Raw genomic sequence first — 144179 nt, 5'->3', positions numbered from 1 at the left:
GATTGAATGAGCTAATGGCGTCGTCATCAGTTACTCTACAACTTTTTTATCGGAGAACATTGATTCTAATGACATGCAAATGTGATGTCATGCTTATAAGTAACTTCTTTCTTTCTTATGTTATTGTTCCTAATTATATTTTTGTATTATTTTTTGAGAGTAGTCGTACATAAGCATGTGAACGCTATAGGTTGTGGGTTTAATTCCCACTCGAGGAAATGAAATATTTACTATTTTCATTTCTTTTCTCTGGTAAAGAATCAAAACGTAAAGCTCCGCCACTCAACCCGCCGAAACCCGCCGAACCCGCCGAACCCGCCGAAACCCGCCAACTTCACTTCCAACAGGAAACTTCTTAACATTAGGCTCCCTCTGCTTAATGCTTACCCTGCTAGATGCACGATACCAATGATTGTATGCTAATTATTTTGCTTAGAATATATTTTTTTTCCGACGTTTTAATATAGTTAGAATATTCTTGATTGATTGGGATTTTTATTCCCATTTAGAAGTATGTATTTTATGATTTTAGTAAAAAACAAAAAAAAAGATCCCTAGGATGAAGAAATTAACACATTCATTTTCACCCGGATCTCTTACACATCTATATAATTTTAAAAGTAAAGAGCGAGACGGACTCGCCCACTGAGGATTCCGTACCAACGAGAAGTGGCAGTATATATAAAGAAATAAATCTAGTCTCTAGTCTTGACACACGGACAACAAAGTATTCCTATTAGGGTTCCGTTTATTCCTTTTGAGGTACGAAATTAAACGAAAACCTTTTTTTTACAGTTAAACGGTTTCTAAGAGGCGTGGTCTAGATTCCTAGATATCACAAAAAAAGTTATAGAATAACATTTTTAAAAACATTAAAAATAAAGAAAGATACTTGTTATGCAATTGAACTTACACTACGAGTATACTTATAGCAATTTCGACATCTTTTAAATAAAATAAGAAAAAAACAACAAAAGCTCGGGAGGCTAATTAAAATATAGTGTATATTTGAGCGTTGATCTCGTCGAGCGGGGTCGGTGCGGTAATCAGGTCGGACTAATTATTACATTGCGGTAGAACAAAGGAACGTATTGCTTCATATATTATATCTTTGAAACCCTCGTGGTAAAGAGGTACCAGCTTTTGACTAAATGCGACAGTTGTGGATTCGATTCCCAGTCACGGGAGTTAATTATTTTCATCGTTTTCGCTCTGGTAATTTGGATTTTCTGATAATTATAACAAGGCAATTTGAAAAATTGTCATTACATGAAGTGGAAAGCGAGCAATACTGGGAATAGCCATCCCCGTGTACATAAGTGCCTATAGGTAAAAACAATCAATCATTAGTACTTAGCAAAATTAAACATTTTTACTACATAATATATGTACGTAAGAAATGACCGACGGTAATTTCATTTGTATGAACAAAATAACGTTTTCCTTTCCAGTATGTTTTAATCCCCTTTTTTCCCCCTTCTACTATGAATTTCAAGAAATCATCGTTATTGCTCCCGTACACTGGCAAAGGAAAAAAAAGGAAAGATAAGCAAATTTTTTAATTGAACGAAATTTACATACCTAATGAATTTAAGAGAATAATAACATTATCCACCGACCGACATATTTAATAATCCTCGTTTCCTTATAATTTCATAACGTAATTATGACCTCGAAGGAACAAAGAAGTGCAGCTGACATTTTCCGGGAAATTTATAACCGTTATTTTATATTTGGCCGTTTTGTATGAGAAAAAAGCTGTGGCTAGTGTTAAGACACTCCGTCCCCGTCCCCTCCGTCCCCTCCGTCCTTTGTCTATCAGATCTATTCCAGAAAATATTTTTAATATATCTCTTTCCTCGAGCAGTAATCGAACCCGCAACCGTCACGTTTACAGTCTAACTCTCTACCATTGCGACACATAGCCCTCAAATTTTATAAGAATTTCCTTAAAAAACGGCCTTTAATATTACTTTAGAGGAAAATGGCTGTAAATAATAATAAAATGCGCGAGTTCACTCATAATAGGGTTCCAGTAAAGTTTTTGAGGCGCGATTACAGCGAGCTCGCGTCTAAACAAAATGGAGAAACTTTACATTTTAATATATATTCAAAAAACGTATTCAGTACGTATAGTACGTTTTTTATGTATTTTAGTGAATTCAATTTTTATTTTTCTAACCAATTCTTAAAACAAAACTGTACTAACAGAGCTGACGCCAACTTTGCGACTCTCGTATTACAGTAACAGTAATAAAACTACTCTGCAAATTGAAAATTTAAATATTTTTCAAGCGACTATGAATATAAATTTAAAAAAGCCTTTAATATTACAAGACAATTATCGATTTTCATTTAATATAAGTAGCACTAAACAGCTGTTTTATTAGTTGCAAATGTTTCATTAGTTGGCCACACGCGCTAAGGCCCATATACAACAATAACTAGTTATTAAATAAATACAATAACTGCTAAATCCAAGAATTTCCAAAGTTAATATAAGCGAGGAGCGCTCTAGTTTAAAACAGGCGGGGGGCCATTGTGTAGGGAGAGATGAAGCTTATGAATATTAATAGATGAGCCTGCGTATACAGCCATTAGGTCAACTCCGCATCCGCTATGTATTCATATTATGTTCGTATGTATTTATGAACATAACAGATATAATATGGTTTCTAGTAGACAGCTCGAGTGTAGCGCAGCGGCACAGCCCTAGAATGTCATCTCGACGGTTGGGGGTTCGAATCTCACTCGCAGGAATGAATTATGTACATTTATTTCTTCTGGTTACAAGATGCAATATCTCGTAATTCAAGAGGAAAATGCAGAAGGGAGAGTCTACACTAGGTTCTTTAAGCCTTGCTTGGTCTTCCTGGTTCCTTGGATATTTGATTTCTCAGGAAAGTATTTATTAAATTAAATTTTATATGTACCTAAAGTTATTACATACAAACAAAATTCTTTTGCTCTAAATAAACTTTACATTTCCAGAGTAATCCAATTTTATTGTAACTGAAAAAAAACTGAAATTTCATCTATCCCTGTACGAAAAAAATCGTCGCTACATCGTGTAAAGTCTCATTAGCTTTCCGGTGCGCTGGAGCGATCAGCTGGACTCGTCGAGTTCGTCGAATTCGTCGAGTCTCGTCAGGTTTGTCGAGTTTGTCGACTGTATTGGCCCTCTGAAATGTGTTTCATACTTTATGAAAGTTTTACTTTTCAACGACATTTCTGTATCGCTAGAAAATAATTTACAAGAAATAAATGAAAATGCTACTCAAAATCCCAACGGGAACGAGAGAAAACGGGATGTTCTAATTAAATTCTTAAGGTCCATGCAAACAAATTTAAACCCGATTAGTTTCCAGGATAAATTAACAATATATCTAAAATACTAAATAATTTCTTACCATGGCCAATATATTTCCAAGTAAATACATAGATGACTGCCCATATAAAAATATTAAAACAATTCCCGAAGAGGTCAAACGTAGCCGTACATCGCGAGTGAAACAAGCGCGACGCTGCCAAGTAAATCTTGATCGAGACAGGCGCGCAATTAAGAGGATTTTTTGGCGAGGACGGAGAAAGTTCACGCCAAAGGATTGGTCGCAACTTGGCTCAGTCTTAACAAGTATAAATCATGTCGTCGCGCTGCTTGTATTATATATATTCATGTATATTTTTACTTCCCAACAGGAGTAGAAAATGGAAATATTAGATAATAGGTCTTTCTTCTTCTCTTTTCCATCTTGGCTGCACAGGATTGCTGTAGATTATATTTATAAACGATTTTTTTCACATTTTGCGAATGTATAGGTACAGCAAACTAAGAAATATGTCATTCCATTTTAAATTTGATGCCATTGTAAATTTGTTTTGAGCCTCACCCATTACCACATATAATAGAGAATGGTTAAGTTGTTTAATAGAAATATTGTGCGAAAAGTTTTTTTTCTGTAACTAAATTGAGAATCATTTTCTAGATTAGGTTCAAGTATATTAGATATCTACTATTTTTGTTCTTTCTTATTAACTTCACTATGTATTCCGCAAATAGCATGATAGACAGAGAAAACCAAGCGAGAAACTCCGTCTCTCACAGCCCGCCCAATTTACCGCCACCACTATTTTCTTACGATAGCTAGAAAATGATAATAATTCATTCCATCGAGTGGGACTCGAACTCACAGTCGTCGTGTTTACCGTCACATGCTGTGCCCATATGTCACGACGGCCATTAATATGCAATGATATTAATATCTATGGCAATTACAGGCAATTTAATGATGAGTCATGCAAGTTTTCGTGCAAAAGGTAATCATTTTGTTCATTTTATTAATTCAATATACATAGGTATACCTACCTACCTGCAATATTTTTTTTTGTTAGACTGAAATCGTAAATATCGTTCAATAATAATAACATTCTAATTATTACAGTTGTTGAGGCCATCGTGGCGCAGCGGTTTAGCTACTGAATATACCTATACTAATAACGCGACGATTGTGGGTTCAATCCCCACTCGGCAGAATAATTATATCTATATATAATTATATATTGTATCGTGGATGATTAATTTTTTTTATGATAATATTGTAGATAAAAACCTGCTATGAGATAAAATAAAGTAAAAATACACCCATAAAAGCGCATGCACGCACTTACACACACAAATACGCATACTAAACTCATAAAAACAAAGAAATAAAAAAATTACATCGAAATCTAAGGACATGAAGACACCACAAAATAAATAAGTTAAAACGTACAAGTAAATTACGATGTAGATGCCGATACGATAAGTGGTGTCAGATAGAGGATGCTATGAGGATATGGGCAATTACTGCCTGAAGCCGGCACCGCCCGCGCCCGCCCTCCAGCACCGACGCACCCCTAGTGCTTTCACTTATTACTTATAAACGGTCATTTTGTAGAAAGCAAGTAATTACTAGGTAAGTAAATATACATGTATATAACGTTTTATAGGATTAAAGTAATTTTATGTTGTTTAAACATATTAATATGTTTATATAGATATGTTCTTATGAGACGGAGGAATTTAGGAATTAATGGCTGTTTAATGAGGCATATTAGATTAGATAAAGAGAACTTAATGTCACCCGTCCAGACATTGTCTCCGCTTAGTACGAGCGTCCTTCCGGGACGTGTACTTTTAATTAATTTCCAACAAATATAATATAATAAATGAATAAAGTAAATTGTACGTTAAATACCCGGTCAGGAGATGTAAGAAAAATAAGAATTTGGTTACACATACGCGGCGTAGGGAGTGTAACGCGCGACCCTCGCTCTGAACTTCGGTAGTAAAATACCACCTTTATACCACGAACTTGTGTTGTATTGTTTTATTACAATTTATTACTAAATAAATAATAAATATATATAACTTGATTATTGACTTTGCACGAAGAATCAGCACGCTGAAGTGGAACTGGGCCAGCCATATCTCCAGACAGATGTGCTAGAGTGGAGACCGCGTCTAAGCAAGCGTAGTTTAGGACGCCCTGCAGCACGATGGACAGACGATTTAAAGGAGGTGGCTGGCACCGGATGGATGCGAGAAGCTCAAGACCGGGATGGTTGGCGCTTGATGAGGGAGGCCTACGTTCAACAGTGGACGGCGATAGGCTGATGAAAACAAAATATATAAATATTACATCGCAATAAATATCGATCGAGAGGCCCTCGTGTTTTTAACGTGAACTTCCTCCAGTATCATGGACTTTTAAGAAATCGAGAATACATCTCGACATCAACACAGGCCCCCCTGCCTCATTGTAGCTAAAAAAACTAAATGCAATTAAACGGAAATATTCCTTTTTGGTAAAACGAGAGCACCACTCGTGTTCATTCATTCAAGTAATAAATAAAATAAAATGAAGCAATGGAAAAAAAAAGTATATTGTCGACGCTTTTGTAAAATTGCTCGGCCGATTTCTTTGCGATATTTCGAGAGACTGATTTAGTATTCATTCAATTTACATTCTTCAAAGTAATTTTGTTTCACTGAATGCTGAATCCTTTGAATATGATATTGCTAAATTCTGAAGCGTTGTTTTATTTTATTTTTGTTTAGGGTTCCTTAGTTGAATTGTAAGAAACGGAACCCTTATAGGTTACTAATCTATAAGAGTTTTTTTTTATCATTCGACCTGTCTGTTTGTCCAAATGTCACAGTCATTTTACTTCGAAACTATTCTGACTACACACTAGAGACCTGAGTTGAAACTTAGTAGTTAGATGTATTCTGTAAATAGTTAAATAACTTATAGAAAAAAATTAAAAAAATATATAAAATTGACTAGGGCCCCATACATCGAACTAAAAAAAAACTTATAGTATATCTACTGCCTATAGAAAGGTCTAAGAAAGTTAAAATTACATTCTACTCGAACTTAGCCACTCTTTTATTTATAAAACTGTTCCTTTCTTTTTATATTATGAAACAATTGAAATTCCTGAAGCTAAAGCTGAATTGAGACTGTAGGGTATTATAAATATTTCTTTGAAACAAAAGTTAGTTAAATTTATTTGAGTTAGTTACATTTATTTTCAGCAAACAAAAACAAATCTTATTTGAGTGACTTCATCTACGGACATTACGCAAACTTTTTAAAATAAATGAATATATATAGGGTAGTAATATATATCCATCCATCCATCCATCAGCCTTTTAACGTCCACTGCTGGACATAGGCCTCCCCTAATTCTCGCCACTCCGTCCGGTCCTGCGCCCTCTGAATCCAGCGGATTCCCGCTGTCTTTGTAAGGTCGTCGGTCCACCTGGTTGGAGTAATATATATAGGGTAGAGTAAGGTTTTCAGTTAAAATGTATGTATACGCATTCTTAGCATCTCAGCTCGTCAATTGTGAAATGAAAGAAAATCTATTTAATTTATTCCGTGAAAAACGAAGCGACTTAACCCTATGTTCCCTCTGCTTATAGCAGAATATATGCAAGATATACCATGAAGATATAGACGTAAAGAAGGTTCTAAAAACCAGTTAGCCAAAGTTGAAAAAGAGATAGAGTCAATTGTCAAAGTTGACTACAGACTACGGGCGCAGGAAGCCTGGTATAGGAGTAGGGGTGACTCGACGGCGACGACGCCGAATTTAATACTATTCCGACTAACGGATATTTGGAAGCCGTTTTGGCACAATGTAAGATCAAATGAAAGGCGTAAAAGTTTTAAAGTTACATGTAGAGTTGTGGGGATTGGGCTTAAAATGTTTTCTATATATTTCAAAGTTCGTTGTTAGTTCGAAATAGAAAATATTTAAGAAAAATAATGTTTTAGTAACGTAAAACTTTGGTAGAGTTGAGTTTATTGTTAGCTTTTCTCAGCGGAACTGCTGTCCAAGCTATGGGACAGACGACACTGACATATCTTCATAATTTGATGATTCAGGAGTGCAGAATTTATTTTTTTACCTTTAAATCTTTGTTTTTCATTTTTCAAATAATCATGGATGGGAAACGCAGTGTCTTAACACTCGATTTTCTCTGAATTCTGGAGCGTTGTTTTATTTTGGTCTTAGCATACCATAACCGCATGACAAAAAATGAAACTTTTATAGATTCGTTTTGTTTATCTGTTTGTCTACCCACACAACCCTGCTACGTAGGAAATAATGTAAAACTATAGAAAAGAAAAAAATAAAAATTAGGAAATAGATCATATAAAATTCATGAAGCTCTATTATAGTAAACAGTGCTTCCGATTTCACAATATATTGAACATGTCAATCAATTTCAAGCTGAACCGCTACCACTCATAACTTGTCGACGCGAAACGGAAGCGTCATCGACTACAGTGAGAGTCCTTCAGCTAAATTTAACCTCAGCTTCAACTTTCGGTAATACTATGGAAATTAGCTCCAATGAATATAGAACTAGTGGAAAAATGTATAACTTTTCTTCATTGTATTGGTGAATTATTTTTCTTTTGTATACTTTGTCAATTGTAAGTAGGATATATAAAGGGAAATTAGTGTTAAGAGATTCTGTTCCCTATGTTCCCGTACAATTTTCGGCATATTACGTATTGAGTGGAGGAACTTATTATAGTGTTTTATCTTGCTACCAGAGCGTAGAAATGAAAATATTAAATATTTCATTCTCCTAATTGGGAATCGAACCCACACCCACGGCATGCTGGAGTCCCTATGCTTTTTCTCAAACGGTTTTGTTCTCAACGGTGGCTTAAAAAAGTTTTCAGTGGATAAAGATTTTTTTATTTCTCTTTGAAGCGTACCTCTGCACGCTTCTATTCATTAAAAGTACTAAAAAAATCAAATAAAAAGTATTACAGTGACAGCTTTGGAAAACAAATAATATTTAACATGAAAAAGCTCGAGTACTTTATGTTTATCCATTGTACTGGCAGTGAGATCAGTTGGCCGAATAACAAAAACTTTGAACATTGCGTAAAGCCCGTCGTTACATTCTGTATAAAAGTAAATTGTTTTTTATTATAAAATGTAAAACGCAACGAAACGAGAAAAGTTTTGTATAATTAATTGAACAATGTTTTTTAGAATGCTTGTTAGAATATTGGTGTAATGAATGTATGTATATATAAATTACTGGACACAGAAAATTGAAATTTTACATATACGTTTGGTTAGGGAGTGTAAACATAAAAGGAAACTTCGGAGGTTTCCCAATTTTCGTTCTAAGAATCGACGCAAGGAAAGTTGTATGCGACGAGTAGTCAATCACATAATATTAAACTTTTAGTTATCTTTCATTCCAAACCAATTAAATTAACTTAAAATATTTTCTTATTAACGTGTTAAAAGCAAATTAAAATATTAAGCTTAATAAATCATGATAGAGATTATAATAGTTGAAACGTAATAATATTCCTTCGCTCTAGCTATACAAAACGGGTCATTGGACTTGTTCACCCAGCATTACAATATTTAAAACGAAAAAAGTGGAAAACGTAATCTTTATGCCGAAAAAAAGGCAAAAAATGTGTGAAGTTAAGGCCGTCGTAGCGCAGTGGCATCTGACTGTAGTGTGTAAACGGGACAGTAGTGGGTTCGGTCGCTGTCCAAGGGAATAAAATATTTCAATCTCTGGTAAGCAGACAAAGGCCCCAGGAATAAAGTATGGAGCTTAAGAAATAACGTAGATATAATTATAAAATTTAGATAGAATGGAGTGTCTCAACACTAGGTTCAAACTAACCCTGTTGAGAGACAAAATAAAAATTTACAATAAATAATATCAATATTTGCACGCCACCGCCGCCGCCGTCCACCGGAAGTAAGCGGTAACTACCTCATTATACTACACGTAAAGGGCGTAGCGTTCATTTGAATAATTTTCCAATTATTTGACTTCGTGTCAACCGTACATTGTGTTCATGTGCAAGTACTTGAAAATCCCGTTGATGTGGAAATAAATGTATTAAATTCGTAGAAATTTGTTGTTATATTATGTATGTAAGTATATGAAAATTAATGTTGTGATTATGTTTTAGTTTTATAATAGTCAGCTCCACATATGAGTGTAGGCAGAAAAAGCTTGACTACAATGTCTCTAATATTGTATAGCGTAACTTAACGCCGAGTTTTTTCCCTTGAGAGTAAATTTAAACTACGACGGCCTCGGGAGAACTTTATTATAACCTAAATTTGTAATTATAACTCGTTGACAGGTGAAGGGCGGGAATTACAACATGATTCAAAGTTCACAGTTACGAGTTAAGTAATGATGACTCATTACACTGCCAGTTTTTTTTTTAATTTTTTTGAACACTGCTTTTTTTATTTTTTCCCTTATATGCAGAAAAAAATACCTATGCATAAACGCTCGTATCTTTTGATTTTTTCTATACTCCAGGGGGGGTCATAGACTAGAATATTTGATATTAATTTCACATCGATACATCCACGCGACCTCAAAATAAATGTTCTTGACAGACAAGAGACGGACAACAAAATGATCAAAACCTATAGAATACTCGACACTCCGTTCCCAATTTACCACCCAATTCCGAGATACTAACTTAACCAAGGAAAAATATTTAAATCGGTAGACAAGGTCTCTACGGAGATAAAGAATGTAACTTTGCTTCCAAATTCTTACGGAGTACGATGAAAATGCAAAATAACTTTTTGCTTCTTTACCAAATGAAGAGTAAATTTGAAATTCTTTTCTAGTGCTAGTATTTCTTTCATGATGTTTTAGTTCAATCAAGCTATCTAAAATTTTATAGTATAACAATAATGACAATGTTGAAATGAAAATATTGGATTTACCAATGATAATATTATAAGTTTAATATTATAAGTATTTATATTATCTTGGTTCCGTCGTGGCACAGAGCACAGAGTAACCGTAAAAACGACGGTTTTGGGTGGGATCCCACACTGGGGTTAATCTATTATTTTCAATTTCCCAGCTCTCATAAAAAAACATGGCGAAACTCAACGCCACAAAACGTGGCGTAGAGTTCCACCACTCAACACGGTCGGGATCGGTCCCCTGTTATATTCATGAAGATACTTGCTTTAAACTTAAATATTTGGTCTTATCTAGAAATATAACACAACAATAAATAATATATTCTAATATATGAAATTGTCGTTTACCAATGTCCTTGCCAAGCGAGAATTTGGCAGCCAGTATGGGTGAAGTGAATAGAACTTCGACACTACGGCATACACTTACTAGCGTCTCCACTGCGGTAGTCGTTTTGTGTAGATATTATATATATATGCCTTTTCTTAGTTTTTTAATCTTTTTATAGCCTTAATAAAATTTAATAAATCTACTACGAATACCTGTCAGTGTACTTTTACTTTCCGAGTAAATGGATAAACATACATACACTTATGAAATGTAGTAAAAATACTTGGAAGCAGTTTTAACAATAACACATACTATCATATATGTAGGTCAGACAATACCCATATTTTTTTAGTCTATTCAAAAAATATTATGCGATAATTTAACAGAATATAAACCATACCAGTCAAATGGAATCACGCACGAAAAGTTGGTAGGTACCATTATTCACAAAAACGGTAAAAAAGTTTAAAAGGAAATAATCTTTATTTTAATAGAAAATACACACATATATATATATACATACAATGTATTTATGTAACATACAAGCTATTCATTTGCCACTCGAAAAGCCTACTTAGCTATGCGAGTCGGCATTGCCGTCTCGTGGATGGCGTCGCATCGTAGCGGAACTGCCATCCGCATTAATTCATCTAATGTACTTCATCATGCTCGTGAATTGTAATACTGTCATAGTTGGGATGTTTTATATGAAACAGATATTAGATATTCATATATATTACTGGAACTAGTCTTGCTAAATTTCGTAATGGTAGGTCCACGGGGTCCCTATAGGTTCCCAATAGGTTTTGATCACATGGCGAATTTCATACAAAGTGCCGTAATAACGGTCGTATGTTTTGTATGTGTTTGCGACTTGTAAGCATGGTTACTGCGCTACCCAAAAAAACGAAGTGATTTAACACTACATGTCAAACTACGTTTTGTATGAAAGTACCGTCGTAATCAATAATTATTACACGAGTTAAAATTAAGCTCAAGGCTTTAAAAAAAATATACTTCTAATTTAGGTTAAGGAAAATTCTAATTGCTCCAAATGAATGTTAAAAGAAAGAAATTTAATTATGAATAGGTGGAATGAAAAACGTATTTTAAATTATAAAAGCGTTAACAGCCAAAAATAAGTACCTACAGTTGACATCTTGAGCCGAATTTTATACTGAAAAATTAAATAGTAAATAGTAAAAACTTTACTTACTATAAAGTTTATATAATACACTACACTGAAATATCTTCAAATAAGGTACTAAAAGATATTTTCATCGTTCATATAAATAAATAAAAAAACCGTAGAAAAGAATAATGCATCCCTACAAGTACTGCCTTGCATATTTGTGGTAGAGAAATAAAATACCACACGCCACGGTCCTGCCCTAATATAAAGCAGCTCTAAGTTTTTGCTTAATATTTGAGTGGTGATACTCAACACTGTTGTTTGAGTTCCACAGCCAGGAAAAGAAAGTAATCTTAGGGGTAAATGTTATTCAATGTACATTTCCCCCTAAAATGTTTGAACCTTTAGACACGTGTCATACAAATATGCGCCATGGCGGCGTCAGTTCCACTTCATTATGCTTATTAAGCTGATAAGATGATGCAAGATCGAGGCCGCCAAATTACTTGGCTGTTGGCACTGCATCACAGAGATCATTAAGATTTACATCCGCAAAGCTCGCTTATGCCATAACTTATATGATATATGTTACGCTAAGTGTGGTCTCACTCATTTGAATAATTTTAGTATATCCAATTCGAATCGCACTTGGGGAATGTGGCAAGACTAAGCCTGATAGACTAGTTAAGATATGAGGTTCTTAACATATCGATCCTGGTGTAACTATAATTGGTTAAAAGTACATTGTGAAACTGAATCAAAAACTTGTATACAAATAAAAAAATCCTTATGTGATCTTGTTCTACTCCAACGGTATTTACAATGATGAGTAGTAGACCTGATCCTCACTTTTCGGCTAATTTCTATTCTCTGCCTACCCCCTATTTGTATCCCAGCAGAAAGCTAAAAAGAAAATAAAACTTTATAAGATAAATTTTTCTATTATACTTTCTAAATTTACCTACATAAGTACCTACATATTATATGAAACGCCTATATCGCAGTGCGCCGCATCGGAAGCCGGCCAACTGCGAGCACTTGCCAGCCTTCGCTCTGCTACGTGATAATTACTATGATAACATCCTACTGCACGATACTTGTCGTTTGATCTATTGCTTCTTTAATGTTCTATGTTTTTTACCAGCTTTCTACATTTTGTAAGTAAATGTTAAGGCCTCCAGAATTCGACGTTAAGTGGGGAACGGAGTGTCTTAACACTAGGTTCTCTCTGCTTACCCTGCTGTGTGTGGGATACAGCGTGGATTTGGTTTAATTTTGATTTAATTTAATTTTTGCTAGGCTTAGAAAATGATATTTGTCATGTAAGTAGGTTAGAGAGGAAAGAGCGAAATAGTACTAAGATAGGATTTCTCTAAATTATTACGAGACAGGGAAAAACCGCCATTCTCCCATTTTACCACGTCGCATACTAGTTGAACATAAAATATAATATATGGTGTGGTGTTGTGGAACACCAGGTAGAAACGAAGTTCCTTCGGCTAATGTAGAATCGACACAAATTGCAAAAAAAGTCGTGTTCAATTTTATGTAGGTTTTCTTGATTTTTCTCTTAAATTTTGCTGATTAGTTTTTATTTAAGTACAAGAAAGTATTTAGGAAATTCAGTATTTTAGGAAATAATAAATTACTTAAAATAAAAAAATATCGTAATTCAAATTATCAACTAAAAAAAGAAAGAGGGAGAAAGAGAAAGGTATTATACACTACTCGTCTGTGTATGCAACTGTCGCGCCTGCGCACGTCTCACTTAACGGTTTTATTCCACGCATTTTTCTTACGGTGTTACTATCACATTTTTTTCAGTTCGGTCACGCAGCGAAATCCCTATCCCTTCCAAGCCTGCCGTAAGGAACTTCGTTCCAATATATAAATAAAGCAGCAAGGCTCTTAACTAATATAGTAAAAAGCTAAACTAATTATGTACTGAGAAGCGCTCGGTTTTACAAATTAGGCAATAAACGATACAAGGGCCTTTGTTATTCAAGAACTCTGGATAATAAATGAACACCCGCCTAATTGCTTTCTGAATGGAGTCATTGCTAGTTTAGTTTTTCTTTAAGATGAAATGCTAAAATTTTATTATGACCTAAATACCATTTCATAGGTTGCATTACATTCGTCCTGGTATGCATTTCTTGCATAGGAAACCGTGAACTTGCATCCGCCATGATCCCACGAACATCAAGTATAGACCCTATTAAAGAAAAAAAAAAGACACTGTCTCACTAAACCATAATTATCTATATAATCTATATATTCGTAGATATTGTGGCTCTATTTTCCTTATATATATTTTTGGGAGAGTTTGTTTCATTCCAATTATTTCATGTTAAAATGAAATAAAAAAATATTACTAATTATTTCCTTTTAACCAAACGGGCGACGCCGCAAGTAAAACTAGTGTATAATATACATATTTTGTACCCGTTTAGATGTATTTATTTCACCTAATATTTAATACTCCAGTAAAGACAAAACCTGAGAACGGAGCGATTTATTTTAGTCTTACTTTGAACTCCCATAAAATCTGAAAAACAAATATAAAAAAGAAAAAGTATGTAACATAGCTTTTATTTATACAGTACATTGTGTGAGTCACGTAAAAATGCATGCATAGAGTTATTTTATGCAAAGAATTTTAGTTTAAAATTTATTTCTACTGCAATATATAGAAGTACTCATAATATTATTCTACTTAGCATTAATATAATGAAAGATCGACACGCAAGCTATAGGAACTTCTTTATTACGTTTCATCGAAGATTTATAATAATAAGTTAAAAAAAACAATTATTATTTATAACAAAACCAATACATCTTATGGCTTCTTACTAATTCTAGTTCTAATAGTAAAAATTATCAATTTTGAAAGGTACATCATTTGAATATGTATATAAACAGTCCAAAAGATTTTCTTGTTGCTGTTTTCGTGAATGTAGTTATATATGATGTTTCCTTAGCTTCATCCCTGATGAAGGGATGGGTGTGAGGGCCAGTGGGATTTCCAGAGAGAACGGAGTGCCAAAAGCTACAATCTCTGCATATCTCTTGCTGATTATCTTCTTTATAATTATTTAAAATATTTATTTAATACCCCAAAATCGAACACTACTAGGATAATTTCAAATGTCCTACCTATTAAGAAAAAAAAATGGTCTTGCATCAATTATAAGTTGTTCACATCTCTACAAAGCTTAGGTTCCTAATCTTTTAACAGACATTACACATCAACATTAAGGCCGCCCTTGCAAATAGAACAATACGTTTTTTGTTCCACATTACAGTATTTTTGGCGCCCCGAAGATTGATGGAACGTACGACCTTGTGACATTCAAAGGCAAAGCCTCTATTCTTTACGACTGTGATTTCCGCGCATGTACGGTAAATACAGAAAATGAAAGCGAACGAAAAACGCGAATTCGCGATAATCTATCACCTAACGTAGAGATTCACATCGAAATCTTGCAAATATGTATGCTAAAGTTTTGCTACGATCACCATATTATTATATTTCCAGGCACTTTGTTTATATCCTCCTTAATTGTTTACCTTTGCCGTTGTAGCCTATCTTGGAGAGGCTAATCTAAAGCTTAAATAAATATTTATAAAGAAATTTAATAAACATTTCCGTTTAGATTTCCTTAATAAATATATAAAAAGTAAGCTAATAAGGTCACCGGAAATGATCGCCGGATGCAACTACGAGGTGTCTGCACGTAGCATGCTACGATGCACTACGAATTCCCTTATTGATTGATATAGTATTTTGTCTTTGAAAAATGTATTCAATTTTTACTTTCTTTAATTTCACGATTCGTTATATTTATAACAGTTTCACTCTGAAACCTGCATATGGAGAGCCCCATGTTAAAAGTTTACAAACACTCCGTTCTCTACTTTTTGTTGTATTTCCGAAACATTGAGCTTTTTCTTGTTGCCATAGTGCGAAAACGGTAATCGAAGCCACAACCGTCACGGTTACAGTCAGATGCTGTGCCGCTGCGCCACGACAGCCTTAACAGAAATTATGAATTGCATTGCATAACTTCTGTTTGGGATATTAAAACGAATTCATAACCCATCGTGGATTTTTTTTTTTATTAATGAAAGTGTTATATCCAATAAAATATTTCCTCACACACTAACAGAAGCGCCGTCGTCGCGCGTGTCTTTTTTATCCTATTTTCACATCAAACTCTTGTCTTTAATTCCTCTAAATCTATTTTCTCGCTAACTTCCTCTTTGTTTAAAAAGTGAATTTAAAAAGTGTAAAATTTAAAAAGTGTAAAATTACTAAGTACAAGAACAAAATATTATTAAATTGCAAAGTCATCAAAAATAATCTACAATCTCTAAGTACGTAGTATATGTATATAGATCTCGTGGCCCGTAGCGTGTTAAGTCAAGGAAATTGGGGGAAACAAGAAGATTGCTTTGAAAACTTCCGTCATTTTTAAAAACGCACAATTAATCGTGACTTGTAATTTTAAATTTCATTCATCATGCTGTCGGCGCCTGACTGTAGATTATAGCTATATCAGTATTTGTAGGAGAAGCACTCAAAAAACATTTGATACTCGTAAATGAAAAAATTATATCATACTTTATTTTTGATCTGGAGAGACAAATGGCAGTGTTGGGTTCCGTAATTATAGGTATCTATAAGTTATTAGAGTTTTCGCCTCCAAAAAGTTAATAATACTTTTATGGGTTTGAGCATACGTATATAATAAGATTCCGCAGTGTATTCTAGGTTTGCCACTTCCAAAATTTAAAATATCTGTAAAAAAAATCTAACAAATAAAGCTTATTACACTGTTCAAGAATATTTAGAGGATAAGCATGTATGCAATTAATGCTTATTGAATGTAATGCAGGATAGCTGCCAGCTAATGTAATAGATTGTACCATTGATTTTGAAAAGAGTAACTGTTGAGTTTCTTGCCGGCTCTTCTCAGCAGAACTGCCTTCCGAACCGGTGGTAGCTTTTTGTTTATATGTTAATTCGACGATTCAAAAGTGCTTATAATAAGTTTATTTGAATAAAGAATATTTTGAATTTGAATTTGAATTAAACATAACTAAAACTCTTCAGTTTTATAATATTAGCAAGTATATAAATGACTAGTGGACCCGAACGCGGCTACGCCTGCTTCAACTATAAGAATATTTATTAAATATATTCATTAAATTATTTTCAATTTTCAATAGAATTAGTAAGAAAATATAAGCTTAAATAATCAAAAAGAATAATAAGTAGATACACATTATTAGAAAAAATTATCTGAGTTATTGAAATTAACCAACAAAAGGATTAAAAGTAACTAAAGGATAGATATTCTTAATATTAGAAAAAGTACCTAAAGTTTTCCGTGCGTGCGTACATAGATATCGACTCTACGAAATAACTAAACATTTCTCTCTATTAAGTAGGATAATTTTAGCGGGCAATATCAAATAAAATAAGAAGAGAACCAAAGTGTAGCTTAAATTAATTATAAACAGCAAATAATTACATAAACATTTACAATAGTTCGAAAATGTATGAAAATTTATAAAACCGTCAACGTCATCTGCCCGTTCGCGTCGGTCATACTGTGCCGCCCGTAGGCTAGGTCATTTGGAATCAGTGACATCTCCTTAATTATTTATTAGAATGTTATACAGTAAACTATAATTTCAATCTAGATAAAATGTTAATAGTGACTGTTATATTTATTTTCATAAGGATGAATATCAAAATGTCGCGGTAACGGTTGCGTAGCGACGCGACGGTTGTTATTAACATGGCAGAATAAATTGCATGTCAAATTAGAAAGTACTTTAAAATATATTAGTTTATATGTGTAATGTAATGTTATATAGCCTATAGCACTTCTGAAGAATGCGGCTTTCATACAAAACAAAAACAATGAAAATCGGACCAGTATATCCAGAGATCTTAGCGTTCAAACAAACAAACAAACAAACTCTTCCGCTTTATTATATTAGTATAGATATTTCAAGGCGAGCGCGTGTCATTGATGTGCAGTGGTTACATTTACGTAAACATTTAGTTCATATAACTTTCTTAGCTCCGTACAGTCATCTGTTTGAAATTATCTGCTAAAAAGCCTGCATTTTGCCGGAAACCAACGTCATTCTTTGTCTGTGAGTAGGGAGAAATTCTTGGAGTGGAATCCGACTGAATCCTGTACAGGCTGCCCTGCCCCTATCGTGTGGTAGACAAGGGAAACTGGGAACCTAGTGTTAAGATAGTCCGTTCCCATTAAGATACTTCCGTTCCCCTTTTTCGCCGATATCTGGAGGAATAGCGTATTGAACCCAACGTCGCAATTTGCCTCGTTAACGGAACAATATTAAATGTTTAATGTCCTCGAACAGCTATCGAACTCACACGGCACGCTTGTGCCACGACTGGCGTAAACTTACTTTACAATACTTATTTTAGATATTATTAATAACTGTCTGGAATTATGATGTTGAAAATTGCCATTACTCGCCTTTTTGTCAATCATGTTGACTTAAGCAGAAACAAGTATGTCATTAACACAACATTTATCGGGTTTTTGCTTTCAGTCCCTTACATTAGCTCCACTCGTCCTGTCATCCCATGTTAACAAAGTTAATCTCTTAGACTGGCACTCCAGTACGTTTCATATATTGTAAAATAAAATTACTTGCAATTTCCTTTTTGGAGCCGTTGTGGCATAACTGGAATCTGTCTGATTGTTAAGGCGATGGTTTTGATTGCGATTCCTACTTGGAGACTTTAATATATTCATTTCCTCGTTCTAATAATAAGAGAAATTGAGAAGATAATAAGAGAAATAAGAGAGATTAAGAGAAATCGATTTGAGTTCCGACATTCAATAAAATATATCACCAATATTGGACAGGAATTGGGGACTACTTGACGGAGTGTTTTAACACTAAATTCTATCTGCCTATTCTACTATTCAGATTTAGTTTTGTTTGTTTCAAATATGTACATATATTGTTCTAAAATCAATGTATATTTTTTTCATAAAATGAAACTATTATTAAGTCATACGATTTTACTAATTTTTTTTCTATTCATCCTATACATATTTTATAACTTGTTTTACTATTACGTAGGTACGTCAGGTATCTAGGTACCAGACATACCCGTAAATGTATTACCTATTTACCAAAGGAGTGGCTACTGAACACACCTTCTTTCATGTTACTTATACCACACAACAAAAATTTTAAATTTCCAAGAAGTTAAATATTTTTCCTTATTTCAATAACATTAATCGATAAATTTTATAATAGTTTTTGAATAATAACTGATTTTTATTTTCTTAGCGTCACGCCATACCCCACACATAGCACCAGGCAGACGGAACCTGGGAACCTACTATAACCTAAGACATTCTATTCCCATTATAGACACTTCTGTTTCCAAGTTTCCACAGAATTCTGGAGGTATTGCTCGTTAAGTGGCGGTACTCAACACCGATCTCTGACCCTATACCAGACCGAGGAAATGAAAATATTAAATATTTAATTTCTTCAAATGGCAACACATATAGCATGAAGATTTTTTTAATACATTTCCAACATGACTAACATTAAATATTGATAAAAAGGGGAATTATCTAAATATTTCGGGTTTCATATTTAAAAAACCATATGGATTATAAGCCTTAATCCGATACGTAGTACCTATGCTCAGCCATTTGAAGCGGCTTACTTGGTATTGGGCTTTCAGTCGAGCCCAGCGTCTGATGTAAGAGCATCTTGGGATTAAGGTTATCTATTTTTATAACCTTCTTAAATATTAATATAACTTACAGGGTAAAATTTTGCTTTAATAAAATACAAAGATTAAGTCAGGTATATATTTTTAAATACTTACTTCTTTTATATTATTATTTATGGCTTTTAAAGAATTTAATATATTTTAAGGGTAGAAAGAAAGAATGGAGAGGCATATTTTACATTCTTCAGTATAGAACAGACATTCAATGGTCTAACCACCGAGGATGCAAAAGATCGTGCAAAGTGGAGTAGGTTAAGTAGGAAGGCAGACCCTGGTAATAGCCGGGATTAATGCCAGGAAGAAGAAGAAGTATAGAACAGATATTCTGAAACGCAATTGCCAAGTTCAACGACGCATTAGGTACTTGACATCTAAATTGGCTTTCATTACACATTTATGGTTTTGATACCATCACTTTTTGAAAATAAATTATTACTACTTATTATTAATTCTTTATAATTTTTTTATATTTTTTAAATTCCTACGTCCTTTGATATACTTATCCTATCGCTTATCACAATCACACTGCTGCTCTATTGCGCTATGATGGCCTTAAAACGGTGCTATAGAAATAGAACTAAAGAGAATCTTCTGTCAATTAAACATATAAATGATTACCCGACATAATCCGTTAATACACAATGGTCAGCTTATCTCACAATCAGATGACAATCTTATTAGTTACTATTGACCTCGCTCGCGGCTTCGCCCGCTGGAACTACACATCGCAACTCAATGTCTTAACACAAAGTTCCCAGGTTCTCTCTGCCTACCCAGCTATGTTGGGATACAACGTGATCCTAAAGAAATGTAAATAATAATTTAAAAGGTATTAAAATATTCGGTGTTACTTTGAAGTTATAAGATACTAAAACTTTTTTATAATAAAATATAATAATTCTAAAACGACGTTCCAAATTCTTTTGCGAAGTCAAAGTGATTTATCATCATTTTCAAGAGACAGCGGATTTCGATATATTTTTCAATATTATTTAATTTATTTCTCGCGTAAGGATTTCATTTTAAATCAGACCCACGTCATATGCGAATCCATGTCGGTTAGTCACTTTTTTTCTTAGAACTTCGTTATCTATGTAAATTTAAAAAACAGAAATATTTAAGAAGAGAAATTTATAAAAATGTATACTCGTTACTCCATACACTTTTTATACTAGCTTCACGCTTGATTCCCGCAGGTTAAACAGAGGGAACCTAATATTAAGACTGTGCGTGTTGGGTGGCTGACACAATGCAAAGAAACCGCCCATTATCTTTTTACGAGTGCCAGAAAATGAAAATAACTCCTTACCTAATATTGGGAATCGAACCCATAACTGTCATGTTTACAATAAGATGCTGTGTCGCATATGGCTAAAAGCTTTCCTATTGGAATTTAAGACGCTCAATAGACAATTATCGCCGAAAAGTAAGGAATTCCAATATATAAGACGACGCCGCGCGCCGTCCCCGCGTGCTTGCCGCGTATTACAATTGCCTCAAACGATACTTTTAAAGATATAATATTTGAGGAAAATTTTGATATATTAAAAATATTACAGAGCCTTGTACCTTTGGTGTGTTGTAAGTATTCTTATTTCCTATCTTTATATTTACTAATATTATAAAGCTAAATATTTAGTATGGTTGAACGTGCTAATCTCAGGCACTGTTTTAAATAGAAAAATTCTTTGGGACTATTTACTATCTACTAATTTTCGATACAGTTGCTAATAAAGCCGTTCCCTCGGTATATTTGGTTAAAGACCGACTTTCTATTAGCTACTTAAGATCCAATAGGTACATACGCGTATATGTTAATGAATGAGAATAAGTATAGTGCTGAGTGTAGTGACTTTTGTCACTACTTTTATCTTGCTTTACGTAAAAATAGAATATTAATACTTATTTAGGGTCTTGCCATAAATGTTGTTACGAAGAAAAACATTTCTTATATTGTACTTAACATTTATTACTATTACAATATGTTAGTTTAATACATTAATATAAAATCGTTAACAATATATAAAGCTTATTCCAAGTGGCCTCAATTGGCTGTAATACAGTCCTTTAAAAGTTGAGGCCAGTACAGCACGCACTCTTCAATTGATTTGATATTGGGAAAATTCTTCACTGGCAATCCTGTGGATTATTTTAGGGACTCCAAATTATCATGGCGTTCATAGCAAGCCTTACCTACTCTATAAAACTGAACCGTAAATCATAATCGAGTGAAGTAAGATCAGGACTAGATGACAGCTAGTCTTCAGCTGTGATGAAATCTGAAACGTTCTTTTCTAACCAAGATTGGGTGAATCGAGCTTTATGTCCTTTACTAAAAGGACAATTTTTGGTTATTGAACATGGTGTTGTTAAGGGGCGGTTAAGAACAAAAAGTTCCTTGACTAAAATCCAATACCGCTTCGTTCCAGGGCTTTCCACTATCAACCCCATGTTTGGTATAAACATGATAGCTCAAGAATTCAGGGCTAAAAACATACCCCTCGTTATTGCATTCCTGAACATGGAAAAAGCGTTTGATCGTGTACCACGTCCAACACATTGTACTCTGTTGACTAATTGGGAAGCTTCTTTATAGCTTCCAGCATAAATACCATCATTTTGTTTCTTAAAATATTGCCCAATTGTACAAAAAATACTCATCCATAAACAATTTTTTTCTGTGACCTCCATTTGCAGTACACTTTGTACAGCAGTGCGTTTAAGTACTTGTTTTGATTTTATAACCTTATTCTTTTTTATATTATCAGTTAAGAAATGACCAGTGCGTCTCTTATAGGCTGCAAGTCCTAAGTTATCTTTTAAAATACGCGACAATTTTTTCATTAAGTGAAGCTGAAAAGAATAATACGGTCAATTGGTAATAATCACGCTTCAGATATAATAAACATTCGTATACGAGTACATGACTGTACTACTTAAGTCGTGAAAAAACCCAGACGATACCAATTTCATAATGAAAGGTCAACGGGAAGTATAACTTAACTATATTTATATTTTTAGAAAATAAAAAAAGTTAAAATTTTCTTTATTTGTAATATGAGTTCGCACTTCTTGATAAATTTAATAATCCTAGATCCCAAAAACCACAATCGCCGCGTTACGAAATTTCCTTAACATGATTGGTTCTATAGACATGAGATAAACTTGTATTGGAGAATCCTAATTCTTGAAATCTCGGTGTTTTTATCATTATACAATCTCCATTATTTCTATCATCACACAATAATTTTACAAACAATATTAAACAACAAAACTTTTCGTTTTCGTCAATTCAATAAAACCGAAAAATCTGTTGTATGTAATAATTATTTAACAAGAAACAATTTTGTCAACGAACATATTATTTAAAATTCATATATGGACCGTTTCTTTTGAGAGAGGTGTAAGTCCATTTTCTTTTGTTTCGAGGTAATTAAAGGTTAGTATATCAATGATTATGCAATTTCATTTACCGACCGATTTTAAGTTGTTCAAAACATGGGATTTTTTTGAGAAATTAAACACGGACTAGTTATATATAACAAAAAATACATTAAATTAAGCATGAATTACGTGATAGCTCATTTTTCTCAAAAATGGACTTACACCACTTTCAAAATAAACGGTCCATATACTACTTAACTTTTTTATTTATGATCCGATTGCAATAAAAAAAACACTAAATGTTAAGCGAAGCTTGCCCTAAAACTTGCCTTTAATAATGAAAACTGCATTTAAATTGGTTGTAATTTTTACTCACTTAAGTATGCTGAACATAAAAAGTAATTGAGTTATTACATTGAAGGGTTTATATTGAACTTATAAATTAGTATATTTTTTTTAAGATTTGGGACAATAAACAGCGCCATCTATTATGCATATCATCATTATTATTGGCAGTTAACAGATAACTTAAAACGAATCGATAAATATCGATTTTTACTAAAATCGTTAAATATTTATTTATTTACATTTTATAATTACTATATTCAAAATAAATTGAATCTAATATCCATGATGAGTAGCCATTTTTCGTAATTAAATATTATGATAACGAGATAAATATGATAATGTGCTCGTTAATAAATTATTATTAAAGGGCACAAGTTCAAAAGTTGAGTTCAATTTATTAAAGTTCTTCTAGGTCAAATGCAGCACCATAAGTTTTAACTAATAAGATTTTATTAAAAATAGAGTCAGTAATCTTCCAATATAAGAATGCAAGTAAATAATACTACTACAACACAGTACGAGAGCGAAATCAATTATTATTTGTTTATGCTAAATTGTTGATCACACTAGCGTTTGTTACGTCTCAGTCAAGGTTACTATATGAATCTTTTATTATGGTATTCTAAGAACCAAACGCACGGTCTTCCCTTAACGGTAATTTGTCCCTACGGCATGTCTATACGACATATTATGATACATTAGCTGCAATCAAACGAACCATACATAATAGATATAATGCATAGACGCAATGCCATGTCAGCTTCGGAGGCCTGCGCAGTCAGGGCGCGCGGCGGCGGGCGGGCGGCGGCGGGCGCGGCAACTGGGGCAGCGGGTGTCGCCCGCCGCTGCCGACGCCGCGCGCGCCGACCGCCGCGACCCGCAGTGACGCATTGCAGGTGCGCGGTGGCCAATCGGCGCGCGCCGCCCGGAGCTCCACGCCGCCGCACCCGCCCGATATAAAACCGACTATCCTTTGCGGCTCAAATCTAATCCCGTGGCGTGCGTCCCGAGACATGGACTTGAACGTTCGAAACGTGCATTGAATCGAAACACAACCGAGTGAGAGTCGAGAACGGTCATGAGAGTGCGGCTACTCGATTGAACGATTCCGAACGATTCGCGCGGCGCACGGTCGCGAGTTTCCCGGCGCGCCCGCTCGCGCGAGAGGGCGGCAGTATCGTTGCAAACGTCGGTCTGTGCGGTCGCTTTTGCGGCGTAGTCTGTGATTTTAGTGTAGCTCCAGATAATCCAAGTTAATCTACGATGGTGAGTGTCCCTTCGCCGGAGCGAGGCCTGCGGTGGCATCGGGGGATCGCCGTGGGTCGGCCGCGGGGTATATTTTTCGTTTGTGGTGCATCGGTGTTTATAGTGATGACGGCCTCCATTATTATTGTGATGGCCGGTTTTTACCGCATTGCGGATCGGCGACGTCGCCGGAGTTAGAGCAGCCGGGGCCGGGGCTCGGCGTGAGGGGTCGCCTCGTATCGCAGGAACTTTGCATTTGCGGTGTTTTGTGACAACCGTCGTCCGGGTCCGAGAAACATCGGTCGCCAAAGGCCGTTAGACACCTAACGACACCGCCTCAGTGACGTTTCTGCCGTAGTAAAGCCACAGTCGTTGCTCTATTTACTACAAGGGCCTGTGGTGTTGGAGTACCCGGCTGTCCCGACGCGCCCTGCTCGCTCCCTGCTCGGTGGTCGGTGGTGCGATCGATCGTCCGGACCGGGCGCACCTGTCAAACGCCCGTTGACTCATCACATCGTTGTAGCTTACATTTTTTTCATACGCAATTCATTGAGCGAGTTCCGTTAGATTTCCTCGAAAAGTAGCAGACGGTGGCAACCATGGTATGTTCTATTACATACATGTATATAGTGAATATTTATTGTTACTTTGTCTTCGCTGAAAGCCGATGTCACTCTCGATGCTGTATCTTATTTGAATTCGAACGTTGCGGTAATTTCTTTTAAATTTCCCGATTTTGAGTAAAGTAGGTAGTGCAAAACAAAATGTACGAAAGAAACAAAGGTAAGACTAAAAAAGGATAGACAGTTGAACACAATAATATACTCTCGAGTATTTAACAATACAATCTTTTCGCAATATCTCCCCAAGCTTTAATAAGTGATTTTAAAAGCAGCTGCTTGTCCCTTTAAATATAATATAAAGAATATAGGAAAAAAACAGGATCTAAAAGTGTATTGTTAAACTTCCCCCAAAAACATTACTTTTTATATTCTATTCAATTTATTTTGTAACAGTTTTTAGGACTTGAATTAAAGCAATGTTAAAAATTCCTATGAGAATATTACTTTTTATGTCACAGACATACAAATTTTTAACTTTAATATTTATTTTTAAAAAAATCTTAATGAGTATGAAATACATAATTTTTATCTTATATTCAATTATAGTATTATTTAGTTTAGCTTATTTCTATTAAATGATATAAATTAAAAAGAAAAATAAATAATTATTAAATACTAAATAAATTATATATAATAACTTAATAGTTAAGTAAATTTAATTGGGTAAATAACATACAACTGGTAAATTTAGTATATAAATTTACCTTGCAAATCATTTATTGGTTCATTTAACAGCCTCTGACTGTAAATTTTGTGGTATTGGGCTTGATATCCACTTAGGAGAATAAGTTGAGTTTTGCCACTCAACATACAATGTCTCAAAAATTGAGTAGTGTTTGGGGAATAGTGTCTTAACACTAGGCTTCCTCCACCTAACATGCTATATGAATGGATATCCATAAAACAGTTTTTTTTTTACTTAATTTTTCATTTCTTTTATCTTAGTGATAGCCGCAATATAAACTTATGTGATTTCTATGTAAGTGTGACAATATGTCTGTAGAACTTGATAATTTTAGTTATAAAATTTATTATTTAATAAGAAATATGATTGATTTAATCTTGAAATGTGTCATATAATATTTTTAAAGTACATAAGTTCAACGAGGCATTTTCACTGTAAATTTTCAACTCAGACATGTTTGTTTGTATCTTATTTTAGTTATTTTATTTTGAAATTAATATATTGTAATATACATCTTATTTTTTGACATGATTTTTAAATATTTTGATTTAAAACAAAATCTTGTAACATTTTTTTTTTCCATTACTAAATTGAACATTGGGCAGGATATCATTCAAACTTTGCCCTCATTGATTTCAGATATATAAAAAAATGTGTATGAATGTGGTCAAAAGTAATTGATTTTTGCGAATTTTACACATTTGTATTGAATGTATTAGAACAGGCCTATCATGTATAATAATACACTGTATTAATCATATCTATTTAATTGACATAGTGCAGTTAGATAGCATTAAGTATGGAATTGCGATATTAGTGCGTTCGATTCTCACTTGGGGAAGTAAATTATTTTGATTCCCTTGCTTTGGGATATAGGCTATTGGTTGTGTTCTCCATTCAATATACAATGTTTCAATTCAGTATAATTGAGCCGACAGTTAGGCAGCTGAGTATCTTAACAAAAGATTCCCTTTGTTTACCCTGCCATGTGCGGGATACAGCATGTCTTGAGTGTAATAATAAAAATTACTTCATATATTTTTAAAATTACAATGAAGATTGCTATATTGATAACAGTATATCTTGTCTGAATACTCTAATCACAATTAATTATGGATTCGGTATTTGTATTATCGAATATATTATAATCCATGTCTGTAGATTACTTTTGAATCATTGTTACTATTATAGAAAATATATAATAATTTATTGAATTAGTTAAATAAAGGCCTATATTTAATAAAGGCTGTATCACGACAGTAACGTAGCATCAGTCGCGACCGTTTTTGTCACTCTGGGGGATAAATCACTTCCATTTCGTCGCTCTGGTTGGGTGATAATTGAAAACACGGCCTTGAGTTTTGCTATTCAACACGCAAAGGCTCGGAAATTCCTTTTTAGTGGCGGAATTCATTCATTCATCGAAAATATAATATTCCCTCGAATATCATTCCACCGAGTGAGGAAAGAACCCATACTAAAGCACGAAGGCCTCAATATATATATGTAATAATAAAACATTTTATCATTTGATATTATTTATTGTAATTCTGCAGTACTCGCTATCGCGCCCTTATCTCGAGTGGTCCGCAGTGTGACGTAGGCAAACTAAACAGCAATTACCACGTTATCTTAACTTGTAATCTTATCACCCAAGTTTGACTGTCTCACTAATTGTCCTGACTCCGTCTAAGACGGTTGTATAACACTCAAAATGGTGGTCACAGTGGTAGGTGGTTTTTTTTTTGGGTTTCGAAGAAAAAATGTTTTTTTTTTTTAGTGTCTCGTTCTTTTGGATGAACTTTTTAGGTTTTGTCGTTTGGTCGTATGTTTTCAATCGAAAGAGTCATTTTAGTGAATAATAAACTTTTAGGCTCAACTTTAACTGAAATGTAAAAATCAATGGGTTAGAACTTTTTATAGTGTCTTCTATCTTTTTCAAAGGTTACTGTTTTGCAAGCGTTTTGTCGTAATTTTAACTTGTATTTTATTGAAGAAAAAATTGAATAATTTTTGTGAATATTATTATTATTAAACCGTCTTAAAAAGGCTTAACGTTAACTAGTAACACGGCATTTTGCAGGCGGATCAGCTGACAGAAGAACAAATCGCGGAGTTCAAGGAGGCGTTTTCACTGTTCGACAAAGATGGCGACGGCACCATCACCACCAAAGAATTGGGCACCGTGATGCGCTCGCTAGGACAGAACCCCACAGAGGCGGAACTACAAGACATGATCAACGAGGTTGATGCGGACGGTGAGTTTAATTTGATAAATTATAGCCAAATTATATAAAATCTATACCTAAATTGTAGCCTAAGTGTTATTCTGATATATATGCTATATTGCCGTAAAGTTACACTATGTCTGTTGAGTAGTTCTTGCGTGAAAGTGAACCAAAAATCTATCTATCCCCAGAAACTTTTACATTTATAATATTATAGTATGGAACACGTGGTCTGCTAATTTGGGTATTTGTATTTTATGTTGTGAGCTAGGACTAGTCATTAAGATTTAGAATTGGTGTTACTAAGTACTTCATACAAATACTTTTTAATAATATTTTTTTTAATAAATTTTTCTCTATACGCGTGTCATCAATTTTTTTGTCGGATCCCAACGCTGTATCCTGTTTCGTTAAATATTCCCTCTTATCGTATTTAAACTGGCAACTATCGCATGCAGCCAGCACTTCTTGCTGTGTTGCGACGGCGTTATATATCTGTGATTATTATAATTTATGATTACATTTTTTTATCACAATTCGAATGTACACGTGGATGTTTGGTGGCAGCGTGGTGTAATTGATTTATCAACGTTTAAATATTTGTTAGATTTATTGATTTGCACCGTTAAGTCTTTATTAAATAAGATATATAATTCATAAGAATTGATAGTTAGACGAAGAACGGCGTCGAGTTTCGCAACATGGAATATCTCGAAAAAAAGAACAGATATTTTTTTATGATTTGTGGGAAAAAAAATATCAATCGAAGAATATTTATTACTGTAGAGATCCAAATATGCCATCTAAATTTTACTAATATAGATTTGCGACTTAGTAATTATGAACCTGACTAACAACATAAGGTAAATGGAGAGCACTATCATTAATCGAACTATTATCTATCGACTCGCGTTTACGGCGCGCGATAACCGATCGATATCGCCATATACTGTGGACTAATCCTAGCTGTAGCCAAATGTACTCGTACATAGTAATTGTTTTAAAATTTATATCGCTAGGGCAGTCCGGCTCTGTTGAATGATGTGAAATGATGGTTTTTGATTCAAATTCAATGTATTATTTTTATAATAAAAAATATTTGTATTTTGAATTAAGATTGATTAAATTGTATTAGTTTTTATTAAAACGGAAATTAGGAAATTGTATTTTTTTTTGAGATTATCTATTTCTGTTATTATATTGGTATTTTTTAAAACATGTTATATGTAGTACCCATCTATCGCACAAAAAAACAAACAAACTATGCTTACAATGCGTGTCTCACATAGCCGTACCATTCGCATTAAAATCGGTGACTTAACTTTTGTAAGAACAAAAACAAAGAAATAAGTGGTTTATCCTAAGATTTACTCCGCTTACCCAAATTCGATGGATCTAAAACAAAATCTTACTAATACTACACTTATTTTATAAATCTTGTGAAAATAGGGCGCGAAGTCCTGCAATTCACCGACCGACCCGCTCAGAGCCCCGGGGCCTGGCTGTCTCTATAAATCTCAGTTAAGCAAACCTAAACCGTAGACGATTCCTGCAAATCCACGTCAAGTGAGATAAATTGCTTCTTTACTCTTTTATTTCTGGATTACATCGAGTTTAACCTTTGTTTCAGTTAGTTTTTTTACCTTTTGTAGATACACTTATTAAGGATAATTTTATTAAAGATTTTATTACTAGCAACCCACACGCAGCTTTGTCTGCTTAAACTTACTTAAAGCAAAAGAAAAATACCAAATACAAAAAGATTTTATTAATTAGAGGTAGTAGTTCCCGAGATTAGCGCGTTCTAGCTAACAAACTCTCAAGCTTTACAACATCAATATAAAAATATACTTTTGTATAATGTATTTTTAAGATTTAATAAAACTTATAGAAAGTTACCTCTTTAAAAATTACATCATGTATTGCAAATATCGCCGTCAGAATTCTTATGCCTTTTGTTTCTGCCAAGCATTGTAAATTCCGTCGACTATCGAATAACAATGGTTTTGAAACGCTTGACGAATAACCGTAGCGAAGCACACTCGGTTTCTTGATTCTAGCTATTTTCTGTACGTTATCTATATTTACGTATATTTAATATTATAGATTTAAAGAATTTGTTTGGTTAAATGCGGCTAACGCGTCAACAATTTCAGGAAAATCTAGTTCAAATATTGAAGAAATATATTACATGTTTATATTCGTGTGTCCATACACAACTCATACTTATTTCCATTCTACCATGATTTCTTTAGGGATAAGGAGATAGCATTCTTCAGATCAAAAACACATTATTCTAATAAAATGTTAATTCAAAATATAGGTTAGCAATATTTACCACACAAAAGAATCGAACTAGTGACCTCGGCCACACCAGACAGTGCCAATTAGGCGAGGCACAGTGCGCCACAAAATTTATATCTTTGTTTGACTGAAAACATTTCTCAAACGCCAGTCGCTAAGCCACTCATAATTTAATACAAGATTTAGCTGCCAATATGTCAAAATATTTATTATTAGCCAAATGGCGCCCATTTTAAGCTACTATAAAATTGTTTTATATACAGTACAAATATAAAAATAACTAAAAACAGTGCTAAAGACCGCGAGTCACGCGCAGTTACAGAGAAAAATTCCGATCACGTACAAAGTGTTAGTTTTTTGTCACATGTATTTTCGTATTTATAGCACATGTAAGATAATATAAGCAAATAATTTGATTATAACAATAACGCTACACATCAGCCGACTGTCGGGAGCTTTACTGGGAATCCTTGATCAAACTATCTGTAAAAACAACGCTCGAGTGTCTTAAAAAATATGTTTACTTTAGTAAAATAAAATTATATTATGTTTTGTGTGAAGATAAGCATTGAGATAATATGAATGGAGCAAAGTTCATGTTGTAAAAGTATAAACATAATTTAACTACTATAGAAGTGCTATTGTATAAAGTTTGTGTTTTTGCGATTTATCTTTTATGAGACGTTTATTTATTGACAATTTGGTTAGAAAAGGCATTTATTTATGCAATTTACATCATACTTAAAGATGGCAGAAAGTAATGACACTAAGGAAAGTTCAGAGTAGGCAACTTGTGTAAATACCTTTGTAATTATAATGTTACCATCAACAAATACCCCAAAATGCAGTATAAGAGATAGGTAGTATTCGTGCTAAGATAGTGTTATTTTGGTGTTTGTTTACAAAATTAATATGTGAAGTAGAGGTGGGCGGGACGGCGGGACGACGGGACGGCCTTGACATCGCACATGATCAACCTGGCGTCAAATAAGAATTGATACTTTATTAATACGTCGCGTCGGCACGTATTTGTGACGGCACGCACAATCACTCACCTGAGGTGTTGGCGCATCTCGCCCCTTTAGTCAATGTTCAAATTGTCGCCAAATATCAGCGCAGACCTCTCCGAAATATCTTCGAAACCCTTAGTCGAGTCTTAGAATCTATACATCAGTCCGTTTTTTAACCATATTTTGTTTTACCTCTAAAGAGTAGCCAGAGATTCTACGTACCTTTTTCGCCTCGTCCACTGTCATCCGCCTCTTCACACATGCCTCCGCGTGATCCTTTTTTATGTGAGCTTCCCTCCAGTATCATCGATACGGTGTTCTCAAAGTATTATAATTTATGTCAACGAAATATTACACATATATCGTTAAAGTAAATTCATTAAAGTACTGCCCCCAAATTTTTGTTTAGATACGATTATTATATTGAAATTCCTTATTAGACATAACATCTAAGTAATTGCTATTACTTAGACAGTATAAATTAATTATTAATAACAATCATATCTAAATGTTATATATTGCTAATTATATAATTACATAATATTTTGAATTATTATTCTAACACTTTAACAAGAATCGGCAATTTACTTATTTCGAAAGCGTATACAAATTATACGTCGCGGCTGTAAATGTATTTGAACGCAAGCCTGTTATACATGGTGTCCAAAAAAGACTATATTCCTTTCCTAAGTGCAGAGTATACTTAATACTTTAAAAATGATTTAGGTTACAATTTTATTGTTTAATTACGCTGTTTGTGTGCATTGTAACCGAATCCCTATCATCGCTGAACTGCCCCGGCCCTGTCGTTGATACCTGTCCATCATCATCATTACATGTACTTGTATATAGTTAGTTGCACTTGTTGACGTCATTGCAAAGGTCACGCTTACGCTCATGTAAATATTTGCTCACAATGTCCATCTGGTGTAGTTTAGATATTATTCTTAGAATATAAATTATTTATGTATTGTACTTGTATGAAGGAGCGCCCAATATGGTGTGAAAATATATTTTTTTTGTGTATGAAATGTGTGTTGGCAAATGTATTTCATCTTGTATTATAATAAGCTTTAGCAGCAACGTAGTGTTAAGACATTCTGTTCCCTAGTAGACAAAACCGCACTTTGTCTTGTTACCAGAGCGAGGAAATTAACATAATTCATTTCCTCAAGTGGAATTTGAACCCACGACCGTTATTCTACTACGGTAATCTTATATATTTTAAGTTATTTATAAATGACTGAATTTTATTTGATGCCATTATTGCACAATTTGGGAATATCTGACTAGACGTAGTGGTTGATGGCTTCGATTAATATTTTGTGAAAAGGAGTATTAATTAATTAAATTGTAAAAGCAATAAAAAACAGATCATAGAGTGCAGCTACTCTATTGAAATCTATATCGAACTTGATTGTATTAAATGTGTAGTTGTATAAATAATTTCTAAAACACAAGTCAAAATGCACCTAAGTAATTTATTGTCGCCGAGATCACGTTCACGAGAATCGTAAACGCGGATATTAAATGTTTCCTCTTCGGAAATAGTTTCGAGGAAAATCATCAATTGCCTAAACGCAATTTGAGCTTCTTTTTCCTGTCCACACATTTTTTCCACGTTTACAAGACAATAATATACGGAGGTCTATCGCGATTATAATGCCACATACTAATTTCATTGTAACAAAAGAATGATATTTAAAAAAAAAATTGAATTTAAGCCCGTGCCTCTTGGAAATCGTCCAAGCGTTTTGACCACTAAGCCATAGGTCCTTTGATCAAGCTATTTATTGATAGCGTCTCTGTAGGGAGATTTATGAAAATATTTTATCAATATTATTCATTTCATAGCCATTTTACATTGTAGCTATCTATTGAGTAATTAAAAAAACAAAATTCCACGCGTTTTCAGGATGAATTTTAATGAGCATTGCAGTCACGAGCTAGCAGATAACGGCCATTGATTACGCTCAGCGCCCTTGTATATTACATACATTTGCAATCAGTACCGTTTAGTATATATATACTTAAATATATACATTATTTAATGTATTACTCGACGAATTGTTTACTACAGTATATAATAATTAGAAAAGAAAGCATCAAACCAAATCTTCTAAGTACAACGAAAGAAGTCTAGTTATCTTACATTTTAAAGATTTTAAAATTGCGGAACCTAAGGCCGCCAACCACATTTTTCGAATCAGACCAAGGAAACGAAAATATTTCAAATACTTTTGGACAGAATTTGAACTTACTACTATCATGTACGGTCAGTCACGTCTAAACTGCACCGCCATAGTGTCAACACTTTATTATTTATAATTTTAATGGCCATTATAACGTAGTCCACACCATTTGCGGCTAACAATGCCGATGTCACATCCGGCTGCATATTAATTTGCCCAACGTATGGCAAGCAGGAAAGAGTCCTTGATAAACAGATGAAGCTTATCCTGCTCCGATAATGAGGAACGGTGACGTGTATTTATTACACAGCAAGAAACATGCATTTGGAATAACGGAATTTTATATTTGTAGCTTTGAGGATAACCAGTGTGGACAGCTTAATTAATATAGTTTTTTTTTAACATTTGAGAATGTAGAACTAAAAGAGGTCGGTTAAGGCAGCAGCTACCTTAAAAAAGGCAAGTGTAGTCTAGTTTTTACTTGATGGACCACACTGTCTTCTACGCAGGATATTCCACAAATTAGGAAGTTACACAGTTACAAACAATTGAATCTAAACGGCACATCGAGCACAAGTGCAGGTTTTTTCCTTAGTTATCTGTAGTTTGGGCAATGTTCCATTACAACACTATTTCCATTCTAAATGCGATAATAGTTAATGTTCCATTGGTACGTAAATGATTGTTTACAACTCCCCCGCGGTCACTCTTGACAGTTTTAGACGGCCACAAAACTGTATATATGCGTTTGCCTGTAAGACATACCCACTCATGTTTACTCGACCAAGCAAAATGTACACAAATAATATGACTTTAGGATCACTTTTTAACAGAATTACTTAATAGTTGTTAAAAATGTTTTTTATTTAAAATAAAAACTGTATAGTCAGTCAGTTATAAAACGACCGACAAGATACTGCTTCGTATTCTTCGTATTCATATCAATAGAATTACAAGAACAACCACATGTTACTAGTATTCATAATCTGTTACAATTTGCATTAGTATAATATTTGGCACGCTCGTCTGTGTTTATCACGTGTCTTCCCACGACGCCACTGACAAAAAAGTGTTCCGTTCTCCCTTGACGACGCTGCCATTTTAGTTTTGTCTTGGAATATTTCAATTCTGTAAATTTTGAAATGTCTTTTTGGATTTGCCATTGAGAATCGTGGGCGGGGGCGCCTCTGGAGCTGTCTGCATCACCAAGTTTATTGACCCCTCTTCTTCAGTGAATATTTTATGAGTTTTCGATAGCAACTCCATACGACGAGAGCGCTGAACTGCACGCCTCCGATGCAGGAATGCCGTTATTGCCGAAGCCGAGTCGCAAAATAGCGAGCGTATAACTCTCGAGTGCCCAGGAAATGCAGTGGTCCGCTTAATTGCACATAAATTCCGTTGAATAACATATTTTATGACGAGTAAAATTTTATTGCAAGTCATCGGTATTGGTACTTTGAACAAATATATTTGTGTTCAATGAATTTTAATGTAACTTTTGTATTGTATATTAGACCAAGCTCGCCGTTTACACTTTAAACTAATAACAAAGTTATCTCTATACGATTATTCTTTCTAGCAGTAGTTCTGAATCGTTAAGTAATACATAAGCGGTGACTATATTTGATGGCTTTGTGGTTTCCTCCTATCGAAATGAGCCAATTGTTTACAGGTCACTCATTTTAATGGTGATGTCACACCACGATAAAGAGTCGTTCACTCGCCCGACAGAGATAGCGGCCGAGGAGTGCTCCTCTAATGTTATTTGCGGAACAATGCTACAAAATCAAAAACCAGCTCAGCTCTTGGATTTATTATCAGCTGAGTGAATATATCGACATTACTTTGACACCCTTCTACCGCATGCTATTTTCAAAGATATGTCTTACAAATATTTTTGTTAATAATTTGAGGTAGAATATGTATTCCTAAAATTAATTACTACGCTATTTGAGGAAATGAAATACAAACTTTGAGTTTCCTATATTTTGAATCAATACAATCTAATGAGGTCACGTTGTATAACAGCCCCTAGAAACATCGATTTAATCCGTAGGCTGTATAAAATAAAGTCTTCACGCTATACTCGAACAAATCAGCTGACACGGGGGAGGGGGTTGGCGGTGCGATCAATATGAGCGCGTTGGGGTGGGGATAATTGAGCGACAGGCTTTCCGAATCCAACTAGATGTCAGCTCGGAAATACCTTTCACGAGCTTAGCTTCAATCCGTATATCTAAAAGATTTTGCGGGATTTCTCTAGGGAGATTAGGTCTTACATTTCTATAGATAGCGTTTTAGTTACATGTAACGTAATGTAACTTGGTAGTTTTATGTCAATAAATGTTGCGTATTAGATATATGTGATTAGGAATAAAGCTCAGTATTTCTTTAATCAGCCGACCAATGCAGGTGACCTATTAGTGATGGAGGCGAACGACCAATTAACTATTGTGCAGGGCTCAGGGGCTTGCGATCCGCGTCTCTCGTTTTGATTGACCCCATTCAACCTATAACCCAATGGCGTGGTTTATGTTATTGATTGCATATAGAAGTTTGTGTCATTTTGTATATATCGCCAAAAAATACATATTATTTTGAGTTTTAGTTGAAAATATAGGCGCCTATTAGAAGCAGTTCTGTTCTAGTTCAAGTACAAGGAGTTCCAGTAAGCACAATCGATGTCAATGAAGTATAATTGACAGTGAAATGTGTCACACGTCCAGACCCAAGATTTATTGTAGCGGAACGTAACGTGAAGCACACGCATGCGCCTGTTTACACTTCTAAACTGGGCGCTATATAAATAGGCGGGTCAAGCAACTCTCTCATCGATCGCGGTCGACACCTTCGACTCCCCAAAAACCTAATTTTTGCCCTAAATCCTCTATTCAGATAATCATGTCTTTGTTAACTTGATCCAACAATAAAATGTACGGCTACCCTCATACATCACGTAATAGAGGCAACAGAAATTTATGACTCAATATATCAGCAGTTGACCTTTCTCGAGCCTTTATTATGTGGTTCACGCTTTTACAGAGTCATTTATAGATCTTTCTGTACAGTACCTACGCCATTTGTTTTATTGGGGTGAAGTTTTTCTTTTGTTTTTCTTGTGCTGTCTAAAGAGACTGGCTGATGAAGTGCTATTGCAAATAAAAATACCACGGGAGCACGTAAAATAAGCGTTCCTAGCCCTTACGATTTTCTGAGATCTGGCTTGTATCTCCAAATTGAGACTGTTATAAATCAATTAGAATGACGGATAACGGTTGGACTTGCCTGGCCTCGGCTAATCGTTATCTTAAATTACCATCTCCGGACAGATTGCGTAGTAATTGTTTCAACGAATTGCTATAAATACATTTCCCTATTTACGTGTAATCTGCTGATAAAATGCAGAAGGTCCATAAGCGTAAGTTTATTACGAGCATAACTTTGATTCGATTGATCTTTGACTGACAAAATACCCATCGCCCGACAATCAATCACATTCACAATAAGAATTATATGGAATTTAAAGAGTCGGAAATTGTGAAGTCTGGTAGAGTGCCAAAAAACTAAGACTATCAGCGTCTCCGGAAAACATTATTAGTACATATTGTAGAGACCCATTGTCGCTCTAATGCCCACCACCGAGGACTGAATCATCGACTGAATTAATTCAACCGACTCATTTATATCTGATATCGCCCCGTTACTGCTTATTACTCAGGATTTAAATCTGGCGCCTGTGCTGTGTGCAATGATAATTGCATTTGAAAATTACTTATGCCCTTTTAATATTACTAAGCTATCATTAAGCTTAGGAAAGGCCTACAACTTTCTTTTGGAAAAATATATCTTAAGATAACACAAACAGTTGATAGAAAAATAAGTAACATATAGTACAATACCAATAAAATACCCAACCCGTCAGCTTTGTTAGCTGATTATAGATTAAGAATGTTGAAAATGTTAAGAAATGTCGCCTTAAAAATATCCGTCGAAGCAGACGTCCTGCACGGCCAATGAACCCACGACCTCTGGCACAGATTGTAGTGCCAAAAATTTATGTGTGCTGATTGTTTTTATTTGTTTGTATTCCTTTAGAGTTATATGTTTAAGTCGAAAACATTGATTTAAATACTTAGAAAGAGAAGATAATATTAGAATTTCATTGTAGTAGTTTACTTAATATGACACATGCGACAGACGCAAATAGCTTAGCAATGTTCTGCAACAGACGAGAGCTCGTGTTGACAACGCACTTATCTAACTGCTCGCCGTCTGGGAGGGAGTCGCAGAAATGCAAATGAATTTGCATACTCCCCTGGCACCTCGCCAGGCCGCCGCGCTTGTCGCGATTACACGTCCGGAGCATCGAACCGAACACTTTTACCCTAAATTATACACGGATCTGCCTTCCACTGCTCGCGGCTGCGGGCTGGCAACCTGACAAGAAACGTTCCGATAGTGCCGCTAAATTGACTATATTCTGATGTTTTTTTTTCAAATGTTTTATATTTATTATACAAGAATGGTAGTTAATTTTAAAATTTTGAAAGGTTTCATGGCCTGTTCTGTGAAAGATTTTAGTTAGGCCATTTGGCAATTATTAGATGAAACCAGATAATATTCGTACTCGCTCGCCCCGCTCCCGCCCCCCTCCTACACCCGGTGCTATTGTTACATACAGCGTCGATAATTAAGATTCATTACGCACTATCGTCTGCCCCGGCCCCGGCCCCGGCCTGGCGCACTGCTTAAATAGTCTATTCTTAAATATTTTCTAAGCTTTTTATAGATATCCCGATGAACACTACGCTACTTTATTGATTGATACGTTTTTGTTTTATTAATAACTTTTGGTCGCTTCTCGATCTTTGTTTTTTTTTTCTAATATTATTGTCAATATATTTATTATTGTCAATATTGTTATAAATAACGTAACTTTTAGATTTCTATGGCTATTTCTAATACCATCGGCAATGGAAAACTTGTATCTGTCTCTTTACTCTTATTTTTTTGCTTTTCGGACATTTGCTTTGCCTTTTTAAATGGAATTTCAATCGACACTCACAACAGTATCCTTGAAATAATAAATGCGACAGGTTTAGCATAAAATAACGTTGGGTTCTGTTGTTGACGTCATACTACAATAGTCCAATTATGCCATCGATCGGCGGTCGAACGCCTATCCTCGCAACATGGCGTGACGACATCTTGCACGGCCTTGTGCGCTTCTAAGGCTTCTTTGCTGCGATCCATGTAAAATTATCTGATTTAACAAATATGTCGTTAGTACTATTGTTTGAAAATTAAAGTTTACTGTTATTTTTAATGAAAGAGACGATATCAGTTATTACACTGTCAATGTCAAGTTTTGAAAAAACACTCATAGAATATACGTACAATACAATAAGTCAAAAACTGGCGATTAACTTGAGACCCGCAGACTTAGTTATTTATGCTATTTTTATACTTTTATATTGAAATTATAAAATTTATTTGGTTTACGTGCTAATCTCAGGAACTACTGATTCGAAATGTAAAATTATTGTTGCATTTGATAGTTTAAATGTCGAGCTATATTGCATCACGTTAATCGTTTTGATGTTAACGCTCTTTACCGGCGGTCAGAGTTACCTCGGCCATTTATGTGTCATACACAGTATTCTCATAGTTCCATTTAACCAGCCCCACAAGTAAAAGCTAGTCTTGGATAAGATAACCCCAAAAATTATATATTTCGTTCGTTTGTTCAGTCGTGGCGCAAGTAAACGGCGGGTTGTGAATTAAGAAAATAGAATATATTTTTTTATTATTTTCATTTTCTCGTTAACGAGGTTAACAAGGCGAAACGCGGTGTTGACTTCCACCACTCTACACGCAATGTCTCCAGAATCTTACGGAAAGTGGGCAACAGAAGTGTCTTAATGGGAACGGAGAGTCTCAACGTAAGGTTCCCTCTGCCCACCCTGCTATGTGCGGCATACAGCGTATTCTAAAAAAATATTTGAGATCAAACCAACTAACTACCTTAGTATGATCTCATCCGCGCTAACCGCTCTTACAACTACCGACTATTCTATTCTAATGTATGCGTAATGATCATTACTCACTGTTGTCTATATAATTATCTCCCACTTCCCAAATATTATTCTTTATTTTATTTTTCTCAGATATCTAATAAAAAAAAAATTACATTTCATTTTAATTTAAAAGCATTTTCCTCTGTAACCTCATTTTTTAATAAAGTGTAGAAGTAAACAAGTAAAAAAAAAAAAGAAACGTAACAATTTTACATATTATATGTATAATAACTCAGTGTAGTAACTACAGACGTGTTAATTTCACACTTTCTCCAATCTCGTATTTCATGGCGCTGAAACTGGAATCGAACCGCAAACCGCAGCCCCATTGTAATACGTCTCACCGCAATGTTCTAATGTTTCCTATCGGACTAGCGGCTAATTCGACTATTACATTTATATTAAAATACATTTACGTGTATAGTTGAAGCCCTCCTGGCTCACAAAGTTTGTAGGTTCGATATCCACGATAGTTGGTAAAAGTTAGTAAATTTTAGTTGAATAAAGTTTAGCTTTTAGCTTCGTGAAGAAAATATTATTTTCATAATAAAATGGACTTTGTATAATATAAGATGCAATTTTTGTTGTATATTTTAATATTAATGTCTAATTCTAATAATGTGAGCAGTGCCATCGATCAAACTGACGGTGTCTTTATTGTGGTAATATCCACTTTTATTTAAAATAATTTTTAACTCCATTGTGTAAAATTGAAACTAATCTATTAACATAATAATATATGAAGCTATTTTTAATAAAAAAATCAGTACAAAGGCGTATTATTAAATGACTTTGTTTTTACATATAAAGTGATATAAGACGGACACTGGTTAGGTTAACTATTAGCGACGATACACCACACTACTTCTAGTGCGCTAGGTTAGGACACTACAAATAGGGCATTCCGGCTTATACCGTTTAAGTTGAGGTACACCTATTATACATACAGTATTCTATTTCTAACGCCATACGTGATGTAGTGCACCAAGTAGGCATTTAGTCTAATTAGAACGAGAAAAAAAAACAGACATTTTAGATAGTCACTATTTTATGACCCCGCGATGGCGTCTAAACTAATTAATTATTCCATACTTGGGAAAGACAATATCATAAATAATAAACATCTAATGCCTTTCAATTTTTTGTTTTTTAAAAAAGTTTTAAGTATTAAATAGGTAAAAGTTTTAAAACATCTTTTTAATACTTTTAATAAATAGAAAGTAGTTTGACGTGACATCATGTGTTGTCAGCCCCATATTATGTTTGTTTTTTTGCGTGAAAAAAAAAACTCATATTTCTACCGTTTCTATTTTTCTCGTTGAGTAATATAATTTCACTTTAAATTAAAACAAGTTTTGATAAGCTTTCCAATTTTATGTCACATTTCCTACATTTTTTTTTAACCTAACGCTGGTAACCTTTTATTTAGAATAAAAATATTTAAAATTGAAAAAAATTTTGAAAAATTCATATTTTTTGATTACGTAGATACTAAGTTGACACGACCGAGTTCAAGGTTCCATTGTATGTCTTAAACAATGAGGCCCACCCAGCCATTCGCTAATCTGCCTTATTTCATCTTTGCCATATAAGACGGGCTTGTGAATAGAATATTTCAATGTGTATGTCATTTTTTTTTGTTATAGTAAAAAACATTGTGGAAAATATTTTAATGTATCTACATACATAATGTAACTATTTTCAAAAACTAAGAACAGAATGTCCCGACTCTGCTTATCCTGCTATATGCGCGATACAGTAAGAGAAAAGTGTAAAGTAAAAAGCGATGTTATGTTATAAATACACTTGGATATAAAATATCGTATCTAATACTAATCCTAGTATTTGAGTCCAGGTGTGCCCTACAAGTAGGCGGTTAGAGAATGCGGCAAATATTCTCGCAATTTGCAAGCCACCAACACTCCTACATAAATAGCTCGCGACGCCTCAAAAGGTTACCACGGAATTAGCTGTGCCAAACTTAGACACCATTTATTTTTGCATACGAAACGTTCACCCTCGCCTTGTCTCGCTTTTTTAAATTACTTTATGTTTACTTTAGATGCTTATGATGTAACCATCATGTATAACATACATTTATTGAAAATTATATCCTGAAAATAGCAACTGTTGAGCCGTCTCTTCTCAGCAGAGAACTGTCTTCCGAGCTGGAGGTAGCTTCCTGCAGGACAGACACAACTGCTTGTAATGGCCTAATTAAACAGATAAATTAAAAAAAATTAAAGGATATTTAATATTGATTTGACATGTATATTATATGTAGGTACTTTCATCAAATAAACGACACGGTGACGCGTGAGTACCACGTTTAATTAATTTACTCAAGGCTGTAACTAAATAGAATTAAATTTAATTACTTAATCGTCCAACAAGGAAATAAAAGTTGTTATTATTATGTTATATAAAAACGGTATATTTTGTAGGGTTTTATATACTATAGGAATATTAGGTATCCTATAAAGTACTTTTTAAAAAAAATCAGAAGTAACGTTCTTAGGAATTCGATTTTATAATATTTTTTTTAAAATGCAGCTCTCATTTATTGCACGCTTTAACAGGAACTTTTTAAAGTAAAATTTAAAGTAATTTTATTAAATTTGATATATGGCATGTCCATATAGCTTTGTCTCGGAAATAACTTCAAACAACTAAAATATATTATTAACTGTAGGTACATTATATAAAATGACGAATTCTGATGCAATTTCTATATATTAGAAAAATATTAGATAGAATTTGATATTATAATAAACAGGAAAAATTTAACTACTCCTTACCTTCCTTATTTATACCTTTTGAAACCGAATTTTACTAATATAGTATTTTACTAACAGAAACTACAACCTTACATGCTATCTGTTTAATATAGTTTACCGCAACACTTCACTCACTTACACTCTTATGGCTATCTTTTGATCTTATTCGAATTAATCATCAATCAATCCGACTATTGCTTAAAATATTCTTTTGTTCCACATTTTAATACAAACATACTCGTAATTCGTAGTGTGATTTATTATAGCAAGGATATATTACTGCCTTTTTAGAGTCAATTATACAGTTTTTACTGCGTTTCGGATCGATCTAGCAGTAAATCATTGCGCCGGCCGGACCACTCTGCGCGGCCGTAAATTATACCTTTGACGTTGAATATTTTAATATATTTGAAATTTATTAGTCGTGTTTAATATAGGTGTCATTTGTTAGTGTATTGATTTGGTAGTAGTATATCTTGTAAGTCTTGTACTTGTTGTTAAGATAGCTAGCTAGGTCTTCTCACCTGCGCTGCGGCCTCGCTTGCGTGGGCAAATGGAAATAACAGAGTGGTGTATCACTCGTGAAATATTCTAAGCACTCGAGGTGACTCTGACCGCAAACATTGGTTAACTTCGATATGGCGCGGCGTTGAGTTTCGCTATCAATACGTCTTAAATATGCGTGTATTGTGCGTTAACTTTGAAAAAATTGGTGAGGCACATAGACAATCGTCCTATTATAATATTTTTAATAATGTGTTAGAATTTTTAGATGTGAAGCCCACGCTTCACGTACTAATGTTCTATGTTCAAATAATATATAGGCCTGATTTATTTGTCTTAACTATTTTACGAACAAAAATGTTAACTATGTTTTATATTTTAACATATTGGCGTGAAATTGTAACTGTTATAATATGTAACATGCTATCCTTTATAGACACGTAAAGAGGCACACAAGAGGTGATATATAAACTATCGCTTCTTTTGATCGTGCTCATGATTCTTGTGAAGCATATTATTATATACACCCTAACTACGCACTCCACATCAGGATTTTAAAAAAGCCTAAATGCTGGCGCGGCGTTAATGTCCGCCACTGAATACGTAATGTCTCCACAAAATAAAATGAAAAGTGAGAGACGGAGTATCTGAACACTAGGCTCCCTCTGCCTATCCTTTTTTTATATGCGGGATACATCGAGAACCTCCATAAAAAATAACTTGTTTTTTATGGCGTACATTCGTTTATGATGATTCAATCTTTAGAAAACATTAACTTTGATGATTTATGAGTTGTTGGTGCACGCTGCGGAATGTTCACGTGATATTAAAGATTTGTATTCATGTTTTATTTGGATTTTTAGGCTTTTGTTGTATAAAGCGTGATTGGCATTGAATATTTAAAGTCTAATGTCTACCCAGTGCGAATCGCTTCAGGGGCGATTTCTAGTTGCACTTACTTGTTGTTGACTCGTATACGCCACTAAAGCTTAAATTTTGAAAAACTTTACCTTTGAAGTTTTATTTAACTAATCCAAACATTAAATTAATCCGCAGGCAACGGAACGATAGACTTCCCAGAATTCCTTACAATGATGGCGCGCAAGATGAAGGACACAGACAGCGAGGAAGAGATTCGCGAGGCGTTCCGCGTCTTCGACAAGGACGGTAACGGGTTCATCTCCGCGGCCGAGCTGCGCCACGTGATGACCAACCTGGGCGAGAAGCTGACCGACGAGGAGGTCGACGAGATGATACGCGAGGCCGACATCGATGGTGATGGACAGGTCAATTATGAAGGTGAGTCGTGTTTTTGGTTTCGTCTGGTGTTGTCTGGTTTCTTCTTCTCTTTTTCTTTTCTTTCTTTCGATGGGGTGTTTTGTGGTTTAAGTGATTTTATTATATTTTCGACTTTCTTTTACATTTTTAGTTGAAGTTTTAATGACAGTGAAATTATTGAATAGATTTCAGCATTATAGTGCTATTATAAAGCTATTAAAATATACAAAAATATATCGTGGTATGTTTTGTCAACGTACATACAATTCAAACAAAAACATACTCTTCCAGAAAATCTATCCTAATTTATTATTCTAGTAACAGCTTAAAATGCTGTGACATTAAACCACCAAACACCGCGACGCACTTTGCTAATGCTTTCCTTCCCAATACTGCCGTATAATTTTACTGCGATCAGTTTAGGTTCGATTCTCGAACGATGCTGAAAAATGTAGGACATTTGTTTAATATAAGATAATTTAAAATTATATTATAAGCATGTTCCTTGCTGTGAACAAAATACCACCCTTAATACTTCGACTGTTATTGTTAAGTAAGATATACTATTATATGACACTGAAAAATGGATATAAAATTCTTAAAGGAGAATTTTTATCTTAAATATGTTTTTTTTTTTAATTTAAGTAATTACGTGGTAATATATAACGGAAGGCCTACTTTAGTTATCTTTGTACAAATGAATATACTTTGAACATAAATACTTAAAGATTTTGTTAGCTAATTTAGTATGTGTGTACGTGCCTTATAAAAGCACTGTTAGATAAATTTACTTTGGAGATAGCAAATTTGTGTATATTTGCTCGTACGTGATAAGATAAGATTTTCAAACTGATTCATTTGCAAATATACATAAATATATAAATTGATACTATTATTATGAAATATAAAAGAAACCTTTTTATTTAGTGCGTAAAGAATTATTTTGTATAATTGCTAGGTTTTCTCGTCTTTTAAGGTATTGACGCAATTTCCTTTATCTGTGAGTGACTCGTTACTAGTTGTCAATCTAGTGATAAGTCACTATTTCTCCTATCTTAGATAATGAAGGAAAACTTAACACAAGAATTAAAATAATAATAATATAATTTAACAATAATACAGTCTCTATACAAATTTTAAAGGTAAATATTTTGCAATAAATAAATGTAATGTTACAAATTTTAACATTTCCATATTTTTTGCTCTTTTTATCATAACAATTTACTATATCGATTACAGTAAAGTAACGGGTAAAGAATGATCTGGCTTAAGTCCAATGTCTTAGTAACTATCGAGTTACACGCTAGTACTAAAGAATATGTTATAAAAAAAATAAACAAAGTAATTTAAAAAGGCCCTTTTGAGAAATAATTGTTGGATCGAAAAGGATTAGGTGTACATACAAGAAGTTTTTAATAGAAATAGTATCTACTTATAAAGCTTCGATGTAACAAATAATTTAATAAGTCATACAAGTGTACTAGTAGTTAGAGTACTTGATTAAATTTGCATATTTGAAGGTGAAATAATGTGAAGTGTAACATTTCTGAAGATATGATGACCACTAGGTCACTAGGTCACTCAGTGGTTTGGGAATTGTGCATGTGCGTAATAATCCCACCGAGCGAGACACTTGCATCCGACACTGGAATGAAGGACAAACACACACAAGTTGTAAAGATACATGTGGAGGGCGGCGATGTAATACTAGCTTGCAAATTTATTATTATAGTCTCATTGAGATTCACTATGCGTGTATAAATGGTATTAAAGATTGATGAAATTTGACGTTTTAGTATTCCAATCGCGTATTTTCTTGAAATGGACATGTTGTTCGTGTAATAAATTTCTAATTATATAATAGTAATTGTATTTGTGCAATGTCACCGTCCTCTACATGGCGGTAAACACTGCACCGCTGAACAGAAGCTGCGAGTTGTGCAGTCTCAAGCGACGTCCGGTTTCTCTTGCAGACTTCCATTCGCTCGCGCATATGATATTCGGTCGTGGCGACGGTAGCCGCTAGCGCTACTTGCGTACACTCATAACTAACAGTTTGAAGGAGCACGATACACATCTCTTTCCCCATATAGCCGACGCGCCCGCCCGCCCGCCTAGGTACACACTTGTTTGCTGCTCGTTTAATGTACCTGTTTGACATTAGATCTCGATTCTATTGTGTCTTAACTATCTGGTCGTTCGACGTCCGCGTCCCTGGCCCTCTAGCGACCAGCGGACGTCGGACGACCGCCTGCCTCCCTCGAGCCTGGTGCATGCGTCTAATATCTGTATAGAAGTTTTCTTATTGAAATACCACCTGGCGTCCCTCCCGTCGACTTTGAGTAGCTCCTGTGATTTGTACATATACGATATACTAAAAAAACGAGCAGCAAACGTGGCTAAATATGTAATGACGTGATACAACGTGAAACAGTGACCGTGCGCAGGTGGCGCAGGTGTAGGGTGGTATTTCGTTTCCCCGTAGTGGCATGATGAGGTCCCACTTTCTTCTACTCAATTAGTGCATCTGTGCATCTCTTCTGTCGGTCACCTGTGTGTTCTATACTGTATTGTATATGATAATGCAACAATGTCTGTTTGTTTGTTTCCAGAATTCGTCACCATGATGACGTCGAAGTGAGCCGCCGGCTAGTGTGTGTGTATAAAGCAGAGAATTTTAATATACGTTTTGTTTCATGACACACAATATTACCATCGTATTGGACCTGCATTTCTCTAGTGTTTGCGATAAATTAATATGTCATCGTTTCTGTTTAATGGTATATCGGCGGCGCTGCGGCGTCGCCCCCCTATTTAGACTTTAAAGTATTCCGTTAATTTAACTAAGTAAGGAACACGCCGGCGCCCGCCGCCGCCCGACGCCAACACATCTTAATGTAAATTTATAAAGTACGTACGTGATGAAAAAATATATTTAAAAAAATCCCAAAAAAATAATAAAGTCTCCGTGGCCGTGGCCGCTGTACATTGCATCATATTAAATGTTTGACTAACTCAGTAAAGTAAAGGAATAACTTAGATGTATCGGTACTGCATTATTGTATCTGTAAATGACTCGATATATTATATTTCTATTGTTGGTGAACTAATTCTATCGAATGGGGAACTACTCCGCTCTGTTATTCTCTTACCGCATTGATTCATTCTGTTATTAAAATTTTACAAAAGACATACTGAAAATAAATGTTTCTTCATTTTTAGGTCAATAAGCATCGGTGTTTCATTTCCCCCTCCGCGTCCACTCATCCTTCTCCCGTCCCCTGGAATAGACGCACCCCCTCCGCCTTACCGCTCCCAACTCCACAGTTACATCTAACAACTGTCAGAATACATTTTAATTGTAAACATTTCACATTTGTAATAAATAGGAAGGAATGAAACAAACTGACAACCATTTTAAGACTGTTTCGCTTACATTGCTAATCGCTATATATAAAGTATTACTAAATTCGTCAGTAAGGGAACTCGAGATGGCTGTCAGTTTGTCGTCAGTAGCGTACTTAATCTGTCATATTATTATAATAGTGTAATAGTCTCATACAATACAAGTTATTTAATATAATAGAGTCATCCCGCGTCTCTTGCGCCAAGAAACTTAACTTAGCCTTGTGAAACACCAATTTAATTGTAGCCTATATCGTACTGTGTTTGAATTATAATACTTTTATTACTTAATAAATAATTTAAGTTCAAAAAAAGTAGTTTTCCTGACACTCGTAGGGTATTTCTCGAAAAATTCAATATATTGTACACTTTTACACTTGAAACATCACAGATTATTTAATATAAATATACTTAAGTTAATTATAATATTGGGTTATATTTTTTTTATAATATAATGTTTCTAAATTATTTTTTAATTATAGCATAGCATAAAGCAGACATTAAAGTAATATATGTATTTTTGTTTCTTTTATTTGTTTATATGTAGAATGATATTTGTTTTGTTTTTAAGTTAGTTATCAAAATATTTATAGATTATAAACAAAAAAATTAATATGCCTTGTGGATATTTTAATATCAATATCATGGGTTCATTTCACAATTGCCAATATTGGGACACATTTGTATTAAGTATTTATGTCAGTTTTTAAGAACTCTGAAACAAGGAAAATGAGAAAAAATACCAAAAATGTGTTTAATTTTTTTTGTTTTTGTGAAACCATTAATGGAAAAACATAACTTCATTGTTTAAAAAGTGCTTTATTTACATAGTAGTAAATAATATAATAACATTTCTTGCAACATCACAAAAAAACATGTATTGACAATGGAGATATAAGAAGTTCAGTTTAAGTGCATATTAATAATGTGTCATAATAAATGATGCTTAAGAAAACAACGATATAAAAAAATAATACAATAAATCTATAATGATAAAAATATAGATACGTTTAAACGTCACAATTATTGTATTTTTTATCATGAGTACTAAGAAGGAGTACTAAGAAAATTTATTGTAAATCTATACATATTCAATTTTCTAAAAAATTATGTTCTATAAAATACATTATATTATGACAACAAAATCATGTTACACAATTTTAGTTACTTTTTAGTTAATTTGTAAAACCTTTTACGAGATTTAAATTTTATACTAAAGTCAATGAGTAATTAACTTCCATTACTTTTTTTTATTTGGTACTTATGGTATTTTTATTGGGAAATTGAAATTGAGTTTTGCTTAAAGGATGTTTATTTATACACCCTTAGAATAAAAGTATGTCGAAAACAATTAGTTGAAACAACAGTAATTTATATTATGGTAACAACATGGTAATTTTATCTGAAACTTAAGTTTCTTTCATTTTAAGTCATTAAGAAAAAAATATTAACTACAAAATTGTTCACATGTTGTTTATTTATAAAAGTTGTTGTTGAATCGCATCTCACTTTTTTAAAATAATTTCAAGTAAAGGATTAAATGCAAGGTTTTTCTTTATCCTCTTTATTAGTGTTACTAGCGATATGCTTCAACATGGCGGCTAACGTACGTGAAGGGCGGCCGGAAGGACGGTCGTGGTGCAAGTACGGACAAGGCGCGGTGGAGACACTGACACCGGATATGTCGATGTGCAGCCAGTCACCGCAGATGAAGTTCTGTTTAATTAATTTTTATATATAATATTATATAATTATTAATAAATATAAATGGAATAGAGGCCTTTGTGGCGCAGTAAACGGGTTTGATTCCCACTCGGGGGGTATGAGATATCATCATTTTCTCACTTTGGTAACGAACCAAAGCGCGGCGTTCAGTTCCGCAATAGTCAGATTAAAATTGTAGATGAAAATTATAAATGATAACAAATACAAGAATAAAACAGAATACTGGCGATATCTACTCGATTAATAATAATTAATTATTAGATGAAAGCTTTTAAAAAATGTTATTACCCGTAGAAAAGCAGCCCCAATACAAGGTGACGCTTTGCCAGAACCTTTAGATCTTAGATCAACTGCCGGGTCGTCTATTCGAATAGAATAACGATTTATTATAATTAAATTAAATACAATATAAAACATATGCAATAATAATTGAATGTATTTTAATTTTCACGAGGAAAATTTGTAACGGCATGAGGTTTATCTCTGGTAACGAAGCAAAGCGCGGCATTGCGCCGCTGTTTACCATGCAATGCCTCCAGAATTCAACAGAAAGTGGGGAACGGAAGTGTATTAATGGGGATGGAGTGTCCTAACGTTCCAGGTTCTCTCTGCCTACCTTTCTATATGCGGGATACAGTGTAAGAAAATACTTAAAATTTATAATTTCTAGGTCAATACGTAAAATGAAAAATAATTTAAATTGAAACTAAACAAGGTATGTTGCTTCTGCCCTCTTGTTTATAACTTCCCTACCCAGAAGTAAAAGAACACTACAACTGCGGATCGATACCCCCATCCCCTTACTATTCTAAATACTAACTATCAATCTGTTTCCCATAGTAGTCCCACAGAGGCATCCGCCACGGTCGATCACCCGTCTTCACCCCCGCGCTCTTCACCGCGCCCCACGCTTGTAAGGAATTGGAGAAAACTCCGAAAGCCCCCTCGCCTACTGATGATTTTGTAACCTCTGGGATATAAACCAAATGTTAGTTAAAAGATGCCTAATAATTAGTAATAGATATACTTAATTATAGAATTTGAACGTGCGATTAGTTTGAATACGTATAGTATTAGAGGAGATCACTAGGCTTAAAGTTATCATACACAAATATGTATGTCAAAGAGCTAGAACATTTAAAGTATAATAGAGAAAGGTTAGATACCAGTATCAGCAGCCAAATCAACAACGAGTGATGGTTTATGCATCGCCTGCCCGAACACCAGCGCGTCCGCTGACACCAGGCGCGACGCCAGCGAGGTGTCTTCCACCTATGAAACATACAATGGTGTAATTACTCAGTTCTGCAGCAACCCAAATAATTTCATATGTAGGTAAAATATACTTACTCCCAAATTAATAAATGAATTAAATCTTAGGCTAAAGCTTAGCTTTAAATGAATGGCCCTTATATAATTAAATCAAATGCATATTATTAGTATATATAGTTATTAGCATATATAGTTAGTATGTATTCGATTAAACACATATTTGAATAGTTTTGCGGACCATTCGGCCCCCTTTGAAAGTAGCGTCCGGGGCATGAGACAAGAAGAAAGTGAAAATGCGTGCGTGAATATAATTCTTTTATACTTAGGTACATAAAAATTTAAAAAAACTTATTAGTTTTTTTTGTTTTAAAAATCATACTTCATCTTACCGGTCGGTTCACAGAAGCAAATAATCATCCTTTCCCTGCTCTAAGATAAATGTTTAATTCAGCAAAATGTTATTGTTAAATTAAACATTTACTTATATTAGACTATAGCAGTGATTTAAATTCCTAAATACGATTAGACTGTATTATATATGGATTGTTAAATGTGATGTCATCTCAGTCTCAGTCTAGATACAAATATAAGTGTAAGTAGGTATAGCTCCGACAAATTCTTTATGAAGTCGGTCAGTTATGTACATACTCGTAATGTTGTGTGACTTGTGAGGAATATCGAAGTAGGGGTCGTCCCATTGTAGGTATTTGGCTGCGCATATCTTCGATAATTCACAAGCTTCTTGTCGGGCCATAGCTAATACATACCAGCATGCGGGGCCCACTGAGCGCGGGCAGTACGTCGCCCACGCGCGCACATGCCGCACCCGGCAGATTCTCGCATAGCGGTATTACAGCGCAGACTTGGAGGGGAACCTGAATTGTTATACTTATTATTTATTGTGTATTGTGTAATACTATTTTCAATTTTCATTATGGAAAATGAAAAATGTCATATTTTGTACATTTTCATTGCTAATACTAAGTAGCTAACTTGTAAGTGTAACTTAAGTTGAATTTTAATAATTAATTAGGTTTTAATATTGCAGTAAATCAATTAAGATACCTGCAAATTTCAAAAATAAAATATAATCATTTCCCCGATCTTTCGGTAAGACAAAGCGAATTTTGATCCCCCATCATCGAGGTCTTCTCACTCCCCCGCAAGGAGGAGGAGGAAACGGTTTTGGAGCATTGCCCCCTGCCCGTGGTTGCAGCCGTCGCCCACAACTATGGGCGAGTCACTGGGAGGTTTCCTGAAGACCTGTGTATCCTCTGTAGGGAGCCACTCGCTACTCGTGCGATCCGCCCAGCCAGGTGAGACCCTCAGTTGCCCTGAGGGAGGCCCAGCTTAGACGCTCAGCGACCGAGTAGCGGCTCTAGCTTTATATTGGGGACGGGTTGAGGATATCCCGAGGATACTTCTTGTGGTCCGGTGAAGTGTCCGGCGGGAAGTGTCCGCCTTGGAGTAAACTCCACGTGCCAAACGAGAGACAAAGTCGTCCAGGGTCTCTATGCCAAGATCCCGGCGAATTGTCTCGTTTCGGACGTAGCGTGGGGCGTCTGTGAGCAAGCGTAGGGCTTTCGCCTGCTGTGTGCGGAGTTTCTTCTTATTTGTTTCGCTTGTTAGAGCGAACCATGCGGGTGCTGCATACGTTAGGCGGGATCTGATGTAGGTTTTATAGATCCCAACCTTCGTGTGCAGTGGCAGCCTTGATTTAAGCGTGGGACGCAGAAGTGCTATGGCTGCTCTCGTAGTGTCCACGGCTCTCTTGACGTGGGGCTCCATCGTCAGAGTCCGATCCACGGTAACCCCAAGGTACCGAGCTGTGGGCGACCAAGCTATGGTCTCCCCTTGGAACTGTAGCGGCGACGGGAGTTTCCTGTGAAGGCCAACGGAGACAGCCTGTGTCTTCCGGACGTTAACGGACAGTCTCCACTTGGCAAACCATTCCGGGAGAACATCAAGGGCGCGCTGCATCTTGACTGCAGCATGCCAGGGCTTCAGAGACGTAGTAATTAAAGCCACGTCGTCGGCGAAAAGGGCCAGATGTGCTTGGGGATGCACCGGGATATCGTCGGTGTAGATCGCATATAAAGATGGCGAAAGGCAGCTTCCTTGGGGGACTCCTGCGGTGATGGGGTATTCATCGGATAGAGCGTTCTCTACTCTTACAGAGAATGCTCTGTGTTCCAGGAACGACGCGATCACTCTCACCACCTGGCGAGGAATCTGCGTCTGGAGAATCTTGAAAAGGAGCCCGGAATGCCAGACGCGATCAAACGCCTTTTCTATGTCTAGAAAAGTCGCGACCGCACTCTCACGTTTATTGCGGGCAGCTACTAGATGATGAAGCACGCGGGACACTTGGAGTGTGGTGGAGTGTTCGCTACGAAACCCGAATTGCTCAGGGCGCGGATGGAAATGCGCCCGTACATGCAAGAGTATCAGCTTCTCCAGAACTTTCGCCAGTGCCGGTAGAAGAGTGATGGGGCGGTAACTATCTGGGAGAAGTACATTCTTCCCCTGTTTAGGCAGCATGATGATCTGGCCTTTCTTCCAGATAGTCGGAAAGTGTCCAATTCTTAGCACGGCATTAAATAGACGCACTAGTGCTACTATTAGCTGGCGGGGAAGGCGACGTAAAGCGGCGTTAGAGATTCCATCAGCTCCTGGGGCTTTCTTCGATGGGAGGACGGCTAAAATCTTCTTCACTTCTGTAGGACTGAAGAATAGACCTCCGTTTTGTACAGTCTTCGAGAGTTCGGCTTTGACCTCCGCCTCCACACAGGCAGAATGCGTGGGGTTGCTGCTGGGATGCGGAGAAAAACAGCGTACGAGATGTTCCGCAAAGATTTCAGCACGGTCCTCGGCGCGATATCTCACCGTGTTGTCACTGTGAAGAAGGGGTCGGACAGGTTGTTTGGACCCTGTGAGTTGCCGGCAGAGTCGATGGAGTGAGTTGAGATCATCGCTGGCGTGCTCCAGTCGGTTGCTCCATGAGTCTGCCGCTTCAGTCTCCAGTTCAAGTCTCACTTTTTCCGTAGCCTTATTGAGTTTTGACTTAATACGTGGGTCGCGAGTGGTCTGCCAGGAAAGTCGAAGGCGCCGCTTCTTTTTTATTAGTAGAGCGAGGCGGTGGCTGGTTGGTGGGAGGCGGTACGTCATCGGGGTAACAGTTGTCGCTACGTCCATTGCATCCCGTATGGTTGAGGTTAGAGTCTCGGCCATGTGGTCCAGCTGCTCGGGTCGCTCCAGGGGCTCAGTTCTAGGGGGCAGGGTATGGATGAGGTGGTGGCCAAACTGTTCCCAGTTGATGCGTCTTCGAGGTGGAGGCGGTGGGAGTTTGGTTGGGCGGCTTCCCAGCACTACCAATACTGGGTGGTGGTCAGATCCTAGGGCGTCAGGGAGGACTTCTTGAGAGAGTTGAAGTGTCTGGTTGGCTACTATCAAATCAATGACGTCTGGCAGATGGGTGGATGTCCATGGGTAGTGGGTGGGGACATCTGGACCAAGTATAGTAAGGCCAAGACGTTCCGCGCCAGCAAGGAGTTTCCTGCCTACTTGCGAGGTGGAGTTTGAGTTCCACGCCGGGTTCTTGGCATTCCAATCCCCTGCAGCCAATGTAGGGATTGGTGAACTCATCAATTGTTCTACCTCTTGAAGATTGAGCAGGAGGTTGGGCGGCCTATAGATGGCGAAGAGATGTAGTAGATTGCCCTTGACGCAGACTTCAATCCCCAATGCCTGGAATGACTTGAGAGTGGGGGGAGACAGCTGTTGATGTAAGATGTTCCTTCGCACCAAGACCACAAGACCCCTGCGCCTATGGATGGATTCGGTATCGTCTAGTCGGTACACGATAAAGCCCGGAAACTTAACGATATCTGGCGGGCGGTAGTGAGTCTCATTGACCAGCGCTATGTCCACCTTCTGGTCTCTTAGTAGCCACTTTAGTAGTGCGGTCTTTGGTGACAGGCCGCAGGCGTTCCAATAAATAAATCGTAGTTCAGACATTTTGAAATAAGGCGGTCATTCCTCGAAGGACGACCTCTTTGGGGTCATTACCCTCTTGTAGAGCAATGAGGACATCTTTAAGGGTCGTGATGGCAATCTCCAAGGTAGCCGTGGCAGATTTTGTAGCGACTGCGGGTGTTGCTACTAATATTGCTGCTGGCTTCGATCCTTCAGCTGCGGAGGATGGCTTCTTCTTGCGCGTACCCCTCTTCTTGGATTGTTTAGTAGTGGGGCGGGCTCCTCTTGATGTGGGATCGTTGGCCGGGGCCATTAAGGTTTGTGAACCGGCGGCAGTTTCCACCTGATGCGGGTGGATGGTGGCTTGATTGGCAACAGGCGGACGGCGCTGAATCGAGGATGATGTAACAGCCACAGTCCCGGCCCGCTTGTTGCGTGTCTCTTTTTTGAAGTGAGGGCACGCAGCATAATTGGCAGGGTGCGGGCCTCCGCAGTTTGCGCAGGTGGCGGGCTCATCTCTTGGGCGAGGGCAGTCGCGGGCGTGGTGTTCTTCACCACACTTTACACACGCCAGTCTTCGGTGGCAACAGTGGCTAGAATGGCGGAAGCCCTGGCAGCGGTGGCACTGCGCGGAACCCCTCTTGCCTCTCCAAGCCTCAATCACGACTCCTGGCATATTGAGTAGCTCGTTAACGTGGTACAAGCCTGGGAGCAGATCTGGCTTGGGCTTCATGTAGGCTAGAAAAATACATCCTGGCCTACCTTGGCGTGCCTTGATAGCTTTGACGTAATCTGTCTGATACCCTGCTTCGCAGAGGGCTTCTTCGATTTCCACTATTGGAGTGGAAGCTGGCAGTCCCCGGATGGCTACCTTGACGGTCTTCTCGGTGGGCAGTGAGTATGAGAACCAGTGAATTCTCTCATTCTTTTCAAGGTCACTGAGGTAACGCTGGAGGATTCTGTACTCATCCTCCGATGAGGGAGTGAAGCGAACACCCTTGCCAAAGGGGCGCGCATTCGGGGCACGTCCTAGTTTCATCTTTAGCGCCCGAAAGTGTTGAGCCCAGTTCGGGAGCTCTTCTACCACTAGGGGTGGGTAGCGTGGCGTTTTTGGCGGCTTCGTAGTAGTCGCTGGTGATGCGCTGGGTACCGTCGGTATGTTGGTATTAGAATTCCGAGTGGTATCAGCAAAGGTTGGGGCTGCTGTCATGGTCACGGGTGTGGCAGCTGTAGGATGAGGGTCCAAAAGAGGCATATCCCTGTCTTTCCCTTCATCTCTTTTTCTTCTTCTTCCTTCTGGTCGGTCGCTCTGGATGGTCACCGGGCAGTGGCGCTTTCCGGTGTCAGCATCTCCATAGTCTTCTGTGCGCTGACGGCGCACCGGGGTCTGGTACAAGGGCAGCGACTGCGCCTGGTCTAGCGCTCGAGCACGGTCGTTTAGGAACACGGCCATGTGTTCCATCAGCTCTCGGCTCAGCGCACCACTGAGCTTGAGTTCTGCCAAAACTACCATGTCCCTATTCAGTGACGACTGCGGGGACATGGCGTCGTCCAGCACCCTGGGGGGCGCGGAGGGGGAGCGCTTCTTCGGCTCTTGGTGTCGGTGGGCGCTGCGTGCGGCCCTGGGTGCCTGGCCTGAGGCAGGCGAGGCGGCAGGTGCGGGCGTCGATCCCGCGAGGCACGGCGCGCCAGGTTGCGCCGCGGTGAGAGGGGGCTCCCTCGACGTGGTCCCCTGGTCCATTGCCTGCACGGGTACGCCGTACAGCGCAGCAGAGCGCGGGGGCCGGGTGCCGCTGGTTGCGGCGGTGGCTGCGGCCGCAGCAGGGGACGCTTGTGTCCCCGCACGCGGCGGCTGGTGGCTGCTCATTCCTATGAGCACGGGCGGCGGCAGCGGTTGACTGTCCTCACAACCCTTCTGCCCATCTCGGTCCGGGCAGGGAGTCCGCGGGGAAGGGATTCCCCTCCGCACAGGCCAGTGCGGGCGAAGTTCCTCCTTATTTGGTCACAATATAAGGCGAGAGCTTCTTGGTGTGATCTTCGGGTTCGGGTGAGCTTGCTTCGGTCCGGTCTTTTTCTGGTAGTGATGAGTACTTGATCCTAAGCAGGTGACAGTAAGGCTGATCCATGAATTTTGATTGAACTTGGCCCAGAATATATAAATTCAAGCAAGCGAAACGATATCGCGATGTAACTTCCTATGACGCCATCTATGCTTCAATTTGTTAAAACTTTTGTTACAAAGGCTCGCTTTGTTTTGCAGGCGAAATGAATTTATTTTTTAAAAAAATATCACTACTTTTAATGTATAGATTATTATCGAATATATAATTCATTTTATTGTTAGGTATTTTTTTTCAGCTTCACGTTGTATCCATATATATATACAACAGGGTAGGCAGAGGGAACCTAGTGTTAAGACACTCCTTTTCCACATTTCCGCCGAATTTCTCGAGACGTTGAGTGGCAGAGCTCACGGCCGCGCTTTTGAATCTCAACGACTTCCTTGTTTGGAATTTGAAATTGAATTTTCCTTTTTTTTTCATTCCACTTCATGTTATTTTTCTGAATAGTAGTAGGTACTGTAAGCAGACTTAATAAATTAAGATAAGTACTATGTTTTCTACTTGCTGCCTACCTTTCTACATTTCGAAACACAATGTTAATTTGAGGAAGTCGACGCCATCCCTTCTTTGCAAGACCTTAAGATCATTCCTCCACTGCTTCAATGACCCTAACTTTTTTAATATAATGCGTTTGACCGCATCAAACCTGATGAGCGGTCTACAGTGGTGAACACTTGCGTTGTTGTTGTGACTCTGTTTTTGTAGAATCCCAGGGCCCCACAGACGATCCCAGAAAGTGACTATTATACTTGTGTTGGGAATTGGGATAAATAAATACTTAAAACAGGGCTCTGACATGTCTCAACTTGCCACTGACCATAAACAAGTATTCACAGTTCATACCTGTAGCTCGGCGAGCACGCGTATGGCGGCGAGCGCGGCGGCGGCGCCCGCCATGTTGCCGCTCTTCTTACGCATCTCTTCACACTTCTTTAGACATAGACCACCGCTGGAAGTGAGGTTATTTATGTGTTTTCGTATGTTAATAGGTAGAGAAAGAACGAAAATATCCTAATGGGAACGGCCACCCTCTCATCCACAATCAGGCACTGTCTCGGGTGTCTCACGATGTCGTCAACACTAATCCTTACTACAGTACGATCGAGTCGTGGCCGCCCTAAAGTTATGTTGTCTGAACTTTTACACATTGTGCGCTTGGAAAGAAAGTCCTAAAATCAAATATGCGCAACCATCAACAGGTAACTTCAGGGCGGCCACCACTTTTGGTCAAAAAGTCGTAATACTTTAATTTATTATAATAAAAACTAACCTATCAAAAGTAATACCGGGAGCTGCCAACAAAACAATCGGCGTTGGGCCGTGACCAGAAGAAGGAGGAGGACTCCCACTACTTTGATTTGAACCTGAACTGGGTGTATAATGACAGTGTAGAAAAAGAGGTGGCGTACAGGATCCTGCTGCTAAAGCTAAGTGGGCTTTCATATGTTGGGCTGCTATCCAGTCTCTTTCGCGCGCCCATACTTGGACGCCTAATGGGCAAAGTACGTCTAAAGCTTCCTAAAGGAAGAAATGTATTTTCAGCTTTTTAGTTTAGCTGTATTCCGCAAATAGCAAGAGGCAGGCAGAGGGAACATGGGAACCTATTGTTGAAACCCACTTTCCGCCCTATTCTGCCGGCATTGCGTGCTTAATGCGGAATTCAATGCAGCGCTTTGCCTCATTACCAGAGCAAGGAAATGGAAAGAAGAGAGGCAAAACAATTGTTTTTTTGATAAATATTCATAAATAATAAATGGACTAGGTATCGTATTCATAAGTATCGTAAGCGTAGAATTTCTTTCGCAATCTAGCGCAAAAGCCCATCCTTCTTTAGATTTACTATAAATATAAAACACTGCAAGTCGCAGTCGCAAGATTTCCTTTGTTACCAAAAACCTTCAAAATTGACCAAAGACCTGTGCGAAATCAACCGGCGTCATCTTGTTAGCGGGCATTTCGCTCAAATATCTCGCCCAGTTCTGAGCTCTAGCGAACACAAAGCCAGTCGACCATGAATCACTACTTTTCTTAGTGTCTCCACATTCCACATTTTCACCACTCTTTTTACTACCATCCCCATATAGTGACACTTGTACTGCTGGTTGTTTATCCATTTTGAATTTGTCGAATCTATAAAGTAGGTATATTATTACAAGATATTAGCAAAGTGGTAAATATTATTTGTTAAATTAGGTTTTTGTGACTTAAATATTATATATTCATCAATATATTAATATACGATACTTTACACTTTACTCTTTTATATTTATTGAAGCAGTTTTACTTATATCGTAAATTTTAAATAGTCAGTTGGTACTGTAAATACAACAAAAATATTACCACTAGGTAGATACTAATCAAAAATGTAAGAAATTTAAGGGCTCAAAACTGATAATATTAACCTCCAAGCAGCCAAATGAGCACCTTCAGCGGCTGCATCTGGTATTCCCCCACTGTCCACTGCGACTTGCGTACAACCACGTTCAGCTAACACTTTAACACCCGATCCGACCATTATTCGAACGTTTTCCTATATAATATATGCCTAATTAAATATCTAAGGATAATGACTATTCAGAAATGAAGCAAAAAGGAGATTTGACAAATCCAACTACTAAACGTTAGGTAGGTACTTAAATGTTTAAAACCGTTGAGTGGCGGAATCGAATCCGCAACCCGTCGCGTTTAAAATCTCACGCTTGTGCCCCTGCGCCACGACCGTCTCATATAATAGGTACATAATAATACTGAAAATATATAACAAGCAATATGAAAACCAGCAATACTCACACGACTCTCGTCCAGACTCTCTAGCTCATTGTACCCAGCATCTTTAGGACCTAATGCGGACAACGCTACAGGGCCTACGTCGGGCAACACATCTGTTACCACGAATGCCTTGCCTGGCTTCAGGTGGCCTGATATTCTGAATTTTTGCCAATTTTGTTTGGAATTATAAAATAATCGGACATTAAAGAGTAAAAAAATAAAACAATTTTAAATTGATTGATGATTGATATAATATATATTTTTTCCCTAAGTATGTAATATGTTATGAGTGCATGTTAAATAAAATCTTACTTACTCATTCAAATATTTACTAATTTTGCCGCCACTCTTCTGGTCAATCTCTTCAGCGGTAGAAGAAAGTTCTAATTTCTTCTCATTTTCATATACACCGAGCACTAGACCTTTCTGAATTTATTATATAACGTATAGATTTTATATATGTGTTTTTACAGGCAATCTTCGGGAAATCATGTATTTCTTATGTATATCTTAATCTTATAATGGGTATAGGAAAAGAGCACTAAGAACCGTGCTATCAATACATATTTTGAACATTTTTGATAGTGAGTTGTGTAGTTGATCTGTTTACCAGCAACTTGGGCTTAACTTTATTTAGGTAACTATATTTAAACACACGTACTTTAGGTTTATAATATATGTATATACCCGTGTACGTATAGCTTGGACATATAGCTTGATTTGCAGAGATATCCACCAGGATAAGAAAGGATGGATCAAGACACTCCGTTTGCGAAGTTGGGATTATATTATTAACGAAATCCAACATCACACTTAGTCTCCACCAGAACCACAAAATAGAAATAATAACAACACACTATTCCTCTGTGCTAAAATTACCCAATATAATATATTTGATCGTATAAAAAAATATATGCATATTATTTATATATGTTTTACATATGTATATATATTTCTTTTTAACTTTAAGCTGTATCCCAATCGTGGTAGGCAAAGAGAACAGAGCGCCAAAAGCTACGGTCTCTGCTTACCTTTTTCGCCTCATGCACTGTCATGAATCTCTTCATACATGTCCTCCGAGAGGTCCGCAATCTTTTCACATCACCTTTCTCCAGTACTGATACTGTGTTTCCAAAGGTCAACCGAGGTGTCCCCCCAACCCTTACCCCTCACCCCTCCTTCATAGATCTTTTCATCATTCATTCTTTAGACATTCCCAAATAACCTGAGCACTTTCTTCTTCCTACATCTTCACAGCATTCATCTATCTTTCATTCTCTTCTTCATATATGTATTTTACTTTAAAAAAATATCTATTTTATAACCTTAGCTCCTCCAGAACCAGCTTGTTCTTGACTTTCTTTTTTCTCATCCGAATTAACTTCACAGGCAGTTGTTTTACCCCTACTGTTAATTTTGTCAAGAACTTTGATAGAAATTGTTCTACTCCTAAATAAATTACAACTTGAAAACAATTTAGATGTCATTATAAAAATATAAATTTGTAACTTCCATAAAAAATATATATGAGCCAAAAAATATGAGCCTACTGGATGTAATAAAAAATAATGTTTAAATTACTTTATAGAATAAAAGAGAATTTATTAGTTACACATACAGTGTAACTAAAAAATATTATTATTTATTAAAATATTTTATAAACATAAATTGTTTGATAATTTGTAATATACTATTTTAAAAATAAACATATACTCTACAAATATCAAATAATACAATGCATACATATAGATGCATGGAAGACAGAAAGAACATAGAGTTGACACCCCTATCTCAATACCTTATCTTAAACTTTCAATGAAAAACACCAATTTACATGTTATGTTTTTTAATCTTTTTACACAAACTTATAAAGATTTTGTAAAGTAATCTAAAAATACCATCTCAAAATTATGCTTTACAGCACATTTTTTAGCATGTATATAACAAATCATGTTTACAAATATTATAGAAAAATATTATTTATAAAAATATTTCTAAAATATTTTTTAAAAAAATACTTAAAGTACTCATTTTAGCAACATTTTAAATGATTAAATTTACAATGATTATTTAGCTCATAAATAAAAATATAATCATCATCTTTTATTTCCTATATTAAGTTTGAACTTTGTAGTTTTTGGTACATGCCGAATTGTCAATGATATTCTAGTGTCTCGAGAAATTGTGGTGTTTTTCATATATTTATTGGAACACATATTAAAATTAACAATAGAGTTGTCTAAATAATCCTCTTTAATTTCATCTATACTATGTAAATAATAATGAAACAATTTATCTTGTAAAATTAATAAGCTTCTAGGTTCTAAAAGTATTGAAAATTTAGGCTTTAAAGAGTTGTTGTCAGAGCAAATTGGTTCAAAAAATTTTAATACAGTATGTGAGCCAATAGAAATAGTAGTAATGGTGGGATAAAATAAATTACCATCCAAATGCGGTAAGATCCCTTGTCCTGGTAAATATTCATTTACTAAAACATGGTTGGGCTCGTTACCATTCATTACACCTAAATTATGTATATTTTCTAGATATTTTTGCAACCATTCTGGTATTTTTTCTGCTATCATTCCCTTGCTATGAGGTATACCACCCCAATTTTGTAGCCGTCTATTCGAAAGTTGAGTCCATTTTGGTATTGGAGCAGCATAAATATTTGAAAGAATAGATTTCTCTTCTTCCAAGGTTATAAATTCGGTTATGTAAAATGCGGTTGGATCAATCTGTAAAATGCAAAGATATAGACTTATTTAGTATTTGAAAAAAAAAAAACATTGTATAAAGTATTGTATTTATGTTCAACTCACATTTGCGACTTTAAAATTACGTACTAAAACGTTATCTTTAGTATCGTCATTCATTTTGGCACTGCTTTCATTGAACACTAAATTTAAATGTTAATAAAATGAAAGTCGGGGAGCTCTGAATTCGGATTTACCTTAAATAAGATATTTTTTGTTAAAAGTTTTTTGTTTTGTTCGCCGTTCGCGGGTTCACAACTCAACAATCAACAAGTATAAATTCTGAATTCATTGATGTTTTCTGCCCATAAATTACGGCTCGATATTTCTTATCTGTGCTTTTGTATGTTCATTCTTTATATACGGTACCGTAGTATAAAAACACAAAATCCTATATCATTTAATTTTATATTCAACGTATAACTTAATTTAATCAAATTTTAATTAAATTTGTTTGGTCTATTTATAAAAATTACTTTAAAAAACATTAAATTTTTCTTTAAATTTTTATAGCAACGTTTTGTTTCGGCATTATGTAGAACAACAAAAAATAGATATATATTTTTTAAACCAATAAATGTCGCATTAAATGAAGTAAAATTTATAAAAAAAAGAAAATTTTAAAATTTTTTGTTTAAAATCTGTATACATAATGCAATTTCTACATACACCTTGTAACAATGTTATAAATAATTAAATAATGACGTTTGCATATAAAATCTATGCAATAACGAAACTTATACAGCTATCTTTTTGACAGGAGTGGACAGGCGATAAAATGTTATTTGTTAATATTTTTTTGTAAATATCTTATAAATGGGTAAATATAGAATGTAATTAAAATGGGCGGCTGCATAGGAATAACTAGGAGCAGAAGTGGGCCCATAGAAGAATCGTCGGGAACGGTGTCGCGGCCTAATTCGGGTAGGTGACCGACTGTAGCCGTGGAGACGTGCTTGCTTAGACACTAAAGTCGTCTTTGTTTTAGGCGGATTAAGAAAGAACCAGTCGCTGTGTCATGAGACTATAAGGTGGAAATCCGATGTGCCATTAACTGAGGGTCAGTTGAGAAGTAAGCGTGATGAATTCTGGGACACTGCTCCGGCTTTCGAAGGTAGGAAGGAGATATGGGATGCACTGCGGGCGGCGGCCGTTGCGGCAGAAGCCATGGATTTCCAATTAGCACAGGCCATTCTTGATGGCGCCAGTGTGTCTGTACCTAATGGATACCTCACAGAGTGCTATGATGAATGGGGGACCAGATATCAGGTAGTAAATAATCTACACTTTTTTTTCTATTTCTTTTGATAATTATTGACAAGGTTTAAGGAAACAAAATTTGAGTATTTACATTTGTGCATTTACTTCATATACTGATTGATGCATTTTAAAGTATTATTGCTGTGCACTGGCATAGCGAGTTTAACTTGCGCCCGGAGCAATATACCTTTGACGCCTCCCCCCCAGGCGAACACAATATAATTTCATATATATGTTTAAATAATTTTGCAACTATTTGGGGCATGGTGACCCCCGCTTGCCCCACTCACTACGCCACTGTTGCTTTGATATATGTGTAGAAATTATAAATACTGTTGCTAAGTGCTTTATATATGGTTATTGTTTTTGTAATTATGTGTTATGTTATCTTTTTATTATAAAAAATGTATTACATTGTTTCAATATATCATGTATATTAAGGAAGACAGATTTTATCATTATATAGATAAGGAAATGAACTCATTAAATAACTATTAGAGGCCAGTTGTAGTGCAGGGGCACAAAGTGTGACTGTAAACCGATTGGTTGTATGTTCGTTCCACACTTGAGGAAATGAATTACTTATTTAATTTAATTTTTATTTTTTATTTCTTTGCTCTGGTGTCGAAGCAGAGGGTGGTGTTGAGTTGCGCCACTCATGCTATGCCTCATGCAATGCTTGCTGTAGTGACACTAAATGCAATGATCATTGATTTGATCACACTGGCACTGGCATAACAAAATGTTGAGTTTTGTAATTTAACATGCAATGTCATGATTTTTGGTAAAAACAGAGAACAGTGTCTTGTTACTATGGGATATTTTGCTAAAGAAACAGCATAAAATCTTCTTTCTATCTATATTGTACAAATAATATGAAACTATTATATAGTTTAAATATTCATGCACCAATACTATTATTTAATATTGGCGACATACAGAACATTTTTTTACATATGAATTGTAAATGCTTAAATTTTGTATGGAAAATGTTAATGTTATTAAAGTAACCACACACAAAAAAGTATATGAGTCAGCCAACATAATTTATGACATACCGAAGCAATGATTCATTTTAATTTATGTTAAATGATGGACATGTTCAATTTAATGTGCTGGAAAAAAAATTATGTATTGAATATGAGTATATTAGAATATACTACTAATATATTATTAGTAAAAGCTTACTTTGTTAATTATTTAAATATGTATATAAATATAAGTATTTAAATAATTAACAAAGTAAACTTAATTTTTTTCGGCAATACTTTATATTAAGCTGTTTGTATTACAACAAAACTTTTTGAAATGTTTTATTTTTTTACTAACAATTGATGTAATTTTATTTGTAATTTAAAAAATCAATAGCAATACATATGTATAATTAAAAATGAAACAATTGCTGTCTGTACATGAGAAAAATATTATTGGGGGCATTTATTGATTGGGGTTTTTGCTTTGTGTTTTATTAAATTGGATAAAACCGAAAGCCAATCTCATTGTTTTAACCAGTTTAATAGTTTCAAATGCAGTTTTCATTATTATATTTTGGTTAATTTCCCTTAACAATTAGTGTTTGTTGTAATAAACTCCGCTATTATATTTTGCTTAACTAGAATAAAATGGCAGCAAATTAACTGTTATATTGAGTTGGCCATAACTTAAGTTTTCAATAAACATTAAGAACTGGATATTTACATTATAATATCGATGAAGATATTATCTTAAAAATGACAATGTTATTAGAACACAAAAACAATTTAAATTAATGCATAAATTGGTGTATTCAAGTTCAAGTGGATGGAGCAATGGATAATATAGTATTTTCATTTTTTCATCCTGGTAACACAGCAAAGCCCACGTCGAATTCCGCCACTCAACATGCATGTCTTCAGGATAGAGTGCTCTAAACTAGGACCTTTCTGTGTATCCTATTATGTAGCGGAATATAGTGTAAAGCTAAAATAATAATAATATCAAGTTGTAAAATGGTACATTCTAGGTACCAATTTATTGTCTGTCAGCACCAATCAACATGGTCAAAGAGGCAAATGGGAGGGATTCACCAGCGGAGTGCTCTGAGCCGGTGGAAGGTGGAGTGACTTTAGCCCTGCGTCTACGTTTGTCCACTGGCGGCCCAGATCTAGATCTACCTGTATGTTCTAGACATACTATAGCCCATTGTAAGGCTAAATTACATGTAAGTTTCTATTTTCTTTTCTTTTGTTATGGGTATGTGGTATAATAATGCTAATATTTAGAAAATTAATAAATAACATTTAGATTTAGTAGCAAAATTCGCAAAGCATCGTATTTATTGATGCTTTTTGATTTAAATATGGTATAATCCAACTTAGAAGCTTCGTCAAAATCGGCTTAATAGTTGTGATATGGGTGTCCAAACATTTGGAGTGGAGTGGACACATGATATGTACTTAGACACTTAGGTAATTGACATTACTGTGAAAAATTGAAAATAATTAAATTCCTTGAATGGTGACGACTAGACACTGATATACGCTTTTTTTTCTATTTATTAAATTCTCGTGTTATCCCCGAATTCCAGGCTCAAGAGAACATAGAAACATACAGACAGCGTTGGTACTACGGTGGTAAACTACTAGGCGATAAGTTACCCGTCGAAGAAGCTCGTATCACGCCAGGATATGTGGTGCAGGTCATCATCAGCGATGACAACCAGCCGCCCAGCTAGTTGTGCAGGTGGGTAGGAATATAACGACGGATAAACACATATACAACATATAAACGCTAGTGGTGATCTAAAAGTAATGATAAAAAATTATTATTTCAAATTTATATAAACACTAGCGGACGCGCACAGCTTTGCTTGCTTATTAAGGGGTGAATTCTAATAAACCACAAAACATGTGTTCAATGAAATATTTTGAAGAGTCTAAATTTCAAATTTTATAAAAATCAGTGGCGATTTAAAGATTTTTCCATACAATCTTTCAACCCCTTATTTGCACCTTTAGGGGAAGAATTCAAGAAAACCATCAAACAAGTGTTCAATTAAATACTTTTAAAAATCTAAATTTAAAATTTTATAAAAATCGGTGCTGATTTTATTTTTTTTCCATACAAACTTTCAACCCCTATTTCGCCCCTTTAGGGTTAAAATTTTTCAAAATCCCTTCTTAGTGGATGTCCAGATTACGAAAGTAAACATCTGTCCAAATTTCACGTTTCTACTATTAGCGGTTACGGCTGTGCGTGCGTCTTACCTCAGTCAGTGAGGATAAGTCCTTTTATATATATAGATTAGTTTTTTTAAATTATATTGTTCAAATAATTATCTATACTAATATAATAAAGCGGAAGAGTTTGTTTGTTTGTTTGTTTGTTTGAACGCTAAGATCTCTGGATCTACTGGATCGATTTACTTTGTTTTTGTTTTGTATGAAAGCTGCATTCTTCAGAAGTGCTATAGGCTATAGCCTACATATACATACATATGTGTAATGTAATGTTATATATAACATTACATTACACATATGTACTAATAAATTAAAATACTTTCTAATTTGACATGCAATTTATTCTGCCATGTTAATAACAACCGTCGTCGCTACGCGACCGCGTTCGTTACCGCGTCATTTTGATATTCATCCTTATGAAAATAAATATAATAGTCACTTTTAGCATTTCATCTAGATTGAAATTATATTTCTATAGAAATTATATTCTTATATTTCAAGCAGGCGTAGCCGCGTCCGGGTCCGCTAGTACTTGAATATAAGGCTGCTTTTATATCAAACAAATTATGAAAAAAGAATATATATATATATATATATATATATATATATATATATATATAATAAAGAAATATATACATATATACTCTACTATATATATATACTCAACGCCGCGCTGTGTCTTGTTATCAGAGCAAGGAAATGAATACAACTCCTTCCCGACATGTGGGAATCGAACCCACAACGTCACGCTTTCGGTCAACCGCTGTGCCATTCCTATCTCTTCCGCTCCAGGAACACCTTCCAAGCAACGTTTAATATGAAATTAAAATAAAAATAGCAAAGTAATCTGTTAATTTCGTATTCAATAGTAAGACATTTTTTTTTCTAAATGGATCCATTATTTTACTTTTGTCGATGTTTCATCAGTAATAGATAATTTAGGGTTCCCTAATTAGAAAATATGGCTGGAGAGATTGATGCTAAATTTCTATATTATATATTTTATAGCACTGTGCGGCGCCTTTAGGAAACCGTCGAATCGTTCTGACCAAGCAACGTCGAAATTCTTATGCGCTTGTTACAACTTATTTGTGTTATTAGGAGATTTTCTTGTTTAGTTTAACTTGTTTTCTCAATCTTGCAATACATTTAAAAATATTATTTTCAGAAAAAAAATACATGAGGGAATATGATCAGTGACAGTCCACAAAACAAAATGGAGACTGCAAATAATTCTAAATCAGTACTATAAAATATTATGTAACATAAAACGCTATATTACTTTATCTGTTACATTTTTAGTTATTATCAGTCATCATTAAACATTTAAATCACTGGAAAATGTTACTTGAATATTTCTTTTATGGCTGTTTAATTGTGGGTATTATTTATTTTGAAAAAATATGTTTCTTTCATAATATTAATAATAGATGCAGCTTTAACGAAATATAGCGTCTATAAAACTATTTGTCTACAAGTATAATATCGATTATATGAGAAGCTATAATTGTAATATCAATTTATAAATTATAATTTATATAGCATATTAATGTTATTATTGTTTGATTTCCATTTTAGTTCTGCAATTTATTGGAAACACACCCAAATTTACTATTCGTTTGCCTGATCTGTCCGTCCGCAATTCACTGCCTCTTCACATATGAATATATTTATTGATTTTTCAATATATTAATTAAATAAATTATTATATTATTCCAGTGATTTAAATCTTTAATAAGAAAATAGTTCTCATCCGAAAAATTATTACGAAATTTTTATAAATTGCCTAAAATAGAAAACAATATATATTTAAACAAAAAAACCATTTTGACATAAATATCGATCTTATATGATAATTATTTTATTTATAATTACTATTGCAAATGGGAAAATTCGGCACTAAATTATCAGTTAAGAAAAAATAATGGACCTAATTGTATTAGTAGATATTGTAGAAATGCTGCTATGTAAATATAAATGCTAATATAAAATAAATAAGATTATATTGCTAAATTAATTATCTAAACGCTTGATATTCTGTGCGTATTTATAAAAAACTATAAAGTTTTTTTATTCTGCTAAAATATGTATAATGGTGGAATTTCACAAGTATTGAGATAATTTATGTTTTTATTCAGTTTATTTTTTAAGAATTGATGGCCATTCATAAAGTACGTCACACGAGTTTCGTGATTTTTATTATCCCTGTCCTTGTCACAAGTGGTTACATTTGAGAGACAAAAAAGAAACAATTAAATAGAGTGGGAATGGGAACTCACAGTTGGAGTGTTTACGCAGCACGACGGCCTGTCTGATGTCACGAAATTTAGGACTGCTCTTTGGGACGTTATTTATGGATGGCTTTTTATATACAATAAAATCATAGTAATGTTCAACAATAAATAGTTAATCTATTTGCCTAAATGTGTGCTAAACTTGAGAATTAATTAAATCTACTGCGCGTGTACTAAATTTCTTAATGTTTTCCTTATATTTCTTATCCGGGTGCAGTGATCAGCAGCAGCTTTGTGTACTTGTTGTTATATTTATATATTTTTTTATAAACAGACTTTCTCTATAATGGCCCAAAATATGTTAAATTTTATAATATTTACGATTAGTTTTATGTATAAAAAGAATTACTAAGTTCTAAGTAGCGATTTTATAATCGATTATTTTATTTTTCACTTCAAAGTCATTTTGTCACTGCCATTCTATATAATCTCATTTTTATAGTTATAATATGCTAACAAACATGAATGAAAATCGATATTTAGTTTAATTTCAAGGTTTTTTTGCGTTCTGTCAAAATATAAAAAAAATATTATAGTTTTGATAATTTCTACTTAAATAAAAGCTATTATAACATTTTTAATACATTAATGTTTATATTATTTTTCCATTAATATTTATAAGTGCTTAAAAATGTGCTTCACTTTTTTGTCTATATTTTAGATCATCTGTGTATTTGTTTATTTATATTTAATCTGTATAATCACATATGCCCACGTTGTTCAAAAATCATATCAAAATATATAATATAAATAATGAGCCAAACGGTATATTTCTGCCTCTTGTTTTAATTGGCAAAATGATTAATTACTTATATATGTATATATATTTAGTATAAAATAAAAATACGCTTTTATATCCTTCGATGTAGGTAAAAAAATAAATTTTAAGTTAATTATGAAATTTTATATTTCTTTAATTTGTTTAGCTGTATAACTTAATTTGTATTTTTTAAATATATTTATATTTCATTTTTAGTTTTTGATTCAGAAATTGTCGGGAAAGCACTATTGGGTTGAAATTTAGTTAATGTTGAGATAGTTGCGCCTTCGAATCTCTTTCGTTAATGTTAATATTGCATTTACAGATGTTTATCCTAGTTTGTATTAGTATTAAATGCATATACATGTATATATAAACATAATTTTTTTTAAATCCGTTTTATACGGAAGATCCCTGAAGATTTTTTTTACTGAAATTAAAAAAAAATGATTATACGACATTTTAATTGATTATTTACTTTATTTTTGTACAAAATGGCCATTTTTATGTATTGTCTTCTTCATATTATGAATATTGTAATATAAATGCTAGATTATATTTAAATTAGTGCTTAATATTAACAAATTGAGGCTTTTTTTTAAACATTAATTAAATTAATATGACATTTAGTTACCATAGATAAAAACATTTATTATACAGACTATATTATATTGAAATGGTTTTTTATTTAATTGTAAATCTTGAAATAACGTGTCCACCACCACGTGTCGCAGTGGAACAACGTCTGACTGTAAACACGATTGTTGTAAGTTTGATTTTGATTATTATGTCCCTGCTCGGTAATACTCGGCAACAAATGCGGAGATGAGTTCTGCCACTCAACATGCAATGTCTCGAATTCGGGCGGAGAGAGTACAACGGAGTGTCTAGGTTGGTTGTCCTAGGTTCTCACTGCCTATCAGTACATATATTCATATATGCGGGATATAGCCTAAACTTGAATTCATTTTTTTATGAAAGTAAGTATATCTAATAGACAATAGTTTAGTTTAATCATTATATCTATTACAGAATATATTATATAATTTATTTGTATATAAACATATATTTGTAATATTATTATAAAAAAAGATAAATTATATAAGTGAAACCTAATAATATAAAAATATTTTAATAAGTATTTCTTTATTTTTTCATAATACCCAAGGTTTTTAGAATTAGTATTGTGACGTCATAAGTTGTTCTTTGAGAAAGAGATAGCATGTCTCTTTTTTCTTTGCTTAGCTTATTATTTTTCGTTTTCAAACTTTTGACATACATACGTTATATAAGAAAACTTGCTAAATGAATTGCTTGAATTATCAGATTTTTTTTCTGTATTAATAAATAGATATCAAGAGACAAGTATTAATAATTATTGCAAGCATTGTGTAATACTTTCAAAAAACGTTTGAAAAATGTCGGTAATACGACATTAAATATTTATCTATATAAAAGGCTATGCAGGTTACTGACGAATCGATAAATAAATTTAAACAGGAGGAGAATTGTTTATGGAGAAAGTAATTTCGGGTTTATGTTTATACATATTTATTTTATTTTTTGCAAAGTATAATCACTTACATAATACTTGATTATTTATTGAATAAATATTTTTATTATTATCTGTAGAAAATGCTTTATAATCTGTATTTTATTATTGTACATGTATTAATATCATATATAATAAATAAATTAATTAAATAAATGATTTATATACATGAAATATAAAAATTCGTTCGCCGTTATATACAGTTTTAATAAATTTGTTGTGAATTGTGAAGCATTTATGTCATATTATTATTATTAGCCTAATTATCCTATATGCCTAAATATATTTTTGTTATTTTGACGCTGATAATGTATAAAATTTTATAACTTATAATGTAGTAAACATTCGCTATAACATAAATTAAGAAAATATTTTTTCGTGTGATTTTGACAGCGTTTTTTTAATGTATTGATAAAGTATAAGATTGGAAATTATAGTATCTAACTTCTATCATTGATATAGATTAAATATATACAAATAAAATTAATTGTAACTATTACGGGTGTGATCCAAAACAATATATTTGTTCAAGAAAACGCGCCTTCTAGTTAATTAAAATGGTTGTTTCAACACTAATTTAAAGTAAATTTTATATCAGGGATGTTATGAATCTCCGTAACCGTATTCAAAATAATTTATTTATCATGATATAACAGTTACGGATAATTGCATATATGGGCGATAAAAAGGGCAACACTTACCGCGCCCCTGTCGGTTTACAATAGGGACGGATTCAAATCTCGCTACGTTCAATTTTTAACGTTTTCTAAATAAGCAAATGGAACTTTTCATGATAGATATGTTATACATTTATTTTAGACTATATTTTGAAAAGAACAACTGTTGAGTTTCTTGCCGGATCTTCTCAGCAGAACTGCTGTCCGAGCCGGTACACTACTGACATTTCTATGTAACTTGACTCGATTCTAAAGTGCTTATAATAGCCTAATTAAATAAAGAATATTTCGATTCGAAGTAGTGATAAGTACAAAGAGGTAGAGATATTAATAGAAAAAACATAAAAAAGAATTTAAAAATAGCAAACAGTAACAATTTCTTTAAAAAAATTAATTTCTCAAATATCTTTCCTAAGCGAAATTATTCGAAAGTAACGCATAGTCTGAAATTATTTTATATCTGTAACCGAAATCGATATAGTATTTTTAATTCTTATATCCGTATCCATTTTTCTTACATTCGTAACATCCCTGCACAATATTTAAAATATGTATCTATGTTAATTTGATATGGACACATAAAATATGGTGTTATTTCTACACTGAATATCAATTTAGATGCATGAGGCATGTAAATGTATATTTTATTATTTTAATTAAATTTATTACCTGTTGATTCAAACACAAATATGGAATTGATAACAATATATTTTATCTGTAAAATGGTCCATTTTAACAAAATGAGCGTATATACCTATAAATTTAAATAAATATTACATTTATTTTAAATATAATTAGTTTTTATTTAATATTACACGTTTAATAATAAAAATAAATGACAATGGTAATAATTTTTAGAATTTTCATTTAAAATGTCTACTGTTTTAGTATAAGATAAATTAACTCGTATAGCTTAGTAAAGAAATCCTTATATATGTTTTCTGATTCTTTCTTTATTACTAAGTCTGTAAATTATAATTTTTTTATCTTTTAAAAGTGTTTTTTTTTTAATAAATACAAACAGGTATTATTAAAGCTTAGCTAAATAGGTACTATTTTTGGTCTGATTCAAAGCGTTTCATACATTTGTTTAGATTTTCAATAAAGTATTTTATTTCACTAATAATATGTAAATTTCAGTGCCAAGAATTGAATTTTACATTTAATTTTGAATATTATTTAATATTATAATATTAATTATGTATATAGAATATTTTGTATTATCCACAGATTATACGCGTGTTGTACATTTTATTGAAAACACTATTTTTTCGTTATCTGTATTGATATTTCGTTGACAGATGGCGCTTCTATCGTGATTATACGACAATAATTATTTATTTTAACATGGATGTGGGGAACGGAGTGACTTGACACTAGATTTTCTTTAATATAATAAAGCTTAAAACATGGCTTTATATCTCAAATATGCTTTAAATCTTAAATTTCACGCCATCTGTTGACGAAATTTTATGTAAATTGTATGGGGACGTCTAATACACCGACACGCTTTTGCTTTTAGTATCTTTACTTTTGTTATGAATGATTATAGTAAATATATGAAAAATGCGGCCAATATTTTAAAGAAGTTCAACGACAAGTGAAAATTTCATAAACATAAAAAATATATAAATTGCAGCAGGTTGCAAGAAGTTTGCATCAACTTTAATAGAAAATAATCTTTGCTTTTATTTCAAGATTTTTTAGTGTCAGTGTGAAAGACGCCCGTCGCGTGTACATACAATAGTAGTGTGTGTAAGCAATATTAGCATTTTAAATTTTCAAATAAAAACACCTTGTGAATAATTTTATACGTTTTTTATTTACCTATATTAAATTAAACAATTAATAAATCATCATTACTCCTGAGAGTGGGGATCGATAATCGAACCAACAATCATTAAATGTCATTTAATTATATTATTCATGAAGAGGTCCAAATAAAACAACATTTAGTATCGTAACGTTTATTTAATAAGTCTATATTTAAAATACTGATTTTATCTGCACTTCACCGCAGAAAGCAGTCATGTCTGACAGTAACACAGAATCAAACAATTATAAACATATATTATTTGTTTTCAAAATAAAATTCTATTTTGGTGAAATATTTTACAAATTAAACAAATATATATAGTAAAATGCACATTTGTTTTTAACAACTTATTTTATCTGGAACTTGGAAAAGTAAATAACGCAGTTCTAGAAAAAAAGTAATTTAACTTGTCATTTTAAATTATCATTTTAATTACGCAAAAATCAATTAAAAATTAAAATGATACAAACAGTTTTTTGTTTGTATACCTGTGTTATAAATAAATGACAACAAAAATATCTTTATTTTATTTATTCACTAATACATACTGAAAATCAGTAAATTCTGTAATTTCAAATCAACCCTAATATTTCCATTTTAGAATGTAAATACAAAAATATTATTTAAAACATTTTCCAAGCAAAATTTAGCCCTTTACTAAATTAGACCCACAATTTCCCCACAAAATTCTTTACTTAGGTATATATTTAAGTAATTTAATTTCATGTGTAAGCCATATAGCTAAAGTAAGTAGCGCCAATGATCCAGACTGATGTGACGCGGCGAGTGGAGTCGGGACATAATGCAATAGTGTCATTATACCTAAACCCACCTGAAATGAAGAAAAATATATTATTTTAGAGATAATGATTCAATTTTCTGCTTTGTGCTAATAGAAGAGAAGTTTTAAAAATTTCCATGCACAATATGCTACTGTAAACGCCACTGGTTGTAGGTTCGGTCCCCATTTGAGAAAATGAAATATTTATTTAAATTTATATTTCCATTTCTTCACTCTGGTGACAAGGCAAAGCGCGGCGTTGAGTTCCGCCACTCAACACGCAAGGCTTCCAGAATTCGGCGGAAAGTGAAGAACAGGCTGTCTTAACACTAGGTTCCCTCTGCCTACACTGCTGGGTGCAGGAAATATAATCGTAAATAAATATTTCACTTCTTGGAGTGGGGATCGAACACCCGTCCACAACCGTCGCGTTACAGTCACACTTGTGTGGCGCTGTCCCACGACGGTTTAATCTTAATCATGAATTAATGAATGAAATGTAAACTTTATGTAAACCATAAACTAATGATGCAATGGTTTGTAACATGTGAACAGTGAAGAAATAAACTAAAAATACGCAAATATTAATTTATTAAACAAACCTGCAAACAAGCCATAGCCGCCACCGCATTAACCACTCTTCGACCAATTATCGACAAATTCTTCTTCCTCGCGATAGCCCACAATGAGCCAATCGTTAATAATGTGGTCGTACCCAGAATACGATGGTCAAATTGTACTGTAGTTGGGTTCTCGGTGAAATTACGAGTGGTAGGCGAGAACGCTAAAATATCGTCTGGTATCCAATTATCACCCATTTTGGGAAACGAATTGTAGACTAAGCCCGCGTCTAGACCCGCTACGAACGCACCTACAATACAAAAATTGTATTTTAAGTTTATCAAGCCGAAAAAAAGGCGAAAAAAAACCTGTAGAAATATGGTTTAACCCATTTAAAAAAATTTGCTGACTAAAATCTAATACTAACCTGAAACAGCCGTCAAAAACACCAACGCTTTAGCACTATGAGCTAAAATTGTGACATTTTTCAATTCTTTCACTTTGCTTAATGTAGCTTTAATGGGGAAAGGGCGGAGCACCCTTAGGGCTCCGGCTATGAGCCCCGAATATAAAATAAAGGCTAAACTAAGATGGGCAGCTAATCTGTACTGAGACACTCGCGGTACATCAGAGGGCCCTTGGAAACGATCCTCTAACCCTGATTTTACCATGTACCAACCCATTAGACCCTGAAATTAAATAATGTAATTAAAGGATTACAATGACTTCAAACTTGGTCAAAAACGATAAATTTTATTTATATGTTAACCTAAATTTTAAAAAATATAGAAAATCTAGTCAGAGCACTCTGTAACAGCACATTGCTTTTTAAAGCACATAGCTAATCTAACATCAACCTTTATGTCCCTCTAGAGAAGTAAAATAAAGAGATATAAATATTCGAGTGTTAATCGAACCCACAATCATTGCACGCAATCAGGCATTCTACTACTGCACCATAGCGACATTTTATGCGTAGGTAATACACCATTTTTTTTCATCTGAAACTTTGTGAGTTTAAGTCACTCTCAGGATAAAATTTTATTTGCTCATCTACTTAAAGAAGATGCATAAATTATCGTCACTGGACAAGCAAAAACCGCTGTTAAAAAACCTAATAATATGAAAATGAAGTTGCTTACTCTACACCCGCTAACCCGAAAAAATATAAATATTTAAAATGAACAGCTTACCTGTGCAGCAACCAACGCACAGTATACGGCAACTCTTCCTTTCATCCCTTTATCCAACCTCCCTCGGACCCAAAAGTATACCGCAGGTATAAACACCGCGGCCCCTATGGCGCGCCCCCACGACCGGTGCGCGAATTCCATGTACCAGATCCATTTGAACTCATTTAGGGTTATATCCTTGTTTTTACTAATAGAATAGGAGATAATAACATGTCAGTTTAAATAATATTGCTTTCTATATAATAGTTATAGCTTTAACCTATAAAATCATCGCAGATAAAAATATCACGAGCCTTATCAATCCCACTTAGTTTTTACTTATAGAAGATTTGGTGGAAAATTCAACTACTACTCCTGATTTAGTAGGAAACAATCAAATGAAAAATTATTTTGAAGAGTTCAAAAATAAACACGCGGCGTTGAGTTCCGCCACTCAATACGCAATACCTCCAAAATTCAGCGGTAAGTATTGAACATTTTGGGAAACTCGACGTTTCGAAAACGCACGGTCGTGGGTGACTTTCTTCCTAATTTCTTCTAATGAAGCTTCTAATTTTCCTGCTAATAAAGCTCTTTTTATTTTTTACAAGGATAGATTCAAATACTTTAGTTATAATTATCATACTTTTATTTATATAAATAAATTTTTTGAATTAGAATTTTAATTTATACACAATGGTTATGGGTTTATTACCTACTATGGGAAATATTAAAAAAAATCTCGATATATTTGGGAAAACTATTTTGTTCTTGTATTTTTTAATATAATACATGTACACTAAGCATATACTACAGTATTTCTTACAAACAAATATACGACAGTCAGGTATACATAAAAAACATGAATGAATGAATGAAGTTTTTGACCGACTTTCGGTCATGGCGACTACTTCAACTCCTCACATATAAATCTAATAAATCTACTCACTATTTGTATTCGGGAAACTGCTGATACTTTTCGAATTCCGTTTGCCATTCCTCTTCTGTCCTTGGAAGTTTTTCTCCCAATAACCTCCATGTTACCATTGATAAGCCTGATTCAGTTAAACGTGTAACACCACCTTGAAGTTAATTTATAACTATTGTTATTAGAGTAAATACTATGTTTTTGAATAAATTAAATTTATAGTAAATTTTGAACTAGTGTTTATAATTTGCATTAAATACAATGCAATTTTTTTTTGTTACAAATCAATCATTAAAAAAAATAGATACATTCGCACAAAAAAGTCTAATAAATTAGAAATAATTTAAATTAGGAATAATTTAAATAGTATCCGATTGCAAACGCCTTGGTTCCAAGTTCAATCTCCATTAGGAAAATGAATTATTTACGTTTCCCTGCTTTGGACTTGAGACAATGTGCGGCATTAACTTTAGGTTGACACTGACTGTCTTGTCCTACACTGGATACAGCATGACGTTAACACAAAACTATTTAAATAATAAAATGTCTTATATAACAGAAAAGCATTTCTTCTTCATTGCTTATATTAAAAAAAGGGGTGTAAAATAAAACAAAAATATTTTTTTATATATTTTTATTCATTTTACACCAAAAATCACAAATTTACTTTAATCTACGAAACCATTAAAAACTTAATTATCCTTTACAAATATATAAACTAGTAATTATTTTTATCAGTTTCATGCTGTAATCTCGCATATAGCAGGGTAGGTTAAGGCAACCTATTGTTAACACTCTGTTCCCCACATCCTGCCGAATTTTTCGAGACATTGCATTGCGTGTACATGTTTATTGGATTATTCTTAAAAATTATCAATTCATAAATTTTTGGAAGAAAAATATGTAATAAATCATAAGTATATAACATTATTATAATTTTTAAGTTTATCATATCAGAACATATCACATTATTTCGTTTTAAATAAATGCTCAAATTTATATTTCTATTTCATATAACTTTTTTGAATATTATTTCACTATCTTAAAAATATTGACTATTTTATATTTATTTGAATATAAAATGTTACATTAATAAAATATGATAAAGAAGAAAAAACATTAACATTATAACTAATGATTATGCAATCAATTGTAATAGTGCATTTTATATTTCTTCGATCATATTTTATAACTTAAGTAAAACTTAAAATTATCTCACTAAAGTAATATTCTTAGTGGCCGACTACTGTGGATTCAATTTCCATTTTGGAGAATGAGTTATTTTCATTATAACTAACTTAATTAACTTTCTCTGGTGGAAAGACAAACTGCAGCATTATGTTTCACCTACACAACATACAACTCTTCTTAATTTGAGTGGAAATTGGGAACAAAGTATCTTAACACTGGGTTGACTGCCTACTATTCTTATAATATTCTTCATATTATTATGTTATATAATGTTCTTCATATTATTCAAATATATACATAATCTAAAAACTTGTCAAATCTTTAGCCAAAAAATCTTTTTTATTACCATTATAGAAAAATCAAACCTCATTTACTCCCATTAGTACTACTCAAAACAATATTAACAATATAGTAAATAGAATACAACATTATCAAGTAACCAGCTACCATACCTAGTACAACCGCAGCAAAGACCATTCCACTACAGCCTAATAGCCAATAACCAACAGCTTTAGAGTCTTTTGGTTTTGATGATGTATAAAATCTGGCTAAGATGGAGTTTGATTTGAGAAGATTTGTTAGCTGAAATTTAATTTATTAGGTTTTATTATGGTGATAAGTATTAATGTTATAAAATGACAGTTGGCTGAAGGCTTTTGGTGTGATGTGAATGAATTATTTTCATTTCATTCAGCATATTTCCTTGCTATGAAAAGTGTGATTTTGAGCTCCACCACTCATCATGTAATGTTTTGAATTAAGGGAGATTGTTTAATTGTACACAATTAAGCATCGCCTCAAGGCGGTCAGTCTATTACAAAAAATCGGGCGTGATAAAAACAATAAGAAATAGTTATAACAAACCTTAAATCCTTTATTTAATACAGGATTATTATTTTTGGTAGCAGTTATAAGTTTTCTAGAAACCAGTCGACTATGAATACTTGTGTTTGATACTAATAGCTTGCTCGGTGCTATCCTTAGAGGTTGCGCAAAGCGGCATAAATTCGAAATAAGCAGCATTTTAGCTGAAACGAAAGTGTCAAAGAAATAATAATATTGAAAATCTATAATAATATGTATATAAGATTAAAATTATCACTCCGTTATCGCTTATATGAAAATAATAATGGTACAAACCTTAACTGTTGCGAAACGTAAATAATTATAAATTATTGAGTTAAAAGCTTCAATAAAATATTCTTTGTCTTATTAATTTATAAACAGAGAATACATATTTTTATATTCTTATCTTTGTATTTATTACATGGAATATTATAAATATAAAATGCAATACTAAAGGTTTCGTTTCCACAATACTCCACTCCACGATATTTTGACATTAGGATATTGACATTGACAAATGATAACCAATGAGTAAATGTGTTCTGTGATGATAACTTTGCTTTTTAATTATACGAAAATCGCATCAAAATCTGGAGTACACTCCAAAAGAATTTATTAAGTTTCTAATTCTTTATAATCATTAGACAATGCTTTAATATTTAAAAGGGCGTTTCTGAATTCTCCTTCCTCTAGGCCTTCACCAACATAATGATGTACAAACGCTCTCTTTGCATACATTATACTAAATTTTTTGCATATGCGTTCCCAAGCTACTCGAACTGCAGAAGAATTTGACACCATTACGACAGCCTTTTCTAATACCGCCAAATCACCACCAGGGACAGTAGTTGGAGGCTGATAGTTAAGCCCGATCTACAATTATATGAGTTGTAGTTTGTATAATACGTATGTACATTATATAGTTATTGATTTAAGATTCTATAATATGTAAAAACAGAAAGATCAGATCACTAGGCACTGTCTGCGTACAATGGCAAATATCTTAACAGTTATTACCATTCACTACGTTAAAATAATGATGAAGAAATTCAATACCTTAAATCCTGTTGGTGACCATGCCACAAATTTTATAGATCTCATGCCTTTTATCCTAGTTATAGCAGCATTTATATCACTTGGATTTACATCTCCTCTAAACAGTAAACAACAAGACATATAATTTCCTTTTCTGGGATCGCATTTGATCATTTGATTTGAAGGTTCATAACAGGACATCATCAATTGTTGCACTGACAAAGATTCGTGAGCAGATCTCGAAGGAGGCAGAAATGGAGCAAATGTAACGAGAGGATAATGTATTCTGGGATAAGGAATTAAATTCGTTCGGAATTCTACTAACTCAACATTGAGTGATCCTTCGAATCTCAAAGAAGATGTCATGCAAGATACCACCTGAAATAATTACACTTGAACCTCAACTTTAGAAAACAACAATATCTGAATCAGAACCCCAATAAGAAAGATCCAACTGAAGCAAACAAAATTAATGGACATGATTTTAAGTAGAATTCAATATTTCTGAACATAGAACATATTTGTTATATAAAAATGTTCAGAAATAGGTAATTGCAATCGTGATATACTTGTTCAAAAATCTTTACATGATACATAGTTATGTTGAACATGGTTACATGGCGGCTTACGTCATGGCGAAGGGGCACATGCGTGTGCCTGTAAGTGGAATAAAATATTTAATATTTTCATTTCCGGTAACAACAAACAACTGGTAACAAGACAAAGGACGACGTTGAGTTCCACCGCTTAACACGACTCCAGAATTTGGAAAGTGGGGAACGGAAGTATCTTAACAGGAACGGATTCTTATAACACTAGGTTCCCAGGTGCCCTCTGCCTAAACTGCTAAATTAAATATTTCATTCTTCCGAGTGGGAATTAGACGCATAACCTTCATACTTATAATCCGTCACACTAACAGTCACAACGTAACGTACGTTCTAAACAATACAAAACTTGTAACAATGCGACACGACGATCTCTAGTTATCTCTACTTATATATAGATTTGCAAAATAAAAATACCTGAGCCATCAAGCGATTCAAATTCGTGTATGTGGGTCTTGGTACATCTAAAAGTCTTCCCAAAATATCATACAAAGCTTCATTATCAAAAATAAAGCATACATCTTCAGTATCCATACATGCATGAGTTGTCAACACAGCGTTGTAGGGCTCTACTATTATTGGTGAAATTTTTGGTGCTGGATATATAGCGAGTTCAATTTTCGATAGTTTGCCATAGTCACTTGATAATCCATCAAGTAGAAGTGGTGTAAATCCTGATCCTGTACCACCACCGAAAGATCGAAATATTAAAAAACCTTGCAAGCAACTACATTCTTCTGCTGTCGTCCTTATACGATTTAAAGCTAGATCTATCATTTCTCTACCAACACCAAAGTAGCCTCGAGCAAAGTTACTAGCAGCATCTTCTTTTCCAGTTAATAATGATGTAGGACGAAATAGACGTCGATAGGCGCCTGTTCTAATTTCATCTGAAAATGTGATTTCAATAAAGTTTTTATGCCAGAGATCAGATAAAATTACACTAATAAAGCTTTTACCTATAGGTGTAGGTTCTAAATCAATCATTACGACTCGTGGTACAACTTTTCCAGCACCAGTGTGCATAAAAAATGGTTCGTAATTTGTATCTTCTGGGTAAGCCAATATGCCATCACACGTAATGCCATGTTCTAAACAATACAATTCCCAACAAGCATTTGCAATCTGAACTCCTGCTTGACCAATATGAATATGAATTACTTCTTTCTAGAAGTATAGAGAATACAGATCATCGTATAAAATTTTTACTTTTATAACTTACATAACATTATTTATAATCAGAAAATACCTACTTTTGTCATTGTATCTTTAACTTATAGATATTTTACTAATAATTTGGGAAAATTTAAGTTATTTTAATATAGACTCTACATTTTATACTTGTAAATTTTTCATAACAATAAGAAGCATATATGATGTCAATAAAAGTTGAATTTTTGAAATCTATTAAGCTACGTCAATATGATATAACAACGTCAACCTTTCATCATTCATCGATTTTTAATTATATTTTTGGTTTTATAATAATACAAATGTTAATTCTCCATTCTATATTTTAATACTTTCTGCGGAATTTGCGAGCTTCTTATATCCTACCATGATATCACCTGCTTATATTTATTTATATTTATTTATTTTATTATATTTTAGAATTATAGTTTATGCGGCAAATAATCTTGTATCTATTTCAATATGCACATTCATAAAATTTAATACGACTTGACAGTTTTTATAAAGTGGTTGGTTTGTGATTGGTTGTCATTATTCGGCTAAAATAATTTAATCCAATGACCTTAAAGGACAGATCTTTCAATAAAATTAAAGTAAACATGTAATTTATATAATAATCTGGTTCTGGTGATATCTATTAATATACTTGTTGTTAAGAATTCTTGCAGTAAATCTTACTTTAATTCTTCAAAGAGTATTCTAATAACAAAGAACTTTGCTGGTAAAGTAGTCATCGTAACCGGCGCCAGCTCTGGAATCGGTGCCGCTACAGCTGTTTTTTTATCAAAACTTGGAGCTAAATTATCACTTATCGGAAGAAATGTGGACAACTTGCAAAAAGTTAATAAAGACTGCCAACAATCAGCTGCAACCCTCGTTGTACCGGCCGATCTAACAAAAGAGAATGATATTGAGAAAATAGTCAAAAATACAATCGACCATTACGGCCAAATCGATGTTTTAATAAACAACGCCGGCATTATAGAGACTGGAACAATCGAGAACACGTCCTTGGCTCAATATGACCGTCTTATGAATACTAACGTGAGGTCTATTTATTATCTAACCATGTTAGCTGTTCCACATTTATTGAAAACTAAAGGTAACATTGTAAATGTATCTAGTGTCAATGGTATCAGATCTTTTCCAGGAGTTCTCGCTTATAACGTATCCAAAGCTTGTGTAGATCAGTTTACAAGGTGTGTAGCTTTAGAATTAGCTCCTAAAGGTGTACGAGTAAACTGTGTAAACCCTGGAGTTATATTAACTGAATTACAAAAACGTGGAGGATTAAATGATGAACAATATGCAGCATTTTTGGAAAGGACAAAGGAAACTCATGCATTAGGAAGGCCAGGAAAACCTGATGAAGTGGCAGCAACTATAGCGTTTTTGGCTAGCGACCTAGCTAGTAATATAACTGGAGCGAGCCTGCCTGTTGATGGTGGACGCCATGCTATGTGTCCCCGTTAAGTTAAATGAAAATTTTCTTTATTATAAATCTTAAAATTGTACTTATGTAGGTGAAAATAATATTATAACTAGACATTCAAACAAAATATTCAGTTACTATATTGGCATTCGGCCAAATACAGAATACTTAACCAATATATATATATCTATATACACATAATTTTATTATATTTATATTCTGTAATGAATTAATCAATGAAATTATAGGAAATATTGATTCATGTTATAATAATATTTTTAGTTCTCTTGGAATTATAATAGGCATTTGTACATACTTATCCTACCATGTACATATTAACTCTAATCCTGTTTTCTGATCAATTCATTGACAGTTTTATCATATGACATATGGCCCAATATAAAATATCTTGTAAGTTGAGATATAAGTAAGTGTTTTTCTTGTTTTTACATTTGAAATTTTGTCAAACTCAAAAAAAATTGTGCCTTATTGTTTTATATAGTAATAAGAATAACTTTATACATTTAACATGCATTTACATTTGTTGCTTTTTATCTTTATATTAAAAAAAATATACTATTGTGTAGTTTTCTTCTTTTTACATTCAAAGTGTATTCTGTACAGCAGAGTAGGAACTTAGTGATAAGACAATCCTTTCCTCACTTTCCGCCTAGCTTTCATATTTAATGGCGGAACTCAACGCCGCGTTTTGTGTTGTTACCAGTGTGAGAAAATGAAAACGATTTATTACCCCATGAGCGAGATAAACAGGTAAATAATAAATTAAAATAAATAAAACTAAAACTTGCAAAGGAAAAAGATTTATTTGAACATTGTACAAGACAAGATAATACTAACTTAAATATTATTATCACAATTTCTTATCATAAAGTTGGAACTGTTTGTGTTAAGATAAATGATTATAGGTAAACCAGTCTCAAATAAAAATATTTAAATATAAATATATTATATATGAAGCATTAATATTTTCTTTATTAATAAATTACATTTGAACACCATTAAAAAAAATACAGAAGGCCGTCTAACTATGCCATGTATATAAAATAGCAATAACATTATAATCAAAGATTTAAAGTTGAAATGAATACGTAAATTAGTAAATATATATATGCATGATAAAAAAAAATTGTAATAGCTAAATAATCACCCTTTAAGAAATAAATAATACCGACACCCTAGTATCATATACAATAATTATTGCGAAATTCTAAAACATTGTTTTGTTTTTTACGTAAATTTAGAAATAGGCGGGAAAAAATGGCGGCGAAAAATGGTAAAAAGGATGTTATAAGTTAATTATTGCAATTATTATACTCGCTAGGATGTAACCACTGGATATTGTATCAACACGTCGGCTGACCTGCAGGAAATTATAATTTTCAACACAAAAATTAACAACATATTTACTTATACTAACACTGTTATTTATATTTTCAATATCGCGTTTTAGCACATTATAGTTTGTTAAATACAGTAAATATTAATTCCATTTAATACATAGTTACGACACATTTGTAACTTTTTTAATGCTTTTTTAATTTGTTATGTTTTATTTATATTTATTTAAACCGTTAAGAATCAATTAATGAAATATTGAATGCTAATGCTTTTATATTGACTATTTATTAAAATATGTTCGTTAAATTTTTTATTGTATTTTTGTATGAAAAAAAAAACAAATATTTGAAAAGAATAAATTCATAATAACAATTCCTTTGCGGGGACTGCCGCGAAGAGTTTCTTTGCTTCGTTGACGCACGCGGTGATGATGGTGTCGAAGGCGACTGGGGCGATGTCTTTGATGACCGGCTCCCAGTTTTCATTGATCACCACGTGTATCGTGTCAGCTGGAAATTAAATTAGTTTTAGTCTTTTTTTTATTAAGTATTTTTTTTACTAGAAAGACATTATTTCGGTCACATTAAAGTTCCGTATAAAAACTTATGCATAGCATACTTATTTGATCGTCGTCTTTTGTACTCTCTTAAAATTATTTGCTATTTTTCAAATTCTAACGTATATGTAACATTCAAATTTTAAAAGAATTTTCGGATATAAAAAATTCCGGATTAAATATTAATGTTTCTGGTTGGAATTATTTAAAAAAAGTTTTGCATTAAAATTAAAAGATTAAATAAGATAACTAGAAAAGTTTCTTAATATACGATATAGTATTAAGTCCTAAGAAAAATATTAATTTTGTAATATTAACAGATTTTATATGGATTAGTAGATATATGTAGGTTAGGTATAGTGTTAGTATGAGTAGTAATGAACAATGATATTAAAATATATGAATCTTAAGATTAATTTAAACCCTGATGAACACTGTTACCGGTGATAAATCAAAAATTCACCATTTACTGGCTAAGTAATTCTTCAGCCGGTACTACTTTGTAAAACTCCTTTACTTCATCGACACATTTCTCAATGATTTGGTCGAGGGCTGGTGGTGCTATTTCTTGCATGATGATTGACCAGTTTTCGTTAAGGAATTTGACTGTTGTGTCCGCTGTAATTTGTGTATTAATATAATTGTGTAAAGTTAAATATGTTCTATAGTTAAATATAAATGTTTAGTTTTTTTTCGAGCTTCACTCTGTGTCCCGTATACATGGCAGGAAAGTGGGAACTTGCGAACTTTATATTAAGACAATCCATTCCCATTAAAAGCCATTGCTTGTTAAGTGGCAGAACTCAACGTCGCGCTTTTCCTCATTACCGGAACGAGGAAATGAAAATATTAAATATTTCAATTCCTCGAGTGGGAATCGAATTGCGCCAAGATTGGCCTCGATATACTAATAGCCACATAATTTAATTGATATAAATAATTATTATTCAAGATAAGATCCTTGTTATAAAACGATTCTAAGAATAATTATATCTTTTACAAAAACATTACAATAGGTAACAAATTTAATTATAATAATAGTTTAAAGGGCCTTCAGTGCACCGTCACCTGACAATCCTGACATCAAAGAAATAAGAAATGTATTATTAATAAAATTGTGTGTAAATAATATAAACTTACCGAGTTCTTTATTTCCGTTAAATAAGTTAGTAAATTTGAATTGAGCTTTGTCCATCTTGTAGCTGTCCTTGTGGTTGGTGAGAATCCAGTAGCCGTCAACAGTTTTGAATTCGTATTTGATCACGATGTTCAAGTTTGCTACAAACAAACAGTAAATAATTATATACAGGGTGGAAGAGGCAGCGCTCCTTTTACTGAAACTGCATATAGGATAAAATATTTCAAACCCAGAAGTAAAGAAATTATTCCAGGTACCTCAACAGTTTGGAGGTAGGATTTTTTTTTCATTTCACGATTTTTATCCATACCTGTACCATACGTGTGCAGCACACATACGAGTGCGACGTTGCGGCTTTGACAGGTAAGTGTGTGCGTGCTTATGTTATACTTTACAAATGGCGTTTTATTTTAAAACGATAATTTTATTATTTATTTTGTTTGAAAAAATAACTTTTTCATTTTTGGGAATTATTTTTTTTCTGAATTATATTACGCTTTTATAAAGTAGTTAAAACTGTAGTTTCATTTAAAGTAGTGCTGACAATTCCACCCTGTATACAGTAGGTACATAGTTTTAAAGTGATTTTAGCTTTTTATTTTTAATCATATCTCACTGAGGTCAGTAATGGTGTAGGGGCATAAAGTGTGCTGCAAAATCTACTGGCTGGTTAGATTCTCGCTCGAGGAAATGAAATATTTATTGAAATTTAATTTTCGAATTCGAAGGCATTAAGTTACGTTGCATATTTAACTTCCTCGAATGGGGATCGAACCCGCAACCAGTCGACAAGTCGAGTTAACACTTGTGCCCCTGCCGCGATAAACAAGTATTGTTGCCAAATAACTGTTGTCTTTAGATATGTAGTTATAATTAATATTACTTATATAACATAGTATACTAACTAATCTTGATCTTAGCTTGTCCGTTGCCCTTGATGGGGAGGATGAGTACTTGTCCGTCCATGTCATAATGAGCTTTGAGAGTCACGTTCGCAGTGAAGTCTAATACTGCTTTTTGCTTCGCTAGGTTTATCCTTAAAAAAATAAATGTTGTTAATTTAAAAGGTTTAAATTATTATAGACGTTACAAATCAAAATATTATTAGTAAAGTCAGCTTCAATTTATATAAATATGCCTTATTTTTTTTATATAATTTTAAATTTAACTGTATTAACGGCCATTTTATCTAGTCGGACGAAAAAAATATAAACTTGTTTTAAATTCATATTTTTCCTCTTGTGAGTAACGTATTTTCCTTATTTACTTATATAAATTTTCAAAACACTTTTTTTAGGTTAGTTACTAATAATTATTATTTGTAATATTAATTTAAATGGGCATTTACGCGTCCACTTACGGACTTATTTCTATGTAACCAAATTCGATTGTACTAGTGCCGTCTTTGAAGCACGTTCTAGAAGAGAATTGAAAGAGATTATGACAAAATGTTCTTACTTATAAGAATTGACCTTGAATCCACCCAAGCCAGTGACAACAGTGTCTTCGAAAGTGACTTTCAAAGCTGGGTTGTTCACCACCACTGTGCCTAATTCCACCGGGTCCAAGGGCTTGATACCCAATTCTGGTATACCCTGGGCGAACTTAGGTCCGGCCACGGCTATTACTTGTTCTATACATTGATTCAGATTTGGATCAGATGCTGAGCATGCCTTTAGGAATGATGCTACAAAAGAAATAAAAAAAATTATAAGAAGAAAATGATAATTAAAATTCATTTTTATTTTATTGATTTTAAGTCACGTAATATATAATACGACTAAATATTAAGCTTAAATAAAGTAAAGGAGCTATTAACTATATAACTAAAGGAGCTATATTTATTTGTTATTGTAGATAATTTCAAAAAATAAGATTCATCAAAATCCATTCATAATTGGCAATAAATGAACATATACACAAAAAATATAATGTTCGAATTGATAACCAATTTTTTTATGTCGTTAAACGACTTCAAAAAAAAGAAGGTACATAATTAATTGGAAAAAAATATAAAAACACTTAACTCCACTCGTGTTCATTTAAATGAGATAGGTATTATTATCAATTAGAAACAATATATTTTCTATTTTTATTATTGTTATCACCTTCCAGATTACCTTGATAAAAATATTATCTAACAAGTCTTCTGTCAGCTGAGACTCATCTAGTGTGTACGCATAACTTAGTGGTTATAATAGCTATAAAAATTACAAACATTTCTTATACAGCCTATTGTTAATAATAATAGATCGGCAGGTAATCTTTTAAGCACGAATACTTTTTTTAGCTTCCTACTGTATTCTAGAACCTTGGAACCTAGTGTTACGACACTGCGTTCCCATTAAGACACTATCCTTCTCCACTTTCCGCAGAATTCACTAAACATTGCGTGTTGATGGGTCGAACTTAACGCCGCGATTAGCCTTATTACCAAAGCGAGGAAATAATAATATTAAATATTTCAAGTGAGAATTTAACCCACCAGAGACCGCCAAATACAAAAACTTCCTTTCTGTACAATTTTCGTAAAAAGACGTTGCAAAGTTTTTGTTTCATGTATTAATACAAAGATAATATATTCTAAGATGCTTTTAACAATATAAATAAATAAAACTATATAAAATTGGCTGTTTCGATTTTCCTTGTCGAACAAATACAGACAATGTTACAAACAATTCTTCATATTATTTATTGATACTAAAAGTAAATTTATTCTGAATTGAATAATAAATAATAATTGATGTGCTTCAACAACGATGTATGTAATAAGTAGATGAGTGTTGCGTTTACTATTTAAGTTGCATTTATAGTGCCTTTGTACTGTTTCCAAATATGTATATATATATGTTTACTGGATGTCGCCGTGTTGCAGCGGCACACGTCTGACTGTAAATGCGAAGGATATCGGTTCGATTCTCGTTTAGGGGCAATTAATTATTGTAACTTCCTCGTTCTGGTAACGTGGCAGGATTGCGGCAGGATTCTTCTATGCAATCCAAGTGTAATCTGTTCTACTAATCTGTTCTACTAATCTAATGTTCTACTAATTAAATATAAATTTTATTAAAAAACTGATCCCTACAGATTTAAGCAATGGGATCTCGACCCAGTTAGTGTTAAAAACTTAGCGGAACTGCGTTTTATCTTGTTAACGGAGGAGGAAATTGAAATAATTTATTCGCCAGGGGAATCGAACCTACAGCCGTCCCTTTTCCAATAAGACGCTATGAAATTTTATTAAACTTAAGTAACAGTAATTATATATAATTTATTTCAAAAGAAGAGAAACATAAACAAAATTACAAATAAATCAAATATGAAGTAAAATTCATTAATTTTGTAGGCATTTTAAGTAAACTAATTGATACATTTGTCAATATCGACGTAACTTGCTAGCAATTGCCTTAAACTAATGACCGTGTAATGTATGTATTTCAACTGTCCTATTTAATAATATTACTTAATTATAGGCGTAGAGTCAAAATAATCGCTGGTTAGTACAATTTTGCGTGTATTTTAACATCCGGTTTGCCCAGTATAGTTTTAAAACCAAAATACAAATTCCTTATATTATCTAAACAAGAATAAAATTGGTTCAGGTAAGTTATAACTGAATATAAAAAAAATTGTCATCATTGACTTAATTTTTCTATTTAATGAACCAAACGCACAGTCAATTGATTTTTTTCTAAAAAAACCTACCAATATGAAAAAACATCTAAATCATATAACTTAGTTTTCCTAGTGAATGTACTTATTCAAACCTATCAACCTCACAGTATATTATTAATAATACAAAATAATAGACATATCTATAAGGTTTGTTACGCAAACCATCACGGATTATCTGTCATCATTAGGGATCCGTACATCAAAAGAAAAAGAACGAAACCCTTATGGCACCACTAGTTGTCCGCTCGTCTATCTGTATGTCAACATTGAAATGATATAAAGTGATCTCAAGATCACGTAAAGTTAGCAAGCTAAAATTAGTATTAAATAATCAGGTTTACGATTCCTTGAGGTACAAAAATAATCGTTTTTGCTTGAAATTTGCAGCGTAATTAATACCCGTAGGGCACTTGCTATGGATCAAATACAAGGAAATACAAAAAATCCTAAAAATAAAGGTATATTATGTAATTATATAATAAAATAAATATAAAGTTATATTTCTAGGTCATTTCATACTAAATGAGTGCATACGCCCGCAAATATAATGTCAACTTTTATAAGTTGTACTTCCCGTGGACTTGTGGGCGAGATCGACTCGCATTTGACCGGTTTTGTTATCTCACGAAAATATAAATACTTTTAAAGAAGTTATTGGATTTTTTACGATTTTATGAATCTTCTGTAACATCCGTGTTTATGTTTGTTCTAAACAATGTACGGTCAAGGCTCTTTATTTAATCACAACAAGTACAAAGATTGATGGTGAAGGTCTTTGAGATTTCGTGAGGAAATTATAGGTTCAAATTCTACTTATCTTGCTGTCCTTTCGTAAGTTTACGCACTTGTTTATATACATTTGCAAGATTGTATGTAATATTTTAAATAAGTTCGTGAGATTAAAAAAGAATGGTCTAAGACCAACAATCATGGTTCCTTTTCATTTTTATTTCTTTATCAGACGAAACACGGCGTTGTATTCCTCTACTCAACTAAAAATGTTTAGAAAATTAGACGGAACGTGTACCAGTTCCTTATGCCTATCTTGCTATATTATACAGCGTAAATAAACAATTTTATGAATTTATGAAATAGATTAATGTACCTATAGGAAATATATTAATTAATCAATCATTTACAACAAAATAATTAGGTGACTTAATTAATAAGTATTAAATTGTTTTAATAATTTAAGATTTTACATTGATTGCTAGGTTAAAAACTGTGTTACTTTTTTACCAAAAAATACTGTCTCGTTTAAAGTCGCAAGCTTGAGCTGGCTCTCAGGCCGAGTGTAATTTATTTCTAGTATACATTTTTTTTTTATTTTAATTACGACACGGAAACAAATAATTTACGTGCTCCAGATAAAAAATAAAATTCAAAACAGTTATTAAGGTTGTATTATATTTAAGTTTTTGAAGGTTGGTGTAAAGAGTGTATTTATTATATATAATTTATATTTATAGTTCTTTTCATTCAAAATGTATACGTATACCCTGTACGCTTGTCTACTTTTATAAGTCCTATTTTCGTTGACTTATAATCATGGAATTGGTACGGAGCCCTGTTGCTATGTTTGAGATTCTCACCTGACTTGTTTTTTTTATTAAATGCTTCGTGGCTTTTATTTATACACAATAAGTTTTTTATTCTATTAAACTTAATTCTATTATTACATTTTTAAAAATCTATTATTGTTATATATATAAATTTTATCGTATTGGCATTGATTTAATAATTAACCATGTTAATTATTTCATAAATAAAACTATAGGACAAAAAGAATTATTATTAGCTGTGTAATAAAACAATAGGCAAATAATTATTATAATCTATTTCTATTGCAAGTTTACGTCTATACTTCTTAGCAGGATAGGGAGATAGAAGCTAGTGCTAGTTACTCTTTCTTTACTTAAGCTATTACCGAGCATTAATATAATACTTCTTATATTTGATCTTCGTCGGTTGGTGATGACCAGTAATATTAAAATTTAAATACATAATATAAGTTATATTAAATACTGGACACGCGGTCGCGGCTTCGCCCGCTTGAACTAAACAATTATTTATTCACAAATATAAATTATTTTGTGTTTTTATAAATTTTAATATTTTAAAGACAATATCTAAATATCTATATGCATGAAAAATTAACTAAAGTATTTGCCGATTCAATAAAGTATTTATTTTTCAATAAAATAGTTTCTTTTTAATAGAATAGTATTATATCGCATTTGTTTAAATTATGAATATTCAATAATAACAATTAATTCAAAAATATTTTTAATATTATAATTTTTAGTGATTTTTCTTATTAAAGGTCCTAATTATTATCTTTCAAATGTGTTAAATTATTAAAACATATATTTTTTGGAATTAAAAATAATCATTTATAAATGATTTATTTTAGTATTCTGAAAAATAATCAATTTTATTGTACACAGAAAGTAGTGTTTTATATTTTTAATATAATAAAATAAGCAAAAAAAATAATTTAAAGATATTAAAAAACTTACATAGTTTAAAAATATAATATGATTAAATAAAACTTATGTAATTGATACAATTAAAAGTTCTACTTACGTAGTTTAGAAGCTAGCCCGCCTGAAACCAAACACGCTAATACGAGACACGCAAACGCACGCATTTTTAAATTATTTTATTTCTTATATAAAATTTTATATTAAGTTAAAATTAAATTAAAACTAATTAATAAAATAAATAAACTAAAAAGTAGTAATATGTACGAGGTTGATATAGCGACTGCGCTTGTACAGGACAGCAGCCTTGTTATATACTTAATAGTGTATATATACATGTTTATTATGGAGGCAAAAAAACTAATATAGTAGGTAGTCATCTTTCATACAAATAAGTTGATGAGTGCCTAAAATTATTTTGTGACAATGACAATGAAAAAAAAAACACTTTAGCTTATTATTTTTACGAGTATTTCCTTGCACGTCAGTATTGAACTTGGTATTGAAATTTCTTTTAGTGAAATATCTTTTTGTATTATATCTATTTAGAATATGCTTTTTTATAATCAATTTTAAAAAAAGCTTCTTAGTGTATCCAAATAAAGGGGTAGAAGAGTGAATAAAGTGTTAAGTCACTCCGCTCCGCACTTTTCGTCCAATCTATGAGATATTGTTATTATTGAATAACGGAATTTAACACGACGTTTTATCTTGTTACCAGAGCGAGGAAATGAAAATAATTTATTTCCCACAGTAGGAATCGAATCCACAACCATAGTGTCTACAGTCAGAAACAAAAAAAAAACATAATAAATAAAAAATAAATATTTATATCACTTGCACGTGAAACCGTACTTATCACGGTCACGGTCTCGTATCTTTTTTGGAATTTTTAAGCTTGTTCTTAGTAGAGTTTAAAAATAAAGTAAAATCTGATTATTTTAGTCGAACAAACGTCATATGGACGTAATTATGGTGTAAGTACTAAACGCAAAGTAATAGTAGAGCTAATAAAAGCTAAGCTTAAAGTTTCAATATTATACTCAGGCTCTATTTACCTATGTATAAGATATAATACAGCCGTAGTGATCTATCATTTTGCTCTTTTTTCTATCAAACAAACTACCGTTTACGCATTCTAATACCTACAAAAAAAGTTGCAAAAGTAAACACAAAATGTCAAACCAGCATATTATATAAAATAATTAAATATTAAAATAAACATAAGATATTATTAGAAGAGATAAAACTGGTATGTGCAAATTTGTAAGGCTGATTTGAATTTAAAAAAACAAATACTTTTAAGTAATAAAAAAAAAACAAAGAATATGAATACATAGATTGTGGTTTCTGACATAGGTATGTATATACAAAGAAGGACTGTGTACTCGTTTGTCAGTATCAAATTACAAAAACTTGAAGAGTACTTCAAGACGAATGGAAAATTCCAGAAAATATCTTTATATCTATAAAGAAGAGGTGACGCACGAGAACTTCACTTATACGAGTAAATACTACTTATTTATTTTTTTTAGTTTCACTCTGCATCCCGTATGTAGCAGGTTAGACAGAGGGAACCTGGGAAACCTAGCATTAAGACACTCCGTTCTCATTAAGATATTTCACAAGTTCTCCACTTTCCGCTGAACTCTGGAGGCTTTGCATGTTGGGTAGATATTAATAATTTTTAAATTAAATAATTTTTTGTCTGTATGTAATTTCTAAATAACCGTGTTGTTTCAAGTGTTCAAACCAATATAGCTATTTACATGATATTAAAAAAATGGGCAATTTTTAAATGTTGGCCTATCTTTCTGTTGGATTTTCATGGGACTTTCACTGAGGTACAGAACCTATAAATGAGCTAATTAGTAGCCTCACTCTGCCACATAGTAGACACAGAGAACCTATTAACAATAAGTTTTCGGGACGTGTTCTATTAACAGTAGGTTCTCTCTTATTGTTCCCCGCCCAATATTCCTAAATTTCTTGGTGAAGGGCAGAACTCAACGCCGTATATTGTTTTATTACGAGAGGAAACAAAAAATATTAATTGCTCCGAGTGACAATCGAACTCACAACCTTTGTGTTTACATTCAAACATCGTACCGCTGCGCCAAGACTGCCTAATAGGTAATTGGTTTTAAATTAAGTTTTTTATTCATGGTTTCTTATCGTCTTATTTATTTATCTGTAGGATGAACAATCAGAATGTCAAATTATTTGGATATCATACAAAATAATTGGACTTGACGTGTTAAGTCTTGACATGTCTGTATATTTGTAAGATTAATTAGTTATTTACATTTAGAATTTTTTTCTGAAAAAATATTCTAAAGCAACAAGGTTACACTTAAAGAGTTTTAAACCTGTATTTATTCGTTCCACTAAGAATTAAATAAATGTAAATGTCCATTTTGTTTTTTTAACAGATTTGTCTTTTTACGAAAACGAGTGAAATAAAAATAACTAATTATTTAAGTAATAATCGATCATCGATTGTCAGACATTGGGCCGTTGCGTCCCTGGTTACAAAGCAGACCAGTGTCTGATTTTACAGAGAACAGCATTAGCATTAACTTACTTTTTTAACCGACTTCTGTAAGAAAAGGAGGTTATCAATTCGACTGTATTTATTTTTTTTTTATGTTTGTTACCTCATAACTTTTGACTGGGTGAACCGATTTTGAAAATTTTTTTTTTGTTAGAAAGGTGAAGCTACCCGAATGGTCACATTTTTTTTTGGTCCATGTCTGACAATGGTATCTATGAGAAAATCAAATAAGTCTTAAATTTGCATTAGGTATGTGCGCGACAAATAGACGAATAACTCAATGTCGCGCCAACGGATTTTGATGATTCTTTTTTTATTTGAAAGGATACACTTCAAGGATAATTTGGTGAAAGTTTGGTTAGGTTTCGATTATGGGATCCGGTGAAAATTTAGAAAGTTTGGTAAAAAATTGTAATAGTTACAAGCAAAAACTTTTTAAATTGATGTCAGAGGTGAGATTCCTGATCGTTGCATTTCTTTTCAACCTATCTCAAAAAAGAGGATGTTCTCATTTTCAACCAACTTCAAAAAAGGGAGATTCTCAATTCGCCCGAATACTTTTATGTATGTTCTTGTCAATATACCAAAATGTAACTTTGCACAATAATTCGCAAAAAACAGACGTACAACCCCTGCTATCGTTGAAGTCTTTTTTGAGTAGACGGAGTCGGACTCGTCATCGGAGTACCTCGATTGAAATGAAATTTTACTAAATTATAGCTATTTGAGACGTGTTAAAAGGTGAAGCTTGACACCTCGTAATGTCTTGCCAGAACAAGGAATTGCAAATAAATCATTCGGTCACGAGTGGAGGACTGAACCCAAGACCATTTCTTTTACAATCATTTAATGTCTTACTGGACCATGACGACCTTAAATATAATAAATTAAACTACTCTTATAACCTTTTATTCAATGACGCAAATGATAAAATATACATATACATAATGTAGGTATAGTTCACTCTCTCACTCTAAAGAAAATTTAACATGCTAAAGCTTCTATCTTACTTTGCATATTTATGTGATTACAACGAATCGTTATAAAACCAGTTTATTTTTTGTATGGAAGTGATTCGAACTATGAATTTGAAGTCAGAAGTAAAAATCGTTATTGATAGCTTATATTAAAAATATTAATATATGTGAAATATATTACAGACAAAATAGAAAATACTTTTGTAAATGTGCATTAACACTAGGTGTCTTTTGCTTACAAAAGCCAAATTTATAAGAAAATAAAAAATAACGGAAAATATAAATAAAGAGTCGGCCTTGCCCACTGATGGTTCCGTACAGAAATTGAAGGTCTCGAGCTTTTGCTGAAATTTAAACTTAGTTTAATCAGAGCCCTTTCATCTGATACCTTAATACCAATTTTTACCTTAATATATATTTATATAAGTATATTATAATAAATTTAACCATAATATATAACGTACCTGTAGATACTTGCTGCCAGATTTCATAATTCTAAGTTAATCGAAAGTTTAACTTTCATTCCCTTCATAGTGTCGAAATACGCGTTTTTTGCAACGGCCATATCTTTTTTTAAGAAAATGTAGAAATATGACTTTTACAGGACATCCTGGGGACACCGACAACAACGTGATTTTATCAAAGCTTTCCCATACAACATACGGAATGCTAACAGCACGTAATAAACATAAAGAAATATACGCGTCAACGCATTGTTGTCTCAAATGCTCAAAAACATAAAAAAGGCCAGAGTTCACATTTTTTAAACCTATTCAAATGTTTCACAGTTCATTCACTTTCCGGCTGTTGCGTGAAAATTTTGAAATTCTAAAAAAAAAAATATAAACTTATCAAACAAAACTCATAAACATAAGGAGTCAATGTACTTCGTTAATCGTCGTCGTAATCTAATGGTTCATTTATATTGAAGCATTTAAAATGTCTAAATCACTTTCTCGCAGCTTTGCGCTGTATCCTGCATACAAGGCATATATATATATATATATATATAAACAAAGTGTCTTAACACTCCTCTTGTCTAGTATGCAGGATATATATATATATATATCCTGCATACTAGACAAGAGGAGTGTTAAGACACTTTGTTTCCCATTTTCTGCAGAATTTTCGAGGCATTGCGTATTAAGTGGCGGAGTTCAACTTGAGAGGCTAGTCGTGGTGTAGGGGCACAAGCGTATGGTTTGTGGGTTTGAGTCCCACTCGAGAAAATGAAATATTTAATACTTTAATTTCTTGAAGAAATCTTTCTATTCGTTTTGTATGAAAGCTGCATTCTTCAGAGATGCTATATGCTATATCACATTTTCATTTTATCATACACTATCATTTTCTAGTCAACTAGTCGTCACTCCCAACTGAGTGTGTGTGGAGTTTAAAATGTAAAATAGGAAATCCAGTTTTTTTCGTTACCGTAAGAGTTTTGAAAGATCCTCTTTCAGTGGTTTCTTACAGTCCCTAACATAAATTTCTAATTCCTAAGTCCAATAGTTTTGTATGTGTGTTGTCTGTCAGTCATTCAGTAACGGAAGATTTTTATACATATGTATATTTACAAATTCCAAAAGAGGAAAATATTTTAATGACGCTATTTCATACATTTTTCTCATACAGTTTTTTTTGTATTGTTCATATTTTAGACCTTTTGTGAATACCAAGACTGTAATTACTGTGTACTTATCAAGGTAGTTATTTTATTTTGGCAAAAATGGACATTTCTGTTTTGAAGAATTTATATAATTATACATATATTATATATAGTAATTAATTTTAGGTGTTAATTATTATAATAATAATATCTTTAAGGCCAAGGCATGTGACTGTAAATGTGTGAATATATATTTGATGCTAGTAAGAAATCATGTTAGCCACTAGTATAATTAGACAAATCGAGGTGAAGTCTGCAATTTTGTTCGCATCAACGTTATAATATTAAAACGTCATTATTTTCCATTTACAATTAGTACAATTTCTATAATCATACTGAAAACAATAGCATAAAATGAATAATAGATGAATGAACTCGCAAGCATAGGTACGTGACAGCAGACATGACAATTGTGTTACTGCGTCACTAAGCACGTTAAACTAAGACTCATCTATATATATATAAAATCGAAAGGTCACTCACTCATCACGAAATCTCAGAAACTACATGTGCTAGGAATCTCAAATTGCATAGGAGTTACTTATAGGACGTAGGTGCTCGCTAAGACGGGAATTTGCAATATTCGACTCCTAAGGGGTTGTTTTTGGGGTCGAAAGTTTGTATGAAACTTCGTTACTACAAATGCTAGGAGTGTCAAATTTTGCATAGACGTCACTAGGACGTAGTCATGGAGACAGAAATTAATAATAACATAGTTCAAGCGGGTGAAACCGCGAGCGGGCCGCTAGTATACAATATTTTCACGTTGTATGCCGTATGTCAGTACCTAATATCCACATAATTTTTGAGACATTACTTTTTAGTGGTTTAGGTGGCTTTGTTTTGTTACTGGAGCGAGAATATGAAAATGAAAATTATTCATTCTCCCGAGTAGGAATCGAACCCACACTCGTCGCTTTTAAAATCGGCGATGGCTTCGATCAGTTATCTATAAATGATATGTTATTCACATAGCTTCCTGATGTCACGGACAAATAATAAAACATAGGTTTGACGTCACGGCAAATAATTGAGGTAATTTTGGACCGCGGTCACGTTGTGTCATGATTTTATATATGTATATTTTCTACAAGTGGCCAGTCAAAATTGAGGGGCACAAAGTGTGACTGGTTGCAGGTTCGATCCCCACTCGAGGAAATGAAATATTTATTTAAATTTACACAAATACACATTTCATCGCTCTGGTGTCGAGGTAAAGCGCGGCGTTAAATTCCGCTCAATACGCAATGCCTCCAGAATTCGGCGGAAAATAGGGAACGGAGTGTAATTATACTCCCCCTCCCCCTTTGCCTACCCTGCTGTTGCTGCTACATTTATACATAACACTTTTTTTTATCATATACTAAATACTAATATGTAAATTCTTTGTGACACCCAATTCATATATAATTCAAAATATATTTTGAAATTACTTCTTACTTACTCTAGAAGATATCTTTTCCAGGTAACCCGTGGAAGTGGATATGTGGAAAATGGCGGGTAAGATAAAATAGCGCAGTGAAATTGAAAGACAAAAAAATATAATAATATTAATTGTATATACTAACATATATTATATATATAAACGTATTGAACCTTTCAGGTGACTCCTCAGGCCATCATAAATACAAACAGAAAAACCCATCTATTTGTTGAACTTCCACCTCAGCTTACAATAGAACATAACTGCTTTCCTCTAAATAGTTAATTGTGTATATATGTGGCCGTATTAGCGTAGTGGTTCAGCGTCCGATAGTATGCGACGGATGTAGTTTCGATTCCCACTTAAGGGAATTAAAAATCATTCGGGGTAATCATTTAGGGTAAATAAAATTTGTCATGTGCACAATGTGTGGAATAAAATGAGAAGCTATACAAAAATTTTAAAAATATGTTGAAATTGTCCAAAACCTCGAATTTTTTGTACAAATGACGACAAATATTATCGCTAAATTGACAAAAAGCCATTTTCAATGAAAACAAATATTTACATTTAATATGCAGGTATGTTTAGACTTGAATAAATTATTTTATACGTCACTCTTCCGGCAATTTCTTAAAACTTGGACGAAGTGAGCAACTTATAAGTGTTGCCAAATATAAGAATTTTGTAATATAAAATATGTTAAACAAGATTTTTAAAAATTGTTGTAAAATTTAAAGCCTTATTCAAAACTATAGCAAATATGCAAAACTGCATATTTAAATTGCTATTATATTTGCATATGTTTGACGTATATTATTATTAAGTTTAGACATATCGATATTCTAATACAAATTCTAATAATAATTGTAGTTTTTGCCACTCTTATCTTTATAATTTTCTAGCTTGTTTCAAATTACAAGAGACACCACTCTTTGGGCATATTTTAATCAAAGGATAGAAATATACTTTACACAATAATAAACAAACGATAAAGATTATTTTTATCGATCGAATCGATAAGATATTATTTTTTACAAAGTACAATAACTTAAAAACAATAAATTTAGTCAACTGTTAGCAAAATCATCGACGACATTATCATAACTAAACTTATTTATATATAAGTATAGATTACGGTTATTTTACAAAAGGGTTACTTAGATCATTTAACATCTCTTGGGTTAAGCTTTGTCTTGGCTATATAAATCTATCGAAAAATATGTTTACTCTAAAATCATATCACTCGAGGTCATACTGATTTTATTTACGAATAAATATTTTTTTCTTTCCAAAAAAATATTTTATACATCAACCATGAACAGTGTTTCTAGTTTTTTTATAATTTTGAAGAAATGCCCATCGCCAAGCCTTTAAGCGAATATAAGCAGTTTCTGTCGGTCGTCTCTGATTGTTTTCGAAGATTTAAGTATTTCATGCCAGGAATATCTCAAACTTCTTCTTGCATCCTTTCTAGCAGATTAACGTGTGAGTTTTATTTTCTTTTAGTTGTTCAATAATCTCTTCTTTTAGTCTTTCAATAATCCGTTGCAGTTGCCTAGAGGAGGAAGATAAATTGAATTATGAAGAATTTAAAATAAGTAACATTAGATAATAATAGTAATATAATATTTTATTGTAATACAATTAGGAGCGAAATTAGCGAATAATTTGAAACTTATTTTGGAAAGAATTTATTTATTGATATTTGAGGCCGTTGGGGTGCAGCGGCCAGCGTTGGTCTTAAATGCCCTTTGGTCAAAAATAAAAAATATTTTTTTTATTTAATATTTTTATATATTTTTTTAAATATATAAATATAACGACGTTGCCATATTTTGTAATAGTACAGTTATTCAAACAATTTAAATTGCGGTTGATGCTCGTTAGGTCGATCTAATGCTATATTAACTCGATAACAATAGTAATTATCGTCATTTCTTTATGTTTGTTTAAATGTTAAAGATGCGTTTCTTATTCGCTAGTGCCTTCATTTGCTTCTTATATGATTCAGTTCATGGTAAGTTGATTTTTCTTATTTTTTTTTATTTTCATAATGTATCCTGCATGAGGCTTGGCAAGGAAGCGCCTTAACCAAGTGTTAAGAGTTCCCAACCTTCGAGATGGTGGAACTCAGCGTCGCTATTTGTCGTGAAGAAAATATAGAAAGTTAATTTATCAAGAAAATAAATGTAGTACATTCCGTCGAGTGTATTTTATTTTTTGTTAAATTTATATTAAATTTGAGGCCGTCGTGTCGCAGCGGCACAAGGGTGTGACTGTAACGCGACGGTTGTAGGTTCGGTCCGCACTGGAGGAAGTGAAATATTTATTTACGTTTATATTTTCATTTCTTCGCTCTGGTGTCGAGGCAAAGCGCGGCGTTGAGTTCTGCCACTCAACACGCAATACCTCCAGAATTCGGCAGAAAGTGGGGAACGGAGTATCTTAACACTAGGTTCCCTCTGCCTACCCACGAGTAGTCAGTAGTCTTAGTTACTACCAGACGCCGTCGTAGCTCTAGATAAAAGCTAACTTTAGACAGCCGAGATACGAGATTTTCATCTATTATCAGATTTATTTTAGCTATGTTGGTATATAATAACAAACATTCATATATCGAAATTTAGCTAAAAATTTCACATTTAAAAATAAATATTAAGCAATCGTGGTAATGTTGCGGTTGAAATGATGTATCAATCAATTAAAATGTCATTAGTGTAAGGAATTTTTTAAATTTCTAATGTACTTAGTTATCACTTGTTGCATTAAAGTATAGTTTATTAGTTTTTGCAAACAAGCTTACCCTATTAATTTCTTTACATGGCACATTACATGTAATATATACACACTAAGAGTTATGCATCGATGTTGGAGAATTTTGTATGAAACTCGCTATGTAAATAAAACAAATAAAGGAATAATCCAGAAAGTTTCATTTCATATAATATGAGTGCATATGTGAACTTAAGTTTTTCAACTTTTTAGTACTATTTCCTCGGTTCATAGGTTCACCTCAAAAAGCCGAAATTCAGATCATCATAACCATTTCTTCAACGTTTCTGTGTGAAACATTTAAATTACTTTTTAATTTTCGATTTAGAATTACTTTCAACTTCAATTAATTTAAAGAAACGTTATAATTACAATTTAAAGTAAAAAATAGAAAACTCTTTATCCTGGTCGTCCTAGCAAGAACTTCAGGCTTATGCTTTGAGGATAGGAATTTATATTTGGATGGATAAGTTCACCATGTCCATCATACTCAGAGTAGTGCTTGAGACTTGCGCTCTAAATATAGGAAACCCTTAACTAGCCTCTTCAAAATGTGCAATAATACTATTTGAAAAAGCTGGTGCTAGCTTGTTAGATTTTTATTCAAGAATATTTAGAGGATAAGCATGTCTGGAATTAATGTCTATTGAATGTAATGCAGGATAGCTGCCAACTAATGTAATAGATTGTACCATTGATTTTGAAAAGAGCCACTGTTGAGTTTCTTGCCGGCTCTTCTCAGCAGAACTGCCTTCCGAACCGGTGGTAGCTTTTTATTCATATGTTCATTCGACGATTCAAAAGTGCTTGTAATAATTGCCTATTTGAATAAAGAATATTTTGAATTTGAATTTAATACATATATGATGATTACGATGATATTTATATACTTTGAATTGTAAATGATATAAATTATTTTAATTTCTTTGCTCTCGAAAACAAAGCGTAAAATAGTACAAAAAAGAGTAAGCAAAAGGGAGTGGAAGGCGGGGAACGGAGTGTCTTGACTCTAGATTACTTCTGTCTATCCCGCTACGCGTGAAAAAATGTTAAACTGATTTTGTTTAAATTCTTCTTCAATTATAGTAGTAACTAATATGTACTTAGTAGAATCATTTTATATTCCAGGAGTTAAAGTAATCAATTTGTCTTTCAATAGTAAATAATACTCAATAGTTTATTGATTTTCCTAGAAAATTTGCATAAACGTTTTAACATTATCTTATAACGAAAATAATATCATAAATTATTACAAATTGTCCATCTTTACTGGACTAATCAAAGACAGGGCTAAAGGTGGTTTAATTAATTGTTCTTAAGAAAAACTTTATTAGGGTAAAATCAAGATATCTTAGCTAAATACACTAAGCAATAAATAATATAATTATATTTTTTTAATATTTATCTAAGACAGAGCATATGATTAAATCAAATAATGACTTGTTTGATTTACATAATATTTGTATTATAATTGTAAGGAAAATGGTGTCACATAATTGCTAATAAAACAAAACATACGTTTATTTTCTTATGGTATAATATGAGACTATAATATATGTTATTAGAATGAGTATAGGTATTAGCAAACTTGGGTTTAACCAGCACTGGGGTTAAAGTCTTCGCTAGTTTCTGGCTTAATAGATATATTTTGGTCCATCCACTGGTTGCGGAAGCAATTATCGTAGTTAGGTATGACCAGACCGCCAAACGCTATGGCTTGCATGATCCTTTCATCAAAGTTCTTCATTAATGCCCTCTGTGCTCTCGAAGGTCCACTGAGGTGCCCATTTTTTGCCATTCTTTTATTACTTGTTTTCTCAACTATTACATTGATACGATATATGGGGTCTTTACAAAATGTAGAATACTTTTATTCGCAATTTTAAGGTTATATTCAAAGTTTTAAAATAACATACAAATGTTTAAATATATTATTTAGGAAAATCGATAAGGTATTAAATCTTATGTGAGTTCTACGATTATTACGATTACTAACGTTATTAAAAAAAAAAATCTTCTAAAGCCTCAACGTTTTTTCAGGTGATAAACACACATCTTACTTATATCGAAGACTAAATAATTAGGCCGGTTGAAAAGCATACATATATTTATTTTCACCATATTTACAATTAATAAAAAGCCTATTATTTTATCCACAGCGCATATGATAACACCATGCCACCCAACAGACTTAAGTTGTTTGAAGACGTCAGCCCAACAAGCTGTCCCTCTAGTAGCCGCTGGCATCCCAAGCCTGGGCATGGGGACCTTAGATCCTATGAATGTGGACGAAGTTAAGGCGTCTCAAGCCGGACTAAACATGGACTTTAAGAACACCGTTGTTAGAGGATTGAGGCATTGTCATGTTTTGGATTTAAAGTAAGAATTAATAATAATGATATATGTACTTACATAGTATATCAATCTATGCTAAAATATTATCATAATGGAGCTAATATGTTTAGTTTGCGTAAATCTCAGGAAGTATTGGTTCGATTTTTTCCTTCCATTTATCCAGAAAAGTAATATTACGCCTACAGTTTCAATAAAACCCACTGTACTTGGGGTCCAGATCATTTAATTATTTTTATTTAACCACTATGAGGAAACGAGGTAAAAGGTGCAAATTGTATTATTGTAGATATTTCCTCTTATTAAAAGTCTTATATTTTGTATTAATACGTAGCAGAAGACTTGGTACGATTCCTGTAATTCTTTTAAATGCACTAGTCAATTTATGTTTGTTTAGGGATTTTTTTGCACTTTTCAACGCAAATTTGTTATAAATTTAATTTCAAAGTTACCTTCTAAACTATTAATCTAAATAAAAATGTGTATATAATGACTAAAATTATATATAAATTATTTCACATTATAATCTTAGAATATCAAAGAAATGGATAATTAAAATAGCATTTCAATTAAACCAAATTATTCTAACTACCTGTATAATAAAATTTAACGAGCAGGAAAGACGGACGCGCTTTGTTCAACAGATCGATTCAAATAACCGTGAATCCTATACTAATTGTATACTTAAATCCATTTGATTATTATAAATTCTCACGTTATTATGAAACAATAAAATAGATGCTGAAAAACGTCGTCTTCTCATATTATGTCACTTATAAGAGTAATTTTCAATGTAATTGCATAATGAGGTAGACTATTTAAAATGTAGGTATGTAATTTGTATATTATGTACTTTATAGGTAATTTAAATAACTGCGCACACGCACAATGTGGGTTAGAGGGGAATGAAGTGTTTTAACACTTGACTCTAGGTTCCTTTGTCATGTATACATAATTTCATAATAAAGGGGGTAATTCTCTTTGCCTTAATAACAATATAGTTACGCGTACTCTGACGGCTACTACAAGCTACGAAGATATGTGGTTTTACCATCCCTTAACGATGAGGACAGACGGTGGCCGGCTACGATGAAGCTACGCACGTAGCATGCGTTCAGGAAATGCTAGAAATAGGCAAATTCAGTCTGTCAGCTTAATAAATATATTGTCTCATTTTATATTTTTACATGTATTGTTATATGATGAAGAAAATTGTGAGGAAAATTGTGTTATATGATGAAAAGTGGAGAACGGAGTGTTTTAACACTTGGTTCCCTATGTCTACCCTGCTGTGTGCGGGATACAGCGTGAAGCTGATTTGTAACAATTGAACAACATTGTAAGAACATGAAACTTGGCAGTAATATATAGTTCACGTGTAGGTAACTTACTATGGTGTCATCGAATTAATCTGATGATGGATCCTGAATAGTAGAAATCATCAGAGATTACTTACCAGTACCTACTGGTAAGCAAGGAACTTGAGTGTAAGCAATTGCAGCTTTGGGCATATTCTGTAAATTTGATACTTTTTCTTGCACGAGTTTATTATTTCTTTACAACTTTATTAAATTCTTATTTCAGACGTCTAGGACACAGGACAACTATGGATTTGAAATGTTCTGTCACTCTCATAGGAGATTATAAGTTGAATGGAAAACTGTTGATGCTGCCCATTGAAGGAGAAGGGAAATATAAGATTCAAATCCGTGAGTTTACTTAGTTATCATATTCATTATCATTGGCTTAAAATAATTGCTGAAAATTGTTAATGGTATTTTTATGAAATTAAAACTAATTATAGATGCTTTAAAATAGTTAGCTAATATAATATTTCTTCGACTTATAAGATAGTAAAGAATACCGGGTACAAGCTGATATGAATAACTATTTCCTAAATTTGTTACAAAGGGAAACCCATAGTTATAATTAGCTATTCTTGACTGAATTTGTAGCTCTAAATTGAAATTGTATTACGTAGGTTTGCAAATAATTATATTTTAATATTATTCTTTCACATTTGCAACAGCTGACTATAAACGCTGTTTGTGGGTTCGATTACTATTATTCAGGGTGTGAACTATGTTTATTTCCCTTGGTTTGAAAAGACAAAGGCTGGAATCAATATAAAGCTAATAATAAAAATATTTTATTCCAGGTGATATAGTAGTGAAAGTAGACCTCAAGTTAGGAGAACGTGTCTCCAATGGCAAGTCATACTGGACAGTAAAGGATTGGAAGCACACTTCAGATGTTCAAGGAGGAGTTGTATTCCAGTTCCAAAACTTATTCAATGGAAACAGGAAACTAGGTAAGACACATGGAGGATGAAAGAGAAACACTCTTCCTTTCATGATGATGATTAATTCTTAGAGTTCGGAGAGATACGGAACAAATACAGAACATACACTACTAAGGTGTCAATTTAAATAAATATAAAATATCCAGATCTACCCTTAGAGCACAGACAAAATTAAGCTTCTAAGTTAACATAATAAAAAATACGAACATTTTTTCATGCTTTTTCCTTAATTTTATAATCAAAGCCTATACTGCCTGCTCGTGTCCGTTACCTACTATTCTGAAACGGCAATAAGTGAGAACTGATAATACATATATTTTATTAAGAACTGAATCTGTGTAGCATAGTTTAATATGAAAATATATTGGAGAAGGTATGAAAGGCAGATTTTTGTGTGCGAATCGCATTCAAAAAATAAACAAATATGAAAAATTTTAATCATCTCATATAGATTTACAATTTCTTTTAACGTGGATGTTCAGTTATTACGTTTCGAAACTAGGCGGAAAGGAGAACGAAGTGCTCTCACATTCTACTCCCCGGGTTTCCTACTCTGCTATAAGCAGGATATTTGTGAATCTAAAGCCCAATTTTATAATTTACCTTAAAAATTGACAATTTCAGCTGATCCTGTATTAGAATTCGCAAATTCCAACTGGCGTGATATATTCCGCGAAGTTGCTCCTCCCATAGTGAAGACGGTCGTCTCGCGCATTGTAGCAGAAACCAGTAAGCTGTTCGACAAAGTGCCGATAAGTGAACTAGCTTTGGAATAACTTGGGACTTCATTGACTGATTTATTGCTGGAAAAATATGTTTTAATTTTATTTTTGAAATAAATTTTATTTAATTTTTTTTATTACTTTATTGATTAAAACTAGACCTAAAATATTTTAAGAATCTGTTATAAGAAATAACAGACTCTTTTTGTATAATTATAAATTTTTAAATAAAAAAAAACGACTTCAAATTCAACCGGAATAAAGTACCCACAGAATAAAGTATTTAGTTAAACAATGTTTGCGTTTTCACTTATTTTTCATACATTATAGTTTTGACAAAATGCGAAGGAAGTTATACGTACTTTAATATATGTATTTGAGCCCTTTTTGAGGTAGTTTAAAGGTATCTAGTTGACTTGTTCAAGGGCAAGAACGACCAGGTGAAAAATATTAAAATCAGAAAAACTGGGAAGTAACCAGTGGTCTGTTATATTCAAATGTGTTGAACTTTCAGTGTAATCGAACCTGTTATACTTAGGACGGTATCTCGAAATTATTTAAAAAAAAATGATCACCAGTCTAGAGTGCATGACTATAAAGACTATTTAATTGGCCATATGATTCATCCTTCATTTTTCAAACTATATACTTAAAGAAATATCGCCGTACAGGAAAAACATTTACACATAATATTTTAAATTGATAATTAGCTCACTTAAAACACTTAAGTATAAATAATAATATTTAAACAATTGAATAATACACCTGGTATAGCATCCCAGACATTGCAGCTGATGGACAGCAGCCAGCAATATTTCATATTCTCTACATATTTTTCTTTCAAATGACGTTAGAACACTTATACATTTTCTAAATAAAAGTTAATTACGATATACGAGTTAACTAAAAAGTTTAAAGTTGTTAATAAACTTATCTACTACAATTGTCATTCGTACCTATATAATAATTTATCGTAGAATTATTTATTATTAATAAAAAATGAGTTGTAACACTTATCCAAATTTTAGAGAAATAATGAGTGTTGCTAGTCTATACCTAATACACATACAGCAATTATTCTATTATATGGGTATGGTTTTTGTGCAATTTTAGTAATGACTCGCATCATTATTAGTGTTTATATAATTATTTTTAGGGAAACTTAAAGATCAAATGCTTCGCTCTCAAGTTTGCAGTAAAAAATTGAAGTCTGTAATATAATAATATTTAAATCTACGCAAACATTTTGTTGTATTAAATATTAATATATAAATAATAAAATAATGTAATTTATATACACGTATTATAGTTGCACACCATGAATTTGCAAATGCTCTTCGCTGGTGGTTAATATTTACTTTCACAGAAGAAAGAATAATTAGACAACCGTTGATTCGTCGATCCCGTTACACCTGTATATATATAAACAGATTTTTTTACTGTGCCATCTTTTTCTTCTTAATATAAACATTTCACCTAATAAGAATCGAATCTACATACATCGTTTATCTGATAGTACAAATAGAAACTGTACCTATTGTACTAATTTTATTTATCCAGACGAAGCCGCGTGCTGACACTAAACTAGTCACGTCAACGCCGCGTCATCAATTTTCTTAGTACATATAAGTGATCACGAATCCTTTGCTCGGACAGTCGACTATTAGACTGCATTGTTTTAGTAAAACATAAAAACAATGACAATTTTACGTGTTCTCTCCTTGCTATGTTTGGTTCTGGGTTCACAGTCTGCGTCGGGTAAGATTTATTTATTTATTTTATTTAATTTTAATTTTTACTAAGTAGTTTTTTTTTATTATAACGATATCGCTAATACGTTGGTACATTGTGTATATAAATTATATCTATTAATGTTTTTTTATAACTTCATGCAAATCACTAGGTAGCCAGAAGACTTCTTCTGCTTACGCTGGCAAAACATTCTGTTCCAAACAATATTTTACGCTTTTTACGCGTACGAACGACGAAAATGAAAATATTTCTATATTCTTTTTATAATCACGAGTACTTTAGCATTAATATTAACATAAGTAATGGAAATGTTGTATCCAATTTTCTATAAGAAAATTGTATTGCATGATCATAAGCGATTTAATCATAATTTAAGCATTTTTATTATGATTCGCTCAAAATATATAAACAGCGAACCTAGTATTAAGATATTCCGTTCCCCATTTTCCATCTAATTAACGCCGCTTTTTTAATAAGTATACGAAATAGATAATTTGCATTTAAATCTATGTATGGTATCATTATTCATTAGCACTAATGCTAATTCTATCTAAATAGAACCCGAATTGATTGTATTTATTTTGTTTTCATTAAAACGGCACGTAATGATTTTAAAAATTGGCTAAAAAGAAATAAAATAGATACAAAAGCTGGCATAGTGCCACTACAACATGTAAAACATTTGTGAATAACAAGAAAAAGCTTACAATGAGCTATGCCACTCATGCTATGCTGACAATTTGGGCGGGTCGTCGAGTCTTAAAACTCCTCCTGTTAACCCTGCTAAAAGCAGTATAAAATTGTGTTTTGTTGTGAAGAAAAGTTGACTAAAATCTTTAAGTATTAATTAATATTATAGCACCATTCATCAAACCATGCCAGACCTCAGACGCAAATTGCATCCTGGCATCATCCAAGGCTGCCTTACCATCTTTTGTCTTGGGCTCCAAAGATCTAGGCATTAAAACCCTGGATCCACTTCACATCGATGAAATCAAAAGTGATCATAGAGGCTTGAAGTTGATATTCAAAGATTCTACACTTGAAGGTCTTAAGAATTGTGCTCTTGAAACTAGCAAGTAAGTTGTTTTTATACGTTTTTTCTATAAATAAGTAACAAAGATATTGCATGTAATTTTTATAGATTCTAGCTCATAATTGGATGGAAATAAAAAAAATACAATTATATATTTTATACATACCTACATTTTAATGTAAAACTAAACAATGGTAAGTTAATTATTTTAACGCGCGGAAATAAATCTTCGGTGTCCGGACTAGCTGCACATTAAAAAAAAATTAAAGATTTTCTTTTTAAAAATAACTAAATAAATTATTGTTGCAATAAGCAGTAGAATACGACAAGCTAGGACTAGGTTACACTGAAAAATGTAAGAGCTTTAATACAAACTTTTCTGAAAACTGTTACGTGCAGCAAGATAAGACACAAAATGTGTATGAAAAAAGTTAAAAATAGCAAGAAATACATCTCATTTAAATAAAAACACACTATTGTCTATAGTGGACAATTAAACCTATGACATCTATTATTAGTACACCTTTGTATATACATATAAATAAATTGAAATGTTTGTTGGTCATTTGAAATGACCGTGTAGTTTCTATATATTGGAAACTTATAATTTAGCTATTTTTTTAAATCAATTAAGACCATATTACGGCTAAGCTTAAAAGCTTAATAAACGACGAATCACTAGACAAGGAAACTGACAAATATATACAAAATTTAAAATTTTATTTACATGGTACTGATTTATCGAAAAATTTGATTTATTGGAATAAAGAGATATTTTGACTTTTTTATTGTTTTCCTAGTATAGATAACGTATGACAACTTTAATTAAAACATATTAAAGTCGTCGTCCGCAACATTTTTCACATGGACTTTAAGACGTAAAATAGAACAAGTTAAATAAAAGCTTTTAAAAATCAAGTTTCTTTCCGTTTTCATAGGAGTTTCGAGAAATTCTTTGTTACTGCTCCTGGTAATTTCAACTTTTCAAGGTAGATTGATGCGTTTTCTGCCAGGTAGACGTACACATAGATGTAGACATGCCAATTCGTTGGATTTACAAGATATCAATCGCCTTTAAAATAAATATATTTAATAAAATAAGAAAGATATTTCCATTTAAATATTTAAAATAATAAAGATATTTATATTTTCATTTCTTCACTCTGATGTCGAGGCAGAGGCAAATTCGACGAAGAGTGGGGAAAGAAATGTCTTAACACTAGGTTCCCCATGCCTACCTTGCTCTTTGCAGGATACAGCGTGAAGCTGATTTAATAAAGATATTTATCCTTCACAAGTTCAGAATTTTCATCAACGTAGTTTGTGTAACTACGTCCACTTTAGTTAAAGTAATATATCGTAAATAACCAAATGAATATTATACTCTGTTAGTCTGCTTACATATGTAATTATAGTTCAAAGGCACAACGATCATTTCATATTCTTGACAGGTTATTTATTATTATAATAGGAATAATTATTGTATAATTGAATGTTTTTCCTTTTAAAACCTTCGTTGTTTAATTGAACTGTCTTAAGAGTTTTACAATTGTTAGTTCGATCATGGGTAGTTATTAAATTCAAATTATCTAATAGCCTCAGTGGAACATATCCTGGATTAACAAGATGGTTATGGTCACTCGGAGGAATGATTTATATTTTATTTTGCTGTTCTAGCACGGTAGTTATGCCCAGAACCAGAATACGTAATGCCTCGGAAATTTGGCGGTGCTTGGGGAATGAAGTGTTTTAATACTACGTTGAACATTCATTCATTTTATATAGCAGGGTAGACGTAAGGTAACTAGTGACTTATCACTAGGTAACTCTTAAGTTACATCACTGCATTTCGTTTGCCGCCCGAATTTAATATGAGAGACATTGGGTGTAGAGTGGCGACATTAGAGGATGCATTTTGTAAAATAATTTATTCCCCCGTACATTTAACCCAATTTTTAAGTTTCATTTTAATATGTTCAATAGTTTTTGCGTGGAGCTGACATTTCTTTTAAAAGCTTTTATTTCACATGTATAATTTAACTATTAGATTAATTTAATTATTAGAATTACATATACATATATTCTCTGTTCTAAGTACTTAAAATAATGCATTATAAATGCTAAAAACACGACTGTAAAAACGACGGTCGTGAGCATAAGAAGTGATTGCAATAGAGTAAATAAGAAAGTACTTAACGAATGTATCACGAGTACCTACCTATACGTAGTTCTGAGAAGAGATATGTAAATATTGGTAAAATCAATATTGTTTTATTGAACAAATAATATATTTTTATTTATTTATTGCTACTTATATACATAACTACGAATGTACAAACGAATATTATTATATCCGTGTTTTTTAGCTCCACGCATATTATATCAGTGGAAATCGTTTTGCCTGTGACAGAGGCATTTCGCCTTTCTAACTCAAAGTCAAAATCAAGATATTCTTTATTACATAAGGCTATCACAAGCACTCTTAACATCGACAAGTTACATGAAAAATTATTTTATGCAATTATTATCTTAGCTTTGAGAGACATTTTTACAAATCTTTCTACGGAGACGCTAACAACATTAAAATGAATAGTCCTACAAAACGATACCATTTTTTTAACCGTCTTCCGTTAAAGGAGGAGGATTCTCAATTCACCTGTAATTTTTTCATGTTTGTAATTTCAGAACTATTGACTGAGTGGATAGATTTTGATTCTTTTTGTATTTGAATTAGCTGGTTTGATTAACTGGTGCTTCTCGTGTGGTCCCATTTTAGTCCAGTTTTAACAATTCCATCCATGAGAAAATCGTATAAGTCTTAAATTTGCATATTTAATGCAAATGTGTGCGACAAATAGACAAATTGCTCAATTTCAACTTTCTAGTTTACTGTTTAAAATCGGTTTTTCTTTAAATGTTTTATACCAGATTCGAGAAGTGATAATAATTACATAATATATACGAGTTCACCTTAAGAACTTAATAAATTACTTACCGGGTAATTTCTGACACAACCATAAATGACTTATTGTAATAAATTGTTTAATCGATCAAAATGCAAAACCTAATTAATATTACTACTTCTATGCTTATTACAATATCATTTTCCTTCCTTGTTTATTGATTACATATAATCGGCGCCTTTATTGTTACTTTTCTATATTAATAATAATTCTTAATAACTGTACCTACCTTATTACTTACGTATTTGCAATATTTATTATATTTTAATCTGAAACCTGAAACCATCACATCGTTAAAATTTGTCGATATGATTATGAAGTATCTCAATTATTTTTATTTTCCCAGTCTCATACGATAGAGTTCGTCTTGTGTTGAGTTTTGCCTTCCAAGAGACAATGTCTCTAATAGGGGCACTATACTTATATTATCTTTGAATTCTGGAAGCACTTGATGTTGAGTGGCGGTACTCAACGCTGCGCTTTGCCTCGACACCAACGACAGTGGGGATCGAACCCACAACCAGCCGCGTTTACAGTCACACTTTGTGTCCTTTCGCCACGAATGGCCTCTACTACTAAGTATATTTTAAGAATACTAATAATATATTTCATAATATAGTAAATTAACTCTAACCGTTGAAATTATTTGACATATCACTGCCATTAAACCACGGAGACAAATAGATAACTACTTATTATAGTAATTTGTATGGATTACGTAAAAATATTTCCTTATGACAATAGGCTATTATAATACATTAAAGTGCTAGTAATGCTGTGTTTTCAGACACTGTTTTATTAAAATTGTATTAAATATTTTTAATAGGTTATAATTAAGTAAAATATTTATTGAATGTTTTTATTTTTAAACGTGTAAAAACAAGACCCCCTAGATGTACCAATTCATTTCATTCATAAAAAATAATTTCATTAAAAAAACAGATACCTGCAGGTTTTTATAACGGGATCTTAAACCATAATATATGGGCAAAATTCGAGTATGAAATATTGTTTTCAAAGATAGAAAAGACATAAACGGTGTATCTAGTATTAAACGAACTGCTTATTGAATTTTGGTATTGTAAATTACTTTTTAGGGTTTCATACCGCAAAGGGAATAAAAGGAACCTTTATGACGTGTCAGACTGACAACAATGCGTGGCTGTGAGTTCAATTCCCACTAGGGGGAATGAATGACAACACCGTCACTCAACACGCAATGTCTCTATAATTCGAAAGTGTGTATGGTATGTTGTCTTAATAATAGGACCCCTCTGCTTACCCTACTATACACGTGTACGCGATGCAGTGTGCAATGTGTATGCAAGCTAAAACTAAAACTTTTCTGTTATATTTAAAGCATTGAGATTTAATTTCCATTAACATCTATTGATTATCCTATATTTTTTTTACTTTTTTTTATCTCATGTAGGTATTTAGCCAATTCGCAAACAAACGTAGATTAAACTGACCTTGCATCTCATACATAATAGGACGAAGACAAGACAATAAGTAATGACGGTCGTTATTTATGCCTTTATTATATAAAACAGGTTTAGTTTAAATATAGCTTTATTATTTTATTTATTAACAATATAATTTTTATATATTAAATATTTTTTTAATGTATTTAAATGCGGTTTTCAATATTTGATTCTGTTAACACGTATAGAGTTTGTTTTATTACAATCGGTTGATAAATAAGAAAGTTATCAATTTAATGTCCTTAGTTCAATAAATTTCCTAATTGCTACAAATACTTCAAGACTAAACAAAGCCGTATGACTCTCTTTCAATAAAAGTTCACTTTTTGCCATTATTATATTATACTAGCGGATGCGCGCAGCTTCGCTTGCGTATTTAAGGGTGAATTCTAATAACCCATGAAACATGTGTTCAATGAAATATTTTTAAGAGTCTAAATTTCAAATTTTATAAAAATCGGTGGCGATTTGAAGATTTTTCTATACAAACTTTCAACACCTTATTTGCACCCTTAGGGGGTGAATTCTAGAAAACCATGAAATATGTGTTTAATTATATACGTTTAAGAGTCTGAATTTCAAATTTTATAAAAATTGGTGACGATTTAAAAAAAACCTATACAAACTTTCAACCCCTTATTTGCACCCTTAGGGAGAGAATTCTAGAAAACGATGAAATACGTGTTCAATTAAATACTTTTAAAAATCTAAATTTCAAATTTTATAAAAATCGGTGCCGATTTAATTTTTTTTCCATACAAACTTTGAACCCCTATTTCACCCCTTTAGGGTTAAAATTTTTCAAAATCCCTTCTTAGTGGATGTCCAGATTACGAAAGTAAACTTTTGTCCAAATTTAACGTTTCTACCATCAGCGGTTACGGCTGTGCGTGCGTCTTACCTCAGTCAGTGAGGACAAGTCCTTTTATATATATAGATTAAAAAAATTTCATTCTTAAGAAATTTTTGGTCCTTAAGAATTATTGGTACATAATTATAATAGGTTGTGCTAGTTTTTTTAGTAATTATTAATTAATAATATAAGAATTATATAACAACATATAACATATAACATATTGCAATTGCACACTATAAAAAGAAGTCAATCTCCAATATCTCATCAATTATAAGTTAGTTTCATAATAAATTACTTAAATTCTTAAATTACGAAAAATTACAGAATTGACACAGCTAAAATGAAGACAACAATACAAGTGAAATGCAATTTAGTCATGATGGGCGACTATACTTTAGATGGCAAGTTGCTGATCTTACCAGTACAAGGACAAGGGAAATACAAGATTGATATACGTAAGCTGTGTTTATTCTAGTAGAAATAATTTCAGATTTCGTATCGGTAGAGAGACTAAACACTCATTCATAGTGTAGGTTACATTAATGAAATTAATTATATTAATTAATACAAGTGGCCTGGTAAAATAAAATTTAGGAGAGAAAAAGAAAAAGAAAAAGAGACATTATTTATTATCAAAAACACTTTAATATGTGTAATGCAAAACAATGTCTTGTCGTCATTGTTCTTATAAATAAATATATACGGGTGTAGAAAAGAATGAGTCCGATGTAGCACCCCAATATAATCTATATTTTTGTTAATAATTAATTCAGAGCTAGTCAAGGACCTTCTAGGAAAATATCTTTAGATAAGCCTATAATTTCAACATAAATTGAGGTCAGCTATGTTTATAATCCTATTTTCTATCCTATTTCCAGGACCTGGTAAGGTAAAACATCTTTAAATCCAGAAAACACACATAGATGGCGTTGTATGAAGTTAGATCGCGCTATCGTTACGTTTAGTTCGAATGCATATAAAAAAAATTTTAGGATTTCGTCCGCTTTGTCTTACCGAAAGATCGGGGAAATGATTATATTTTATTTTTGAATTTACAGCTATCGTAAATGATATTGCTGTAAAATAAATTAAATTTCAAGTCTAGTCTAGACTAGTCTAGAGGTGTTAAAAGAGTAACTAATGAAAATACATTTTACTAACTTTTGGGAGAACACTTGGTTCCCCTGCCTACTCTGCTATCTGCGGGATACAGCTTGAAACTAAAAAAATATTCATGAAGAACAATCTTACTTCCAGGGGACATTGTAATCAAAACTATATTGGACTTGGAGACGGTGGACGGCTCAGATGGTAAACCACACTGGCACATTAGTAAATGGAAACATAGCTTTAAAGTTGTGAGTGGTACAACCTTCGATTTCAAGAACCTCTTCAACGGCAATCAATTATTAGGTATGTTCTTCGTGGCGCAGGGACATAAAGTGCGACTGTAAACTCGACTGATCGTGGGTTTGATCCTCATTCCAGGAAATGAAATATTTATTTATATTTCCATTTCTTCGCTCTGGTGTCGAGGCAAAGCGCAGCGTTGAGTTCCGCCACTCAGCACGCTATGCCTCCAGAATTCGGCGGAAAATGGGGAACGGAGTGTATTAACACTAGATTCCCCTCTGCCTACCCTGCTGTGTGTGGGATACATCGTGAAGCTGATTTAATAATCTCTATCCGCATATAGCAGGATTGGCAGAAGAAATTTAGTGTTAAGACCTACGTTCTCCACACACCGACCAATCTTCGAGTAATTGCCTGTAGAGAGTGGGACGCAACTCCGTCCTTTGTCTTATTACCAGTACAAGGTAATGAAAATAATTAATTCTCCAAAGTGGGAATCGAATCCACAACCGTCACGTCGTTCACGTTTACAGTCGGACGTCTAAAAGTATAATTATCTCTTGATTTTCAGCTCAACCAGTGTTAGACTTCGCTAACTCCAACTGGAAAGATGTAATGCAAGAGATCTCACCACCGGTCGTGGAAGCCATCGTCGCTGAGGTCCTTAATGCGGTAGAAGCTTTGTTTAAAGCTGTGCCTGTCGATGAACTAACTATTTAGAGTTATTAATAATGTTCTATATTGGTATTTGTTTAATAAATTGGTTGGTTTGTTATTTTTATCGTTTGAATTAAATTTGAAGTCAGAAACTTTAGTGTTACTTTCAAAGTTTAAAACTGTCCATTTTTTATGAGAATTATTGATGAATTTTATAAATAGTATGGTTATCATAAAATTATCGTATAATATCTTTTTTCTTTTTAACTGACTTCTTTTTTGTAAAGGAGGAGGTTCAAAGTCAAAGTCAAAGTCAAAATATCTTTATTCCATAAAAATGCTTAACATTTACTTGGACATGTCATAAAGTAGAAAAAAAATGCAAAACAAAATAACTATATTTGTTAACTACATTATATACCTACATAGTATTTATGTTTGACTGTCGATTTCTTCGTCATAAGTTAACCTATTTTAAAAAGTCTTTCGTTGTTTGAAAGACCGTACTCTCTCATTGGTCCCATTACCTCCCAGTCAGGGTGGATGATGGAATCCCATAGAAATCTAGGGCAACTCTCGAATATATCTCGATAGGCACGTACCTATTATATTTTACATCAATATCTTATAATAATCATATATTTGGTTTTATCTGATGACATTACCAAGCTGAAACAATCGGACAGAGAGCGGATGAAGTCCTGATCCGCTTTGGGATCTCCGTGTGTAGATCCCAAAGTGGATCGCTTGCCAAGAGACTTACCGCTTTCCTGAACACCGTACAGTACCATCTAATCCCTCTCACCGTTATGATCCGTTGCGCTTTCCGCAATGGGGTCTTATTGCGAGCGATTAGAGAGTCCGTTCACAAAGGGGCACCATATAGAGTCATGGATCTCGAAACGCCGATATAAATTTGACGGCATAGAGGATCCAGTCCTCCGAAATTCGACAGTAGCCTGCCGACGGCGTTTACTAACTGGCGCAAGCTGAGCGAAGTGGGACGCAAACGACCATCAACCATCCAGGTTCAAACCCAAATACTCCATCTGGGTCCGTACCTCTACCTCCTATCCTTGGATGCGCAGAGTGGTCATAAGGTGTGGACCCCTACGCGGGACATGGAATAGGCGGACCTCAGTCTTACAATAACCTACTTATGCCTGTACGAATTTACAATTGAAGAGGTAAGGGTGGCAAAATCTAAACAAATAACACAGCTTGAAAATTTGAAATCCGCCACTGCTAGTAATAAATGATAATTTAAAAAGATGTTGCTTTATTTTTTGCTGTCTTAATTCAATAATCATTTTTATTTATAATTAGAAGAAAGTATTGGATTTGAACCATAGTATGTTTTCTAATAAGCAAAATGCTATAAACAATATTTTCAGTCTTTTATTTATTGTTAAACTAAATTCAGTTAATGTCAAGAACATTTATGTCAAATGTCAATGTCAATTGTCAATCACCAAAACATTGCAGCGTGTTTTAATTTAATTTGAAATTTATTTTAATTCATTCTTTTATAGTTAATTATTTTCATTATGCTTTGTCCAGAAGTATGGAATTTTCCTCCACCAAAAATAATAACTTCGCACAAAAAGAAAGGAGACTATGAGACTATGGAAAAGATAGTTAATATGAACAGTTTCTATAAAAGTGCAATTACAGTGTGTCCTGACGAAATAAACACACCTCGAGACATAGAAGATACTTTACTTGAAGACACTGATTATTATAAAGTATTTAATTGTCCATTAATAGAATTTGTAGATCCAGTTTTCATACAAAAATTTGTTAAAGCTGGTAAACTTTATTGTTTGAGTGATAGTAATAATTGTATAGTAGATAATTGTTTCGCTATAACACCTGATGGAATCCTAACACTACACGTTCTAACACCGTTATTCCAAACTTTGGGCTTAGAAGGCACGAAACAACCACATAACTACCACCAAATAAGAATTGATTTGGTAAATCTTAAAAATATCAATAGAATTAGACAAGCTTTAATAAAAATGAAGACTTTTAACTTTTATATATCTTGGGAGCCCGATGCAGACAATATATGTCCATCATCAATAGCAAAGTATTTAAGCCACAATAAATATAAAGTAACATGTCATAGCTTTGAAGTTCAACGACTAATGCCAGAAATTAAAAAAATCCCAACATTAATAGACACTGAAATAGAAGAAATAATAGAATGGGTGGGCATGCTGGCTATTGGTGGAGATCTATCACCGAAAGAAAGTTATGTTAGTACATATAGTGAACCCGAGTGTACTAAACCATTAGAATCAACTAGAATATCAATTTTAATTATCAAAGGATTTTTAACTCCAAATATAATTTTAAAAACATGTGCTATTTTATCAGAATATGCAAATGCAAGAGAATTAGATAATTATTGGATGTCTGTAAGTATTCAAAGTATGGAGAATAGTTTATGGCAGTGGAATTTGAGTGGTCCTAAAATGTTTTGCTCTCAAAACTGTTCTTGCAATATATTTTTCTGTGGAAAAACTTGTATGATATATTCTGTAGGTGAAATAAAATATTCATAGCATCTTATGTTTTTTTCTTACATCTGTTATTTTAGTTTTCTTCTGCTTTTTGTAATTTATGACATATAAACTGTTTAGAGGCCAGTCGTGGCACAAGGGCACAAACATGTGGCTGGGTACACAACAGGTTGTGGGTTTCCCATTCAAGGAAATGAGATATTTAAGTTTTTTAATTCAAAATAAAAATAAATTTTAATTTAAAATAAAAAATATACATATAATAACACATGCACATACACACAGTACTTGCAAATTACGTTTGCGACATACAGAGGGTTGAAAAAAAACCGAAATGATTTTAAAATTAACTTTAATTATATTCAAAATTAATACAAATTAACCCTATGGACGATGATTCCACTTCAATGTGGGAATATGGAATGGTCATTCTTATAAAAAATATTATTAAATTTACAGGAACATTATGCAATTGCGTAGGCGCTTTTCAGACTGCAGTTCTATGTAATTTGGTGAACCGAAACAGTGTAGGTAAAAGTAATGAAACACATTCGTGAATAATGTCTAGTTACTCGGTACTAGGTGGCGCACCAAACAAATAAAACGCAATATCAGCTATAATCATTTATTGAATAAACAAAAACAAGCTTTATTCTATAAACTGACATTCCCCACACCCACTTATACAGGAATGATAACTTAAGGAAATACATCGTAGATACTAACTACATTTTGAATACACTGGGAATCTTTTAGTATATTTTTTAAAGTTTTGCCAATATAGAATATTATATTATATTTGAAATACAACAGGCTGAATGATAATTTTGACAACATAGGTATAACATGTGTATAGATGAAGGTGAAATATAAATATCAGATTTTCAAGTGAAAATAAAGCCTTAACATTTTCTTTATTAAAACTTCTTTGTAAACGACACATAGCACTAACAACACGTATTTTAACATATCTACAACAAAAAAAACTATATTTTGTGTCAAAATTTAAGCATTTCTCAGATTTTAGATGTCTACCTTCATCCATCTACATATCATAAAAAAAGCAACAAAAGGACGATAAACTCCTTAAATCTTGGCCAATCCTATGACCCCGCAAGCGATCCTGGCTCCAGCATTACCTGTGCTCTTGCTGAGCTCGTGTCCACCGACACCAAGGTCATCGGGGTCAGCATGCACTACTAAAGTACGTCCAATGATATTGTTCTCACCTGATAATGAGATTTGTGAGTCTTGGATGTTTATCTAAAAAGAATTAGAAAGGTAATTAATTTAAAAAAACTTTCAAGACATATAAAATAAATCTAGGTATTATAAATTTGTTTGTAGTAATTTTTTTCTTTTCGCATATAGTGTAGAATAAAATACCCATCAAGATATTTTATTCTACTCAACAGGAAGCAATATTTACTTCCACAACATGGTCTTGGCAAGTACCACATACATGCAAGAAGAAATATGTAAATATAAAATTATGTAAATATTAGAAATATTTTAAAATGTTACTATTAACATTTCCTAAACAAAAGAAAAAATCTTCAATATTTCTTTTTTACAATAAAAATAAGTGTCCTACAATAGGTATATAATATTACACAAATTTTCAAAATTCATTCACATTCAAAGCTGCAGCCCTGCTATGTACAGGATACATACAACAAAGCTAAACCAAAATAAAGTTAAAAATAAAAAGAAAATGAATTGTCTAGACAGTCACCTGTGTAACCCCACCATCACAGCTTGCCTCAATGTTTCCCAAGTCACCAACATGTCTGACCGACGAGTCGGGACCTCCATGGTCCTTTTTTAGAGGATTGAAGTGAGGACCAGCTGAGGTGCAGCCATTTGTGTTGTCACCAAACTCGTGCACGTGAAAGCCATGTTTACCCTAGAACAGATGGATTAAATTATATGTGTAATTAAATTGTATTGTACTATTATGCAAAAAAAATGTGGAAGGAATGTAGATAATAATTATTTATATACAGTATGGTCAACAAGTTGTTGTCGGTTTGACAGACTTGAATCTAGAAACATAAATTTTCTTTTTCCGAATGCACTATGTGTTTAGAAAAGCCTAACTTCATATCTCGTTGAATGATATTTTGAAGTTATTGCCACATGACATGTTGTGATATTCATTCATTTGAAAAGAAAAATTAAAGTGTATATCATAAAGTAGGTTACTAAGCCATTTTATTTTGTTTTATGCAAATTCAAAATTACTTACGTAAATTTCATTGACGAGGTCAAATGGCCTTCTTATGATAATTTATTTGATATGTATTGTGTAATTGTAATTATGACTCGGTTGTAATATTGAAAATAATATTATCGGTAAGTACAGTTTTTAAGTAGCATTTGATAATAAGTTGTCATTTTAAATTACTTCAACTGTATTACATTTTATTAACCAACATTAAAAAAGAGGCAGGATGAGGTGTGTCTGTCTTATCCATAGTCCAATAATTATTGAGGCCATTGTAGGGTGTATTTAATTTTTATAGTTCATTAATAACATCAAATGTAGGTTTTATAAAAAACAGTATACTAATATTACATAACATGTTAAATTCAATTTTTAAGATAAACTAGTTTTTCTTAGGCCATTTTTTTATCAATATAAGTGTAATTTAAAACTTTTAATGCCATTTTGAAGTCTAATACTTTCATTATCAATAAAGATTAAAATAATAATTTTATCTAACTTGGAAATGATTTATATAGAATTTTATCTAACTTGGAAATGATTTATTAAGAGATATGATTACTACTAGCTTAAACCGGCAGCTCCACTGACATTTTCAAATGGAAATAACTAAGCCCACATTTATTTAATAATCTATGAATGAAAACACCATCCCAAGATTCAATCTCAGAGTTGAGAGAAGTTTATAAATATGGGCCTAAGATTAATGACACATTCAGCTATAGTTTTTTATATGCAAATGATTAACACAATGTAAATATATAATGCCTATATACTTGATAAATGGTCTATCAAATATAAAATATTTTTAAAAACTCTTTACTACTTCTACAGTTTAGGATGTTCTGTCAAATTAGTTTTGTAATACTAATACATAGAATATACATTAAATTATAATGATAAATTTTGTTTATATAATATATGGTACGGTATATAATTGTCTCAATGAAAGATTTTTTTTCTAGAAATATATTTTTAAGTAATGCAATGATATACAAAATGTTACCTTTGAAAGACCTTTGACCTCTCCTGACACCAAAACTGGGGATTTCTCATCCTGAAATAAAAAAGTATGTAGAATATTAGCAATTAAGATTTTCCTGTTTGTATTTGCTGAATGTCGCGGCATAAATTTGTTCGTGTGTCTAAGTCTCTAACTGTTAATTCTTGCACTACCTGAATCTTGTATGGGTGAAATTTAAGGTCTCTATGCAGTATTCTGCGGACACTACTGAAAGATAATCCTAGTGAAGCGGCATGTTTCCGAACAGAACGCCGAGGGGATTGTTGAATTGAAGCCCGCACTCTATCCACGTTTTCCGCTGACGTTGACGTCCTAATTCGGCCTTGTGGTCTTTGCTCTAAAATTTGATACCCAATTTCTGATTGTTGGTCCAGTGGGAATGGGATCACGTCGACCAATAGCAAAATGTAAACGGAACGCACGCTGTGTTGTGATCACGGAGCCGCCATTTTTAATAAACTCTTCAACTACGAACGCACGATGTTGTCCCGACCAAGCCATTGCTCACACTTAAACTGCATGTCATGGCGCGTCTAATGACACCATCCCCACCCTTCTACTCCTTCCCTTCTTCGTGCAACGTCCTTCCAAAACCGGAAAGTTCAATATGACTCACCCTGTAGTATAATACTGAATAAATATAAGATGGAACCCTTCTGAGCTAGATTTTACAATAGGTAGGTAATTATAAGTTGCTTAATGTATTGAACAATTTAATACCGACATAAGCTATATATTAATTAGTTTAATATAATAATAATCATGACGTACAACTTATAGGGCTATAGTAGGTATATGTCAACTTATATAAAAAGAACATTACATAGTACGTTCTAGAATATCTTTCTATGACCATTAGCCACTTTATAGTCGGTTTATCAAGTTTACCCTTATTACGTCAGAAGGTTAAGCAATAATTATAAAAAACCTTACCTTCTGATCAAAGAACACTGTCCCGCTGATATCTCCGTTTAAAACGCAAACTGCTTTCGCCGGCATTATTATGCAATATTTTATAATAAAACTGTAACGTAATCAATTGATTCACGACCAAGTAAACGTGTGGAATGATAATTTATGTATGTTAAACTTAACTTATAATTATAGTTTAGGTGTATGATTTTGTCATGTCACGCAGTATTGCTGTTTATTGAATACCGTCGCCGGTTTGCGTTTGGTATACGTCTACGATTTATTTTTATGAAGGCGGAAGTCGTAGAGGTGTGAACGGACCTTTTATAGTATACGACTTTGTTTTAATAATTCTTTTAATTTATGTTTCAAAGTAGAATTTAAACTTTTGTGATTATTATTTGTTCTAAATTTAATGTCTGTAAATATATATAACTCAGTTTATATATGTGAAACTTTTGTAATTGTCAAATATATATAACTAAGTGTGGCATCGCAGCTCTTGAATAGTTAGATTGATTTGGATCTTGTGTTTTTATTGTGATCTTATCGTTGGTGTTCTTAAGTCTAAGAAAATAAATTATACCATCAGTGTTTTTCTTGTTAATGAACTTATAAGTAACTAACATAACTGTAATTAATTACAATATAACGAAACCTATCACTTTATGACAACTGTGCATGCAGCATGCATCATCTGCCATCTGTACTGTGCCCAAAAGTATATGGAATTAAGTTAACACTTAATTTTTTAAATCAAGAGTATTTTTTATAATTCATATCTGTGAAAGAGTGAATAATGTACAACAAATCAAATTGTGAATAATAACAAATTTCTTTTAAAATTGTTACCAAGAAAGAATTTAACATGTTTTTTTTAGAAAATAATAATGATTTAATGTACATCAACTGTTAAGAATATTATTTTGAATTGGTATTTTTTTTATTTAAAAAATATTATTCAAGGAATGTTGTAGACTGTAAAGTGACCTAAAAATGTTGCCATACAAAAAGTATAAATTTTAAAATAAATTTATATACAATTCACCGAATGTCTTAAGCTTATCTTATTTTGTAAATTATTAGTAAATATTATAACAATTAATTTATAATATTTAAAAATTATAAATTTTTAATGTAAAGAAATTTATATCGATAAGAATATAAATCGATATAATTATATCTATAAATTAAGCGAGTATATTTCTCGCTTACAAAAAAAGAAATGTGAAACTTTTGTAATTGTCAAAATATTGTCAATTTGTCAGAACCAGAAGCACGGAAGTCATATGTTTCATATTAAGATAGAACAAAATAAAACTGCCTAAAACTGCCTTACTCATTAAGTAAGATAATCATTTAAATTTGATATATTAACATCATATAAGTCACAATATAATATATATTGTAATATGGAGGAGGCAGTAACTGTTCCTGTATCGGTGATTATTATTATTAAAAACACGTTTAAATAATTCATAAGTGCCTAAAAATTTATATAAATCTTTTTTTCATATTTAAGCTTACACCTGGAGAGATGGTTCCCTCTCCACCTCTTGCAGAAGAAACTGTTAGGGTAAGTACTATATATATATTAGTTATTGATGAAACTATTAGCGAAATAAATATTATTGAATTAAAAATTGATTGGGGGCCGTCGTAGCGGCAGCAGCACGTTGTTTGATTCGCACTCGGGGCAATAAAGTATTTATATTATTAGTCTTAAGTGTTGTTATTTAATATTCCAATTTCTTGTTGAGTTCCCCTATTCGGCACGCAATATCTCGATATTTACAAATATTATACATGTATACTTTTCCTATCCAGATTTATATTATACTGTAAGAAAATTATTTTGTCTTTCAGGCATGTCCAATCTGCTCATCAGAAATAAGATTCTTCTTCATCAATTTCAATGAAAAAATGCTAATGTGTGAAAATACACAATGTGACTTTCCATTTGGCTATGAAAACTTACAATTTCTTAAAATAGACACAGACGAAGAGATGAGTGATCACCTTTCAGTAAGAACAAAACCTTCAACCATGTCTCCACCATCTTGTTCCTCACTCTCTACTGCAGCATGGTCAGAAATTGAGAAAATGAACCAAGTATATGAGTCAGAAGACAGTCAAATACCAGAATCCCGTTACTCTTTAATACCAAGATCCAAAAGCAATAAAAAACCTTCACATACTGACAGAGAATCGATTTTAGAAAAAAATATAGAAGACATAAAGGGCTTTAACATGGAATTGCAGGAAATGAAAGGTACTAGTGACATTTTGAGTAATGAAAAATGGATTAATACATTGAAAAATTTCCAAGATTCCTCCAAAATTAAGTTGCTAAGACCAGAGGAGTTGACAAGAGCTAAAAAAGAAAAGACTAAGGAATTAAAAATAGATATAGATGTGGATAAAGTGAATAACATGTCATTGATTAAAATTGAAATTGCTAATAATAGTAATACTTGAAACTATAATACAATTATTCATTAACTTAATTTAAAATTAAAATTGCTTATACTTGTAATAATAAAAAAGAAAATGGTTGACTGTTAATATGGTTAATATAACAATGTATAATGAAAGTTTATTTTAGTTATTTTTTAAAAATTTAAAATTATGTATGTTTTCTTATGCAAGTATGTTTGTCTATGTAGTTTTTTAATGAGGAAATTAATGTTTTTTTTTTAATTGTAAACAAGCCTAAGTGTAAAACATGGCAATAGGTTAACTTTACCCATAATGTTAAACCTAAGATTGAAATTGCTCCTATACTTGAAGTTTGAAAACCCTGCAATGCAGAGAAAACCTCAGGGAGATCATTCCACAATTTAGATGTGCATGGTAAAATAATCTTAATGCATGCACAATAGTTTCAAACCATAAATGTGAAATTTCTAGTATGGGAGCCCCTTAAATATTTATTATGTTCTGTTTTTTAGTCTTTGTTGTTATAGCAGTAACAGAAATATATAATCCTTGAAAATTTCAACTGTCTATTGTGGTACATGAGACCCAGTTCACAGACAGATGGACAGCTGAGTCTTAGCTGTATTACTTTTTGGGTACAACACCATAAAAATAAGTAATATTTTTGTTTATTTGAGAAGTGATATACTTATGATTTTTTTCACTTTTCTATTTTTATACAAAACTTAGCTCTACTAAAATAGTGTAGTTTTTCATAAAGCTATTTAAGTTATGTTACATTTAGGCTGCTTTTAAGATAAAAGATATTATTTAGTTTAATGCTTCTCTTCCATATATTATATAAGGTACTAAGGCTAGAAGAATCTTTTGTCAAGACACTTCTCTCTCCCTTTTAATACAATCATATCATTCCCCAATAATGATTATTATACTAGTAGGTAATGACTATTATAATAATGATAGTGGGGATCAAACTTACAACAATGCCAATTTATTTTACATAGGCTATCCCAACATAGGCTGGGCCAACCCAAGATGGGTTTTTTTGTAGTTATTTACATTTTTTGTAGAGGTGGACATTTTTGAAAGTGGAAAATGGAATGTCTTAACCCTTAATCAAATATTGGGAAATTATTTCCCACATGCCACTACTGTAATTTTTTTGTTTTATTTCGTTTTTGGCAACTCTAATCAGTACCAACCTTAGGGAAAAATAATCGTACAGAATTTTTTAATTTTATTTATTTGCAACATTTTGTCTTAAGGCGCGAACTGTCATTGTATGTCAATGTCAAAAACACAGTTTGAAATATTTTGTGAAAAAACCGGTTCAAACGGAAGATTTAAAAGTTTTTGAAGAAAAAAAATCTGGTAAGTGCATAAACACAATAATATTGTAAACTAGACTTGTTTTCTGAATGTTTCTTACGGTTTTTGGGGTCGCAGCATTGATATTTGTTGTATTTTCTTAGGTTTAATTATGTGGGAAATTATTTCCCATTGTTTGTTCCTGCATTTGAAAAATACCAATTTCTATATATACAATAAATAATTTGTCTGTTGCACTATATAAGTACCTAAACAGGTATAGTTACTTATAATTTTATCTAACTTACACAAAATTGTCAGCGAGTAACTCATATATGGAGCTTTCTCGAGAGTTATGACTGCGTTTGTGTGATTTCTCACTTGATTTTTATAACTATTATATTTTAGAACTATTTGTACTGCTCAGACTACCAAGTTAGTTTAGACTTCCTTTTATTTGTTTTAGCTATTTAAATATGGACGCTAAAAAGTTACAAAAAGTTCTACCAAAGAAAAAATTGGAGGAGGTGGTGCAAAATTTAGACAACTTGTCTGATTTATCAGCCTCAGATTCTGAAGATGACTCATGCTATGTCAATAGCATTCATTCTCCATCCGATACTTACCTCAATCAGCTTGACGATAACCTAATTGAACAACGTCTTGAAAATATCTTCGGCTTCGAATCGAATGAAGATAAACAAGAAACGCCTACTATACAAGTCCAACAGATTTCAACGGATGCCTTACTGACAGCCTTAGGAGAAACATCTCATATCACAAACTCACCAACAACAGACTGTGTTCCGCCTGTGGAGTAGCTTTGTGTGCTAAAAATTGCTTCAAAACCTTTCACACTGTTCCACCTCAATAATATTATTTTTCTTAGTAATTAAGTTTCACTTTATATTAAAACTATATATCATTCCTAACGTTGTTGTTTCATTTTATAACTTTATTCACTCATATTACAGTATTTTTTTCAATTTTATTATATAAGACAAAAAAGAAACAAGTAAAGTAAGAGCAACTTACGTGTATAGAACTTGTAGTAAAAATATATCAAAAGTTGAGAGCTATTCCGGATAATGGGAAATAATTTCCCACTTAATTATATTTTGCTTTGAAATACCGGATACTGGGAAATAATTTCCCACTGCAAAACCCCCATTCCCCCCCTTTTTATAAAAAAAAGGAGTTGTTTTTCGAAATCTACGGCACCCACTTACCTAAAAGCCGTGACCAGATTTCAAATTACTCGAAAAATAAAGTTTGTTTGATTAAGGGTTAACACTATGTTGTCTGCCTATTGCTATGTGCGTACAGTGTGAAGTTAAAATTATATAATTATTTATTATGTTAATTATGTTAGTCATGGAGCAGGGGCACAAGGTGTGCCTGTAAAGTGTAAACGCGGGTTGTGGGTTTGATCCTCACTCTTGAGGAATTGATTTATATTTCCATTTCTTCGCTCTGGTGTCGAAGCAACGCGCGGCGTTGAGTTTTGCCACTCAACACGCAATGCCTCCAGAATTTGGCAGAAAGTGGGGAATGGAGTGTCTTAACATTAGGTTCTCTCTGCTTACCCTGCTGTGAGCGGGGATACAGCGTGAAGCTGATTGATTCAATTGATTGTTTTAAGTGATTGTTTAGTGCTTTGGTTTTTTTTTCAGTTATAAGAAGTTATTTGTGTAATTTTTTTTGTTTATTGATAAGTCCTATTGTGATATTAGTGTCATTAAAAATATTTTATAATAAAAGTATGTCTTGTATTTGCTGTGGTCTTGTGTCTGCACTGGTTTTTTTTTTATTTCATTGCAGAACTATTTTTCAAGCCGGTGGCGGTGGTAGCTTCCAGTAGGACTGACCCTATGTATTAACATGAATGAATCATGAATCTTTCAAACGAATAACGATTGTCCTTGTAAAAAGTAGAAATGATCAATAGAACTATTAATCACAAAATTATTAACTTAAATATATATTTTTTCAAATTTAAGGATTAAAAAAAATGTGCGCTTGTGCCAAATGTCAAATTATGTTTTTAATTAAAATTATGTTTTTTTTAGAAACAGCATAATATATTATGAAAATCTTTAAAATTATGTTATAAAATTTTATACTGCACGAAATTATAGATACTTAAACATAATTTTATGAACTAATAAAGAAATGGCAGGAAGTAATCGTATCTGCTATCTTCATGGTCAAGAAATGGAAAGTGAAATAAGATATTGGTAGCAAAGCAACGAGTAATTTCGCGATTACCTGTCATTAACGGTGCTCATATTATTTAAATTTGTGATATAAAACTGTTTATAATAATAATAATAGTCATTAAAATATTTTAATTTACCTAATAACAATACTTTGGCTTTGATATTTTATTAAGTTATAAAATTGACCTAGGTAATTAATATTTTTTCGATTTTCTTTTCTTATCGTAATTCGAAGTAGTTTTTAAGATTAACATTCCTGGAATTATAATATATTTAACTATACATAAGGATATTTTTGTTTCTCTTCATAGTGCGATGGTAAAGCTGTCGTGGCGTAGGGGCAAGCGTGTGACTGAAACGCGTCGGTTGTAGGTTCGATTCCTACTCGGGGGAATGAATTATTATTTATAAATATTTTCATTTCTTTCACCAAGACAAAAAGCGTGAGCTCCGTCACCGAGCGCAATACCTTGGAAATTCGGCGGAAAGTAGGGAACGGAGTGTCTTAACATTAGCTTCCATCTGCCTAACTTTCTATATGCGGGATACAGAGTGAAGCTGAAAAAAGAAGTATATAGACATGGAATATAGGTTACCTACTACTAAACAATATGAATGCACTGTGAGTTTAATATGAAATTGTCACTAAATATCATCCTGGTAACGCGTGCTTTACATAATTAGAGTTCCTGAGGTTAGCACGTTTAGCCAAACAAACTCTTCAGCTTTATAAGACCTAACAGATAAAAATCACATTTTGTACAGAATTTTCCAGCATGGTCAATCAGGTTCCATTACAACCACTACCACTACTAGGTACTAGGCACTTCAGGAAGGAAGCCGGAAGGCGTCTCAGAACATCTGAACCTGACTTTCGCTATCGATATCTTGCTAAGAGTTACCGCTTGCCTACTACAAATTGTATTAATGTTTAGCTTTTTAATATTTTTAATCTACGTTTTTTCATATACTAAACGTTGATATTTTCAATTATAATATTTAGGTTCTAGTTTTAGATAAAAGTTAAAGAAAATCTGTTAACCATTAATTAGTTCCGTTTTTTTTTACTTTTATAATTTACAAGGTTTTTGTATTTATTTCTATATAATATTTTTATTTTTGTGCTTTATATATGATTCCTATTTAAAAAAAAAAAAATGGATATAATTCGTAATGAAAATGTAAATAGCAAGCCCGCACGTACCGGTAGCTATAGTTCGTTCTCACCGAGAGTATAAAGCTGAGAGACGTTACGAGACGGTTTAGTATAAACTGAGACAGTTACTATTTCTTACGTGTTGTGCAACTTGACTGAGAAAGGTAAATATTTTTAAATCTATCTAATTTCTTCAAATCTGTCTTTATTTGTATTGTATTTTGGATGCTATAGGTTATTAAAATGTTGTCAAATGACTTAGTAACTTTATAATTAGATATTATAAGGTATTTTTTTATTTTTTGCATAGTTAGGGTATAGCAAGGGTACATACAATACGTTACAAGCACTAGCGGCGTTAGGGTAGGGCGAGCCTGGGCGACCGCCCAGGGGCGCCGGATAAAAAGGGCGCCGTAGACTCCCGTTTAGGGCGCTTTGCGCAAAGATGTCTTAAAATGGTCTAAGATCTAAAAAAAAAAAAACAACGTCATCGTCGTCTTTGAAATCTAAAAAAAAAAAAACAAAGTCATCGTCCAAAACTTTGAAAATAAAATTGCAGAAAACATAGACTTTGAATGCCTCATAAAAGAGTTCGCAGATAGAAAGGCTAGAAGAAGTGAAATTTTATTAGTTTTTGTCATATATATTCTTTTAAATACATGGTTATTTCGTTGTACTCATTCCCTGTTTTGTATATTATTGAAATGTAGTCAGGGGGCGCCGAAAAAATTTCGCCCAGGGCGCCGGTAGTGCTAAAACCGGCCCTGGTTACAAGTAAGGAGTTAGGAGTCAATCAAAATGACACGAATTCAAAACTCCGAGAATAAAACAAGTATTTTTATCTTAAAGCCTCTTAAAAATCATAAGATAATTAGATCATTTTTAATAATTTTTTTTTTTTTTAAGTGGGTGATTTTTTTTTGTTTTATTTAGCTAAAATATATGATAATTTTTTCAGATGATAACGCGTATAGCTTTCAGTGTTCTGTTGATATGTGTGCGAGGCGATGACACCAAAGCAGGGGGTAAGCAAACCTTTTCAATATTTAAAAAAAAACATAAACTCGTCGTACGGATGGATAATTTACAATTATTCGCTTTGGAAAGTTAAAACATGGCTTAGAATTCGACCACTTGACAAGTGATATAGTCACTGCGGAAGGAAAATGGATAACGAAGTGTCTTTACACTACATTAACTCTGTCTATTCTCTCTGCTTTGTGGGACAAAGCGTGAAGCTAAAAAAGCCACACGTTTACATATTTACTTAGTAGTCATTCGATTACTACATTTGAGAACCTTATTTTTGGGTCATATTGGGCCCAAAACACAAGTAGGTATATATATTTACAACATAATATACTTTTGTAATTCATTTTTTGTTACATAAGACTCCCCATAAAGCCTTATCAGGGACATTTAGAAAGTAATTCTTACTAAATGACAGTGCATATTCATTATTCAGTGCAAATTGACATTTACATTTTATACGAAGTCATGGTAAAAGTTTGGGGCCGAAAGATCAATATACCACGTAATGCTATTGTCCAAAGATATCATTGTAATAAAATACTAACTAATTAACTTTCCTAAAAGTTTTTTAAAGAAATAAATTAAATTTCTTAAATAAAAGGACCTTATGGACCATATGGCTGTATAGTTGTAAGATTTTAAATTAATTATAAACCATCTTCACGATGTATCCTGCACATAGAGGGAACTTAGTGTTAAGACACTCCGTTCCTCACTTTCCGCCAAAATCTGGAGGCAGTGCGTGTTTACTGGTGAAACGTAACGCTGCGCTTTCCCTTGACACCAGAGCGAAGGCATGAAAATATAAATTGAAATAAATATTTTATTTCCTCGAGTGGGGATTGAACCCACAATCAGTTGATTTTACAGTGACAGTTTGTGCCCCTGCGCCACGACTGGCACCTCTATATTAATTAATTATAACTTTCTTACTCTCTCTCTCTCTTTCTGTGTCGATTGTAAATATTATGATTTTTAATAAATAAATAAATTGTTTCATGCTGTATCCTTCAGAGCGAGGAAATGAAAATAATTCATACGTTGAATCCACAACAATGCCCCAACGACGGCATCGGACATGATGACTGAATTTTTATTTTAATTTTTTTAATTTGGATATAAGACGAATTTGAACCTGAGCTTCTTTGTTTTCATTTATTATCAAAAGTTCGAATATGTAAAAATAATTTGATCAAGTCGTACCTACAGTTCAAGAATTATATTAAAACTAGAACTTCTAGACTAAAATCATTACCTAGATTGAGAGCTTATGATAGTCAAGTTTGTTTTGCCTACTTTTTACAAGAAGAATTATAATTGTGTTAGACTTAACTAAATTTTAATCTCAAATATGCAAATAACACTTTAAAAATATTATAAACTGGCGATATTTTACTTTTTACCGTTGAGCAATCGCTAAAATTGAAAGTAGCTCTCTACCTCCTTTAGTTAGTACAAATTTAATTACGTATGCTTTGCAATAACTCCAGTTAAATATGACAAATTAAAATATTAATAAACTTGAATATTTTAAAATGTTATGTAAGTGACATGAGCACTTATATACATATTATTCTTTAATACGGTTATAAAGATACGTTATATCATTTAATAATAATATAAAAAAAACAGCATTAATTTTTTGAGCGTTGATTTCAAAGAATGTAACTTTTTATTTTCAATAAAATTATTTGACTATTATATATTTTTTGGTATTATATTCAAATACTTTTAATTTTTACAGGTATTAAAGAATTCTGGACAGATGACTACAAGATTTTCGATAAAATATATGGCAAGACATCAGACAAAGATCTCTATGGGGCGACTCTACCTCCACCCATCCGTTTCGACGTACCAAAAAGCTTAGAAAGTGCAGCATCAGATAAAAACGAGAGATACCTCACCTATGATAGGAATATTCTAGATTCGGATATTCCTTTCGATTTCTCCGATCGGTACGCCAAAATATTTTCCAAATCTCATTCAGGAAAGAAAAAACCTTCACTACAATTTGTGAGTCTCGGTGATTTCAAGCCAATCAGTAAATCTAATGACCCAGAAACATACAACTATTTAAAGAACTTAGAAAAGAAGGCAAAAAAGAAGGAAACATCTAAAAACAGACCTTTTTCTGATTCTGAAGAAGAAGAAGCATACAAAAGTATTCAAGATATTTTAGATGCTCATGAAGCTAATAAGGAAGGCAACAGAGATTCTTCAGAAGAATTACCTGTGAAGAAACAAAAAGAGCGCAGAACTAGAAATAGAAATAAAGTTAGATTTATTAATAATAACAGTATTAAGTCTAGATGCGTGTCAGGTAGGTGTAGAAGTCCGGTGCGTTCGCGGCCATATTTGAAAATAAAGCGTTATAGATATACTACACGTTAGATAGAATATAGGAAATATATCTTTTAATAATATTTTAAAGATAATAATAATTACACGACATAAAATTGATATGTAAGATTTTTTTAAATGAAATATTGTCTTTGTTATTTTATAAAAAGGTGCATCGCAGATACGGTTTCTTCCTAAACTTCATAATTTTACCCATCGAATCTCCGTTTTTTATTTATTTAAATAAGTTAATTTATTGAAAAATATAATTAATGTGTTCAGTGATAATACCTACATATATTTAGAGTAGCATAAGATTTTATTTTATTATAACTAACTTTGTTATATAATTAACCTTTTTTTTTTAAATGGAAATAAAATATTTTTTAAGTTTGAAAAGAGTATTATTTGCATATGTCCATACTGATTTGAAATAATAAAAATAGCGTCAACACTAAAAATAATAAACACATTTTTATAACCAGTTTATTTTTTTTATTTCCGTATCCAAATGATAAAACTGGATTTTATTACTTAGGTTCCACTGTCCGTCTGTCCGTCTCTCAGGCCGCCCGTCTGCCACCAACTCACCAGGCAATCAAAATTTTCACTGATGATATATTTTTGTTACTGCTGTAACAACATATGCAAAAAAACAGAAATATTTAAGGGGATAAGACTTAAAGCGGCCTGTTAAACCTTTCACTAAGCACTTGTGACGCAAGTCCCAGTGCTCCGGGCTCCTCACCTTGCACCTACAGGTGCAATCCATGGTAGCCTAGGGAATTTCTCCTCATGTAAACTAAACATGATAGTTATGGATTCAAGTCCACTCGGAAAAATATATTTATGAATCTTCTTTTGATTTTTTCTTACATATAACAGTAAAAATATAAAATATATTCTAAATCAACGAAGAATGGGAATGTGTTAAATAAATGAACAAGAAACATGGACATTAATTTTAAATAATTTAATCATTATTAGTATTAAAATTTCCCAACTTTATTTACTGTCAATTAATATAAATAAGCTGCATTTTCACTCACGTTACGTATAAATAAAAAAAATATTAAAGAACTAAACACATTTTGCGTCCTCTGTGTTTAGATCTAACATATTTTTTACATTGTCATAAATAAAATAAAAGTAAAAAAAATAATAAAAGTTATTAAAATAAGCTATGTCAACTGTCAATAAGTACTTTTTTACACCGTGAAATTATCGTTACTGTCTATATAATATTTTACAAAGATGTAAATATTCATAATAATATTTAATTTAATTAGATTTTGACTAAATTTTTTCCAAAATGTCGAATTTTACCTAGAAATTGGGTCTTAATGTTTAATTTAACTTGTAATCTTAGGTTTATCAAATATTTATTCTAAAATCAAATAATCAAATATTTAGTAAATAAAGTTGGGATTAGTGTCACTCTGGCGTCCATTAGCAACGGGATTCCGTTTCTTTTTATCATCTATCCCGTTGAGTAGAAAGGGCGGCGCGCCGGACCGTCTGTCTATCTCGCGCGTCAATTCCTCTACGAACTGCCCACCCGTCTGCCTGGAACAATATTGATTTTAACAGCAAGAGTTATCAGTTAAGATTAATAAAATTAAATTAAAGTAAATAGTGCGACGTTAAGCTCCACCATTCACGCCATGTCTCTAAAAAATAGACAGAAAATGGAGAACGGAGTATCTTAACACCAGTTTCCTCTGCGTACCCTGGCATATGCGGGATACAGCGTGAAGCTATAAAATGTTTATAAAATAGGTTATATAATTTATGTATAAATTATTCTCAATTTTCCGCTCTGGTAGAGACTTTGCGAGTTCCGCAACTCAACATGCTGTCTCAAAAATAGAAAGTGTCTTTGCACTAGCTTCTCTCTTTCCGCATAGCAGGGTGATGCGGAAAATAGCGTAAAACTGCTACTAATATAAAAAATGGTAATTTCCGCACCGATCAGTTCCCCTGCCACTTTCCACGTCGTCATCAGCCCCCTGGTACATAGAGTATCCACGGCGAGTCAGCTCCTCGTCCGGAACCAAGCCGGGGTTTTGGAACGCGTGGTTTCTGTCTGAATTCATCGTTAGTTTCCTGAAGAATAAAAGCAAAAATTGCAGTGGAATAATAGATGTGTTAGACATATGTTATTCATTGTAGTATGTATAAAATTATGAATTAATTTTAAACAACCAGAGAAAAGAAGAGTCCAGAGTTTAATATAATTTGAATAGAACTTTATGACTTTTTTGCGTCTTGCGTCAATAAGGTTTCTTCTTAAATTAGCAAATTTAAGAAGAAACCTTATTTACAATTAGAATTAAATAAAATATGTATAGAAGTCTCTAGAACTTTTAATATTTACGTGTTTGACGCAGTGTTCTAACTCAAGCTTCCCTCTGCCTGCTCTGCCATATACAATATACAGCGTGAAGCTGTGTAAAAAAATACATACTGAACCCGCAGACGTCCGCTGGCTCCTAAGTCTTTCACTTTTCGACGAAGACTCGCCACTTGAGTGCATAACACTATGCTGATGATGAGGAGCAGGAGCCAAGCAGCGCTGAATACGCTTAGTACTATAATCGTCGTTGTGGTCTGAAAAGGTTACATTTAGTTAGTAAAACTTGCTTTACCCATGCATGAAGATGTGAGAGGAAAAGTTTGAAATAATTTTAATTTTGTCTAACAGAGAAAATTATTAATTGTAACGAGTAGAAATCGAACTCACACACGTCCACAACGCTCTTCTCTTTGAATATTACTTATATTAGCTGCCTTACAGTACAAAGTTGATTTAGAGTATTAGTGATTTTGCTATTTAATTAAGAGAAACATTTTTTTTAAATAAAATTTATTTATATTATAATTCAAAAATTAGATTACAATGTGATAAACTATCTTCATTATTGTAATGAGTAAGAATATATGAGCATATTAACAAGGATGCGTCACGTACAATTCTCGTGCAAACGAAATAAAGACAGTTTACAGGCCTGTTACCTTGGGTTCTTTTATAGCAACTTGCTATATATGTATGCTGTATTCATATTCTGCATTCTATTATTTTAATAATTTGTTTTTTTTTAAATAAAAAAAAGCTTAGATTTTCTTCTACTTCAACTAATTTATTGAGACATTTTTTTATGTTCTCATAGGAATTTCAAGAAACTTTATTGTTTCATACTTCCATTTTCCAAGGAACCTATGAAACAAACATGTTCTATCTTACTTTTTTGCCTGTTTTTGTCTGTCAGTCACAGGAGAGTTTTATGTTACAAATTAGCAATGCACTCGCGGGTTCGCCCGCTTGAACTACTCTATTATTTTATATTTATTTTTTAATCTGAATTATTTTCGTCATCTAATTACGTATTGAGACGACACGCGGACAAAGCCGCAAGCGGAACACTAGTTTTAAATTGTTTATATCACGTTATAATAATAAGAACAAAAGGTGTAATAATAAACTGATAATTTAGATAAAGTATTGGCCAATCGTATATGTTTTTATGGAATTCTAAGATATGACTATCAATTGATATACGATAAGCAAAGTTTCAATACATACTATTTGCCTCACATTTATTTACTATGGAACAAAATATTTCTATTGTAAATATTTTGCTTCCAGAAATCTAATAAAAAAAAACATAATTTCACATAACTTTTGCCAATATTGGATATTTTAGACATTTTCGATGATTATGAATTCGAATTTCGGAAAAGTTTTATATATAAATTTTTTGTTTACTTAGTCCTGAAACCTAGGAACCTACTATTACGACACATCGTTGCTTATTAAGACATCGGCGTTGAGTTTTACGACCTTAATGAAAAATGCGTTTTTAATAAGAGTTAGTACCTAGCTTTACTTTTCTTTCTTCGTTGAAAGGATTCTAGAAGATATACGATATAAAAATGCAAATTTATATGCACTCTACACTCTATATAAAGTCCATTTGACATGTATTAGTTATTGTGCGGTAGTTAAGTATAATTTAATGAATGCAGTAATAATACTTACAAGTTCCATTGTGCTGGGTGTATGTCGCCTATAGAGCAAATGTCATCTGTAAATAAAAAAAGAACCTCCAAAATAAAATAATAATTTACACATTTTTATTAAATAAATCAATATTTTAAAAGTTTAAAACAATTTTTTACAAGAACTAACTTTTTATAAAATGGCAATGGCAATGGAACTAACTTTTTATAAAATGGCAATGGCAAAACGCCATCGTGGCACACTTTGGAAGTTTGACGGTATATGATTTCCATAGACGTTGAAATGCTTTTTTATTTTGACATTGTACACAGGGTGATAGCCCTGTAGCGCCAAGCCCTGCGTCTCTATCATCAAGATAAAGACGACGACGCCCTTAGTCTATCCCACACAAATGTTATTAAACGAAAATGTCGAGAACGAAAAGTTTTAACGTTAGATTTGATTACATCAAAACATGAAATTTTAAAACGATGGCCATTTTCGTTTAAAATTCATAGTTGGACACTATAATTTCTTTCATTATTATTTTTTTCTGTTTTATTTTGTTTGTTTAAGTAACTAAAAAAATATAATAAATATAAAAAATAACATTTTTTAACGTTATTACAATTTAAAGATATTCCACGTTAATTTCAAGCATTTTTTTATTTTCTTTAAATGATTGCGGATTAGCTGGAAAGAACTTACTGTATAATTCTTTTGTTTTCCACTTTTTTAAGATATTCCGTGTTGAGTATTGGAACACGACTTGTACAAATGTACACGCATTGAAATAAATTTTATATAATTAAAAAAAAATGAATTTGTAAGCTTTAAGCTTTATTTTAAAACCTTATTTTAACCTTATATAGGTAAAAAATAATAAAAAACTTACCCTAATATTAAGTATTCAGACACATGATTATTGTAAGTGAGCTAAACGCGCACTGTTCTCTTATCAAGATAAGGACAGATAAGTGATAACGCGCGGACCATCTCTATTATGTGTTCATATCTGAACACCATCATATCTTCAATGACAGCAGACGGCTGAGTGTGGGAAATACCTGAGACACCTGTCATTGGAATAATAAAAAGAATTGAGAAATATATAGATCTCTTGCCTTCTCTCCATCGTGGCGCAGGGAGGAAGAAGATAAAGATAAAAATAGAGCGGGAATTTACATTTCCCGAGTGGGAATCGAACCCACAATCATCACGTTTTAGTTAGACAGTCTTGGCCAAAACCTATAATATAGACCTATATATGCAATGTGTATACATGTATATTGCAACAGAAAAACATATTATATTTATATATATAGAATTATGAAATAGCAATTAACCTTTGCCAATATAATTACTACAATTAAAATCGGTACTAAGGACACGCATTATTTCTAACACTTTTGTTCTCCGCTTGAAGTAATTAGATAATATTGTTGTTATAATTAATTAATCCTTAACATAATAATTTAGTTAGCATGTTAGTTGAGGTCGTCGTTGCGCATTAGCATAGGTTCGGGGTTCGATTTCCATTACGGGGAATGGTTATATTTAAATTATTTTCATTTTCCCGCTCTGGCAGACAAAGGGGGTGGTTCACTCAACTCAATGTCTCGTAAAATTGGATGATGCGTGGGGCACCTGTACTTTAACGTGAAACTCCCTCTGCTTCGCCTGTTTCGTAGAGCAAAGCATGAAGCTGATTTCTGTAACAGATATATACTTGACGAATAACATATAAATCGGGATCGGAATGTTATCGGTTTTTTGAAGACGAAAAACAAAATAAAAACACTTTACGCAAGAATCATATCTACGATCCTTAGCTCAAAACCGTATAATAATAGATAAAACCTTAATAATAAACAAATCTTCGTTGTCAATAAAAATTAAGCGAGTAGATACCTATATTATAAAATCAATTACAAATTTACTTTGTGCTTTCAAAAGCCTGTTACCGCTCTCCTATAATTAAACTGTTCGAAGAAGAATAGTTCTAAATTGTTCGAAAATTCAATTTAACTACATGTTAGAAACAACAATAGTCTAATAATAACTATTATTTGAATACACTTGAACTTTAGAGGGAACTTTTTGATAACGTTTTTGACCTTATGTTCTTTATGTTTGTGTATTTTAACACCATTGGTGTCCAGTGGTTGGGTGTTAGCTGTAAATGATTAAATAAATTTTAAAAATAATCAGAAAATAATATCTTTTTAAATGTTTATGTGATATATCTGTAGTTTTTTTATTTTTTTTTAATTACTGTATAAAAATACTCATATTAACATAGTCATATTTTAAACTTTTAGACTATCGTTTAAATTTTTTCGTTATTTAATTTTTTTAAGCTTCATACTGTATACCATACAGATTAGGCAGAGGAAACCTAATTATAAGAAACACGCATCGAACTCACAATCCTCACTTTTACAGTCAAAGGCTGTGCCGCTTCGCTATGAAAGCCTTAAAAGCATTTACCAATACTTATGTAAACAATTGCTACGTAAGTAATTGAAATTCCATCCAAAAGGTGTGCAGAACCAAGTATGCATAAAACATTCGCTCTTGTCTTAGATGTAACTTGTAGTACTTTAAATAATTTAGAGCATTGTTCATATTTAGGTCAAGAGTTACAACATTCTTATATGGCACGTCTAATAATATTTATCCAGGTTTTTTTTTATAATAATAATCTCATTTTTGAAATTATATTATTGATATTTTATATTTATGATAATAGAAGATTTCTACGCTTTTTTAATAGTTTTGGAGTCAGTCCATAATGATTCAACAAGAAGAATGGGGGAAAAACTCTCTATTTTTCTCAAACATCAAGGGCAATAAAAGGATAAGCTTAACACTCATTTTATATGAAATTTACAAGACGCAAGTGAATTCAGCTACACATATAGCAGGTTTGGCAGAGGAAACCTAGTGTTAAAACACTCCGTTCCCCACACACCGCCCGATTTTCGAGACATTTAATGTAGACAGGATAAACAAAGTACAAACAAATGCGTCACGACTGCGTAATTATAATTTCATTCTCTCTGCAATAATGATTCAGTGGATTCAAAATATGAATCATCCCAACAATCTTATCTCCAGATGCCTTTACAGTGACAACTGGCATAAATCATGAATCACGATACAATATCTGTGAAGGTCGGCATTTTGAGGTTAAAAGGTCAAAAGGCCAAAGGTCAACGGCGAATCGGTAACGAGAGTGAGATGGCGGGCCTTGTGTTACGAGTGTTCAATTTTTTTGTTTGTTTCCGTTTTAGTTGTGAATAATGGAGGATTTTTTTAGTTTAACTTTTTTTGGCGAATAGCAGCGGAACTTAACGCCGCGCTTTATATACCATGGCAGGACAATGAAAATAAATTTAAATAAAATTTGAATTTTTAATAAAAGTTGATTTGAATTCGAATCAGCAATCGTCGAGTTTGGGCACGTAAATATTTTTTAGTTGAAGACATGGAAAAAGAGCTGCATTCTTTAAAGTGATAACCTACTTTTATATCGTACATAATTTTAACGCGACGGTTGTGTTCTATTTTCATTCGGAAAGAATTATTTCCATTTCCTTGCTCTGGTAACAAAAGAAAACGCGGAGTTAGTTCTGCCACTCAACGCAAAATGATATTTACAAATATTGTGTGTTGTGTGTTAGGAGAGTAAGTAATAGAGTGATTTAACACTAGATTTTGTCTGCATACTATACTCCGTGGGGTACAAAAAATTAGGCTGCTTTATTTAATCATCATAGGTATCTGTATACATATTTGAAAATAACGATTTAAGAAACGGGGTGTCTTATCACTCTGCTTTCTTTACTTACACAAACGTGAGATAAAATAATGGTATAATGGAAACGTATTTGGTTCTCAAGATAACGATATCGAGTTCAATTCGTATTGATATAGCCGCTTATACATACAATGTGACAGCTCACGCTTGCGTTCGTTGTTACGGTTACTTGTAAAGAAAGTATTATTTATTTTAAAATTAATGAAATTGTATTAGGATTATGAAATTGTATAAATATAGCGTGACCAAACGACATGGCACAGACGAAACTACTAGAACTTAGAAAGTTGAAATTAGGCATAACGGTAGGTTAGGCACTGTAGCAGTAAGGTCCGTATTTATTTATAGCTCTCAAGTCTGAGATCGATCTTGACATGCCGTTTTCATTCACAATTATATATATGGAGGTTTATAACTACGGTCCCTTGCGTTCTAGATGTTTACAATCAAACGCTGCCACACTATGCCACAAAGGTCATTCAGGCGTTACGCTAATATGTCATAATGTAAATTTGTAAATTATTTACATAATTTTTAACTAGTCTTCCCTTAATGAATTGCCGAGGGCTAATAGCCTTATGTTCATAATCTTGAGAATGACCTTTCTATCTTGTACATTCGTCGACAGTTCGTTTTATAAAAGATTTTATTCCTTTAACATTATTATTAGGCCGTTGTGTCCTAGTGGCGGACGAGTGTGACTGTAAATGACGGTTGTTGATTCGATTACCACTCGGGGGAATTAAATGTTTAATATTTTCATTTTCTCGCTATGGTAACGAGGCAAAGTTAAAGTCAATACGCTATACTTTAAGAAATCGGCGGATAATGGAGAATGGAGTGTCTTAACATTAGGTTATACAACGGGAAGCTTTAATAATATATATAAAGACAGTAGTGATAAAGTTAATAACTCGCATTGTATTTATTATAATATGTTTATAATATCGTAACACTTTTGTTTGTTACTGTACATATTGCGAGATAAATCTCCAGATATGTCTGGTGACGCCCACTCGCTCTTCACTAGCATGGTTTAGTTTAAAAACATTACTTAATGTTTACTAAACGTTTGGGGTGATATATGGTCTTTGCCTGCGGGTATTTTGTTTTCTTTATTTCATGGGGCATGAAAAAAATATAGTGACATACCATTATTCGTTTTTGGGGTTCCGTACTTCAAAAGGAAGGTGCCCTTATAGGATGCCAAGGCCATTTATCTCGAGATCGCGTTTAGATATTAGTTTGAAATTATTATCAAATATTGAAGTCGATTTCTTAGAGCACAATAAATCAAGCTTCATTTTATGGGACTTGGCCGTTGACTTATATATATCAACTATATGAATAAGAAAATTGGCATTGAGGAACCTTAGACTTGGTATGGCATTGCCTAAAGATTTCATTACTTTCTCAGAACACTCCCCATAATAAATGTGATAGAGAACGCACAGCGAGGAGACGTCGCTTCCCAAGACCAAGTGCCTTTCACAGATGATTGGATCCCTCCCGATTCTGAAATGGGT

The 144179-nt window shown here is 32.9% G+C and overlaps 15 protein-coding genes across 24 annotated transcripts; 8 read left to right on the top strand and 7 right to left on the bottom strand.

The window, feature by feature from the left end:
- Positions 1-24125: 24125 nt before the first annotated feature.
- LOC146529521 (calmodulin) lies at positions 24126-48134 on the top strand. 3 transcript variants are annotated; one of them, XM_085201389.1, is made up of 4 exons: positions 24126-24552; positions 27923-28097; positions 43991-44233; positions 46825-48134. In XM_085201389.1, exons 1-4 carry the CDS (start codon positions 24550-24552, stop codon positions 46851-46853), a joined length of 450 nt encoding a protein of 149 aa, XP_085057515.1. In that variant the 5' UTR covers positions 24126-24549; the 3' UTR covers positions 46854-48134. The 3 variants fall into 3 exon arrangements, with proteins under 3 accessions (XP_085057515.1, XP_085057516.1, XP_085057514.1); XM_085201390.1 differs by having other exon boundaries at positions 24542-25133; XM_085201388.1 differs by lacking the exon at positions 24126-24552 and adding an exon at positions 26414-27568.
- LOC146529520 (cytosol aminopeptidase-like) lies at positions 46823-61101 on the bottom strand. Of its 3 annotated transcripts, none has more exons than XM_085201380.1 (12): positions 60807-61101; positions 59798-59907; positions 59503-59638; positions 59115-59242; positions 58629-58842; positions 57983-58230; positions 57556-57661; positions 51382-51489; positions 50509-50614; positions 50163-50312; positions 49631-49704; positions 46823-49333 (listed from the first exon to the last, which is right to left on the bottom strand). In XM_085201380.1, exons 1-12 carry the CDS (start codon positions 60966-60968, stop codon positions 49154-49156), a joined length of 1722 nt encoding a protein of 573 aa, XP_085057506.1. In that variant the 5' UTR covers positions 60969-61101; the 3' UTR covers positions 46823-49153. The 3 variants fall into 3 exon arrangements, with proteins under 3 accessions (XP_085057506.1, XP_085057507.1, XP_085057508.1); XM_085201381.1 differs by having other exon boundaries at positions 60513-60948; XM_085201382.1 differs by lacking the exon at positions 49631-49704 and having other exon boundaries at positions 49077-49333.
- A 319-nt stretch (positions 61102-61420) lies between these two features.
- Positions 61421-62544, bottom strand: LOC146529519 (putative RNA/DNA demethylase ALKBH6). Its single transcript, XM_085201387.1, has 2 exons — positions 62304-62544; positions 61421-62219 (listed from the first exon to the last, which is right to left on the bottom strand). Exons 1-2 carry the CDS (start codon positions 62355-62357, stop codon positions 61578-61580), a joined length of 696 nt encoding a protein of 231 aa, XP_085057513.1. The 5' UTR covers positions 62358-62544; the 3' UTR covers positions 61421-61577.
- A 425-nt stretch (positions 62545-62969) lies between these two features.
- LOC146529518 (ubiquitin domain-containing protein 2) lies at positions 62970-70907 on the top strand. Of its 2 annotated transcripts, none has more exons than XM_085201386.1 (5): positions 62970-63161; positions 63226-63506; positions 65500-65697; positions 66064-66218; positions 67724-70907. In XM_085201386.1, exons 1-4 carry the CDS (start codon positions 63080-63082, stop codon positions 66208-66210), a joined length of 708 nt encoding a protein of 235 aa, XP_085057512.1. In that variant the 5' UTR covers positions 62970-63079; the 3' UTR covers positions 66211-66218; positions 67724-70907. The 2 variants fall into 2 exon arrangements, with proteins under 2 accessions (XP_085057512.1, XP_085057511.1); XM_085201385.1 differs by having other exon boundaries at positions 62971-63161; positions 67884-70907.
- Positions 70908-73949: 3042 nt separating this feature from the next.
- Positions 73950-79794, bottom strand: LOC146529517 (heme A synthase COX15). The gene is made up of 8 exons (XM_085201383.1): positions 79588-79794; positions 79312-79475; positions 78900-79029; positions 77278-77410; positions 76350-76536; positions 75584-75845; positions 75198-75466; positions 73950-74646 (listed from the first exon to the last, which is right to left on the bottom strand). Exons 2-8 carry the CDS (start codon positions 79468-79470, stop codon positions 74506-74508), a joined length of 1281 nt encoding a protein of 426 aa, XP_085057509.1. The 5' UTR covers positions 79471-79475; positions 79588-79794; the 3' UTR covers positions 73950-74505.
- A 52-nt stretch (positions 79795-79846) lies between these two features.
- Positions 79847-82198, bottom strand: LOC146529516 (tubulin alpha chain-like). Its single transcript, XM_085201953.1, has 5 exons — positions 82190-82198; positions 81896-82103; positions 81354-81826; positions 80350-80706; positions 79847-80166 (listed from the first exon to the last, which is right to left on the bottom strand). Exons 1-5 carry the CDS (start codon positions 82196-82198, stop codon positions 79909-79911), a joined length of 1305 nt encoding a protein of 434 aa, XP_085058079.1. The 3' UTR covers positions 79847-79908.
- Positions 82199-82684: 486 nt separating this feature from the next.
- On the top strand, positions 82685-84138 carry LOC146529515 (uncharacterized). The gene is made up of 2 exons (XM_085201951.1): positions 82685-82720; positions 82821-84138. The coding sequence occupies exons 1-2, from the start codon at positions 82685-82687 to the stop codon at positions 83598-83600; spliced, it is 816 nt and encodes a 271-aa protein (XP_085058077.1). The 3' UTR covers positions 83601-84138.
- Positions 84139-84364: 226 nt separating this feature from the next.
- Positions 84365-93071, bottom strand: LOC146529514 (protein takeout-like). Of its 3 annotated transcripts, none has more exons than XM_085201307.1 (6): positions 92874-93071; positions 88071-88299; positions 87518-87648; positions 86615-86752; positions 85916-86092; positions 84365-85427 (listed from the first exon to the last, which is right to left on the bottom strand). In XM_085201307.1, exons 1-5 carry the CDS (start codon positions 92935-92937, stop codon positions 85941-85943), a joined length of 714 nt encoding a protein of 237 aa, XP_085057433.1. In that variant the 5' UTR covers positions 92938-93071; the 3' UTR covers positions 84365-85427; positions 85916-85940. The 3 variants fall into 3 exon arrangements, with proteins under 3 accessions (XP_085057433.1, XP_085057432.1, XP_085057434.1); XM_085201306.1 differs by having other exon boundaries at positions 85938-86092; XM_085201308.1 differs by having other exon boundaries at positions 85945-86092.
- Positions 93072-101271: 8200 nt separating this feature from the next.
- On the top strand, positions 101272-107806 carry LOC146529513 (protein takeout-like). Its single transcript, XM_085202456.1, has 5 exons — positions 101272-101410; positions 104325-104544; positions 106102-106226; positions 106676-106828; positions 107444-107806. Exons 1-5 carry the CDS (start codon positions 101347-101349, stop codon positions 107593-107595), a joined length of 714 nt encoding a protein of 237 aa, XP_085058582.1. The 5' UTR covers positions 101272-101346; the 3' UTR covers positions 107596-107806.
- A 1346-nt stretch (positions 107807-109152) lies between these two features.
- LOC146529512 (circadian clock-controlled protein daywake-like) lies at positions 109153-117760 on the top strand. The gene is made up of 5 exons (XM_085202455.1): positions 109153-109299; positions 110153-110372; positions 115957-116087; positions 116890-117045; positions 117557-117760. The coding sequence occupies exons 1-5, from the start codon at positions 109239-109241 to the stop codon at positions 117703-117705; spliced, it is 717 nt and encodes a 238-aa protein (XP_085058581.1). The 5' UTR covers positions 109153-109238; the 3' UTR covers positions 117706-117760.
- A 141-nt stretch (positions 117761-117901) lies between these two features.
- On the top strand, positions 117902-121435 carry LOC146529511 (ribonuclease P protein subunit p40-like). The gene has a single exon (XM_085202454.1). The coding sequence runs from the start codon at positions 119190-119192 to the stop codon at positions 120210-120212; it is 1023 nt and encodes a 340-aa protein (XP_085058580.1). The 5' UTR covers positions 117902-119189; the 3' UTR covers positions 120213-121435.
- On the bottom strand, positions 120782-124618 carry Sod1 (Superoxide dismutase 1). Its single transcript, XM_085202461.1, has 4 exons — positions 124355-124618; positions 123404-123454; positions 121906-122076; positions 120782-121433 (listed from the first exon to the last, which is right to left on the bottom strand). The coding sequence occupies exons 1-4, from the start codon at positions 124418-124420 to the stop codon at positions 121257-121259; spliced, it is 465 nt and encodes a 154-aa protein (XP_085058587.1). The 5' UTR covers positions 124421-124618; the 3' UTR covers positions 120782-121256.
- LOC146529509 (uncharacterized) lies at positions 123760-129012 on the top strand. Of its 3 annotated transcripts, none has more exons than XM_085202460.1 (3): positions 123760-124098; positions 125856-125909; positions 126200-129012. In XM_085202460.1, the coding sequence occupies exons 2-3, from the start codon at positions 125871-125873 to the stop codon at positions 126809-126811; spliced, it is 651 nt and encodes a 216-aa protein (XP_085058586.1). In that variant the 5' UTR covers positions 123760-124098; positions 125856-125870; the 3' UTR covers positions 126812-129012. The 3 variants fall into 3 exon arrangements, with proteins under 3 accessions (XP_085058586.1, XP_085058584.1, XP_085058583.1); XM_085202458.1 differs by lacking the exon at positions 123760-124098 and adding an exon at positions 125539-125679; XM_085202457.1 differs by lacking the exon at positions 123760-124098 and adding an exon at positions 125582-125775.
- A 2489-nt stretch (positions 129013-131501) lies between these two features.
- LOC146529508 (uncharacterized) lies at positions 131502-135193 on the top strand. The gene is made up of 3 exons (XM_085202147.1): positions 131502-131619; positions 132414-132480; positions 134232-135193. Exons 2-3 carry the CDS (start codon positions 132414-132416, stop codon positions 134879-134881), a joined length of 717 nt encoding a protein of 238 aa, XP_085058273.1. The 5' UTR covers positions 131502-131619; the 3' UTR covers positions 134882-135193.
- Positions 135194-135807: 614 nt separating this feature from the next.
- On the bottom strand, positions 135808-139839 carry LOC146529507 (uncharacterized). The gene is made up of 5 exons (XM_085202148.1): positions 139726-139839; positions 138870-138915; positions 137298-137440; positions 136799-136936; positions 135808-136396 (listed from the first exon to the last, which is right to left on the bottom strand). The coding sequence occupies exons 2-5, from the start codon at positions 138876-138878 to the stop codon at positions 136240-136242; spliced, it is 447 nt and encodes a 148-aa protein (XP_085058274.1). The 5' UTR covers positions 138879-138915; positions 139726-139839; the 3' UTR covers positions 135808-136239.
- Positions 139840-144179: the final 4340 nt, after the last annotated feature.

This window comes from Heliconius melpomene, chromosome 18 (genome assembly GCF_056956725.1).
Source record: "Heliconius melpomene rosina isolate 202511_hmr_F chromosome 18, ASM5695672v1, whole genome shotgun sequence".
In the NCBI taxonomy this organism is placed as follows: domain Eukaryota; kingdom Metazoa; phylum Arthropoda; class Insecta; order Lepidoptera; family Nymphalidae; genus Heliconius; species Heliconius melpomene.
The sequence above is the reverse complement of the archived record's forward strand: the minus strand, read 5'-3'. Positions and strand labels throughout refer to the sequence as shown.

What these genes read in the sequence shown, in the direction of transcription:
- LOC146529518 (XM_085201386.1), top strand. Translation starts at nt 63,080, where the DNA reads ATGGGCGGCTGCATAGGAATAACTAGGAGCAGAAGTGGGCCCATAGAA. An exon ending in GGTGTCGCGGCCTAATTCGG is followed by an intron (nt 63,162 to 63,225) that starts GTAGGTGACCGA and finishes TCTTTGTTTTAG; the next exon opens with GCGGATTAAGAAAGAACCAG. An exon ending in AATGGGGGACCAGATATCAG is followed by an intron (nt 63,507 to 65,499) that starts GTAGTAAATAAT and finishes GGTACATTCTAG; the next exon opens with GTACCAATTTATTGTCTGTC.
- Sod1 (XM_085202461.1), bottom strand. Translation starts at nt 124,420, where the DNA reads ATGCCGGCGAAAGCAGTTTGCGTTTTAAACGGAGATATCAGCGGGACA. An exon ending in CAGTGTTCTTTGATCAGAAG is followed by an intron (nt 123,455 to 124,354) that starts GTAAGGTTTTTT and finishes TTTTTATTTCAG; the next exon opens with GATGAGAAATCCCCAGTTTT. An exon ending in GTGATGGTGGGGTTACACAG is followed by an intron (nt 121,434 to 121,905) that starts GTGACTGTCTAG and finishes AATTCTTTTTAG; the next exon opens with ATAAACATCCAAGACTCACA.
- LOC146529509 (XM_085202457.1), top strand. Translation starts at nt 125,746, where the DNA reads ATGGAGGAGGCAGTAACTGTTCCTGTATCG. An exon ending in CAGTAACTGTTCCTGTATCG is followed by an intron (nt 125,776 to 125,855) that starts GTGATTATTATT and finishes TTCATATTTAAG; the next exon opens with CTTACACCTGGAGAGATGGT. An exon ending in TTGCAGAAGAAACTGTTAGG is followed by an intron (nt 125,910 to 126,199) that starts GTAAGTACTATA and finishes TTTGTCTTTCAG; the next exon opens with GCATGTCCAATCTGCTCATC.
- LOC146529513 (XM_085202456.1), top strand. Translation starts at nt 101,347, where the DNA reads ATGTTAAAGATGCGTTTCTTATTCGCTAGTGCCTTCATTTGCTTCTTA. An exon ending in GAAATATAAGATTCAAATCC is followed by an intron (nt 106,227 to 106,675) that starts GTGAGTTTACTT and finishes ATTTTATTCCAG; the next exon opens with GTGATATAGTAGTGAAAGTA. An exon ending in CAATGGAAACAGGAAACTAG is followed by an intron (nt 106,829 to 107,443) that starts GTAAGACACATG and finishes TGACAATTTCAG; the next exon opens with CTGATCCTGTATTAGAATTC.
- LOC146529517 (XM_085201383.1), bottom strand. Translation starts at nt 79,470, where the DNA reads ATGCTGCTTATTTCGAATTTATGCCGCTTTGCGCAACCTCTAAGGATA. An exon ending in CTTTGCTGCGGTTGTACTAG is followed by an intron (nt 77,411 to 78,899) that starts GTATGGTAGCTG and finishes ATTAACTTCAAG; the next exon opens with GTGGTGTTACACGTTTAACT. An exon ending in GTTTTTGACGGCTGTTTCAG is followed by an intron (nt 75,467 to 75,583) that starts GTTAGTATTAGA and finishes TTTGTATTGTAG; the next exon opens with GTGCGTTCGTAGCGGGTCTA.
- LOC146529512 (XM_085202455.1), top strand. Translation starts at nt 109,239, where the DNA reads ATGACAATTTTACGTGTTCTCTCCTTGCTATGTTTGGTTCTGGGTTCA. An exon ending in GGGTTCACAGTCTGCGTCGG is followed by an intron (nt 109,300 to 110,152) that starts GTAAGATTTATT and finishes TTAATATTATAG; the next exon opens with CACCATTCATCAAACCATGC. An exon ending in CAACGGCAATCAATTATTAG is followed by an intron (nt 117,046 to 117,556) that starts GTATGTTCTTCG and finishes CTTGATTTTCAG; the next exon opens with CTCAACCAGTGTTAGACTTC.
- LOC146529519 (XM_085201387.1), bottom strand. Translation starts at nt 62,357, where the DNA reads ATGAATGACGATACTAAAGATAACGTTTTAGTACGTAATTTTAAAGTC. An exon ending in GTAATTTTAAAGTCGCAAAT is followed by an intron (nt 62,220 to 62,303) that starts GTGAGTTGAACA and finishes TGCATTTTACAG; the next exon opens with ATTGATCCAACCGCATTTTA.
- LOC146529507 (XM_085202148.1), bottom strand. An exon ending in AGCGGACGTCTGCGGGTTCA is followed by an intron (nt 136,937 to 137,297) that starts GTATGTATTTTT and finishes TTTATTCTTCAG; the next exon opens with GAAACTAACGATGAATTCAG. An exon ending in AGTGGCAGGGGAACTGATCG is followed by an intron (nt 136,397 to 136,798) that starts GTGCGGAAATTA and finishes ATATTGTTCCAG; the next exon opens with GCAGACGGGTGGGCAGTTCG.
- LOC146529516 (XM_085201953.1), bottom strand. An exon ending in TGAATCGCTTGATGGCTCAG is followed by an intron (nt 80,707 to 81,353) that starts GTATTTTTATTT and finishes TAATTATTTCAG; the next exon opens with GTGGTATCTTGCATGACATC. An exon ending in GGTCACCAACAGGATTTAAG is followed by an intron (nt 80,167 to 80,349) that starts GTATTGAATTTC and finishes ATATAATTGTAG; the next exon opens with ATCGGGCTTAACTATCAGCC.
- LOC146529515 (XM_085201951.1), top strand. Translation starts at nt 82,685, where the DNA reads ATGACCTTAAAGGACAGATCTTTCAATAAAATTAAA. An exon ending in GATCTTTCAATAAAATTAAA is followed by an intron (nt 82,721 to 82,820) that starts GTAAACATGTAA and finishes AATTCTTCAAAG; the next exon opens with AGTATTCTAATAACAAAGAA.
- LOC146529511 (XM_085202454.1), top strand. Translation starts at nt 119,190, where the DNA reads ATGCTTTGTCCAGAAGTATGGAATTTTCCTCCACCAAAAATAATAACT.
- LOC146529514 (XM_085201307.1), bottom strand. Translation starts at nt 92,937, where the DNA reads ATGCGTGCGTTTGCGTGTCTCGTATTAGCGTGTTTGGTTTCAGGCGGG. An exon ending in ACAAGCTAAGATCAAGATTA is followed by an intron (nt 86,753 to 87,517) that starts GTTAGTATACTA and finishes GTTTGTTTGTAG; the next exon opens with CAAACTTGAACATCGTGATC. An exon ending in TAACGGAAATAAAGAACTCG is followed by an intron (nt 86,093 to 86,614) that starts GTAAGTTTATAT and finishes CACAAATTACAG; the next exon opens with CGGACACAACAGTCAAATTC.
- LOC146529521 (XM_085201388.1), top strand. An exon ending in CAACGAGGTTGATGCGGACG is followed by an intron (nt 28,098 to 43,990) that starts GTGAGTTTAATT and finishes ATTAATCCGCAG; the next exon opens with GCAACGGAACGATAGACTTC. An exon ending in TGGACAGGTCAATTATGAAG is followed by an intron (nt 44,234 to 46,824) that starts GTGAGTCGTGTT and finishes GTTTGTTTCCAG; the next exon opens with AATTCGTCACCATGATGACG.
- LOC146529520 (XM_085201380.1), bottom strand. Translation starts at nt 60,968, where the DNA reads ATGACATCTAAATTGTTTTCAAGTTGTAATTTATTTAGGAGTAGAACA. An exon ending in AGAGTCTGGACGAGAGTCGT is followed by an intron (nt 59,243 to 59,502) that starts GTGAGTATTGCT and finishes TATATTATATAG; the next exon opens with GAAAACGTTCGAATAATGGT. An exon ending in GCTCATTTGGCTGCTTGGAG is followed by an intron (nt 58,843 to 59,114) that starts GTTAATATTATC and finishes CCTACTTTATAG; the next exon opens with ATTCGACAAATTCAAAATGG.
- LOC146529508 (XM_085202147.1), top strand. Translation starts at nt 132,414, where the DNA reads ATGATAACGCGTATAGCTTTCAGTGTTCTGTTGATATGTGTGCGAGGC. An exon ending in CGATGACACCAAAGCAGGGG is followed by an intron (nt 132,481 to 134,231) that starts GTAAGCAAACCT and finishes TAATTTTTACAG; the next exon opens with GTATTAAAGAATTCTGGACA.